Here is a 117,500-nt window from a genome sequence, read left to right on the forward strand (position 1 = left end):
GGAGCGCCGGCGCAGGCGACTGTAAGTGGTGGCGCCACTATCGCCAGGATTTTAAGGTTGAATTCTATCAAAACAGTTTCACATTACATGGAATATGGAGGAATGATCTTCACCTGGACGCTCGCTTTAAAGGAAACCATCGATTGGCGTTATTCAGCGTTATTCCGTGTCTCGGTAAGTGAACTGCGTTTCCCCATGAAACCTAACGGGAATATTTAACTCCACGGTTTAACATTTTTCTACTATTTACAAATCAAACTAGGTTTTGAAAATACGTTAAGAAAAAAAATAAAATAAAAAACACAAAGGAACATGAATCTTGAAAAATCTAATTTTCATTCAAGAAAGGTTTTTTCAACTTATTAAAATTTGAGCAGTTAAAATTAACTCGAGAAATCTACGCCAACATTTCACACACACATTTTTCCTTTTGACCACCAATCCAGTGATGGGACATCGTACAGTAACTAAGTTATATCCCAAATGAAATATCTTTGGGGATTTATGAAGACATTCAAGCATTGGATACATTTTAACATCACACTCATGATACAGTGGGTTAGGAGTAAACACTGGTTAAAAACACTTTTTCTTAACAATTGAATACTCGTACCTATTAATAAAAGAAAGAGTTATTAAAGACATGACGCACTCAATTGAGTGAAGCACACAGTACGGGGTGTGGAGGACTCATAAGACATGGTGGAGGAGTTCTTATCGTTCCAGCCACCTGGGGGCAGTAGCGGTCCATGACAGAAAAACCTTGAGGCCCTGGTATAGATATCACTGCCGTTTCTTGGGTTAGGGTTATAACTTGAACGGAAACATTTGTAGCTTAAATATCTTTTGGTTACAGATTGATTCAATTTATAACTCAGGTCGGAACTGTTTTGTATAAAAACAGAATGATTTCAGAGAGGTCCCTTGGCCGTGTTATCAGTTCATGGCAGGGGATCTGGAGGAAACTCAAACTTTTGTGCGACTTTAGCGTGAGACAATAGAAGGGTGTCCTGCGTATGTGTGTTTGGGTTTGTGTGTGAGTTTTACAAATGCCCTGGAGGTTATACCCCCAGAGGTTGTGATGTCCCGCTGTGTCGGAGGAGGTCTTCAGCCTCAGTGTCTGGCGTGGTGTCTTTAATGTGCATATTCAAATGTTTGTCAGGATTAGACGGGGAGAGGGGGTGTAGTTTCTCCTAGGGCTGGGGATCAGTTAAGTGGTTTTACATCTGTTGTTTAATTGTTTTTATAGCCTTTTTGAGTCTGTTGGCCGAGAAGGCCAGTTTATGGGACCCCAGGGTCCAGTGTACCGGACCCTGGGGTCCACAGTAATTCACAGTGATTCCGGTCCACAGTGATTCACAGATTCCTTATCTTTGAAAATGTGGGTTGGGTTAATATGAGTAGTTATTAGTATATTAGTATGATACTGGGACAAAGTCCAGTATACTGAGGCACTGTCCGCTACATATGCAATATGTGTATATACATTATCATCAATAATATAAATTATTAAATACAATATATCCATGAGTGTGTGTAACATTGGGTGTTGGTATATGTTAGTGTTTGTGTGTTACAGTTTCGGTGTGTTTGTGTTAGTGTGTGTGTGTTACAGTTTGTGTGTGTTACTGCGTGTGTGTGTGTGTGTTTTACAGTATGCATGCGTGTGTGTGTGTGTGTCTGTATTTGTGTGTGTTATCTCAGCCTGGACAGTTGCTGCTGCCAGCATTCCAGGTGATTGATTGATCTTGTCAGAGAATCAAATCGATTGTACGACAAGAGTGCAGGCGGACACTGGACACCATCCTCCACAGGATCCTGTGTACAAATGCAAACATATAAGTACAAATACACACATAGAAGCACTAATACAATCAAATCTATATCTACAAAGATATGAAGTTGGGTTCTGGTGATGGAGCGGTACAGACACACAGGTGGTGCTCAGACAGACAGGTGAGGCTCCTATCAATTTGTCTTTTTAAGGGGAGGAGAACCTCCATCACAGAGACGAGAGCCTCCATCCCAAGTAGAGCCTCTAACACAAGGAGAGCCTCCATCACAGAGAGGAGATCCTTCATCCCAAGGAGAGCCTCCATGCCAGCGAGGAGAGCCTCCATGCCAGCGAGGAGAGCCTCCATGCCAGCGAGGAGAGCCTCCATGCCAGCGAGGAGAGCCTCCATGCCCGTGAGGAGAGCAAGGAAAGCCTCCCCAGGACAGTGGGTTCCACTCAGCCCATCCAATCAGAAGCTGCCATTTTTCTAGGAGGTGGCAACGTGGTACAGAGCATGTCGCATTTCACAACAACAACAAAGGCGGCTCCAAAGGAGGAGCATCAGTTTTAGCAGAAATAGATGTTTTAACAGCAATAAAAGAAAACAGAAGTGTGCACATTTGGATTTCATCAGAGGAAAATACTTTTTTGCTGTTCAACGTTTAGCTTGAAGATGATCCCAAACAACAATCCTATTTGCATTGTAATTTTGCCACTCATCATGGACCACATACATAAGGGTTCATATCTTGGGATCACTGCCGAATCCCATATACGACCCGGATCACCTCGACAAACTGTACAAATGTTTGTTTTGTATATCCATAGTTTTGTGATTGTGGTGTGGGGGTGGTGTGGTTAAAGCAGTGACACCTGTCCTGGGTCTAAGTAATTTGTCCAAGGATCAGGGTAGTTGTAAGCCCATCGCTCATTGGAGCAATCAACAAGAAACAGGTAAAACACACATCCCAACACACACACAGGGAGAGCCTCTGTCATGACAATGTTCCATCTACTCCCGGCTTGTTATATCTTGCGCACTTTCTATAATAAACTGGTGTGCAACAACTCTGCCTGTCTGTGTGTCGGAGGGCCCTGAAAATGCCACTCAGGTGGCTTGTGGCAGGCAGAACTGCCACAGTGATGTTAAGTTATCAAATAAAGTTAAAAAAAAAAAAAAGAAAGATCTCTGACATGGATTGTCTTCATGCAGCACAGTGTGACAGCTTCATGCGTCTGGTTAGTGTGCTTGGCTGAAGGTGTCTGTCACGGCTTGGAATCAAATCAAAAGCCAGTTTCTGTTGGAAAGACCTCTTAAGGAAGGAAGACTGCTGGAACCAGACAAGTGTAGCTGCAGCGCCTCTATGTATGGATAAATAAAATGCATTTAATCAATCAATTATCCACAAGCCTCAAAACAATAAAATGGTATGGTCCCAACCCACTGATCCCGGCCGCAGTGGTCCCACTCCACTCCCTCTCTTGTTATCCTTCATCCTTCACCTGCTTTCATCATAATGATGGAAGCAGATGATTATGAATTGATAGCATGTGTATATATAATTGAATATGTATATAAAATATAAAATGTATATCATATAAAGTGTATATATTAAAAGTACCATGTGCTGGATGAGGTCTCTGTTGAGCTGGAAGACTTCCGACATCCTGGAAAGGTACAAATCAGGCTGGTACTCCAAGCACTGGTACTCGGACAGTCTGAGGGCCACCGGGACACTCTGTAGGGGACATGACAGTGTGAGGACCGCAGAGACACTCCATAGGGGACATTACAGTGTGAGTTCCACCAGGACACTCTGAAGGGGACATTACAGTGTGTGGACCGCAGAGAAAATCCGTAGGGGACATTACAGTCTGAGGTCCACCGGGACACTCTGTAGGCTACATTACAGTGTGAGGACTGCAGAGACACTGCATAGGGAAGATTACAGTGTAAAGACCACAGAGACACTCTGTAGGGGACATTACAGTCTGAGGTCCACCGGGACACTCCGTATGGGACATTACAGTGTGAGGACCGCAAAGACACTCGGTAAGGGACATTACAAAGTGAGTACAGCAGAGACACTGAATAGGGGACATTAGAGTGTGAGGGCCGCAGAGATACTCTGTAGGGGACATTACAGTGTGAGGTACACCGGGACACTCTGTAGGGGACATAACTCTCTGAGGAATATGTGTAGTGCCTGCATCTGTACTGTAGTAAAGTATTAAGTGTGTGTGTGTGTGTGTGTGTGTGTGTGTGTGTGTGTACCTTGTCTGGACAGGGCTGAACAGGAAGTTCTGTTTGGGACATCTTAACAAAGACAAAATGGGAAAATAAATATTTTACAAAAATTTACATTTAAAAAATTCACATAAAAAAATTGCATTTTGTTGCCGTTATTATTTTAGGTAATCATTCAGTTATTTATTTCTTTAGTTAGTACCACACCCAACTGGCCACTCCCTAACCCTTAACCGTCCTTGTCTGAGTTCTCTCCTTTTGGTTAGGGTTACGAGAAGCGGGTGGAGGAAGATCGAAATCATATCACAGACCTTAATCTGACCAGTGTTGTGATAGATCCAAATCAGTTTAAGCAGCACGCACTGGACTTCAGCAACGCTGAATCTGATATTACTCCGGATTTGGAGAACATTTTAAACAGCGGACATTTACCATTCAACCTGAATATGACGATGAAACAGAATATTTTCGAGAACCACTGGAGAAGACTGATGATACGCGCGTTATTACAACGGTAGAAGTTGATGATGTGATGAAGTCCGTTAAGGTTGGTGATTTAAAATAAAATTGAATAATTCCACTTCTATAAAACATTCTTCTCACTGTTAAATAAAAGCTTAAAAAAATAAAAATAAAAATACATTCAACGTTCCCTCAAAACACAAGAACAAAGCAGTGACTGGCCCATTCAGCAGTATGTTAAGTAGCCATGTGGCTTTGGCCATTTGCATTCTGGGAGCTGGTTGACTGAAGCAAGTCTCGGCAAATCTTTGGAGGTGATTGAACACAGTTTGCCACACCCTTGTCATTAATAAGTTATAGCATTAAAAATATTTTCTTGATTTGCACAAGTGACACCTTTGAAAGCTCTGATTCTAAACTTTAAAATGATGCAGGAAAAAAAGTCGAAAGCCTTCAAATGACCCTAAAGTATGGAGTGGGTCACAATTATGCTTGATAATTGAATATGCTTAAAGAAAAAAAAAAAAACAGCCTACATCACAGCTTTCCATTAATGAGTTCATTTATTTTGTTAAAAAAAATGGTTGGCAGCACATTCTCAAAACATCAACCTCAGATTGCTACTTAGGATGGTGATCCCCTTCACAGCCCTGTATAAAGGGGGAAAATAAGGGGAAAAGGGGATGGGTATATTTCAAACTTGTTATGCAAATGAGTCATTGGGTTAGGGTTAGGGTTATTAACATTTGTTAGAAAATGTTGTCAACTTGAATTGACTGAATTTATGAAGTAATTGGGCTTATTAACACATGTATACTGTGTATACATGTGTTAATATATTACATATAATACATATATTTTTAACTCACCTACGTATAATGGAAAAAAGTGTTGCACTCAATGGGAGCAGTGATGCTGTTCTTTGGACTGAAGGATGGCTGGCAGGTCATTTTGGTTCTCAATCTGCTTTTGTTCAGGGGTATCAAAGAAAATGTTTGCTCTCATATGGATGTTGAACCGAACAGACTCATTCTTTTTGCATGGCGTCCCATCAGAGGAAACTTGGCCTTTTCCTAGCTCCCGTAGAAGTCGGGGACTCAGGGAAAGAAGCTGATGTTGATTCTTCAGAGAATTATCACACAGCATTTCCATAAGTTGTAATTGCAGACTCTCTTCCACTTCTTCTGCATCCATCAGAAAGGGAGTCGAGAACAGCTTGATTTCTTTCTCAATGATAGAAAAATCTTGAAGTGCTGACTGAATTCTGTCATAAGAGATGTGATCACAGACATATTTCCCCTTTTTAGCAGAAAGCTTGGCATTTGGAAAAGCAAATTTGATTTCAGACAGCGTGGGGTAGTATGTAACATTGAAGTTGCATAGTTGTGTCTCAAAGAGATGGAGCTTCACACAGAATACTTTCATGAGCACATAAGGTTGTGGTACAAGCTGGTCTTTACTTTGTAGGCTCTGGTTCAGTGTATTAAGATGATCAGTAAGATCAACTAAAAAAGCCAGGTCGGCCACCATAGAGGGTCATGAAGAGGTCGGTCCTTCTCTTTTAAAAACTGGACGATTTCTGATTTCAGGGAGTAAAACCGCTGCAGCACAGAGCTGCAACTTAGCCAGCACACATCAGAATGGTAGAGTAGGTCGCTGTATTCAGCATCAATATCAGATAGGAAAGCTTGACATTTTCTGTGCTAGAGCCCTCGTGCTCGAATTACAGTATGTTGACATTTTTCACAACAGTGTTCATCACATCGCCAAGCTGCACTGTCTTGGCACAGAAGGCTTCTTGGTGGATGATACAGTGCATTTTAACAGTCTCACCTCCACTCTCTTGCACCTTGGCGTACACCATAGAGGGCATTCCCTTGCACTCACCTGTAATTAATGGCGCCCCATCTGTTGTAACTCTACACAGCTTGTCCCATTTAAGTCCCATCTTGTCAATTGCATCAGACACACCTTCAAAAATGTCCCTACCCGTTGCTGTGCCCTTTAGACTCCTAAGATCCGTAAGTTGTCAACTCCCTGCAAAAAAATGAACAGCTGTGCAGTGACTGAGGCATCTGTGCTATCATCACATGCAATCAAGTAAAAATCAAAAGCACAAGCTTTATCTGACACTTGATGTTTTAAGTGAGCAGACTAGTCTTCGATTCGCTGCACAACTGTGTTTCTGGACACGCTAACGCTTGTTTTGTGGAGAAGCTGCCTTGTTCAAGACAGTAGCTCCACCTAGTGTTAAAACTAAGAAGTACAATACAGTCAAGCGCACGTTTCATTTGTGGGCCATATTCCATTATATTTTCAGAGTTTGCTGCGGGCCAATTAAAAATGGACCATGGGCCACAGTTGGCCCACAGGCCATATTTTGGACACCCCTGCTCCAGATCATGAGAGGACCCTGGTGTGTATGAGATATATATATATAAATAAAAGAGGTGTGGGCGTGGCCAAGCCGCCACTGCAGACAGGCAGTGCAGTCTCCCATCCCGGGGCCACTCAGCTGCTGGGGATCAGCAGAGGGACTCCACTGATTCGACTGATCCCCAAAACAGGAAGGTACGCGCGCACGCACACACACACACACACACACACACACACACACACACACACACACACACACACACACACACACACACACACACACACACACACACACACACACACACACACACACACACACACACACACACACACACACACACACACACACACACACACACTTCAGGTGAAATTTATGGAAAATGTAAAAAGTTCACGCTATAGTGACATATCATGAAAGTAGGGCATTCAAGTAGAAGCATGCAATGCATGATTCCCACATCTCAAACAATTTATTGAAATAAAAGCCAACAACAGTGGTGGGTATACCACAACAAAAAATGTCAATGTCTCAATAACTTGTCGTGTGCCCTTGAGCATCAATTACAGCTTGACAACGACGTCTCATGCTGTTCACAAGTCGACTTTTTGTCTGCTGAGGCCTGGCACCCCACTCTTCTTGAAGGGCGGCCCTCAGGGTCATTGAGGTTCTGGGGTACAGAGTTACAAGCTTCTACACGGTCACTCAGCTGATCCCATAGGTTTTCTATGGGATTCAGGTCTGGAGAAAGTGCAGGCCACTCCATTTGAGGTACCCCAGTTTCCAGCAGCCGTTCCCTAATGATGCGACCTCAATAAGCTGGAGCATTGTCGTCCATGAAGATGAAATGAGGCCTGTGTTACATTTACATGTAGTCATTGATCAGACGCTTTTATCCAAAGCGACTTACAATTGTTCAAACACCGACGGACGCAGCCATCAGGAGCAATTAGGGGTTAAGTGTCTTGCTCAAGGACACTACAGCATGCTAGCAGGAGGAGCCTGGGATCCAACCAGCAACCTTTAGATCACTAGACCACCAGCTCTACCTCCTGAGCTACCATCCCCGTGTTGTTCATGCAGGCGCACAATGACTGGATGAATGATGTCATTCAGGTAGTATGGGCTTGTCACTGTACCATTCACGAAGGGTAGGGCAGATCTGTATTGACTAGACACACCTGCCCACACTGTAACACTACCACCACCAAAGGTTCGTCTGGAGACAACAGTGACTGATGCATAGCGCTCTCCTTGACGTCTCCAACATCGTTGGCGGCCATCATTTATGCTCAACGTGAATCGACTTTCATCAGAGAACAGCACTGAGGCCCACTGGTCCCTCGTCCAGCGTAAATGCTCCCTGGCCCATGCAAGACGATGATGCCTGTGCCTGGTGGTGTGGTCAGGTACCCTTGCAGGTCATCTAGCACGCAGACTACGCTGATGTAAACGCTTTCGAATGGTCTGACGTGACACTAGGGTGCCTCTCACCTCCCTTAAATGTACCTGGAGTTGAGTGGCATCATTATGCGGTTCCGCAGGGCACTGTTCACAATGAAGCGCATCAGTGTGGGATGTGGCCAAAGGACATCCACTTCTATGCCTTTCTGTGACTCTTCCAGTCTCTCTGTATCTCTGCTGCAACCTGCTGATGACACTCTGTGACACTCGAATCTCAGTGGCCACTTCCCCCTGGAACATCCTGTTCGAAGCCTCGCAATGGCGAGGTACTGTTGATCAGTTGTTAGGTGTCGTCTTGGTCTCATGATGTCAAAATGTGAACAGCATGATGAAGAGGACTGTTTAAATACCAATTCTAATTGAACCAGGAAATGTATTGGTCGATTCATGGATCAAACACCTGTTGTGAATTTTGCCATTCAGCTCCTTGTTAGAGAACAGCAAGTTGTGCAAAAAGTACTGAAACATTGAACAGTTGGACATGTGCATTCCAAAGTTTAGAGAAGGTCAAATTCAGTTCACCTGTAAAGGTGAACCTAAAATGCATTTTAGGTTCCTCCTGAAATTTCACCTGAAAGACGAAAATCCCTAACTTTTTGTGAGTAGTGTATATACATACACACATACAGTATATACACACACACACACACACATTATATATATATACACATACACATACACACACACACACACACACACACACACACACAGTATGTACTGTATGTGTGTGTCCCACCACATGCTGACCCAGTGCATTTCTGAGCTACCTACTTTTCATACTCATAAAACACAAACTGGAATCTTACGGTTCCCAGTGATGCAAACATGCAGATCAAGATCATCCTTTAATATTCTGTGTGATGTCAAGTCATTATAAATTGTATCTAGCCTATTCTATTTATGACGACATCAGGGTTAGGGTTAGGAAACTTCTCCAAACAAAACATCCTCCTTCTAAATTGTTTTGGGTGTTTTAAGTCTTCTCTGGTGCCAAAAGTTGAGCTGGTGTCAGCTTAGAGAAGCTGAAGAAGAAGAGCTGACATCACTTCCTTCAACATGGATAAAATTAAATGCCAGAAGCAGGATGTTTCACGTATCAGTGAAAACTATCTCTGTGCTGTTATGGATTTAGAGAAGAGGGCGGCAGAAACTGTCAATCACAGTGGGGAACTTAATTTGACCAGTGCAATCATTCCAAGTGAGTGTAAGCACCTCATACTGGACTAAATATTCTGTGAAGATGGTGACATGAGACAGCTCTCTCACATGGAGGATCTCAGCGATTCTGAATCTGATGTTGGCGTTATCCCGGACTTGGATAACATTTCAAACAGCAGATTTGTATGTGATCATGAAACTGAATATTTAAGAACCAATGGAGGAGACTGATGTGATGAAGTCCCTTGAGTTTGGTGACCCAGATTCTGACCGAGTATTAATAGACAAGATTTACAAGTTTACCTGCAAATGCGGGGAGAGGCGAAACTGATGTGGGATGGTATCTCAGGAGGTAGAGCTGGTCGTCTAGTAATCTTAACGTTGCTGGTTCGATCCCAGGCTCCTCCTGCTAGCATGCTGTAGTGTCCTGGGCAAGACACTTAACCCCTGATTGCTCCTGATGGCTGCATCCGGTGTTGGAATAATTATAAGTTGCTTTGGATAAAGCGTCTGCTAAATGTAGTGTATATGTATAAACACAGTATATAAAATAATGAATCAATGCGTACACCAGAATAAAACTTTCTTTTTTTAAACAAACATCCAGAATGTCATTGTTCAAGCTTCTCTACACAAGAGAAATGAAAAGATTGCCCCATTCAGCGGGAAAGGTTTTAGTTGGACACTTGACAAATAACCTCCCCCCTGCCCTAAGGTTTGTTGGACCTGCAAGGAGGTGTTGTTGGTCTTCCCAGCCATTTGCATTCTGGGATAGGTTGCTGAATAGAGCTGAGTGGGTAATCATGTGAGCAATCTGAAAAGTGCCACTTTCTTTAAACGATGATCATTGTTTAAAAAAACAACAAATGTCAAATTTCTAAATGTGACCCTAAAGTATGCGGTGGGCCACACACATAAAAACATACATATATATATATATGGTTTTTTTTATGTGTGTGTGATGTACTGTATTTACACAAACTGATGGGTTCTTAAAAGCCAAACCCCTTTTTGTGATGTAAGACTTGAAAACAATTTGTTTACAGTGAACAAATCTTTTAAATCACTCGGGAGTCATGAGTCTCTCCAGCAAAGGAGTCTTGGTTCTCGACTCTTAACCTGCAGCTTCTCACAGAACTTGACTCTCTAACCAAAAGAGCTGGGAGCCCCAAGTCACGCCTGTACCTCGAGAGGAGGCAAAAACTCCTGATCTGACTGTGAATTAGATCCCTGAGTCACATATCAGCCTGAGAGGAAGCATCGTAATCCAGAGCCGACTGTTCTGACTCATTCAGAAGAAATTACACCAACCGACGAAATTCGCCTCTCTCTCCCAGTGCCAGAAATCATACTCAGCACATACACCACACAATAGGCCTAGGGCTTGCTGGATGGGTTGGGTGCAAGTTATGTGGGTGGGGATGCGGCGGGCAGCTGCAATCTTGCCTGTCACGCTCCTGTCCAAGCGTGCTTCTCATCCGTCCTGAAATTGTAATCCCACTAATATTATCTTTGAACACATACACTCGCACACCAATCCTACTCCGAACAACACTCCATCAGACCAGGGTCTGCGGGGCAGGAGGGGTGCGAGTGATTTGGGTTTGACTTGCCTGAAGGACTCCCACACCCAACCGCGCTATTTTAACTGCAATAGCGAACAGCACACATTGAGCACTAGGGTTTTCCGGGGTGGTGGGTCGCTTGCGGGTCGAAGTGGGCGCATGTGGGTTGGGGTTTGGGGAGGCGGCTGTCTGCCTTTTTCTCCTGCTGCGTGGTGGGGTTTCTCCTTCTCTGTGGTGGGCGCCCCGGATGGTCCAGGGCCCGTATATCTGGCGGCCTGCTGGCATGGGCGGGGGGGCTAACATTTCCAGGTGCCCCGCGCTGAGCATACTCTGCTACATGGATTGGCTGCAGTGGGGTGGGCCTCGCCCTTACGCAGGGTGTGGGTGGGCATGGGGTCCTGCCGGCTCGCCTGCACTTGGGGGTGGGTTGTATGTGTGCGCCCCTGGGGTGCAGGGTCTCCTCGTGCTCCCTGGGACTGGGTTATGCTCCTCAAGGCTGGGCGTGGGGGCTGCTCCACGGCCCTCTGGCTTCACTGGGCGCCTGGGGGTCTTCTGTGGCCACAGGTCAGGGTGCTCGGGGTTTCCTGCAGCCATAGGGTGTCTACGTTGCTGCGGAGCTCGGGGAGCTTCAGCCTTCTACACCAGAACCAAATGGTATAAGTCATGTACACTCACTGGTGGACACACACACACACACACACACACACACACACAGTTGCATTCCTCTCCTTTCCGCCCTAATTTACTGCCATAACTATGACAGGAAGAGGCCACGTAACCAGTTGCTGTTCCAGGTTTACTAGACTTAATTGTTTTTCAATACATGTTGACCGATGTTTATGTTTTTGTGTAAATGTTGTTTGGTTCTATGTTTAATTGTCTCACCTGTGGTGATTCTCCCCCTCGTGGAGTAGTGATCGGTTGTTTATAGACCCAAACAAGGTCAAATAGTTCTGCAAAGACGGAAGTTGGTGGTGGTTCTTTATAACCAAAAAGCTGTGCTCCGGTCGTCCCACAGGTCGTCCATGGGACAGTTATTGCAGCAGTTGTTGATGATTAAAGAATGTCCTAGATGCAATGGCATACAAATACTCTTTGTTGTAAGACCAGCATGCTGACAACACAGGTAAAAGAATAAATAAATTAAATAAATACGTTACACCGACCGAATCAAACCAACCAAGACTCGGAAAATAAAGCAAATCTTTTTACTGAGTCACTTGTTAAGGGACAAATCTCCAAAAATAAAACTTTTCACCATGACTTACTTGCAGTCTCAAGGCCGCGCTGCAGTGCTTTAGCGCCCCCTGAAGGTTGTGGAGGACACTCCTGCCATCTTCGTCCAGAGGACGAACTTCCACCTCAGCTGAGCCAGCCACCAGCAGCAGCAGCAAGGACAGGTAGACACAATGCACTGCAACAGGAAGAGTCAAGGTGTCAAACAGTCCCACTTTCAGACCTTCCCTCCTTCTCTTGACCCCTCATTCCTTCCTTCCCTTCTCAGCCTGCACTTTCTAACGATAACCCAGACAGACAAAAATTTGACTCACTGCTTCTCTGCTGAGGGTCCACTGGGCGTCCACTGAGGGTCCACTAGAGCTTGTGGTCCTGTTGGTGTTGGAACAGTGCGGGGCAGGATGGTGGTCGTGCAGTCCAAGGTGCAGGTTTATATACTGGTCCTCCACCAGGTACATCCTCCAGTGAGTCAGGGTGTGTGCGCGCATGCGTGTGTGCGTCGTCATCTTGAAGGCATGTCTTTCTTCAGAAGTGTGACTGGCACATCAGGATTATGTCAGCACACACAAACAGGAAGTTGTAATTCCATATTAAAACTGGTTTCCCAAAGTTTCACAATCAGCTTTTTCTCATTGTTTGGAAGTTTGCGGTTGAGAAAAACAAACACACAAGTCGTTTAGGATTGAGTAGATAAGATTCGATAGATAAGTACTTAAATCTATCCATCTGTTGGATTCCTGACCTTGAATGTGAAGCTCAGAAACCAAACAAAGCTTTATATTTTTCAAGGTAAAAACCCTTTAATCCACAAGATGCAACAATTCATTTAATTAAAAAAAAACAGTTTGATCTGGAAGTTGAAACAGGAAGTTAATTTATTTAGAAATTTCACAGCAATGCTCTTATTTTGGAATTACACCAAAGAATCCAAACTACTCCGTTTCATGATAAACATGATGGGACTGGATGGCCGTTCGGAGGACCCCACTCCTTGTGGTCCCGTCTTCTTTTGCCCCACCGTTTGTGGTAATGCCCTCTGTTGCCTCACCCCTTGCGGTCCCATCCTATGTGCTGCTGGGGCGCTGTCACAACCGGTGTTGAACTGCAGACCCAAACACAGTGACATCAGGCAGGTTTCCAAACCAAAATGGGAAAACGCTTTGACTCTTCTAGTGTAACCCAACACCAGTGCACGGTCCATGAGCAAACGTCAAGACCGAGGAAGGGGCCTGAGTCTGATAGGGTATAAGTAAACAACCAATCAAACCAACACAGGTGAAACAAGTTACATCAGAATTGCACAGACACCACATTCATAGTGACCTCTGCTGGACCCTGGAGGAACTGGCAGGATGGAGCCATTCCTGCCAGGTGCCCATGAGCAAATTCGATTCCCAGGTTGACGTCATCTTGTCCATTTAGTGACATAAAACCAAGATGCTCTCGCTGCACCCTAAATATGGAGGTTGACTTGGCAGATTGGGCTGAACCAGATATCCCAGCATGCATTTCAGCAATAAGGCTACAATGGAGTAATGGAAGAAGGTCTGGGCCATTGTAACCTTGTGGTGTGGTCTGGTTGTCCTAGCAACCACTTTTTAGATGTAAAATAATAAGCGCAGTATACCTCCATGTTTATAAACTTCAAAGGACCATTTGTTTTATGATAGGGTTAATTTATTCTGTGAGAATATTGATTGGAATTTTGAAAAATAGATTATGATGATATAGGATCATTATCGCTCAATTAAAAAGTGATTACAATTCGGCAACCAACAGATGCATGGTCGCAACCACTTCTAGAAGTTAGTGTCTCGGTGTTTTAGGGAGGAATAGTCAGTTCTTGCAGTTCTCTGCCTCCATGTCCTCTAAATGAAATGTTCCACAGGGACTCCAGAACCTCCAGGAGTCTGTGGAGCAACAGAACCAACAGAACCAGGTCCAGGCCAGCTTGCTGTGCTGAGGCTAGGGGCTGCAGGTGTAGCGCCGCCTCCTCAGGAACCATCTCCCTGGCGTCCTCCAGAGCCGCTACCGCTGCCAGGCTGGCATTGGTGTGGCCCGTGGCCTGCAGGTCGAAAACGCAAGCCTGGTAGTACACATCCCGGGCTGGGAGAAGGCCGGCGCAGTAGTCCCGGGCCCCGGCAGAGGACGGGGTGCTCAGGACCCTCATGGATGCTGGGCAGCCCCACACACACAGCTGAAGGTCCTGAATGGGAGAAAAGGCCTCCACGATGGCCCGGGGGGCTCGCACCGCCAGGCCTAGCGAGCGCCCGCTCTGGCGGACCACCAGCACGGTACCAATGTGCGTGGCGTGGATGCGGGCGTGGCGACCCACATCCTGTGAGCTGATCAGAAGGCCTCGTCGCTCACCACTGGACACTGAGCCATCAGCGAAGGCTGCCGGGACATGGTCAAGCTCAGCCTGGTACACCTGCTGCTCCAGGCACTGGCGCCACGCCTTGAAGATGACGGTGACCTGCAGGGGTGGGGGCCCGGGGTGGGGGGGGGGGGTCTAGTGTTACAGCGGATTGGCTATTTCTGTACCTCAACCAACCTGTTACTGATGCAGCATTGATTAGGGTTTGGATAACCCAAACCCACACCTCTGTGTACTATGTGCTACGTATCATAGCTTGTTGTACTACATATCACAGCATGTCGTACTACGTATCACAGCTTGTTGTAGTAGGGATCACAGCTTGTTGTACTATGTATCACAGCTTTTTGTAGTGCATATCACAGCTTGTTGTAGTACGTATCACAGCTTGTTGTAGTACGTATCACAGCTTGTCGTACTACGTATCACAGCTTGTTGTAGTAGGGATCACAGCTCGTTGTAGTACGTATCACAGCTCATTGTACTATGTATCACAGCTCTTTGTACTACATATCACAGCTTGTTGTACTACGTATCACAGCTTGTTGTACTACGTATCACAGCTTGTTGTATTTTACCTCTATTTTACCTTCCACCCTATATTTTTATTATTTGAAGTTCATCAGTTTTTTTTACATAAGCGTCAATATGAGACAAGGTAGAATTCTACATCCAAGCAGATTTCAGGGAAAAAAAATAAAAGAAAATACCCACAATGCAATGCTGTGAATGCTGGGCATAGTTTAGATCATGGCTACCCCTAAACAAAAAGTCTAAAAGTCTGGCGACCCCATCATTCCGATTGGCTGTCAAACACTGTTGGGTCTTACAGCAGCAGAGTGAAGTACAAACCTCCTGGAGTTGGCACCAAATCATATGCATTTGAATAAAATCATTGCCTCCCGCACTGTGTTTGTGCTTATTTATGTCATAAAAATGATAATTTGTGTCGTTAAGGTTTTCGGTATATCTTACATTAAATTCCATGAGCTGTAACTTTCGACCCTATCATCGTCCAAAATCTCTGGATGGGTGACCGAGACCCAGATTGGTGCAGGACAGTCTCGCATATCAATCAACTGAAGCTTGTAAAATGAAATAAATACATTTCTATCATATTGACATGAATTCCCATCCATGGTGCACAGAGTCAGTGGAGCATGAAGAGTCTCCTCTTCTGTGGGAGAGTGAGTTGCTATGGTTACAGAGATGCTCACACACAAAAATGTAATTTACTGAAGTTGTTCATTGTACATTTACTGAATAATTTGACTGAGGTAATTATTTCTAAATTATTTCTTTCGTTTTGTCAAAAATGATGAAACATATTTTCCTTATTTTTTTGCATGTTGAGAAAATCATCTGGTGACCCCCAGACGACATTTGCCCCCCCACCCCTTGGGTGTCAGAACCCACCGTTTGAGTATTGCTGGTTAAGAGAATGGCCTTTTTCTGCTTAAACATGGTGTCTAACCTGGATCAGGTCCTACCTTGGAAAGGGCCATGGCGTGTGTGGCTCCGCCCACCGGCCTGCTCGTCACCTGGACATACAGGAAGTCGTTGTCAATCAGAGGCCACGCCCCTCGCACATTGCAAGTCTGGAAATCGTTGTTAAAGGTCCTGATGTGGGCATCCCCAAACACCCCGCAGTGGGCGTACATGGGCAGATGTCCGTTTTGCCTCAGGAAGCCATGCTCATGGACGCAGGCCTCACCCGCCAGGGGTGCCTGTGGCAGGGGCCGTGGCCTGGCAGTGGGCCCCACCCTGGGGCAGCGGTGCTGGATCAGCAGGTCCTCGATCCCCTGCACCGCCGAGTGGAAAGCCAAGTCGCCACGGCATGCCCGCGCCATGCGCTTCGTGCATGTGGCATAGGAGCGCAGTGCGCTGCAGTAGCTGGGCCCCACCTCTCCGTCGCCGCCGCCCAGGTTCAACGTTGCTGCTACAAAATCCGAGTTGCAGCTCAAGATGAGACAGGAAGCTCCTGCTGCAGGAAGCAGAGGATCAGAACCAAGAGCTTTGGGGTGGAAAAATCTCAGCTGAGATAATAAACTACTCCAAAATAAGAAGATAAACAAAGATAAGATGAGATGATAAACTAAGGTAAGTTAAGGTTTACTACCTTCAGCACAGCACAGCTGCAGCAGCACCAGCACAACAGTGTGTTTCCATGGTGACTGTGCATGATGAGAGGCTACGACCTCCATCGCCCCCACCCCGCCCACCTGGACTCCACCCACCCTCGCTCCTGATTTCCACCAACAGAGGGTGCGCTAGTCCATCATAACCTGATGGAAACAAGCCAGAGTCAGAGCCAAGTTCCATCTGGAGCTTTAAAAGTAAGTTACTTTTTTAAATAAAACCTGCAAAGGAAGGTTGTTAATGGTGTGAGCTGCCATGTTGCCGTGCCGATGTGTTGCCATGCCAATGTGTTGCTGTGCCGCCATGTTGCCGTGACGTCATGCAATCTGCCCTGAATTCCAACTGAAATGTCCCTCCAATTTTTCTTTTGCTCCTTTCAGGCAAGATGTTGTGCTGGGGAGGTTTAATAATAATAATGTTTAAATCCCTGTTTAATCTGCACATCTGCTAGCGGTGACACTGGAAGGCGCCCAGGACAACCAGTCTGTAGTGCACAGTTCCAGTTTTTACACATTCAAAGTTGATATTTTTCCTCAAAACGTTGAATGGTCTGAAACAGAAAGATCCACAAACGATAGATTCCAGAAACAAGCACATTTCATCGTCCAGATTGAGATATTCAACATTCATTCATTTTTTGAGATAATAAAAGTCCAACGTTGCTCCCATATTAAAACATTTTTAGAATATACAACTTGTTACTTAACTATTATATATAATAACAATTATAATATTATTAACAGTAATAATGTTTCTTACCTCAGGTCTGTTGTAAAAAGACTCAAAGTGAACTTTTATCTTTCTGTGTTTACACTTCCTGTGCAAACAGTGGGCGGAGCTTCTAGCTACAGGAAGACAGACAGGCAGACCGAGAGACAGACAGGTAGAAAGACAGGCAGAGAGGCATACAGACGGACAGGCAGAGAGACAGGTAGAACTGGGGGCTCTGTGTGTGTGTGACTATATATAGTCCCCAGTTGCCACACACACACACACACACACACACACACACACATACAGAAATAGTGCAGGGCTTTCATTGCAGCAAAAAAATACAATGACAGAAGTTTGATAGAACCGAGTACCAGAAGTGGTACTAGGTTCATAATAGTGCAAACCTAAATGAATCGAATCCAATCTAATCTGCCTTTATCCTGGAGGTTCCCGGAGCATGGCTTCAATGCCGGTCTGGTCCACATGGAATAAGAAAACAGAAAATTGAATGACAATTCTTTTTAATAACTGCAGCCTGTGCCCCCGGCCTTAAAGACACCTTTACTAACACTAACCTAATCTAATCTAACCTCATTTAACCTAACCTGAACTAACCCTCATCCATACTAACCCTAAGTAGTGACCAGCTGACATCATCTCAGAATTAATTTTCGAAAACAGAAAGCTCAATACAAGAACATCCGTAAAATTATGAGATCCAATATGAATAAATAATACCACAATATTTATAACTGATCAAAGGAGACTTTAAAAAGTATTTGAAAAGTAAAAATATTCGTAAATGGTTATAAATCAGATTTTACCTCCCACCCTGTCCTCGTCCTCCGAGTGTTGAGTCCAAAATAAACCAGCACCTGCTGCTCCCCGCCCTCCCACCCTGGGGGGGGGGGGGGGGGGGGGGCTATTTTGAACTGCTCGATGGGAAGTGACATCATCTGGAGTACATCCTCCTCTAAATCCTATTTTTTAATCTGAGGTAGAACTATCATTATAAAGATTATATATATATTTTTTAAGTTAGAGATAACATCCATCCAGACACCAACCAGGTTGTCTCTCTCAAGGAGGTTATTTAGTTGATAACTACCGTCTGTCTGTACATTATCCTGCATCTCATATATTGTACATGGATTTTATAACTAATAGGTTTAATTTTATAAGCAGTACGACTAGTTTTAGTTCTATTTCATATGGGTCAACATGCCACTGTATGGGTCATCTGCTGAGAGGGGGAGCTGTCCAAGGCCTCTTCTACATGGACCCTCTACACAGAGATTGGACAGGTTTTGTCAAGAGTGCCACTCCAAGGGATTCATCCAGTATCATGTGACTTTACGGTGTTGCTATTGTTTCTTCAGTCCCTCTTCAAAACTGTGCCCGAGTCAACCTTTGGATTCAAGATTCAAGATTCAAGATTCAAGATTTTTATTTGTCACATACATATACATACTTCCATACATATATGCAGTGAAATGTAATGCAACGCACCCGGTGATAGCACACAATAAGTCCTAGGAAAAAGTACAAAAATAAAATAAAATAAAAAGTAGAAAATTCCTTTCTAATAGACCGACTAACTGACTCCTAAAACGTAATACAGCAAGTGGAATACTTATAGAATAAGATGAAAAATATATAGAATAAAATACAATAAAAAATAAATTGAAATAAAATGGAATAGGTTGAAGGAAAATGCCTATGTATATACAGATATGTGCATTTAAAGTGGCATGTGAATTAAAGTGGCATGTGAATGTGAATAGTGTGAGGTAGTGTTTGGGATAATACAGCACAGTATACAACAGTACGGCGCAGCAATACGGCATCACGAACAACCCTGAACAGTGATACAGTATGCGGTACAGTATGCTACATACAGTACAGTAGGTAGTGGAGCCTAGTGCATGGCTCAGTTAGGACCCCTGGTGAGGTCAGCGTTGACAGTTCTGATGGCTTGAGGGAAGAAACTCCGTCTCAGTCTCTGTTCTCGCTGTGTGACTGCGGAGGCGCTTGCCTGACCGCAGCAGCTGAAACAGTCCGTTGTTGGGGTGATGAGGATCCTTCATGATCCTACGGGCTCTGCTACTACACCTCCTGGTGTATAACTCCTGCAAGGGGGGGAGGGTAGTTCCAGTGGTACGTTCAGCTGAACACACCACCCTCTGCAGGGCCCGCCTGTCCTGGGCAGTACAGTTCCCAAGCCAGGCAGTGATGTTGCCTGTCAGGATGCTCTCCACTGGCTGCCATATCTCAACAATCATACCAGACAACTGGCTTACACTCTCTATTCAGCCAATTCCTCAAAGGGGTGAGGCAGCTTTGCCCATCGAGGACCTGCGTGCTTTCCTCTTGGGACTTGTAGCTTGTCCTGAATGCTGTTGCTGAGCCTCTGTTTCACTTCACATTACATTACATTACATTACATTAAGCAGACGCTTTTATCCAAAGCGACTTACAATTGTTCAAACACCGATGGACGCAGCCATCAGGAGCATTTAGGGGTTAAGTGTCTTGCTCAAGGACACTACAGCATGCTAGCAGGAGGAGCCTGGGATCGAACCAGCAACCTTTAGATCACTAGACCGCCAGCTCTACCGCCAATATAGCATTAGCTCTCCTAAGGACCTGTCTATTGTAAATAACCAAAATCTTGGCCTGACTCCTCTCTGAAAGCTTACCAGACATTTTTAACAAGACCTCTTAGTCTATTCTTATTTGACAGATTTAGGTTTCCAAAAAGATTGTGTGAAAATATACTGAAAGATACTACAGAGCTTGTCTGCGCAAGTTTTCAGTCCCTGGCCACAGATGCCTCACCCTAGCCTGAAGAGCTTTTCCACTCTCTTCCCATCAATATCAAATGCTGGAGAAGCTGTGGTCTAGACTCTTGTCTTTCATCTGTGCAGTAAAATCACAATTCACAACATCAAATCTTAGATGAAAAGTCAGGTGTTTATCTGAATCAAAGCCACCCGGAGCGACCCCTCCATTGCCCTTATCCTGTAATCCTGTCATAGTTCTCATTCCGTTCCAGACTCTCTTTAAGTTGTTTTCTGCTGAGCGCTGCCTCAACTTACCTCAGTTTAGCCTTTATTATTTCAGCCCTCACCTCCTTCTTTGACTCCCTCTCTGTATTAATGTCACCTTAATTAAAAAAAACACTTTTCTTTTTCCATATCAGACCCTTAATATATTTCGAAATCTGTTTGTCGTTAGAGATAATCTTAACTTATTTGTCAGGAATCACGGTCTCTGCAAAAGGAGATGTAGCTGCACACAATGTCCGTCAGTTCATCAGTATCAGAGGACTCCTCCGAAATATCCCTGGAGGACAAGAGAACTGTCCTCTGTCCAGACCCTGACCTGCCTTTTAGTCCTCTTCTCCCTCCAACACAGGCAGAAGTTGTACAGAGTTATGTTCAGAGGAAACCAAGACAAGACCAAAAGACTTATACGCCCTTTTAATCGAGTCATAACATAGATTTAGAGTTTTGCTGTGACGTGTTGGGCAGGTGATATTGATAAAAACTGTTCAAAGATTTCTAGAGATTGCGGGGAATGACTTCTGTGTCACCTAACAGTGGAGCCCAAAAGCCGTTAATATCCAAAGTGGAGTCCGTGTCAAAGTCAGTGAGCCAAGTTTTGGTGAATGCTATAAGACAGGCTCATGTTGACATATTCATGGAGTTTGTCAGTCTTGTTTTTCAAGGATTGAACATTGCCAGGATCATATAAGACAGAGGAATGTGATTCTCAGGCTGTTGCTTCCTGACTCGTTGAAGCACACCACCTTTCTTTCCTCGTTTCCTGACATGACATGACTTTCCAAAGTTATTTAAGGGCAAAATAAATCTATCCTGGTTAGGTTTTTATCCAACAAAGAGTGTATGGTATAATCCACGGTCTGGTGATTCAATTGTAATGCCAGGAGAAACTCACGCGTTGGCCATTGCCTCAGCAATGTGTGAGTGAATGACATGCGCTTGTACAGACAGCGCATCTCCCCTCATGGATGCAGTGCGGGGAAGAGGGTTTTGCTTTTAAACCCCAATTCCTACCTCGGTCCTCGAGTTGGACTGCACTTACTGTGCCCTGTTTGGGCCCTGAGAAGCTATGTGGCTGGCACTCGCACAATCGGTCAAACAGATGGTCTTTTTGTTTGCTATGGAGTTTCAGTAGGAGGCCAATCCTTGTCCAAGCAGCATCAGCCACTGGGTGCTTGACGCAACAGCTAGGGTCTACAGCAGTGCAGGTGCCCCCTCCCACCGGTGTGGTGGCCCACTCCACCAGGGGCATGCCTCGTGGGCTTTCGGGGTATACACTGGATATATTTAGAGCAGCTGGCTGGGCTTCATTCCTAACCTATGCCAGGTCGTGTACCATAAATGTGGCATCATCATCTGTGGCGTCCTGTGTCCTTGGGGCAGCGGAGCACCCCTAACAGGTCTGCACCACAGGTTTGTTTGTTCTTTCCTATGCTTTGCAGGAATTAAGACCTTGGAACTCCTTGCAGAATTATTTAATGGAAATAATTATTTGTATTTAAACTCCAATGTCCATCATGAGCTTGGTTACCAAACGACATCCCCCTCCTGACGTTATTTGCTATGTTGACCTAAACAGTGGAGTGTTGACCGATATGAAATAGAGTAAATGGTTATATAAGGTAACCTTGGTTATATGAATGACGGTCAACACTACACTTGCTGTGGTCACTATGGCCTTTGGTTGGCAAAAGAGAATGTGCGTGTGGACATGCAGCCATAATACAGTGTGGTGTGGTGTGGTGATGGTGTATCCACCGGTAGAACAGCTGACTTGCTATACAGTCTCCTAGACAGCTCCCCCTCTTGGCGAGGCTGACCCATACAGTGGCGTGTTGCCCTTAATTTATAAAACTGGTTAATGTATATAACCATTTGTTTTATAATTAGTATGCCTAGTTTTATAGCTAGTACGACTAGTTTTAAAACTATTATGACTAATTTTAGAGCTTTTCCTGAGAAGAAACACATAGAAAACTATTCTCCAACATAGGAATAAAGTATTTATTGTAATAACTTGAATATAATTAAAATTTCCCTTCATATTGTAACATTAATAGTGTTTGTTGTGGCTGCAGTGACAGGACGCGACCAGCAGGTAGCAGCACTGCCACAAGCTTCTCCTGCCTGGACGCTGAGTGAAATTACCATCATCATGGTAACCAGACTGTTCGTTTACTTAAAGGCAATGTGATTGGTTCTCTGCTGTGAGAGCTGATTAAATAAAAAATGTTAATATTATATATTGAAAATATAGAACTAAAAGTAAAATGATATCTAATGAATATAGGACAAAAACATCAAAATGTTCAGAGACCTGGGGAACCTGTCTCCCTGACCAGGGGAACTTGAGCGAGACACAGTTACATTGTTGAACTTTATTTTTTCAAACAAACAGTGAAAACAAAAGAACTGAAACTTTTGCATTTATGAAGTTCAACATTTCAATATATAACTTGAAGAAAGGTTTTAGGCAGAAGATCAGTGATCAGCAACACAGGTAGAGACAGAGAGAGACAGAGACAGAGAGAGAGAGAGAGAGACAGAGAGAGAAAGACAGAGAGAGAGACAGAGAGAGAGAGAGAGCGTGTGTGTGTGTGTGTGTGTGTGTGCACTACACGTGGATGTGCATAAGGACTTGTTTCCGGTGCGTCTGGAAATCCTCTGGGACGGAATCTACGACAGGAAAACAGTTTGATGGATCTGGATCAACTCATACATGGTAATGTTATTTACACTTCAGAGTTTCTGTTATCCGGTAATTTCTGTTTTTTGACCGGGAAAATCTGTTGAAGTCCAACATATTTAAATCTCTTCTGTCATAATGCTCGGTGAAAATAATTGACTGGCACAATAAAAATTAGTGCTGGGCAATAAAACAATTATCACAATATTTCTTTCTCAATGTCGAAATTAGGATGAAAATAAAGCAGTAGATCTATTAATTTCCGCGTTCCGTGAGTTGCAACGGAAAACCAATCAGTTTGGACGATCTAAAGCTGACCTTTCACCTCTGACAAATCATGTTGTTGGATATAGAAATTAACCCCGCCCGCAGGTTGTGCTTGTAAACACACACACAGAGCGCAGCATCGGAGGAGAAGCAGGAAGAAGAAGTCGTTGGGACACAAACATCCCATAGTTTGGTGTTTTTTTTATATTTAAGTTCCGACCCAAAGCAGACGCTAAATATCCATTGCGTTGTAAAATAACAATTGTTGTGGATTTGATTTTTGATTTGATCAAAATGTTATTTTAGTGAAATGCTCATTCAAGCCGCTGCACTTTTTACTTATTGATCACTCGTGGAAATTATTTGAATTCAAGTCATAATATGGGTCATATTTATTTGTTTATTTATTTATTTTTCAAACACTGTTAGCTTATGGGACTTATTTTATTTTGAATGTTCAATAAAAAAAATATGAATCTACATGCCATTATGTGGTCATTCTTTATATATCCTGCCTATCAATTGTTTTTAAGATCAACAAAGAGTTCATATTTGATTGGAATGTCTCCCATTTGTCCGTGACATTGAAATCTTCCAGGACACATGGACCAGCACCAATTTGTTCTAACGGAAACTCTGATACACCTGTCTGTCTGCATCTGGGTGACACAAGCAGTAAGACAGGCAGACACAGACAGACAAGCAGACAGACAGACAGACCGGTACCATTGCAGCGGTAGCGCAGGTTGGACCAGATGATGTTTTCTTGGGAGAAGCAGAAGACGCCGAGTCGCCCGCCACGCATCGACGTGTCGATCACCACGTCAGAGTCGGCAACGAGGTCACTGCCCTCGAACAGCTTCACCCTAGGATTACACCAAATACACCAGATTACACCACACTAAACTGCATTACGTCACACTACACCAATTACACCACCCTACAACATTTACACCAGATTATATCACACTACAACAGATGACATCACACTACACTAATTACACCACCCTACAACAATTACACCAGATTACACCACACTAAACAACATTATATCAAACTACAGTACGCCAATCACACCAGATTACCACACTACACCACATTACACCATCACATTAAACCAGTTATGTCACTCTACACCACATTAAACATTACATCACACGACACAAGATTACACCATGCTACACCACATGACAACATAATACACTACACCACACCAGATTGCATCACATTACACCAGATTACATCACACTACACGACACCACGTTATACCACATTACAATGAACTACACCACAACACCACATTACATCACACTACACTAGTTATTACATACATCTACTGATGCACTAAGACGCATCATCAGTGATGGAACCTGGGGTCATTGGGTGTTTCAGGTCTTTCATCATCATACACCCTCACCTAGGCAACCCAGCTGGGATTGACCAAGTCCCAACTTGCGTCTAAGTAGCATGTACCCACGGATCGGCCCTCTTGATCCACAGCACTCTAGAGGCCTTCTCAGCTGCTTCCGTGGTGTTTTTGATGGCCTTTCTTTGGCCTGCACATGTGATGCCCAGCCGGCTATATGCTTTGCAGAGAGACCAAGTTGCAAAGTCTCTACAGCCCACCTCTATTGGCACACACCATGCACGCCACCAGCGCCTACGGCACTCCTCCACAAAGTCAGCGTACTGGCGGCGCTTCCTCTTATTGGCCTCTCCCATCCACTCCTCCCAGGGAACGGTCAACTCCAGCAGGACCACCTGTTTGAAGGCATTCGCCTGCCTTGCTAGTCAGAGAGGCTTGCTCTGGGTCATGTCATTGGAAATGGCTTCTGCTATCGCCTTCAGCACCTAATTGGACAACACCCGAGGATGTGCTCCAGCGTTTCTCTTCTGAGACACAAAGGACATGATGGTGTCAACCTTGCCCAAACAGAAGAGGTTGGATGGGCTGGGTAGGACATCATATATGGACGCAATCAAGAACTTGATCCGGTAAGGCTAAGCTTGCTAAAGTTCGGACCAATAGATCTTGCGGCCCATGGCTTGTTCTCATTTCGTCCATGCGCCTTGCTGTCGCATCCCCACCATCTGGCTAGCACGCAGTTCCTCCACACCAGATCTCACCTCCTCTTGGACCAGTTGGCATCAGTCTTTGCCCAGGGCTTTGTCATAGCGCATGGTTGGAACGCTACCAAGCCCTGCACGTCCAGAGGCCACAGGGACGAACAGCATGCTGTGACGCAAGCGTGACTCAGCTTGGTCCCGTGTCCACCACTTCCTCCCAGTCATGACTACGATGCCAGCCTGGGAGACTTTTGAGCCACTCGATTCGCTGTACTGCAGCACCTCTCTTGCACGGGTAACCATAAACTCCTCATTCAGGCTGCTAATGGGAAGCTTCAGTTTGTTTGTCTGCCAGGACAGAGCAATGCTACTCAGGCTTACACTTGCACTACACCAGATTACATCACACTACACCACATCTCACCTAATCCTAACCCCTAACCCTAACCCCCAACCCTAACAATTTACACCACATTACATTAAACTGCACCAATTACACCAGATAACACCATCCTACACCACATTAAACCGCATTACATTACACCACATTACATCACACTACAGTATATTACATCAAACCACACTACACAACATTACACCAGATTGAACTACACTATACCAAAATACATCACATTAAACCAGATTACACCACACTACACCACATCTCACTACACTACATTACACAACACTACTGTACACTACACCAGATTACACAACACTACTGTAAATGACACCACATTACACCGGATTATACCACATGACACCCCAATACACAACATTACACCCCATCACACCACATTACATCACACTACACTACACCAATGACACTAGATTAAACCACATTACATCATACTACACCCCATTACATCACACAACACTACACTAATTACACCAGACTATCACGCTACACCACATTACATCACACTACACCAGATTACACCACACTACGTTACACCAGATTACACCACACTACATCACACTATACTACACCAATTACACCACACAACACCAGATTACACCACACTACATCACACTACATTACGACAATTACACCACCCTACAACAATTACACCAGATTACACCACACAACACATTACATCACACTTCACTACAAAAATGACCCCACACTACACCATGTTACATCACATACACCAGATTACACCACACTATGGTGTAATGTAGTGACATCACACTACACCAGATTTCACCACACTTCACATTCCATTACACCAGATTACATCACACTACACCTCACCAGATTACAATACACTACACCATGTAACACCACATTAGATTACACTAAACCAATTACAACACATTACATCACACTACACAACACCAGATTACCCCAGATTACACAACACTACATTACACTACACTACACCAGATAACCCCAGATTACACAACACTACACCATAACGCCATTACACCAGATTGAACCACACTACACCGAACTACATCCCATTAAACCAAAATACACCACAGTACAGAAACAAGTCTTTATTCGTCACGCAACACACCACACTACACTACAACAGCACACACACACACACACACACACGCTTTGATGGTGGCCGGTGAAATGGATCCTCTGCATTTGAACCATCCAGGCTTGTCCTTCCTCCGGGGGCACAGCCAGGAGCAGTGGGCAGCGTACGTGGACGCGCCCGGGGACCAGGTGATAAGTGTCCATCGCTGGTCAGACGATGATGGGTGCATGTTTTTGAGGGGGGTCCTTACTGACGTGAGGTGGAGGAAACCCCATGTGAGCACGGGGAGAACATGCAAACTCCACACAGAAAGGCTCCTATTTGGAAGATAACCCGCCGGAGCAGCGCTCCAGGCGGGAATCGAACCCAGGACCTTCTTGCTGTGAGGCAGCAGTGCAATGCACTGCGCCACCGTACACCACATCTCACTAAACTTCACGACATTAAACCACACTTCACCACACTATACTACATCACATCACACCAGATTACACTGGTTTACATTACACAACACTATATTACATCACACTACACCAGATTACATCACACTACACCGCATTACACTAGATTATACCCAATTACATCACACTATACCACACCAATTACACCGGATTAAACCAGATTACACCACATTACATCATACTAACCTACATCAGATTACACCACACTACACCACATTACATCACACTACACCAATTACACCACACTACAATACATTACATCACTCTTCAATCACACCAAAATACACCAAATGACATAACACTACACTACATCAAAATACACCACACTACACAACATTACATTACACTACACCAGATTACATTACAACACAACCCTAACGCTAACCCAACACGCACCACATTACACCAGATTAGACCACACCACATCACATTACACCAGATTACATCACACTACACCACATTACATCACACTACAATTCACCAGATTACACCACACTACACCCCACTACACCAATGACACCAGATTACAGACAAATCACGTGCAGATTACAAGCATATTACAGGGCTATCAGATGCAGATTACAAGCATATCACGTATATCACATGCAGATTACAAGCATATTACAGGGCTATAAAATGCAGATTACAGGCATATCACATGCAGATTACAAGCATATTACGCATATCACATGCAGCACATAGCACAAGCATATTATAGGCATATCAGGCACATCACAGTCATATTACTGTACAGGCATATTACAGGCAGATTACTAATTGCCAGTTGTGGTATCTGTGTTATGATGGTAGCCTGTTAGCCACCTAGCCAGCAAAGGGTCAGGGTTCACCCACCTGATGTACCCGACCTGTGGCCGGTGGCTCAGCTGCCAGCGGTACGACGTCTTGTCCTTCCAGCCCACATTGCGTGGGTCCTTCCACAGCAGAGTCACCTCGCCGGGCGTATCACCCGTGTGCCACAGGGCATTCCGCAGGAACTCCCCTGGACCGGTCCGGGACTTCACCGCCTGTGAGAGACAGACAGGTCCCAAGGGGAGACGGGTCGTGAGGGAGACAGATCATAGAAGGAGACGGGTCCAAGAGAGGGAGCAGCAGCTACATGTAAGGATAAAAAATTAAATTTTTTCATTGTTTCACATAACTGAGTTAAGGAACTGTTGCGTCCAGTCTCGTTCCAGAAAACCCTTTGCATGTGATATTGCACCTCTCCCCACTGCTTTCCGTTGCAATGGGACTTAATTTACTAACAACTGGATGTTTTTGTGTAAATATTTTACTCGTAAATAATAAATCCTGCACTTCTGGAACAGGGAGACCGCATTTGCCACATGACATTACTCGTTCTATGCATGGGCGCAACCGCACGGTCATAGAACGTGCCTCCCCCCAATAAAATCTTTAATTGCCGATTGCTGCCCCCCAGCAATCGGAAATTAGAATTTTGCACGAACGCCAAAGCCTTCAGCTGCAGGGCAGGCAGGGCGGCGGCCCTGAAGGGAAGAGACTGCCAGACAGGCAAACAGGAGGGCAAACAGAAAGGAAGGCAGACAGATTGCAGAGAAGACAGAGACAGGCAGGCAGACAGACAGGAACCTTGAGCTGCAGGGCGGGCAGGGCAGTGGCCCTGAAGGGCAGGGACTGCCAGTACACCTGCGGGCTCTGCTTCCAGGTCACCAGGTAGAAACTTGACGAGTCCTGGAACCCGAACACAAAGCCGGCGTAGTCGTCGTCCGTCGCCGTGTTGACATGGAAGGTCCCTTCAAAGTCGACGCCATTAAACGCTGTGTAGCCTGCAGGGGGCAGCACGATGCTTAGTACTGCATGCAGTACTGCAAGTAGTACTAAATGCAGTAATAATAATAACTTTATTGATATAGCACATTTAAAAACACAGTTTACAAAGAGCTTTGTATGTGTAAATGAAATGAAGTGTAATAAGAGTGTTCAGATCATGAATTAAAAAGACAAAGGGACACTAATAAACAGGAATTAAATTCATTAATTAAATTGTAAAAGCAGACAAAGAGACAAACGATAAATAAACAGATACAATATGATAAGAAACAGAAATAAAAGGAAAAAAGAAAAATAAATAAATAAATAACACATTTAATAGATAAAGAAAGGGAGCGACATCACATAGAAGCAGATCTATAAAAATGGGTTTTGAGAAAGTGATTTAAAAGAAGTCACTGACTCTGCCGCTGAATCTCCTCAGGCAGGTCATTCCAAAGTCAACGGGCCCTGACAGAAAAGGCGTGGTCACCTTTAGTTTTAAGTCCAGACTTTGGAACAGCCAGGAGGCCTCGCCCGCCTGAGGATCTGAGGCTGCGCACTGGCTCATATGGGTTCAACATATCTGGTATGTAGCTTGGAGTCAGAGCCAGACGTGCTTTGAAAGTGATCAGTAAAATGTTAAAACTAGTACTATTAGTTAGCATGCTACCTACCCACAGCCAGCCCTGGATCACTGTTCATTGTCTGTACAATTTCCATCCCCTGGAAGAGAAGAACAGAACAGCGTCACCTGCTGGACTGGACTGTTCAATTCTAAAAATGAAGGATGTTGAAATATGATCATATATAATTTATATCTAGAATATACATTTATATTATAATCATATTTGATGATATACCATAATTTCCTGTTGGCCCAGGACTTCCTGTTGGTTAAAACACACTAAAATATTTCACTAAAGTTTCTTAACATGGATGTATACTGCGCTCTAAAAAGTGGTTGCCAGAGCAACCAGACTGCACCACAGGGTTCACAAGGTCCAAATCTGGGCAACTGCGGTTTCCTGGGACTGTAAAACACTATCCTCTATTGGAGCACTCCTACAGGCCGGTGGGAAAACCACGCCCACCTGGTTCAGCACCACCCAATTAGGGTCGATCTGGGCATCGCCCTCCGGGTCCAGGATCACAGTCTGGAACGCCCGGAAGTCGGTCAGCGTCACCTCGGCACTCTCTGGGCACACGTCCACAACATCCAGCACCGCATCGTTGTCAAAGTCGTCCTCACAAACGTCTCCCACGCCATTTCCTGTGGGTTAAGAACCAGCAACCTTCTCATCACGGAGGACGCAGCCAGGTCAACATGCTTCAACCAACACTTCCTCTGCTCTTTCTTTTTCTTTTATTTTTAGAACCTGTTCTGTCAGCATGCTGGACATACAACACAGTATTTGTTCCATTGCCTCTAGGACAGAGTTAATCTGCAAGTGGAGTTCAACTTCTCAACCAGCAATAAAACTCTTTATTCATTATTTAATCATCAACAACTGCTGCAATAACTCTGTCCTGTGGACGACCTGTGGGACGACCAGAGCACAGCTTTTTGGTTATAAAGAACCACCACCAACCTCCCTCTTACCATGTTTGGGTCTATAAACAACTGATCGCTACTCCAAGAGGGGGAGAATTACCACAGGTGAGACAATCAAACATAGAACCAAACAACATTTACACAAAAACATAAACATAGAAACAAACAACAAAATGCAAAAGGAATAAACATAACCATAGAAAAAAACAACATGTAAATGGAAAAACATGAACATAGAAACAAACATTACACAGAAAAACATGAACATAGAACCAAACAAGAACATGTACTTGGAAAAAACATAAACATAGAAACAAACAACAACATGTAGATGGCAAAACATGAACATAGAAATAAACAACATGTACATGGAAAAAACAGAATCATAGACACAAATAACAAGTACATGGAAAAAAACAGAAACATAGACACAAAAAACAATATGTACATGAACATGTTTGTTGGTTCTGGTACCAAACACTCCCCATGAGACTACCTGTCATTGTCAGTGAGTTAAAGTGTCTAAGTTCATGATCACAACAGAAGCATGACCCCTCTATTCTTTTTTAACTTCTAAACATTCCCATTTCCTGTCTTTATCACTTAATAACAATGATAGTTTTAAGAAATTGGCCCATTTCATTTTTTTTTCTCCCAACCTGTGCTGTCAGCATGCTGGGCATACAACACAGAGTATTGGAATGCAATTGCATCTAGGACAGAGCTAGTCTGCAAGTGGAGTTCAAGTTCTCAACCTGCAATGCAACTCTTGATTAATTCTTAAATCATCAAGAACTGCTGTAATAATTCTGTCTGTGGATGCCCCGTAGAATGAAAAGAGCACAGTTTTTGGTTATAGAGAGCCACCACCAACCCCCCTCTTTGGAGAACTATTTATCATGTTTGGGTCTATTTATCACATGGTCTATAAACAACTGATCACTACTCCAAGAGGGGGAGAATCACCATGAAATTGGCCCATTTCAGATCTTTCACTTTTCGATTACTAGTGCATTCTGGGAATTGGTGTTTTCTAGGAGCATCCTGCTGCCTTGCATTGTGTTTACCAATATAAATGAGAATGTCTGCCACCCTCTTCTCATAATTCATAACAACACAGAGATGATATGTTTTGACAGAGAAGTGAAATTTCTTGATTCTGGTGTTTATCTGTTGTTTTTTTTATAACATTGTTATGGAGGTGATGTCAGGTCTTGGTCTTTGTGTGCTCTGATGCGTCACAGTGCAACATTTTTTTAGGATGTGAAGACCCGCTGTGGTCCGGTTTAATTTATAAGATCCCCGTTCGTGCCGTTGTTCCAAGTTCAACAATGGATGACTGACTCAAAAACTCAGTTTTGAAAATAAGTTATATGAATAATATAAAAAAAAGAAAAACACATAAAAAAAACACTTATGAGTTGATTTGCGGCATTTCGCGTTCGCCAACTTGTTCCCCTTTTCACCCGTTTCCTCTGCTCTTTCATTTCAACAACTGAGCAGCGTTTGTTAGTGATGAAACTGCTTTCCATCCATCGGCTTTGATTCAAGAACTTAATTCAAGCTCCTGCTCCTCCTTCTCGGAATACTACTTCCTGTTGTTGCCTCTTCCTGTCTGCACTCACACCTTTAAATGGTATTGCTGAGAAAGTGTCTACAGTCTTACCTCTAAGTCACCATTGAGCACGCTTCTAGCTGAGCAGATCTCCAATTTGATTAGTCGTTAAAATAACTAAGCTGAGTTATTTCAACTATTAATATTCAGAGAATATATGATACATGATGATGGAGGGAGTGGTACCATCTGAGTCCTTCTGGTTGGGGTTGCCGACCAAGCGGCAGTTGTCGGCGTCATCCATGACACCGTCGTTGTCGTCATCATGGTCACAGTCGTCTCCCAGGCCATCGTTGTCGGAGTCGAGCTGCGAGCTGTTTGGTACGTCTGGACAGTTGTCCCTGGTGTCCTGTAGCCCATCTCCATCCCTGGACAGACAGACAGGCAGAGGGTGAGACAGGCAGAGAGACAGACAGGCAAAGGGTGAAACAAGCAGAGACAGACAGGCAGAGGTGCATAGACAGAGGGTGAGACAGACAGAGAGATGGACAGGCAAACAGAAAAGCAGAAGGTGAGAGAGACAGGCAGAGAGAAAGGACAGGCCAGAGTGTCAGACAGGCAGAGGGTGTGTGTATGTACTCACATGTCCTGGTTGGTGTCACACACGTCTCCTACCAGGTCATTGTCAACGTCGGTCTGAATGGAACAGGAAACAAAATCACAGTGTGACTAGAAACACCAGCGAGGCATCAATATAAAAGTCCTCATAAGGTCCTCATGAAGGTCCCCTTAAGCTCCCCTTAAGATCCGGGTCTCGGTGAGGATCCTCAAGTCCTTCTACTCTGGAGCAGTGGAGAGCATCCTGACAGCCAACATTACTGCCTGGTTTGGGAGCTGTACTGCCCAGGACAGGAGGGCCCTGCAGAGGGTGGTGCGTTCAGCTGAACGCACCACCCTCTTTAGTTTTTCATCTTCTACAGTTCAGACTTTTTCCACATTCGTTTTTCTTCATTTCTCATTCTTTTTCGTGGTAAATCTTTATTTTTTATGTTTATTTATTTATTTGTACTCTGCGTTCAGCTGAACGTACCACTGGAACTACCCTCCCCCCCTTGCAGGAGTTATACACCAGGAGGTGTAGTAGCAGAGCCCGCAGGATCATGAAGGATCCTCATCACCCCAACAACGGACTGTTCCAGCTACTGCGGTCAGGCAAGTGCCTCCGCAGTCACACAGCGAGAACAGAGAGACTGAGACGGGGTTTTTCCCGCAAGCCATTAGAACTGTCTGAGACTGAGAGGGGGGCGAGGGGGGAAGGGAGAGAGGGAGTGCGGTTAGAGAGGGAGAGGGGCGAGGGGGAGAGGGGGCGAGGGGGGGTGAGGGGGCGAAACGGAGAGGGGGCGAGGGGGGAAGGGAGAGAGGGAGTGCGGTTAGAGAGGGAGAGGGGTGAGGGGGAGAGGGGGCGAGGGGGGGTGAAGGGGCCAGAGGGAGAGAGAGTGAGGGGGGAAGAGAGAGGGGGTAAGGGGGCGAGGGGGGGAGGGGGAGAGGGAGTGCGGTTAGAGAGGGAGAGGGGCGAGGGGGAGAGGGGGCGAGGGGGGGGTGGGGGGGCGAAACGGAGAAGGGGGCGTGGGGGGAAGGGCGAGAGGGAGTGCGGTTAGAGAGGGAGAGGGGCGAGGGGGAGAGGGGGCAGGGGGGGTGAGGGGGCGAGAGGGAGAGGGAATGAGGGGGAAGAGAGAGGGGGTAAGGGGGCGAGCGGGAGAGGGGGTGAGGGGGGAGGGGGAGAGGGCAAGAGGGAGAGAAGGGGCGAGAGGGAGAGTGAGAGAGGGGGTGAGGGGGAGAGGGGAAGAGGGCAAGAGAGAGACAGGGAGAGAGTGGGTGCGAGGGGGTGAGGGGGAGAGGGCAAGAGGGGAAGAGGGCAAGTGGGAGAGAGGGGGCATGAGGGTGAGGGGGTGAGGGAGAGAGAGAGAGGGGGAAAGGTGGGGGGGATCTCCCCCTCTCAGGGAGCTCCCTCTCTGTCTTTAAGAAGCACTTGAAGACCCAGCTCTTCAGTGAGTACCTCCTCTCCTAACCTACAATTACTTAGCACTACCTAGCAGTATTTATTGTTACACTAATGTCTCTGTCGCAATGTAGCTTGAATGTTATCCTCCCTTGTAAGTCGCTTTGGATAAAAGTGTCTGCTAAATGACTAAATGTAAATGTAAATGTAATCCATCTATGCATGGTGATTTCCCTGTTAGCTCCTCCATGGTGATGGGGGCATCCACTGCCAGACCCTCTTCCAGGGTCAGCTGAAGCCTTGAACGAGTTCTGCGGCACATTCCTCATCACACTGCTCCGTCCCCTAAAGGGCAGTGTAGAAATGAACCGCCTGCCTCCTCATCTGAGCTGGGTTGGTGGTTACAGTCCCATCTGGCAGGTGAAGACAGGTCCTCTGCTTCCTCTCAGACACAGTCCTCTCCAGATTAAAAAAGTAAGAGCTAGGTGCAGCCACATCTTTAATACATCTTTAAAAACTTAAAAAGCTGCCAGTATAAGTTGGATGTGCTCTGTGAGAGATGTAAATCTACGCTGACCAGATGATGGTCTGAAAATCCGACCAGGTGAATAAAACTTGAGTATTCTGGCACAGAAGTGCTGTGAAATGTAAATCCTACTTAATCTGCCTGCACTGACCCTGCCTGGTAAAACCTTGACCCGTGTGTTGTCTAGTGTATAAAATCTTTTACCCTCCATGCATTGATAACATTTGAGTCATTTATTAATTTAGATGAAAAAATGGATGACTTCAGATATGGCTCTTCCCTGGTCCTGTCAAAGGTCAAATCAATCCCCTGGGTTACACTGTTGTAAAGCTTCTTTTAGTATCTTAATTACTTGTAGTTTCTCTGAGCCCAGATTAGGAGCATAAATATTAACAAAAAAAAAAATAACTTTTAACTATAACTTAATAACTATTAATCTCAGCCCTCACCACCTGTAGCCTGCCTTCCACCAACTCCCTGCTGGATAAGATGGTAGCATCTAACCCAGGAGAGAACAGGGCAGGACCCTGCACTAAAGTTGGTCCCATGACTAAGGGAGAACATCTCCTTCCACCCCAAACCCCAGTCTACCTCATTCACCACGTCACTGTTTGTTTCTTGTACAAAGATCTCATTTTTCTGAATGCTATATTCAGATACTACAGCCTTCTTATGTATATCCCTTCCACCATTGATGTTAAGAGTCCCAAACCTCAAACTGTGCATGACGACTGAAGAAAGAAACACCCAGAGAAACTCAAACATTCAGTCACTTATTTCTTTTTTTTAATTTATTTTCTTCCCTCTTTTTGACACACAAGCCTTTTCTTATAGCGGTGACATGCTTTCTTAAGCGATACCTTTTCTTTTCATCAAGCAAATCACAGCTAACTTCTGCAAAGCATTAACAGATTTGATACATATTTCAGTATCCGGAAAATAATCGCCGAATTTAACAGATTTTCCAAAGGTTTTGTCAAGAAAGTTGTTAATTTCCTGTAGCCTGTACCGATCTCCAATAACAGGTTGTTAGTCTGTTACTGATACAACATCTGAGTCAGAACCAGAATCCATATGATGGTCATGTTCAGGAACCTGGGGAACCAGCGGTGTGTACTCACATCTCCTGGCCACCCGCCTGTTGCCCTGCGCAGGCATTGACATACACAATATAATAACCCTCGTCTAGTTGAACCCTAAAAGACGCCTCCAGTGACTGTGTGGGGGGAGTTAAAAACATTAACAGTTGTCTCCTGAGAGACTGCACTTGCTTCAGCTTAAGGTGAGACGGCCAGAAAAACCTCCCCCATGGCCAGGAGAACCTCCTCCATGGCCAGGAGAACCTCCCCCATGGCCAGGAGAACCTCCTCCATGGCCAGAAGAACCTCCTCCATGGTCAGGAGAACCTCCCCTACGGCGGGAGATCCTCCCCTATGGCCAGGAGAACCTCCCAAACCCTGACCGACGGGTCTGGTTGAACTCTAGCACCACGGCGCAGGGAGAGGGTCAGTGCCCGCTTAGATGCCATCCCCTCCACCGCCCGACAACTAACACTAAACTACAAACAACAACAACTAGAAATAAACTGTGTACTACATATAACACAAACAGCAAAAACTGTTTATTGGGGGGGGACAGTGTCGCTCTCAGCAAACAAACGCTCTAACCACACACGTTCCGCTACACCAAACTCCCAGCATGCACCACAGAGAGAGTAAGAGAGAGAGCGAGAGAGAGAGAGACAGAGAGAGAGATACTGAGAGAGAGAGAGAGACAATGAGAGAGAGGGACAGAGAGAGAAAGAGAGAGAGAGCGAGACTGAGTACTAATGAGGTGCTCATACCTGCGTGGGGTTGCTGAGCTCTGGACAGCTGTCGCAGGCGTCTCCGACTCCATCTCTGTCTCGGTCGGTCTGCATCGGGTTTGGAACCTTGGGACAGTTGTCCAGGACGTTGGGGATACCTGCACACACACACACACGATGTAGACTCCTAAACCTCCCAACAAGTGAACCAGTCCATCCAGGACCTCCAGGTCCCATAGAGAGCACTTCCACCAATCTAAGCACTGGTGTCACACTTCTTGTCTCTGCATCACACTTCCCGTCTTTGCCAAAGGACTTCCTGTCCCTGCCATCACACTTCCTCTCTCTGCCATAGGACTTCCTGTCTCTGCCATCACACTTCCTATCTATGCCATCATATTTCCTGTCTCTGCCATCACACTTCCTGTCTCTGCCATTGGACATCCTGTCTCTGCCATCACACTTCCTGTCTCTGCCATCACTCTTTCTTTCTCTGCTATCACTCTTTCTGTCTCTGTCATAGGACTTCATGTCTTTTCCATAGGACTTCCTGTCTTTGCCATAGGACTTCATGTATCTGCATCACACTTCTTGCCACTGCCACCAGACTTCCTGTCTCTGCCATAGGTCCTCCGGCCTCTGCCATAGGACTTCCTGTCTCTGCCATCACACTTCCTGTCTCTGCCATCACAATTCCTGTCTCTGCCATCACACTTCCTGTCTCTGCTATAGGACTTCCTGTCTCTGCTTTTGGACTTCCTGTCCCTGCCATCACACTTCCTGTCTCTGCCATAGGACTTGCTGTCTCTGCCATCACACTTGCTGGCCATTTCGCAATACCAAGTATGCGAAGTCCGGACTTGCAGACTTGGTAGTTCAGACTCCCGGGGACCAATACCATTACCACCGCTTGGTGGCCAAATGCATTGTGGGATACTTGTCTGTCCCAAGTCCACACAAGTCACCATCGACGCATCCTCGATAAAATGGGCGGAGCAAGTCCACATCCGGGCATTTGGACTGGACGTGGCTTGATGCGAACTTTGAATTGGAACAGTACTTGGGCTGCGACTGATGACGTTTCACAAGAACGCACATTGAGAAAGGGCTGCCGTCTCTGCCATCACACTTCCTGTCTCTGCCATCACACTTCCTGTCTTTGCCATCACACTTTCTGTCTCTGCCATCACACTTCCTGTCTCTGCCATCACACTTCCTGTATCTGCCATCACACTTCTTGCCTCTGCCATCACACTCCCTGTCTCTACCATCACACTTCCTGGCTCTGCCATCACACTTCTTTTCTCTGCCGTAGGATTTTCTTCTCTAGGGTTAGGAGGAGAACTCTAGGCTAGGGAGAATACCCCGACCCGTCCTGGAGAACCCCAGCCATCCATGAGAACACCTTTATCCTGTGGAACCCCACCCATCCTGGTGAACCCCTCTCATCCTGGAGAACCCCACCCATCCTGGAGAACCCCTCTCATCCTGGAGAACCCCTCTCATCCTGAATAACCCCTTTATCCTTGAAACCCCTCTCATCCTGGAGAACCTCTTTATCCTGGAGAACCCCTCTCATCCTGGTGAACCCCTCTCATCCTGGAGAACCCCAACCATGTTAAGAGAACCTCGCCCATCCTGGAGAATCCCTCTCATGCTGGAGAACCCCTCTCGTCCTCGAGAACTCCACCCATCCTGGAGCCCTCTCATGCTGGAGAACACCTCTCATACTGGAGAACCCCTTTAATCCTAGAGAACCCCTCTCATCCTCAAGAACCTAACCCATCCTAGGGAATGCCACTCATACTAGAGGACCCCCTTAATCCTGGAGAAACCCTCACATCCTGGAGAGAGAGGGCACCTTCAGCCACAGGCTCCACAGCGCAGACGGACATCAGATTATAAATATTTATTGTACTGCAACCACTTGGATTATAAACTTGGAGACATTTTAATACCAAGATGATAATTATGACTGATGTAACATTAGGATCAATAATAATATCACCTTATTATTAATACTGTTATTATGACTGAATTTATATTAGGATCAATTACAATATCACCTTTTTATGAATACTGTTATTGACTGATGTCATATTAGGATCAATAAGTTATTATGACTTATTATAAAAAGGTGATGGGAGTGTATATAATATTTACAGTGTTTACATTTTATATAGCATATATACTGTACTATAGTGTATATAGTATAGTGTATATAGTATAGTGTATATAGTGTATATAGTTTATATAATGTATATAGTGTATAAAGTGTATATAGTATATATAGTGTATATAGTATTTACAGTGTATACAGTGTATATAGTATTTACAGTGTATACAGTGTATATTGTGTACATAATATATACAGTCTATAAAGTGAATATAGTATTAATAGTATATATAGTGTGTATATGGGGGTGGTAGCTGGGGGTGGTAGCTCAGGCGGTAGAGCTGGTGGTCTAGTGATCTAAAGGTTGCTGGTTGGATCCCAGGCTCCTCCTGCTAGCATGCTGTAGTGTCCTTGAGCAAGACACTTAACCCCTAATTGCTCCTGATGGCTGCGTCCGTCGGTGTTTGAACAATTGTAAGTCGCTTTGGATAAAAGCGTCTGATAAATGACTAAATGTAATGTAATGTATATATAGTATATATAAGTGTATATAGTATATAAAGGGTGATGAGATGCTTTGTATTGTACACAGTGTACAATCGAGACTGGTCAGAGAGCTGGTCTGAACGGTCGTTGAACAGGTCGTTAAGTGAGGAGAACACATATACACATATATATATATACACACACACATATATAGATATATATAACTTGGTCGTTACGTAAGGAGCACCTGTATTATTATGGACTGACTGACTGGATGCCATATTTCAGTGCTGATATAACTCTATTACTGTATTTTATTAGTAATACTGCAGTATTGTAACAAATACTGTATACCAACTGCTACTGTCGATACCATACTGGGCTCAGTACTAGTTAACTGTGCATTTAGTGAATATACAAACCTACCTTTTAATGTCTGAAATTCACCTTTTCTCCCACCTTCTTATCCTTCTTTGTTGTGATACAAAATGTATAATAAGAATTATGATTATTATATGCCTTATTTCTTCTCTCTCTGCAACTTGCATCTTATCTCCATAGTATATTATAGTTCAATAGAACAATAGTATAATAGTAATGTAAACATTTCACCGTCTCCGTCGATGTCCGTGTCACAGGCATCGCCCTTCCCGTTGGCGTCCGTGTCGTCCTGCTGGATGTTAGACACGTTGGGACAGTTGTCGCAGGCATCTCCAAATGAGTCTGTGTCCGAGTTTTGCTGGTCCTTGTTGGGGACCAGTCTGCAATTGTCCTGTAATGGGAGCCAGTACCACCACTGATCAGCACTGGTTGATCAGCGCTGATTGATAAGCAGTGATTGATAAGCAAGCCACCAGATACAGCAGCTCCCAGACCTTCTTCAGAAGCGATGCAAAAAATCTGAATTTTTGAATGTCTCCACATCAGTTTGGACTTGGCTTCTATCTCATGGCACTAAATATAAAATACAAATTGATTCTTGGCATCTGAGTATCGATACAATATCGTGGGAAAAATATTCTAATACTGTGATGTATTGACATCCCCCCTTCAATCTTGTGTTTTTCTAAGACGTTAAGAGTCAAAGGCAGCGAGGAGGTCGGTTCCTGCTTTAGGTTAAACATTAAGTCTAATTCAATGTGATTCTCAGTATAGTAAGATGAGAAGAAGAGGTTAGAAAAAAATGTGGCAGCTCACAGGAAAGTGAATCTGGCAAACTATGGAAAGGGCATGAAAAGACCAAAAAGTGCCTGCTGGATTGTATCAGCAGTAGTAGCCCAAGTTGGACATCGAATTTGTGCAGGAACCACACAGTGATGCAGATAATGAGGTAGACTGGGACAGGTGGTGGGCGGAGCAGAAGCCAACTTCAGCGCAGGGACAACGATCCTCTTCTCACTAGGGTCCGACATCAGGGTTCTAACCAGCACTGAGATAGAACAGGTAGGACCAGGTAGAACTGATATGGTCAGGGCTAAGGTGGGAGGTCTTACCTTTTGATTGATTAATGAATAGAAGAGAACAGTCTTTATTTGTCACACAGCACACACACTACAAAAATATGCACCCATGTGGCGATAGCGACCAACACACACAGATGGAAAATGGTGGTCGGGGAAACTTGTTTTCCCTACTGAACCCATCCTGGGCAGCCAGGAGCAGTGGGCAGCATACAGCCATACTCCTGGGTATATGCTCTGAATCTAGGCTCACAGACAATGTTTTTTTTTTTAAAACGAAAGAAAACATTGCGGCAGGGAGATCAGAGCGATTATATTGTGATGGGGGGAGTAGAACTGTACATTCGATTTTAGTCTGGATAGGACCGGTGAGGAACCACATAGAGCTTCTGTGGCGGGCCAAGGGGTAGTGGCCAAGACCACTGCAGACAGGTGGTGCAGGCTCCATCCCGGGGCCGCTCAGATGCTGCAGATCGGGCGAATCAACGGAGGGATTCCGTTGATTGCTCCGATCCTAAACCAGGAAATAATATAGAGTTTGTTGTCCACGCAGTGAAGGACGGCGTGCTGGCGGGATATTGTGGAAATATATACCTGGGCAGGTATGCTGGCGATGCGGGCAACCTGACCACTACTTCCAGGACTGCCCAATCATGGATGTTGGCCAGGTCGTTTGCGTGGCCGAACCGCCGGAATCCTCCATGGTCCAGAAGGGGCCTACTGTGTGTCGGTAAGGTTACAAGGGGGTAGACATCTTGCTTTGCTGGACTTGGGCTCTTCGCAGACGATGATTTGGCAACACCTGATTCGACCCGGGGCTTTGGTAGAGGCATCTTGGGTGGATTATTGTTGTGTGCATGGGGATATTCCCACATATCCAATAGTGAGGCCCGAAATTCGCTATAAGGGAAAAAAGCATATGGTAAAGGCTGCAGTTAGTTCCCGCCTGTCACACCCCCAGATTTCGGGTACAAATTGGCTGGGTTTCGATGTCTTAATGAGAGAAGCAGGGTGGTCCACTCACGGTCGGTAGTTGTATGCGAGTGTTGCGCGGTGCACAGCGACGCAGAGGTCACACAAGCAGAGGTCACCAAAGCGGGGGGGGGGGGGGCAGGTGGAAACTTCCCCGGAACCCCCAGCCTATCCCATAGAGGATTTTCCTCTGGAAGAATCGCTGGACGATACGCCTCGCAAGGCCTTTTAAGCGGGTTGATAAAATCGATGGTGTGTTGGTGCGCCAGGATGTTTCGCTCACTCACCGCGGTGATTAGGGATAGGGATAGATAATATCGAGAGATTTAGAGACTAATATACAGTATATTAGTCCCCAAAAGCCGTCTGGGTTCAGTCTTCTAAGCTCATTATAACCCGATGGCCAGTGATTTAGGACACAAGAAAACACTTGAGTGGATAATGGCCCATTTCTATTGGCCGGGCATCTAGGTGGACATGCAGCGGCGCCGTGATGCCTGTCATGAGTGTCAGCTGGTGAATCCACCGGCTATTCCCATAGCGCCATTGAGGCCCCTCCCCTAAGTCAAGATGCCGTTCGAGAGAATCGCTATGATATCTGGCCATTAGACTGCAGTGCTTGGGGCTATCGATTCGTGTTAGTCCTAGTGGACTACACGACCCGATAGCCAGAAGCAGTGCTGCTGCACAGTATTATGGCCAAAAATGTGGCGCAGGCGCTGTTTCAGGTCATCTTCCGGGTTGTGATTCTGAAGGAAATCCTGACCGACCAGGGCACTTTGTTTATGTCACCCACAGTCTCAGCTTAAGCCAGCATTTACCATCCGCAGATGGACGGCGTGGTCGAGTGCTTCAACAAAACGTTGAAAAACATGATCCGGAAGTTCATCCGCAATGACAGCCAAAATTGGGACACATGGCTGAACCCCCTGTTGTTCGCGGTGCGGGAGGTTCCCCAGTCCTCCACGGATTTTCCCCCTTTGAGCTACTGATTGGCAGGAGACCTCAAGGGGTGCTCTACCTGATTAAGGAAAACTGGCAGGAAGGCCCCAGCACCAGTAAAAACGAGAGCAAGGCTACACAGGCAGGAAGCACGGGAGAACTTGCTCCAGGCCCAGGAACGTCAGCACCGCCTGTATGACAGGGGGGCTCGTTTAAGACAATTCTCACCCGGAGACAAGGTGTTGGTCATGCTCCCTACGTCCAGCTCGAAATAACTGACAAAGTGGCAGTGGCACATGACGCGTGGGGGAGGTAGATTATGAAGTCGAACGCACAGACAGAGGGGGGGGGTGTTCACAAATTTACCACCTAAACCTCCTAAAAGAATGGAGGGAGGGTGTGCTTGTAGCATTGGCCACAGCGACAATTTAGAGGGACAAGTTGGGGACAGAGGTTCCAAAGCCGGCAGATCGCACTGTGGCCCTCTTGAGTGACCATCTCTCTCGCCGCAGACATCGCAGAGCTGCAGTGGCCCTTTGCCGACGTGTTCTCTCCCCTGCCTGGCCGTACGCCCTTCATACTCCACCATGTGGAGACGAACCCGGGGGCGAAGGTGCGCTCCCGGCCGTATCGCCTGCCCAAAAACAAGCGAAAAATAGTGCAAGCAGAATTAGAGGCCATGCTGGGCATGGGGGTAATAGAAGAATCTACAAGCAAATGGTCCAGCCCCATTGTGCTAGTGGGTAAGCAAGATGTGTCGGTGCGGTCCTGCGTAGATTGCCAGAAGGTGAACGTGGTGTCAAAGTTGGACGAGCATCTCGACCGGTTAGGTGAGGCTCATTTTTTACGACGCTGGATTTAAGCAAGGGCGACTGGCAGATTCCCTCATCCCAGCAGTCCAAGGAAAAATCTGCCTTCTGCACTCCGCAAGGCCTTTATCAGTTACGCATACGTTCGAGTTGTTTGGTGCCCCCGCGACCTTTCAGAGACTCATGGACCGCGTCCTGCATCCACATGCAGCATTTGCTGCTGCATACTTAGATTACATGATTATTCAGAGATACATGGGAGCGGCATCTGCAGCATGTGGACGCGGTGCTAAATTCCCTGAGGCGCACGGGGCCCCCCACCAACCCAAAGAAGTGTGCGGTTGGGCAGAAAGAGGTATGGTATCTGGGGTACCACTTGAGGCGGGGCCTAACCTGACCGCAGTTGGATAGGACCGCTGCGGTTGCGAACACGCCAAGACCCAAGACTAAGAAGGAGGTAAAGCATTTTTTGGGGCTGTTCGGGTACTATAAGAGACTTGAGAGAGAGAACATGCGGCACTGTCCAGCCCCTTGACCGCCCTAACTTACAAAGGTGCTCCAGATCCGGTCCAGTGGTCAGAGCCGTGTCAGCAGGCACTTGTTAGATTAAAGGCAGCTCTCTGGGGAGCCTGAACTGCATACCCCAACTTTTCTCTTCCTTTTTATCTGCAGACGGACCGGTGGACAAGGGGCTTGGGGCTGTTCTGTCCCAGGAGTTGGAGGATGTGGACCACAAGCTTGCAGAGCGAGAGACGAGGTCAGCAATACAGCACCGTAGAGAAAGAATGTCTGGCGATAAAGTGGGTGGTCACCACCCTCTGCTATTACCTCCTGGATTCACCCCACTACAATGGCTCCACCATATCCACCATATCCACCCTTCAACATATGTGGCACGGTGGCGTAGTGCATTGCACTGCTACCTCACAGCAAGAAGGTCCTGGGTTCAATTCCCCGTGGGGCGCTGTTGGCACCGTGCTCCGGCGAGTTACCCCCTAAGTAGGAGCCTTTCTGTGTGGAGTTTGCATGTTCTCCCCGTGCTCACATGGGGTTTCCGCCAACTCACGTCAGTAAGGACCCCCCTCAAAAACATGCACACATCATCGTCTGACCAGCGATGGACACTCATCACCTGGGCGGGTGGCAACGTATGCTGCCCACTGCTCCTGGCTGTGGCCCCAGAGGAAGGACAAGCCAGGATGGGTTAAATGCAGAGGAGCCATTTCACTGTCCACCATCCAAAAGCATGTGTGTGTGCAAGCATGTGTTGTAGTGCTGTGTGACAAATAAAGATTGTTCTTCTTCCATATGAAAGACACAGATGCGCGCATCACCTGGCCCTACAACCCTTCAACTTCCAGGTGATCCACAGGCCGGGCACCAGCCAACTTCCTCCCTGCTCCAGGGGGGCGGGTGTCGGCCGTCCAGCATTATGGACGGTTTCATTATTTGCCTGTGAGCCTTAAGTTGTCCTTTTGGCCCACGTGCCACCTTTTGTTTGAATCTAGTGAATAAATATACACCAACCGGAGCTGTTTTGCCTCCTCCTACCACCTCTCTCTCATTCCCTGGCCCTGGACCAGAACGCACCTCTACAGCTTCATCCGCCTGTCTGTCTGAACTTACAGCTGCAGACAGACATGGATCCAGGTTTCAGCCAGGTGAGTGTCCAGGTGGACACGCTTCTTTGATCCAGGATCTTCCCCTAAAAGACGCTGGCGATCCCTGTACGACCCCAACTGTTGACAAACAAACAGGGACCTCCAGTGGAGGATTGTACACAGGGCGGTATCTGGCACCTGGATCCCAGCTCAGGGGTGGATGCATCTTCTTCTCTGAGAGGGAAACGATGCAGCAGCTGTTTGTTCTGTGTCCTCGGCTACAGGGAATATTTGGGCTGCTAGAGCGGTGGGTTCAGGGTCTGGGGGATCTCCAGGGGCTACTGGAGCAGTGGGTAGAGGGTCTGCAGGGTCTCCAGGGGCTGCTGGAGCAGTGGGTACAGGGTCTGCAGGGTCTCCAGGGGCTGCTGGAGTCGTGGGTTCAGTGTCTGCAGGGTCTCCAGGGGCTGCTGGAGCGGTGGGTTCAGGGCCTAGGGGACAGCACCTGAACCCAATCAGGAACTTGGACACTTTTAAATAAGGTACGGTGTGTGTGTGTGGGGGGGGGGGGGTCTAGGATGATTGCTGCTGTATGAAATGATTTAGAATAAATCTCCCCCTCCCTCTTCACCTCTACGTTCTTGATACCGTCTCCATCAGCGTCCTCGTCGCACTGGTCTCCGATCCCGTCTCCGTCTGCATCTTCTTGTCCCGAGTTCGGAGTCTTCAGGCAGTTGTCCTGGGGGGAGGGTGGGGGAGGCACCAGGAAGTGGAAGGAACAACAGGAAGTGGAAGGAGAGACAAAAGGAAGTAAAAGGAGGAACAGCAGGAAGTAAAAACCGTAATTTAAGGAAGGTTTCCTTCCATGGTGGAAGCCTTGTTGAAATGCTTGCAGGGATACCTGTGTGTGTGTGAGTGTGTGTGTGAGTGTGTGAGTGTGTGTGTGTGTGTGTGTGTGCACATACCTGCCTGCAGTGCTTGTGTGTGTCCGTGCACGGCAGTGCTCGGTCTGGGAATCCGTCCAAGTCCGAGTCGATGCCGCAGGTGTTACCGTTTCCTGCCCAGCCCACGTTACACTGCGCGCACACACACACACACACACACACACACACACACACACACGCTCTCTCTCAGATAAGGTAAGATCTTACTGTCGCTCTCTCTCAGATAAGGTTAGATCTTACTGTCGCCCTCTCTCAGATAAGGTTAGATCTTACTGTCGCTCTCTCTCAGATAAGGTTAGATCTTACTGTCGCCCTCTCTCAGATAAGGTTAGATCTTACTGTCGCCCTCTCTCAGATAAGCTTAGATCTTACTGTCGCCCTCTCTCAGATAAGCTTAGATCTTGCTGTCGCTCTCTCTCAGATAAGGTTAGATCTTACTGTCGCTCTCTCTCAGATAAGGTAAGATCTTACTGTCGCTCTCTCAGATAAGGTTAGATCTTACTGTCGCTCTCTCTCAGATAAGGTTAGATCTTACTGTCGCTCCCTGTCAGATAAGGTAAGATCTTACTGTCGCTCTCTCTCAGATAAGGTAAGATCTTAGTGTCGCCCTCTCTCAGATAAGGTTAGATCTTACTGTCGCTCTCTCTCAGATAAGGTTAGATCTTACTGTCGCTCTCTCTCAGATAAGGTTAGATCTTACTGTTGCTCTCTGTCAGATAAGGTAAGATCGTACTGTCGCTCTCTCTCAGATAAAGTAAGATCTTAGTTTCGCCCTCTCTCAGATAAGGTTAGATCTTACTGTCGCTCTCTCTCAGATAAGGTTAGATCTTAATGTCGCTCCCTGTCAGATAAGGTAAGATCTTACCGTCGCTCTCTCTTAGATAAGGTAAGATCTTAGTGTCGCCCTCTCTCAGATAAGGTTAGGTCTTACTGTCGCTCTCTCTCAGATAAGGTTAGATCTTAATGTTGCTCCCTGTCAGATAAGGTAAGATCGTACTGTCGCTCTCTCTCAGATAAGGTTAGATCTTACTGTCGCTCTCTCTCAGATAAGGTTAGATCTTACTGCCGCTCCCTGTCAGATAAGGTAAGATCTTACTGTCGCTCTCTCTCAGATAAGGTAAGATCTTCACCCACTCCAGCCGGAAGGCGTGGCAGACCATCAACTTGCTTTCAGGGAGAAAAACAACACCTCGTAGGTGTCCAGTGACTGCAGATGCTATTGCTTCCCAGCTCCTGAAAAATGGTCGCTTCCCTGATGCGGACAAAAACTTCGCACGACTGACATCGTGTGAGGTATCATCCCTCTCCAGAGCAGCCAGCGCTGATGCTAATCTCTCAGGAGACTTCACAGCAGCCGAGCTAAAGGCAGCAATTAAAAAACTGAAGCTGGGCAAATCACCAGGTCGAGACAATATCCACCCAGAGTTTGTTATGCACCAAAGTGAAAGAACATCTCAATGGCTACGCACATTCTTCTCATCATGCTTCCGGAGGTCCAAGCTCCCGAAGATCTGGCGCCGTGCTTCCATCATAGCCTTGCCAAAGCCGAACAAACCCGCCGAAGACCCGAAGTCCTACAGGCCCATATCCCTGCTCTGTGTCCCGTACAAGATTCTGGAGAGGCTGATCCATAGCCGCATTGAGCCAGTGGTGGACCCTCAACTCCCACCGGAACAAGCCGGCTTCCGCAGAGGCAGGTCAACGGTGGACCAGGTAACGCTACTCACCCAGGACATCGAGGACAGCTTCCAAGATAATGAGAAAGCTGGAGTAGTATTCCTGGACCTGACAGCCGCTTATGACACCGTGTGGCACCGTGGACTACACCTGAAACTGTTGAGAACAATCCCGGACCGGCACATGGTGAGATTTATTATGGAGATGCTATCTAACCATAGCTTCATCCTACAAACCAGCGATGGCCAGACCAGCAGGCTCAGAAGGCTGAAGAACGGTGTCCCGCAAGGCTCTGTCCTCTCACCAATGTTATTTAACATCTATATTCACGACCTGCCAGACGCAACATCCAAGAAGTACGGCTATGCGGACGACCTGACGACGATCATGCTTCGATGCCCAACATGGAACACTATGGAAGAAGGCCTCAACCGAGACATGGGCATCCTGGCAGACTACCTCCAGAAGTGGCACCTTCAGCTCAGCATGGGCAAAACAGTGTCTGCAGCTTACCACCTCTACAACCGGGAGGCAAGAAGGGAACTGGACGTGCATGTTGGCAACATCCGCCTGGAGTTCCAGCAAGCCCCCAAGTACCTCGGCGTATGCTTGGACCGGACGCTGTCCTACAAGCAGCACCTGGATGAAGTGAAGGCCAAGACAACCGCAAGGGTCTCGCTCATCCGCCGCCTTGCAGGCTCGACTTGGGGAGCTTCCCCCCAGACCCTACGCATATCCACGCAAGCCCTGGTCCTACCCGTAGCGGAATACTGTGCCCCTGCCTGGAGCAGAAGTCCACATGCGAACAAGGTGGATACTGTCATCAACAGCGCCCTCCGGATAGTAACTGGTTGTCTGAAACCCACCCCTGTGTCCTACCTGCCAGTCCTAGCTGGTATCGCCCCACCCAGTCTCCGACGGGAAGCAGCTACCCTCGCCCTGGCAAAGAAAGCCCAGAAGAACGACTGGCACATCCTACACAAAGCCACAACAACACCGGCACCACCATGCAGGCTCAAGTCTCGCCATCCCTACAACAAGGCAGCACAAGAGATGCTACAGTCGATCCCTGACGACTTGTCCAAGGACGCCTGGCTGGCAGCATCCTGGAGACAATCGTGGGAGTCAGCTGCGCCCTCCCGCATCCAACGATACATCCGGGACCCAGGAGGAGGTGTAAAAGGAGAAGACATGCCACGCCACCTATGGACCTCGCTGAACCGCCTGCGTACTGGCGTCGGGCGCTTCAAGTCCTCTCTAAAGAAGTGGGGCCTATCCGACAGTGCGTCATGCGAGTGTGGCGAACCTGAACAGACTGCCGAGCACATAATCACCAGCTGCCCCCTATACAGCCCACCCTCAGAAGCTGGCCTTTTTGACCTAGGACTGGAGACGAGGGCGTGGCTATATGACACTGAGTTGGCCATCTGATGATATACGAAAGAAGAAGAAGATAAGGTTAGATCTTACTGTCGCTCTCTCTCAGATAAGGTAAGATCTTAGTGTCGCCCTCTCTCAGATAAGGCTAGATCTTACTGTCGCTCTCTCTCAGATAAGGTTAGATCTTACTGTTGCTCTCTCTTAGATAAGGGAAGATCTTAGTGTCGCCCTCTCTCAGATAAGGTTAGATCTTACTGTCGCTTTCTCTCAGATAAGGTAGGGGACTCACGGCACAGGCGACCTCTCCGCTGCGCTCCAGGACGCAGTGGGCGTGGACGTCACAGGGGTCAAAGGTCAGAGCAGAACAGGAGGTCTTAGGCAGGCAGCCCGATGACAGGTTACCATGGAAACCAGGCTTACAGCCTCCACATTTATAGGAACCCTGAGAAAAGGAGGGGGAGAGCAGAGAAGCACGTTAATCTGAATGTTGTGTTTGGTCAGGAGCGCCATGCTTATAGAATATAGAAACTGCAATGGAAGACTCATGTACAGTTTAACATGAATAAGTTATACATAATATTATTTTATATGGTATATATATATATATATATTATTATAATTATATATAATACAATTATATTATAATTAATTATATTAATTAATTAATAATTACTTATAATTAATTATTAATTATTTAACTTTATTATTGTATTGAATTATAGTTATTAGAAGAAATTGTTTATTTGTATGGAGCACAATAGTTCACTGTTGATGTGGTGTGACAATTTTTCATTTTTAAACAAGTCATACTAGTTATAAAACTAGACACACTAGTTAAAAAATGAACATACCAGTTAGAAAACTAGACATACTAGTTATAAAACTAGACATACTAGTTATAAATTGTGGAATTGTGGAATTGTCGATCTGCAGTTAACAAGGCAGACTTCATTTCTGGTCATGCCAACTACCTCTCCTTGGAGCTCCTTGCTCTCACTGAGACATGGATTAAACCGGAAGATAGCGCAACCCCGGCTGCACTCTCCACAATCTACACATTCTCCCACACACCCAGACCATCTGGCTGTGGTGGTGGGACTGGCCTGCTAATTTCCAACACATGGAAATTTAATCCACTGCTACCTTTAAACAACTTTGCCTCCTTTGAATATCACGCCGTCTTCGTGACTGCTCCGGTGAAAGCCTATGTGGTCGTCATCTACCGTCCACCAGGACAACTAGGTGACTTCCTACATGAGCTTGACACCCTGCTGTCATCAATTCCTGAGCATGAGTGTCCCATGCTCGTCCTCGGAGACATGAACATCCACTTGGACAGTGCGAGCTCGGCTGACTTCCTGTCTTTGGTTCGCTCATTCGACCTAAGACAGGTCCCGACTACACCGACTCACAAGGCTGGCAAAGAGCTTGATCTCATTCTTGCTCGGAGCTGCAGCACGGACAACCTAAGGGTCACTCCTCTTCATCTCTCTGACCACTTTTTTCATCCACTTTAATGTCCAGCTACCAAAACAACCCCCAACCTCCCCACCCATGGTTACTATCGGCCGCAATCTCCGCAACCTGTCTCCCACCTACTTCTCCTCTGTGCTCTTCTCTTCCACCCCACGGCACTTTCGCTTCTCTGCAGGTTAATGATGCCACGGACTCTCTCTGCTCCACCTTGAGCTCATGTCTGGATAGCCTGTGTCCACTATCCACCAGACCTGCTAGATCAACCCAGTCGCACCCTTGGCTGACTGACACCCTCCAGACAACGCGCACTGACCTCAGAGCAGCCGAGAGGAAATGGCACAAATACAAAACAATTGAGGATCTTGCAAGCTACCAGACACTGCTGTCCTCCTTCTCTTCCAGCGTCACTGCTGCTAAGAAGGCCTTCTTCAACTATAGGATCAACGGTGCCACAGACACACGTAAGTTATTCGCCACCTTCAAGTCTCTGCTTTACCATCCACCACCTCCCCCAGCTACAAACCTCACTGCTGACTGCCTTGCCTCCTTTTTTACTAACAAAGTGGCAGCCATCAGCAGCCAATTCACTAAACAACTCACTCACAACCTGTCTTCTCCAGCCCTAGGCTCATCGTTCCCTGGTTTCACCCCCCTCGCTGAAAGTGAGGTATCTAAACTACTAACATGTAGCCGTCCTACTACCTGTCCGCTAGATCCGATCCCATCTAACCTCCTTCCATATCACGACTATCACCCTGGCAATCACACATATGATTAATTCTTCCCTAACTTCCGGCACTTTCCCTTCCGCTTTCAAAGCGGCTCGGGTCGCAGCACTGCTCAAAAAACCCTCACTCGATCCCAATCAAGTAGAAAACTATCGGCCAGTCTCTCTCCTCCCATTCCTTTCCAAAACCTTAGAGAGGGCGGTCTCTAGACAGGTAACAGAATACCTGTCAAGAAACAACCTTCTCGATACACTTCAATCTGGCTTCAAAAGTGGTCACTCCAACGAAACAGCCCTGTTGTCTGTGACAGAGGCCTTAAAAACTGCTAGAGCTGCTGCCAAATCCTCGGTTCTCATTCTGCTAGACTAATCAGCTGCTTTTGACACTGTCAACCACAGCATACTCCTGTCCATACTCTCAAGTATGGGCATAACGGGCAGTGCACTTTCCTGGTTCGAATCTTACCTTACTGGGCGCTCGTTCAGTGTGACATGGCGAGGCCAGCTGTCTGTGCCTCACAACCTCACCACAGGGGTGCCCCAAGGCTCGGAACTAGGACCCCTCCTCTTTGCCATATACACCACCTCACTGGGCCCAATCATCCGCTCACATGGTTTTTCATATCACTGCTATGCGGATGATACTCAACTCTATCTGTCCTTCCCGCCCGACGACCCCACTGTCTCGACGCGGATCTCGGATTGTCTCGCTGACATATCCACATGGATGAAGGATTATCATCTTCAACTAAATCTGGCGAAAACGGAACTGCTGGTCTTCCCGGCCAAACAAGGTATTTATCACAACATTGATATTAAAATCGACTCTCTATCTCTTGTTCCTACCAAGGCTGCAAGGAATCTTGGTGTCATTATTGATGACCAACTGACATTCTCGGACCATGTTGCCGCCGTCTCCCGGTCCTGCCGCTTCGCACTACTCAACATCCGAAAAGTCAGGCCGTACCTGACCCAATATGCTACTCAACTGCTGTTACAAACCTTGGTGATGTCCCGTCTCGACTACTGCAACGCCCTCTTAACAGGCTTGCCGGCCTGTGCGGTGAAGCCACTGCAGATGATACAGAATGCGGCGGCGCGACTGGTGTTCAACCAGCCAAAGAGGGCACATGTCACTCCGCTGCTCATCCAGCTCCACTGGTTACCTGTAGCCGCTTGCATCAAGTTCAAGTCTCTGATGCTGGCCTACAGAGTGATTGCTGGGAATGCTCCACCTACTTAAATGCTCTTGTAAGAGCACATGTTGCCCCCCGGATGCTGCGCTCGTCAAATGAGCGTGGCCTGGCTCTGCCGGCCATACAGCCACGGCAATCCAGGCTATTCTCATTTGTAGTTCCACGTTGGTGGAACGAGCTGCCAAAAATGACCAGAGCAGGGACCTCCCTCTCTGTCTTTAAGAAGCACTTGAAGACCCAGCTCTTCAGTGAGTACCTCCTCTCCTAACCTACAATTACTTAGCCCTACTTAGCAGTATTTATTGTTACACTAATGTCTCCGTCGTAATGTAGCTTGAATGTTATTCTCCCTTGTAAGTCGCTTTGGATAAAAGCGTCTGATAAATGACTAAATGTAAATGTAAATGTATAAAACAAACATAGTTATAAAACTAGACATACTAGTTAAAAAAAAAATAACATAGCTGTTAGAAAACTTACATAGCAGTTAGAAAACTAACATACTAGTTAGAAAACAAACATACTAGTTAGAAAACTAACATACTAGTTAGAAAACTAGACATACTAGTTATAAAATGAGTCACACTAGTAATAAAACGAATCATACTAGTTATAAAACAAGTTATGCTAGTTATAAAACTAGACATACTAGTTATAAAACTAACATACTAGTTATAAAACTAACATACTAGATATAAAACTAGATATACTAGTTATTAAATAAGTCGTACTAGTTATAGAACTAGACAGACCAGTTATAAAATGAGTCATACTAGTTATAAAACCAAACAGAATAGTTTTAAAATGAGTCATACTAGTAATAATACTCAACATACTAGTTATAAAATTAGTCATACGACTTAAAAACTAGACAGACTAGTTATAATACTCAACATACTAGTTATAATACTAGACATGCTAGTTATTAACCTAGACATACTCATGATAAAAATAGACAAACTATTTAAAAAACTAGACATACTAGTTATAAAACAAGACAAACTAATCATAAAACTAAACATATTAGTTATAAAATAGACAAAGTAGTTATAAAGCTGGACATACAAGTTAAAAAACTAGACATACTAGTTAAAAAACTAGACATACTAATTATAAAATTAGACAAACTAGTGTACTATTTAGTGTTCTCTGCAAGGTATTCTGTAGTGTACTCTGTCTTGTACTATATCATGTTCTCTGTAGTGTACTCTGTAGTGTACTTTGCAATGTACTCTGTCATGTTCTCTGTAGTGTACTCTGTAGGGGACTGTTTTGTACACTGTCGTGTACTCTGTAATTTACTCTGTCGTGTAATCTGTATTGTACTTTGTAGTGTACTTTGTAGTGTACTCAGTAGTGTACTCTGTCTTGTACTCAGTTGTGTCCAATATAGTGTACCCTGTCGTGTACTCTGTCATGTACTCTGTGTGTACTCTGTAGTGTGCTGTTTTATACCCTGTAGTGTACTCTGTAGAGTACTCTGTTGTGTACTCTGTGTGTACTCTATGTGTACTCTGTCGTGTCCTGTGTCTTGAACTCTGTAGTGTACTCTGTCGTGTACTCTGTCGTGTACTGTTTTGTACTCTGTAATGTACTCTTTAGTGTACTATGTCGTGTACTATGTTGTGTACCTTGTCATGTACCTTGTCGTGTACTCTGTTGTGTATTCTGCCGTGTACTCTGTCGTGAACTTTGTAATGCACTGCCGTGCACTCTGTCATGTACTCTGTAGTGTACTCTGTAGTGTACTCCGTAGTGTACTATGTTGTGTACTCTGTAATGCACTCTGTCATGTACTCTGTCCCGTACTCTGTTGTGTACTCTGTCATGAACTCTGCTGTGTACTCTGTAGTGTACTCTGTCATGTACTCTGTCATGTACTCTGTAGTGTACTCTGTAGTGTACTCCGTAGTGTACTATGTTGTGTACTCTGTAATGCACTCTGTCATGTACTCTGTCCCGTACTCTGTTGTGTACTCTGTCATGAACTCTGCTGTGTACTCTGTAGTGTACTCTGTCATGTACTCTGTCTTGTACTCTGTTGTGTACTCTATAGTGAAGTGTTTTGTACACTGTCATGTACTCTGTAATTCACTCTGTCATGTAAACCGTATTGGACTCTGTAGTGTACTCAGTTGTGTACAATGTAGTGTACCCTGTCGGGTACTCTGTCATGTACTCTGCGTGTACTCTCTAGTGTACTGTTTTGTACTCTGTAGTGTACTCTTTAGTGTACTATGTCGTGTACCTTGTTGTGTACTCTGTCGTGTACTCTGTCATGTACTCTGTCATGTACTCTGTCGTGAACTCTATAGTGGAATATGTTGTGTACTCTGTAGTGTACTCTGTAATGCACTCTGTCATGTGCTCTGTAGTGTACTCTATCGTGTACTCTATTGTGTACTCTATAGTGTACTCTGTCGTGTACTATGCCGTGGACTCTGTACTGTCCACTGTAATGCACTCTGTCATGCACTCTGCAGTGTACTCTGTCGTGTACTCTGTCATGTACTCTGTTGTGTACTTTGTCATGAACTACGTTATGTACTCTGTCGTGTAAAAACAAGACAAACTATTTATAAAATGAGTCATACCAGCTAAAAAACTAGACAGACTAGTTATAAAACGAGTCATACTAGTTATAATACTAGACATGCAAGTTATACAACTAGACATACTAGTTATAAACTAAACATACTAGTTATAAAACTAGACAAACTAATTATAAAACGAGACATACTAGTTATAACACTAGACAAAGTAGTTATGAAGCTAGACAAACTAGTTACAACACTAGACAAACTAATAATAAAACTAGACATACTAGTTATAACATTAGACAAAGTAGTTATAAATCTAGACATACTAGTTATAACACTAGACAAACTAATAATAAAACTAGACATACTAGTTATAACACTATACAAAGTAGTTATAAAACTAGACATACTAGTTATAAAACTAGACAAACTAGTTATAAAACTAGACATACTAGTTATGAATCCTTAGTGTATTGTGTATTGTCAGTGTATTGTTTAATTTAATATGTAATGTGCACCTGTACTCTGTTTTCTATTCTGTAGTGTACCATGTGTTCTGTCGTGCACTCTGTCTTGTACTCCGTAGTGTACTCTGTTTTGTACTCTGTTGTATACTATGTAGTGTAATCTGTTGTGTACTCTCTCATGTACTCTGTTGTTTACTCTGTTGTGTACTATGTTGTGTACTCTGTCGTGTACTCTGTGTGTACTCTGTCATGAACTACGTTATGTACTCTGTCGTGTAAAAACTAGACAGACTAGTTATAAAACAAGTCATACTAGTTATAAAATGAGTCATACAAGCTAAAAAAATAGACAGACTAGTTGTAAAACGAGTCATACTACTTATAATATTAGACATACTAGTTATAATACTAGACATGCTGGTTATAAAACTCAACATGCAAGTTATAAAACTAGACATACTAGTTATAAACCAAACATACTAGTTATAAAACTAGACAAACTAATTACAAAACGAGACATACTAGTTATAACACTAGACAAAGTAGTTATGAAACTAGACATACTAGTTATAACACTAGACAAACTAATTATAAAACTAGACATACAAGTTATAACACTAGACAAAGTAGTTATAAATCTAGACATACTAGTTATAAAACTAGACAAACTAGTTATAAAACTAGACAAAGAAGTTATAAAACAAGTCATACTAGTTATACAACTAGACATACTTGTTATAAAACTAGACAAACTAGTTATAAAACTAGACATACTAGGTTTAAAACTAGACATACTAATTATAAAACAAGACATACTAGTTATGAATCCTTAGTGTATTGTGTATTGTCAGTGTATTGTTTAATTTAATGTGTAATGTGCACCTGTACTCTGTTTTCTATTCTGTAGTGTACCATGTGTTCTCCGTCGTACTCTGTCGTGTACTCTGTAGTGTACTCTGTAGTGTACTCTATAGTGTACTATGCCATGTACCCTGTAGTGTACTGTGTAGTGTACTATTTTGTGTACTCTGTCGTGTACTATGTCGTGTACTATGTCGTGTACAATGTAGTGTACTCTGTAATGCACTATGTCGTGCACTCTGTCATGTACTCTGTAGTGTACTCTGTAGTGTACTCTGTCGCCTGCTCTGTAGTGTACTGTTTTATAATCTGTCATGTACTCTGTTGTGTACTCTGTGGTGTACTCAGTGGTGTACTCAGTGGTGTACTCTGTAGTGTACTATGTCGTGTTCTCTGTTGTGTACTATGTCATGTACTATATTGTGTACTATGTTATGTACTATGTTGTGTACTCTGTCGTGTACTCTGTTGTGTACTCTCTTGTGTACTTTGTCACGTACTATGTCATGTACTATGTTGTGTACTATGTCAAGTACTATGCAGTGTACTCTGTCATGTACTCTGTTATGTACTATGTGGTGTACTATACTCTGTCATGTACTATGTGGTGTACTCTGTGGTGTACTCTGTGGTGGTGGGGTCAGGGTTGACCCCTTCTTACCATGGTGTTGATGCAGATGGAGTTGGGGATGCAGGAGTGAGAGAGTTCTGCACACTCATCGATGTCAGAGCACTCCTGGGGTGAGAGGTTCCTTTTAAAAAACACTTTCACACAAATCCTCACATTTCTACTCTGACCTAGTTCTAAAAGTCACAAAGCACAACTGTCCAGTTTGTGTTTATTTTACCTTCTGCAGTTGAGCCCTCCACCTCCATGGTGTATATAGCCAAGATCTCTCTCTACATCGAAATCCACTCACCTGCCTCCAACCACAGGACACTGTTCTCCTCCCTCTCTCCCTGGAGGAGCCACATTCTCTCCAACTTCTCCACTCCACCTCCTCTCTACCAAGATGGAGGGAGGGGAATGTTGCTCCTCCATCACAACAAGGAGAGCTGGTATGGAGGCTCTTCTTGTTGTGAGGGGGGCTCTCCTTGCTGTGATGGAGGCTCTCCTTGATGTGACGGAGGCTCTCCTTGCAGAGGTTCTCCTTGCTGTGATGGAGGCTCTCCTTGCAGAGGTTCTCCTTGCTGTGATGGAGGCTCTCCTTGTTGTGATGGAGGCTCTCCTTGCTGTGACGGTGGCTATCCTTGCTGTGATGGAGGTTCTCCTTGCTGTGATGGAGGCTGTCCTTGTTGTGACAGAGGTTCTCCTTGTTGTGACCGAGGCTCCCCTTGTTCTGATTGAGGCTCCCCTTGTTCTGATTGAGGCTCTCCTTGCTGCGATGGTGGCTCTCCTTGCTGTGATGGAGGCTCTCCTTGCTATGATGGAGGCTCTCCACTCTGTGATGGTGGCTTGCCATCCTGTGATGGAGGCTCTCCTTGTTTTGATGGAGGCTCTCCACCCTGTGATGGAGGCTCTCCATCCTGTGATGGAGGTTCTCCTTGCGGTGATGGAGGCTCTCCACCCTGTGATGGAGGCTCTCCATCCTGGGATGGAGGCTCTCCTTGTTTTGAAGGAGGCTCTCCACCCTGTGATGGTGTGATGGCCCGTCTTGGGACTTTCTCCTCCTGCAACACTTCACATCTCTCCTCGGATCAAATTTAAAACTGTTATTGATGTGTGTATGTGTTTGTTTATGTATGTGTGTGTTTATGTATGCGTGTGTGTGTGTGCGTGTATTTGTGTATGAATGTGTATGTGTGTGTGTATATGTGTGTGTGTGTGTGTTTATGTATGTGTGTGTGTGTAGGGCTGTATGTGTATGTATGTTTGATCATGTGTGTGTGTGATGTATGTATGTGTTCATGTGTGTGTATATGTGTGTGCGTATGTGGTTATGTATGTGTATGTGTGAGTGTATATGTGTGTGCATATGTGTGTGTATGCGTGTGTGATGTATGTATGTGTGTGTGTGTGTGTATATGTGTGTGCATATGTGTGTGTATGCGTGTGTGATGTATGTATGTGTGTGTGTGTGTGTATGGATGTGTATGCTTGATGTATGTGTGTGATGTATGATGTGTGTGTGTATGTGTGTGTGTGTGTGTGTGTTTGTGTGATGGATGTGTACCTGCCGGTGAGTCCTGGCGTACTCAAGCCCTGTGCCGCTCAGCAGTGCCCCCCTCAGGCCTGGAGGACATGGCTCACAGCTGAAACCTTTCACTGTGTTGATGCATGAAGACGAATCGAAGCAGGGAGAGGCGTCCAAGCACTGAGGGAGGGGGGGGGGGGGATGGAGAGGGAGGGGAGAGAGATGAAGAGAGAGGGGAGGAAGAGAGTTCAAGTTCAAGTTCAAGAGATTATTTGTCACATACATATACATACGTTCATACATATATGCAGTGAAATGTCATGACACCCGGTGATTACGCACAATAAGCTCTATAAATACTAAAAAATACCAAAATGTGCGTAATCGACACAAGGTGCTCGCGCAGGCAGCCGCAAGGGGAGGCGCCACAATCGCAATTCTGGGTCCTATAATTATATAATTGAATTAATTGACTGTGTTGTATTAAATATACATTTAAATCCTCCTAAAAGTAATTTTAAATAGCCTTACATTATTTAATCTTACAACCAGACAGAGAATGCAGTGCAAGGAAAACATACTTGAAGAAAACACAATTCAAACTATAAATATTAACATAGCTTTGTAAAAAAAAAAGTGCATTAGTTAAAAGGGAGAGGGAGTCTGTTAAAAAGTCTAATAGCTTTAACAAGCTTTTAAGCAGAATGTGAGGTTGGAAGGGCTTAGAGGGATTCCAGCAGGAGGAGGTGGGGACTGAACCGGCACCCCTGGGATTACTAGACAACTTGCTCCACCTCCTGAGCTACTGCCCCTTTAGTCTAGCATGAGCATTAAGAGATAAGGGTGTAAGGTAGGAGTTAGGGTTTTGGTTCTTGTACTCCTCTGCGACCTAGAGGCTTTAGGGTTCAAGTTCAAGTTCAAGAGATTATTTGTCACATACATATACATACGTTCATACATATATGCAGTGAAATGTCATGACACCCGGTGATTATGCACAATAAGCTCTATAAATACTAAAAAATACCAAAATGTGCGTAATCGACACAAGGTGTTAAGGTTCCTCTTCTCCTCTCTGCGGCCGAGGGCCTTTAGACTTACAGTTGGGGTCAGAGTCAGGTTTTGGCCCCCAATTCATATCAAGAGCGTCACATAAGCACTAGATACGCTGCCATGTTAATCAATGTTGCAATTCACACCGGCTCTGTCAGACACACAACTACACATCGGGAGCCTCGCGTCTAGCCACGAGCCTCCTAAACCCCTTGTGTTTTTTTACGCCTCGGCTCTATTTTACGAGTGCAAAGCATAAAATGGAGCGTAGATTCCCATAGTGGTCCATTCAAAAGAGGTATTTGTGAAAAGATTTAATTACCATTCCCGGTATGTCCCCGGGTGCCGGTGGTGGGGGGTTAATGTTGGGGTGCCCTGCACCATGCGCACTTGGCTGCATGGGAGAGTGCTTGAGCTTGTGACCAAATGGGGAATCTCGCCGGTTGCAGTATGGTGGGCCTCGAATTTGCGCTAGCATGGGGGCCCGCCTAGGTGTTCTACATTTAGTCATTTAGCAGACTAAAGAGCAGATTAGTTGTTCTGGCAGGGTGTCGATCAGTGGGCATTGGGCCTAGCTCTGAGCTTGTGATCCATGCCTTGCCCCCGCAGCTCAGGTTCTGCGCTTGCGGGTGCATGTTATGCCTGCACCTGGGGGTAGGTTGTATGTGTGTGCTTCAGGGGTGCAGGGTCTCCTCACTCTCTCTGGGACTGGGGGCTGGGGGCTGGGGGGGGGTCTTCTGTGGCTGCAGTGCACTATGCTCGGAACTTTCCTAAGGTCACTGGGTGTCTACACCGCCACAGGACTCATGGGTGGCTGCAAGGCCTGTTCCGCTGCTTGGAGGCGCTACGATATAGTTCTTACCCTGAAGTCGTTTGCATTCACCAGTGCACGCACGCACGCACGCACGCACGCACGCACGCACACACACACACACACACACACACACACACACACACACACACACACACACACACACACACACACACACACACACACACACACACACACACACACACACACACACACACAACCAGCACCTGCTTTGATCAAACCCCCAACACCCTCCTGGTTACATCACTATTCTTTTCTCCCTCATTTACTGCCATAACTATGACAGGAAGAGACCACGTCACCAATTGCTGTTTCAGTTTTCCTGGACCTGATTAACTGTTTTTCAATTCATTTTGTTGTCTGATGTTTCTATGTTTATGTTTTTCCATGTACATATTGTTTGTTTCTATGTTTATGTTTTTCCATGTACATGTCGTTGTTTGGTTCTATTGTTGTTTTTCCGTGTAAATGTTATTTGGTTCAATGTTTATGTTTTTCCATGTACATATTGTTTCTATGTTTGTTTTTCCATGTACATGTTGTTATTTGGTTCAATGTTTGTTTTTCAATGTACACATTAATTTTTTAAATGTTTGTTTTTCCATGTACATGTTGTTGTTTGTTTCTATGTCTATGTTTTACCGTGTACATGTCGGTTCTATGTTTATGTGTCTCACCTGTGGTGATTCTCCCCTCTTGGAGTACAAATGATGATTAGTTGTTTTAAAGACCAATGGCAAGAGGGGAAATTGGTGGTGGTTGTGTGTAACAAAAAGCTGTGCTCTTGTCATCCCACAGGTCATCCACAGGACAGTTATTGCAGCATTTGTTCATGATAAAAGAATGAATAAAGAGTTTCATTGCAGGTTGACAAGTTCAACTCTGTCCTCGAGCAATGGAACAAATACTCTGTGTTTGTCCAGCATGCTGACAACACATGGTAAAAAAAAAAAGTCTCTGCACAGGAAGATGGGATCGAGTCCCATGTCCCTTTGTTTACTTCAGGTTTACTTTCATTTTTTTAAACAAAATAAAGTTTATAGTTTTCAGACACATTCTGAAAGTATTCTATCCACCTGTCTCCCTGTCTGTCTGTCTCTCTCTCTCTCTCTCACCTCGTCGATGTCCTGGCAGTGTGACCCATTACCCGTTGCCCCCTCTGGACAGGCTCCACAGCTGAAACCTGGAAACTGCAGCGTCTCGACACAGGAAACTCCTTTGAAGCACGGACTGGGAGAGCAGCGAGACCGGGGCTCATGGAAGCCTGAGAGAGACATTTGGGGAGAGACAGGTGAGAGACACAGGTGGAGAGACCATGTGGCAGATCTAGCCCTAACCACAAAATTTGGTGCACACACTTATTACACTTATTTAGCATCAAATAATAAATAATCCAGCCACATAGTTATTTCATTTTAAACAGTTCATTATACTATATAAATTTCATTTCATTACTTTGTTCAAACCTTTAGGTTTGAAACAGTTTACCATGCCACGGCCAGCACTTTGGGATGGGGGAAAGGACCCGTAAGCTGGCCTCTTATGTCCCTGTCTGAGGGTGCACAGGGTGTATCCCGCACCAAAAGCTGTTTGTTTGTCTGTTTGATGTTGTTTATAAAACAGGTACCTATAATATGTAATATGTAATGGATGCAATATTAAAATGTATAAGGTAAGGTAATGCCTGTATCCAGTCACACCCGCCAACATCTTGCTTTTCTCTTTAGTGGGAAAGGCTACACCCAGCATTCATTCCTGGTACAAATGACCCTGCAATAGTCACAGGTTTTTATCGGCTCCAGCACCGATCAGCAGTGATAGAAACATGACATCCGGTTCAACACCCTCAGTTTCCCCCTGTTTCCGAATGTTGGCACAAAAATATACAGTAATATCTGTGTGTCATTCACAGAATAATTTCATATCCCACTTAGAATCCAAAATAAAAATCACAAGTTAATGGGGGACCATGAAATTATTTGGGGAGTGTGTATAGTTTACACAGTGTACAAAATACACATAGTATACATAGTGGACAAAATGTACATAGTGTACATAGTTTAAATATTGTACACAGTATACATAGTGTACATAATGTACATAGTGTACATTATGTGCATAGTATACATAGTGTATATAATGTACATAGTGACAAATTGTACATAGTATGCATAGGGTAAAAATGTACATAGTATACAAAATGTACATAGTATACATAATTCACATAGTAGACATAATGTACATAATGTAAATATTGATCATGTAACAAAATAATGTCAAAATATACATATATATATAAATGTATGTAATCACATAAACTTATACGCACACACATAATGACGAACACAACTTCATAGAACCCCAGTCACATAATTTCCACAGACATCCAAGCCTTGGAGTCCAGACACAGCGATCATTGTTCAGTCTTCACCTTGACGCAGCTGCAGAGCGGGAACAAGATTCGTTACATAGTTCACCAATGGCCAGTAACGCCAAACTGACTATGTATTGTTTCTGACTTCCCATAATAAACTGTTAGACTCAGAGAGCTGATCCTTAGCACATCTCTGATCTGACCCTTGTACAAGTAAAACCAAGGCCTGTCTGCCACTTTATTTAAGACCACCAACTGACACACTGCAGATTAAAGCGACCCTTTAATTTCTGTAACAAACATAGTGTACATAGTGCACATAATGTACATAGTGTACATAGTATACATAATGCACATAGTATACAAATTTTACATAATGTATGTATTGTAGAAAGTGTACATAGTAAAAAGTACATAATGCAGAGTAGACATAGTATACATAATGTACACATTATACATAGTGTACATAGTGTAAATAGTATGCAGAATGCACATACTGTACATAGTGACATATTGTACATAGTATGCATAGTGTACATATTGTACATAGTGTACATAATGTACATAGTATATATAGTAAACATAATGCACATAGTATCCATAGTTTGCATAATGTATGTATTTTTCATAGTACACATAGTATGTATAGTGTACATAATGTAAATAGTGTACATATTGTACATAGTAAACATAGTTTACAAAGTGGACATTATGTACATATTATACAAAGTGTACATAATGTACATAGTATACATAGGGTACATATTGTACATCATATACATACTGTAGAATGTACATCGTGTACAGAATACACATAGCTTGACAATTGACATATTTTACACAGTACACATAGTGTACATAAAGTACATAGTATACATAGTGTACATATTGCACAAAGTATACATAGTGTACATGGTGTACATAATGTACTTAAGGTGCATAATGTACATAGTATACATAATGCACATAGTATACACTGTGCACATCATGTACATAGTGTACAAATTGTTCATATATTGTACACATTGTTCACATAGTGTATATATTGTACGTAGTGTGAATAGTGTACATTATGTACATAGTATACATCGTGTTCATAACGGGCATAGTGTACATCATGTACATAGTTTACATAATTCACATCGTAGACAGTGTTCATAATGTACATTTTGGACATAATGCAAATAGTGTTCATAGCATACATAATGCACATAGTATACATAAACAGTATATAGATTCAAGATTCAAGATTTTTTATTTGTCACATACATATACATACTTTCATACATATATGCAGTGAAATGTAATGCAACGCACCCGGTGATAGCACACAATATGTCCTAGGAAAAAAAATAAAATAAAATAAGAAGTAGAAAATTCCTTTCATAGACCGACTAACTGACTCCTAAAACGTAATACAGTAAGTGGAATACTTATAGAATAAGATAAAAATATATAGAATAAAATACAATAAAAATGAATTGAAATAAAATGGAATAGATAGAAGGAATATGCCTATGTATATACAGATATGTGCATTTAAAGTGGCATGTGAATTAAAGTGAATTAAAGTGGCATGTGAATGTGAATAGAGTGAGGTAGTGTTTGGGATAATACAGCACAGTATACAACAGTACGGCGCAGCAATACGGCATCACGAACAACCCTGAACAGTGATACAGTATGCGGTACAGTATGCTACATACAGTACAGTAGGTAGTGGAGCCTAGTGCATGGCTCAGTGAGGACCCCTGGTGAGGTCAGCGTTGACAGTGTTAATGGCTTGCGGGAAAAAACTCCGTCTCAGTCTCTCTGTTCTCGCTGTGTGACTGCGGAAGCGCTTGCCTGACCGCAGCAGCTGAAACAGTCCGTTGTTGGGGTGATGAGGATCCTTCATGATCCTACGGGCTCTGCTACTACACCTCCTGGTGTATAACTCCTGCAAGGGGGGGAGGGTAGTTCCAGTGGTACGTTCAGCTGAACGCACCACCCTCTGCAGGGCCCGCCTGTCCTGGGCAGTACAGTTCCCAAACCAGGCAGTGATGTTGCCTGTCAGGATGTTCTCCACTGCTCCAGAGTAGAAGGACTTGAGGATCCTCACCGAGACCCGGAATTTCCTCAGCTGCCTGAGGTGGTAGAGACGCTGCCTCGCCTTTCTCACCAGGGTGTCTGTGTGAACAGTCCATGTTAAGTCCTCTGTGTTGTGGACTCCCAGATATCTGAAGCTGCTCACCCTGTCGACAGAAGTCCCATTAATCCACAAGGGCGCGTGCGTCCTCGATTGTGATCCCCGCCTAAAGTCCACAATCAGCTCCTTGGTTTTGCTGACGTTCAGGTGTAGGCTGTTGTCCTGGCACCAGAGTGACAGGTCAGCCACCTCCTCGCGGTAGGCCTTCTCATCGCAGTCGGTGATCAGGCCCACGACCACGGTGTCGTCAGCAAACTTGATGATGGTGTTGGAGCTGGACCTGGCCACACAGTCATGTGTGTACAGGGAGTACAGTAGGGGGCTGAGGACGCAGCCCTGGGGGGATCCTGTATTCAGGGTGAGGGAGCTGGACATGTACTTCCCCACCTTGACCACCTGGGGGTGGCCTGTGAGGAAGTCCAGGATCCAGGTGCACAGCGGACCATTCAATCCGAGCTCCTTCAGCTTGACAGCCAGTCTGGTGGGGACTATGGTGTTGAAAGCTGAACTATAATCGATGAACAGCATTCTCACATAGGCCCCCTTCTGGCCATCCAGGTGCGTGAGCGTGGTGTGCAGTACCTGGGAGACCGCGTCATCCGTGGATCTGTTCTGCCGGTATGCAAACTGCAACGGGTCCAAGGTGCGGGGAAGGGAGGCGCAGATGTAGTCCTTAATCAGCACCTCGTGCACGGTCACTGAGAGTGCGCGCTCATCCCCAGCGGTGTAACTCCAATTAGCCGGCGAGCTAGCGGTGTTGCTGCCAGACTCGAACCGCGCATAAAAGGAGTTCAGTTGGTTGGCCAGGGAGGCGTCCACACTCGTGGCTGGGGAGGAGCTGCTCTTGTAGTTTGTTATTGTTCGCAGCCCCTCCCACAAGCGTCTTGTGTTCCCCCGCTCCATCTGTAGCTCCACAGTCTCTCTGTACGTCCGTTTGGCGTCCCTCACCGCCCTCCGCAGATTGTACGACGCCGCTTTGTAATTGTCCATGTTACCAGATACAAGACCGTCGTTGTAAGCGGCCGTGCGCGCATTCAGAGCGCAGCGGATGGATTTATCAACCCATGGTTTCTGGTTTGGAAATATCCGAACTTTCACCGTGGGAACGATTTCATCCACGAGCGTAGCCACAAAACTTACTACAGCCTCCGTAAACTCGCTGACGTCACTTGAACTTGTTTGGAACATGTCCCAGTCTACGTCAGTCAGAGAGTCCTGAAGCGCAGCCTCCGATTGGTCCGTCCACCGCTTCACTTCCCTCGTCATCACCAGATCCCGTGCGATCAGAGGCCTGTAAACAGGAAGCAGCGAGATCGCGGCGTGATCTGATTTCCCGAAAGCAGGGAGCGAGACCGGCTTGTATCCGTTCTTGTAAGGAGTGTAACAATGGTCCAGAGTTCTGTCTCCCCTGGTGGCACACGTGATGTGTTGGTGGAAATTCGGCAGAACTTTTTTAAGGTTGGCCCTGTTAAAGTCCCCAGTCACCACCACAGCCGCGTCGGGATGTCTGTTCTGAAATCCGCACAACACATCGTACAGAACCGACAGAGCTGCGTCGGTGTCCGCTTGCGGTGGGATATAAACGGCTGTAATGATGACCGTGCTGAATTCCCGGGGGAGATAAAATGGACGGCATAGTATGGTCAGCTGTTCCAGGTTCGGCGAGCAGGAGTGGGAGAGGAATTTGGTGTTGTTGGCGTTACACCAGCGGTTGTTTACCATTAGGCAGACGCCTCCACCTTTGGATTTCCCCGACTCTCCCGTTCTGTCGCCGCGGAACACGGAGAAGGCCTCGGCTGGACGTATGGCTTCATCCGGCACCAGTGGGGTCAGCCATGTTTCCGTCAGGCAGAGGACGCAACAGTTCCTCGTGTCTCGCTGGAACTGAATCCTCGCTCGAAGTTCATCCATCTTGTTCTCCAGGGACTGGACGTTAGCAAGAAGGATGCTTGGCAGAGGTGGACGGTAAGGTTGCGTCCTCATTCTGACCCGAATGCCGCCTCGTTTACTTCGGTGCTTCCTCCGTGGGCCCGCTCGTGGAACAGCGGCTCCATTTTTGTTGTAGTTGTTGCGAGTGTTCCCGCGTAGGATTTCCGCCGGCCACTCTGCTCCCACGGATAAAAAGTCCCAAAGTTGTTCGTTTAGGGAAATGTTTATAGCCATGAGTGCATCACGTTCGTATGAGTTAATTGTTGATGTTTTTTTGGCAAACATTATGATAAAAAAAGGAAGAAAATACTAAAAAGTAAGAAAGTAACCGGAGCGCCGGCGCAGGCGACCGCTAGGGGCGGCGCCACTATCGCCACCGAAGTGAAGTGTACATAATGTAAACATTGTACACAGTGTACATAATGTACATATTATACATAGTGTACATAGTGTAAATAGTATGCAGAATGCACATAGAGACATATTGTACTTAGTATGCATAGTGTACATATTGTACATAATGTACATAGTAAACATAATGCACATAGTATACATAGTGTACATAGTGACATATTGTACATAATATGCAGTGTACATACTGTACATAGTGTAAATAGTAGACATAGCAAACATAATGCACATAGTATCCATAGTGTACATAATAATATATATAATAACACAAAATAGAACTCTAAATAAGTGCTGTTTCTGTGCTATGGTGAGGTTGAAAGCCAGATTGATAGGTGTCTGAAAGGCTGTTTGAGGTTAGATAGTTGTTAATCTGAAGGTAAACTGTTTTTTTCAAATATTTTGCTGAGGAACGGCAGGTTGGAAATGAGCCTGTAGTTGGCAATAACTGTTGCATGGAGATTGCTGTTCTTCGGGAGTGGTTTAATGGAAGCAGTTTAAAATGCTGCAGGGAATATACCTGATTGAAGAGAGCCATTTAAAATTTCTAATACCTCATGTGCCAGGCAGTTAAAAACAGTTTTAAAAAAGGTGGTAGGGAGTGGGTCCAGGCAACAGGTGGAGGAACAGAGCTGACCAACAATATCGTACAGTCTTTTTATGCCTAAGGGGGCGAAATGAGACATGGCAGCAGTCATATTACTGGAGAACCAGAGGAAAGGTTCACTTCTGGATGTTGAGACACTAATATTCTGTCTGATAGTTATAATTTTGTTACTGAAGAATGAAGCCAACTCCTCACATTTTTCAGCGGAGAGCATCTCTGACGGGTTGTAGATGGTGGATTAATAAGTTGATCAACAGTGAAGAAGAGCACTTTACTATTCTTGAGGTTTTCATTTATGATTTTATAGAAGAAAGACTGTCTGGCCTGTTTAATTTATATATTGTATTGATTGAGTCTATCCTTCTAAATTTCATGATGAACTTGAAGATTTGTCTTTCTCCATTTCTGTTCTACCTGGCGACACTCTCTCTTAAGCTGCCGAATAACTGCTCCATTTTTCCAGGGGGCCTTTTGTTTTTCTCTGTTTTTAGTTTTAACAGGTGCAATGTTATCAATGATATTTTGTATTTTGGAGTTGAAGTTGTTCACAGGATCCTCAGTTGATGATGCCTTGAACAGTGGTAACTCATTTATAATTCTCTTAAAGGTTTCAATGGTACTTTGGTTAATGACGCATTTTTTAATTGTTCTGGTAACCCTCTGTTGTACAGGAAGAGCAGACACGTCAAAGACAATGCAAGAGTGATCTGAAATAACAACATCCATGACACAGGGTACAGTGATATTAAGTCCTTTTGATATGACCAAGTCCAGAATGTGCCCCTTACTGTGGTTGGGTCCAGAAACATGCTGAGTGAGGTCAAATGCCTCCAATAGGCTCATGAAGTGTTGAGCATCTGGGTCTGTTTGATCGTCAACATGAACATTAAAATCACCTGAGATAATTACACAATCATAAGCAGTGGAGACCTTGGACAGTCGCTCAGAGAATTCATCAAGAAAGCTACATTTAGATTTTGGTGGCCGATAGACAGCGATGATTAAAATCGGGGCACTGCAGTTTATAGATATAGCAAGGTGTTCAAAAGCCGTGAATTCTCTGAGAATTCTCCAACTGGCTCGGGAGCGGAGGCCTGGGCAGGCGATGGATAGTCTGGCAGCAGTGGGAACGAGGCCGGCGGCGGTAGAGATCGTCTTGGTGCCCTCGATGCCACGGTGGACTGTGAGCCCCCCCCCCCCAAAAGGAGGGAATTCCCGCATATATCTGGCATCAACTGTGGGCTCCAGGGCTTGGAATCCGCACGCAACGCCGGCCATGGCTCGCCGCCAGGGTCCAAGGCTCTGGGATGGAACAGGTCCGGGAGTTGGGCCGTGGCTCCTCTATCACAGCCGGCGGAGCATCAGATGGATCCAGCTCACCTGCGGTGAGAATGGATCCGGGCCATGGGAGAGTGGAGTCTAAGTCCGGTCCGATCACTGCGATGGACATGGAGCAGGAGATCTGCTTATGCTGAGCGCTAGCGATGGAGGTCGAGCCGGTCGTCTAGTAATCTAAAGGTTGCTGGTTCGATCCCAGCCTCCTCCTGCTAGCACGCTGTAGTGTCCTTGAGCAAGACACTTAACCCCTAATTGCTCCTGATGGCTGCATCCGTCGCTGTTTGAATAATTGTAAGTCGCTTTGGATAAAAGCGTCTGATCAATGACTAAATGTAATGTAATGTTTATAATTCACTATGGAACAATACTAGAACATCAAACTGTCACTGAGTTCAAATAAAAAATAATATGTGACATCACCAGGTGTCAGTAGAATTCAACCTGGAACTGGACACAACATATAACTAATATGGAAATGTTCAGATCTACATTTATATTCTATTTCTATGGTTCCTGCAAATAAAGTACAATCATTACAAAAAAAGAAACAAATAGAATAAACAGGGACTCTGGTTGACTGGAAGTCATGGTGCGTTAAAGCAAGTGAATGTAATGGAATTGGTTTGACTGACTGGTGTTGAACTGTTGATCAGGACACTCATCTGCACAATGTTCCAATATTATCAACAAAGATCAATCATTTATTTAATCTTTTTGTTGACCTTCAAGTCCCTCCAAACAGCCACATTTTCTTCCTTTCTTTCCTCAACTAAGTTACATTACGCTGGAAAGGGGTTTGAATATGGAAACATTTTTACGAGTACATGAGCACGGTATGCAACACTGAATGTGATATATATGACAGTGTGTGATGGATGGTGCACGTCAGCTTTTCTATGTCAACATTACGGTGACGTTTCAGTGCTTTCTTCCAACTCTACCACTTCCCATGTGCCCTCACACTGCAGCGTTACACCTCAGTGGATAATAAAGTAGAGGGAGAACCACAGGTCGTAGCATCTGCTCCAATCCCAGGGATGTACTTTAAATACCCAGTACATGGAGCTACTGTTTACTACTGGTATTGATTGATTTCACACACACACACACACACACACACACACACACACACACACACACACACACACACACACACACACACACACACACACACACACACACACACACACACACACACACACACACACACACACACACACACACACACACTTTTTTTTGCGTAGTTTCAGCTGGCATTTGGTACCTGCTTATTTTGATTTAGAATTGCATAGTTGGTACACAAAATTTGTGCAGGTTGGCAGGTCTGCGTAGGTCAAAACATAGTGTTTGCTCACAGGAGCTAGAGCTTAAGGAACTTCGGGCAACCAGTGAACCCACACAGCAGCTGAGAGAGGAGTTGAGCGTCTCCTGGAGGAGCTTCAAGGGGAGGTACAGACATCGAAGAGGGACAGAGAGACCCTGAAGAAGGAGCTGAACGGTGACATAGAGATGCCTCAACACCATCCACAGCCTAACAGAACAGCTCTGCAGCCACCAACCATCCTGCAGCAACCCATGGCCCCAGCCCAAGGCTGAGTAGATCCAGTAACACCACTACCGCCGCAGCAGAAACCAACTCCCCCTACCTCTGCTCCTGACCCCCCTTACACCAATACACAGGTTGCACCAACGGAAGGACTATCTAAAAAGAAAAAAAACTTACTGATGTAGTGATTTAGTCATTGACTCTTATGGGAAGTTTATTGACAAGTAACAATTATTCCCAAAGGATAGGGTGAGTGTAAGCACATTAGCTTTAAACTGAGGGCTTAACCAAAATATTTGCATACTTTGTAGACTTCAAATAAGTATTAGATTCAATTTTGCATGAAGGTCCGTGGCAGTTTCTCCTACCACACGCCACCCAAGTGGCGTTTCAGGGCCCTCCGGCAGAGATGACAATGGGTTGTAGACATCAGTTTATTGTCAAGAGGAGGCTAGGTGGAACAAGCCAGGAGCAGATGGAATATGTCATGACAGGCCTCCTATCCTATGAGTGTGTGTGTGTGTGAGGATTAGGGCTTTAACCTGCTACTTGTTAGCCCAACCAACTGGTGGCGGCATACCTGTTGCTCGTTAGCCTGAACAATGAGAAACAAGTATGCAGCCACCTTTACCCAATAACCTAGATCCAGCTCAGGTGTGGCTGCTCAAACCATCCCATCCGCACACCACACCACACCACAGTCTTTTAAGAAAATGAAGAAACATAATCAAATCCATGAACTTAAACAAATGTGACCCACCGCATTGAAACCCGCATTGTTGCACATTTCTAGAATGGCCAGAAGTAGCCACATAAGTTGAAAAAACATTTCTTGAAGGAAAATTTGATTTTTCCAGATTCATGTTCCTTTGTGTTTTTTTTTTTATCTCTCAACGTATTTTCAAAACAGAGTTTGATTTTTAAATAGTAGAAAAATGGTAAACCGTGGAGTTAAATATTCCCATTAGATTACATGGAGAAACACGGTTCACTCACCTAGATGCTGAACAGCGCAAATGCCGATCGATCATTTCTTTTAAAGCAAGCATCCAGGTGAAGATTATTCCTCCATATTCCATGTGACGTGAAGTCACAATGTGAAATCAGTTTAATAGAGTTCAACCTTTAAATCTTACGTGTTTTATATACACACCTGGACTCGTTGTGTAGGCGGTGTATCACGAGAAGAAGAGAAGGTGATATCACTTCCGTAAACAAGACAGGGAGCCATCGGAAAACTTTGAGGGTGATTATCTCAGAAACTCTGTTTGCCACGGCCCTCTCATTAACAAGTCATAGCTTTAAAAATATTTTTTTGATTCACACAAGTGACACCTTGTTTTGAACCTCTGATTCTCCACTTTCAAATGACATGAAAAAAGTGAAACCGCACCAAAAGTTCTTAAAATCTGAGATAAACAATCGGCAAATTGTATCAAAGACGTGGAGTGACCCAGGGCAACTCCATCTCCCCAACTCTCTTCAACATTTAGAGAGAGAGAGTGAGAAAGACTTGACCACCCCCCTCCAACCTCCACCACACCTCCTCCAACCTCCACTGCCCCTCCACTACCCCATGTTCAAACTACACCATCATACAGATGGGCTCCTAACAGTGACACCACCTTTAAAAGTATCATCACTTCTCCTGAAATGACCCACATGATTAATAACTTCCTGCCACATTCCAAACAAACCCACCTGGAATAAATAAATAATAAATAAGACCATCACACAAATTACTACTATTTTTTCACAAATCAGCCAATAAAGGAGGTCTCACTAAAATAGTTCCACCATAAAACCGGAGCCCAAAAAGGAAGAGTTGTTTGATGAAGAGTGTAATCATGTCAGAAATAAATGAAGAAAACTGTCCAACCAAAAACACCATCAACCACAAAACACAGAACTATGTCAGAATTCTGCTGAAACCCTGAGAGAATAAAAACAGAAACAAATAGAACATTACAATCAAAAATTAAAAGAACTTGCAGAGTCCATCGACCAAAACCAATTCTGGGAAAGATGGAACAAGCTAAACAACAAAGAAAATAAACATTTTACTACAAAATGGTTTTGTTTGGAGAAAACATTTCGAAAAGCTGTGTGTGTGTTACAGTGTGTGTTTTGCAGAGTGTCACAGTGTGTGTGTTGCAGAGTGTGTTACAGTGTGCTTGTGTTGCAGAGTGTCACAGTGTGTGTGTTGCAGAGTGTTACAGTGTGCGTGTGTTGCAGAGTGTGTAACAGTGTGCTTGTGTTGCAGAGTGTGTTACAGTGTGCGTGTGTTGCAGAGTGACAGTGTGTGTGTTGCAGAGTGTGTCAGTGTGTGTGTTGCAGAGTGTCACAGTGTGTGTGTTGCAGAGTGTCGCAGGAGCGTCCACGTCGCGGCCTTGGGAGTATTGACGAGATCGACGAGATCGACAAGATCGACTAGATCTACAAGATACTGCTAATCCTATCACCACTACAAGCAACAGTTACAAGCCACAAGCTACGCTGAAAGCTGCAAGCTACAAGCCACAAAGCTACAGAACACAAGAGAAAACATCATGCCTGGAGATAGACACAAAGGTCGATGTCGGAAACGAGGAACCTCCTCAAGACCAGCACTGACAGTCATATCTGTGAACATTGAAGGGTTCTCCTCTGCAAAACAAACCATAAACCATTACCTAGTGAATGACCTGCAGAGAGCTGGAACCAAAGTAACAAAGGCTACCATCAGAAACACACTACGCCGCCAGGGACTCAAATCCTGCAGTGCCAGACGTGTCCCCCTACTTAAGCCAGTATATGTCCAGGCCCGTCTGAAGTTTGCTAGAGAGCATTTGGATGATCCAGAAGAGGATTGGGAGAATGTCATATGGTCAGATGAAACCAAAATAGAACTTTTTGGTAAAAACTCAACTTGTCGTGTTTGGAGGAGAAAGAAAGCTGAGTTGCATCCAAAGAACACCATACCTACTGTGAAGCATGGGGGTGGAAACATCATGCTTTGGGGCTGTTTTTCTGCAAAGGGACCAGGACGACTGATCCGTGTAAAGGAAAGAATGAATGGGGCCATGTATCGTGAGATTTTGAGTGTGTGTGTTGCAGAGTGTGTCACTGTGTGCTGCAGAGTGTGTTACAGTGTGCGTGCGTTGCAGAGTGTCACCGTGTGTGTGTTGCAGAGTGTGTTACAGTGTGCGTGTGTTGCAGTGTGTCAGTGTGTGTTGGAGAGTGTGTCACAGTGTGTGTTGCAGAGTGTGTCAAAGTGTGTGTGTTGCAGAGTGTGTCACAGTGTGTGTGCTGCAGAGTGTATCACAGTGTGTGCTGCAGAGTGTGTTACAGTGTGTGTATTGCAGAGTGTGTCACAGTATGTGTGTTGCAGTGTGTTACAGTGTGTGTGTGTGTGTGTGTGTGTTGTAGAGTGTGTTAGTGTGTGTGTGTTGCAGAGTGCGTTAGTGTGTGTGTTGCAGAGTGTGTTAGTGTGTGTGTTGCAGAGTGTGTTAGTGTGTGTGCTGCAGAGTGTCACAGTGTGTGTGTTGCAGAGTGTGTCACAGTGTTTGTTGCAGAGTGTGTCACAGTGTGTGTTGCAGAGTGTGTCAATGTGTGTGTTGCAGAGTGTGTCACGGTGTCTGTGTTGCAGAGTGTGTCAGTGTGTGTGTTGCAGAGTGTGTCAGTGTGTGTGTTGCAGAGTGTTTTACAGTGTGTGTCTGTGTGTGTTGCAGTGTGTTACAGTGTGTGTGCTGCAGAGTGTGTTACTGTGTGTGTGTGTGTGTGTGTTGCAGAGTTGTTACTGTGTGTGTTACAGGGTATGTTACTGTGTGTGTTACTGGGTGTGTAACAGGGTGTGTTACAGGGTGTGTTACAGGGTGTGTTACAGGGTGTGTTACAGGGTGTATGTGTGTGAGGGAGAGAGAGAGTAGAAATGTATAAATAAAGTTCTTAAAGTTTCTTACCACAAACCTGACACTCCAGAATGGTATTCCTGATCAGAGACATCTCCTTCACCTGGAGGAGGAGGAGAAGGAGAGGGAGGAGGAGGAAGAGGAGGAGAAAGAGGACGAGGAGTAGGAGGAGGAGGAAGAGGACGAGGAGGAGGAGGAGCGGGAGGAGGGGGAAGAGGAGGAGGAGAGGAGGAGGAGATGGATGAGGTGGAGGAGAGGAGAAGGAGAAGATCAGGGGAGGTATATTTTCCAGGTGCAACCATGATGTTGATTGCTAACCTGCTCCCGGATATCCTGCCGCAGCTCTCCCAGGATCTGGTTGAAGATGATCAGCTGACCAATCAGAGCCTTGGTGTGGTCACCTGCACAAAGGGTGTGTCACAGGGTGTGTTACTGTGTGTGTGTGTGCGTGTGTGTGTGTGTGTTACTGTTCAAGTTCAAGTTCAAGAGATTATTTGTCACATACATATACATACGGTCATACATATATGCAGTGAAATACTGTGTGTGTTACTGAGTGTGTAACAGTGTGTTACTGTGTGTGTGAGAGTCTTGATGTAGTTGGGGTTATGCTAACGGCTGTATATCATGAGGAAGACATCTCCACCCTTGAATTTCCCTGACTCCGCCGACCTGTCGGCACAGAACACGGAGAAGGGCTCGGCAGGACGAATGGGTTCATCCGGCACCAGCAGGGTTCAGCCATGTCTCCGTCAGGCAGAGGACGCAACAGTTTCTTGCATCCTGATGGAATGTAATCCTCGCTCGAAGGTCATCCATCTTGTTCTCCAGGGACTGGACATTAGCAAGAAGGATGCTTGGCAGAGGTGGACGGTAAGGTTGCGTCCTCATTGTAACCCGAATGCTGCCTTGTTTACCGCAGTGCTTCCTCCGTGAACCCACCCGTGGAACAGCGGCTCCATTGTTGTTGTTGTTGTTTTCCTGGTTCAGAGCGTTGGCACATAAAATCTCCGCCAGCCACTAGGATCCGCAGAAAAGTCCCAACGTAACGTGTGTAATTGTGGGGTTACAGCCACTGTAACTTAATTACCAAGCTTGGTATGCATCAACCACATATATAAATATATATAAGTGGGTTATAATATAACACCCACACACACACACACACACACACACACACACACACACACACACACACACACACACACACACACACACACACACACACACACACACACACACACACACACACACACACACACACACCCTGATGTGCGGTCCTAACATAGAGTTAAATACATTTTCCCCCACAACAAATTAAACCTGACTTATGTAAAGAACATCCAGCAGGAAAACAAATATCATGCCCAGGAATACACTTTAGATTTAAATTCATATCTGGGGGGTTGTTCTGAATTCCTCGTTATATTTCAGCTGTATTGGCATAATTTCAGTCAGGCACCCAAGGGCAGCTCAGGTACATCTCTGGGTCCTAGCTCAGGTACATCTCTGGGTCCTAGCTCAGGTACATCTCTGGGTCCTAGGGCCCTTCAAGTTCCTTATGGATCTCCACAAATGTGAAAAATAAACAATGAACACGAATCTCACAAAGTAATCCAATTACATTCATAAACAGGGTCCAAATGCGCATTAAATGAAAAGCAAAGGGTTGAAAACGAAAGCAAAATTTTACTTTCACCCATTAGTTTGAAACATTCCACAGTTTGTAGTTTCAGTACAAGGTCTGGAGAGTGCAGCTTTCAGTAGCGTCATAGAATGAATGAAGAGTCGGTGTGAATGAACAAATCGACAAAATGATACAACGCTTTCCAAGCTGTGACGTGCCGCTTCTGGTGTGGCCCAGGGGTCCGTGTGTGTGTCTGTTTGTGTGTATGAGTGTGTGTGTGTGTGTGTGTGTGTGTGTGTGTGTGTGTGTGTGTGTGTGTGTGTTAGTGTGTGGGTCTCACCCAGTATGGAGTTGACGTCGCCGTTCACTGGAACACACACACACAGGGTCGTTATTGATTATCAATATTAAAGAGAATGATAATAATAATAACAAATAATAATGATAATAATTACAAAAAATATAATAATAACAATGACAATCATAACCATAATAAATATAGGTTACAGATCGCAGATATTCCACCCTAGTGAAAACAAGCCGAAACGTCACACAACGTCAACTGGTAACGTAACCCCATTTACCACAAATTGTATGTTCACTTATACCATTTAATACATGGGGGGGAACAGAACATCCAAAACACTATTATTAACAATTATTAACACTATAATTGTCAGGAATCCTCCCTGATCTCCCACTATTTGTATTTGTGACCCACCACAGCAAAAGCCACCATCTCACGCATTTATCTCAGAAACACGGTTTGCCAGACCCTTGTCATTAACAAGTCATAGCTTTAAAAATATTTGCTTGATTTGCACAAGTAACACCTTGTTTGGAAGCTCTGATTCTCCACTTTAAAATTATGCGGAAAAAAATCCAAGGGCACAGGTCCAGGGCCCAGGGCTTGTTCCCTGGACCGCAATTCTCTGCCTGTTTCCCTGGACCCCGATTCTCTGCCTCTTTCAATGGACTGATTTTCTGCCTCTTTCACTGGACGCTGATTCGCTGCCTGTTTCTCTGGACCCTGATTCGCTGCCTGTTTCCCTGGAACCCAATTGGATGCCTGTTTCCCTGGAACCCAACTGGATGCCTGTTTCCTTGGAACCCAACTGGATGCCTGTTCCCTGGACCGTGATTCTCTGCCTGTTTCCTGGACTCTGACTCTCTGCCTGTTTCCTGGACTCTGACTCTCTGCCTGTTTCCTGGACCCTGACTCTCTGCCTGTTTCCCTGGAACCCAATTCTCTGCCTGTTTCCTAGACCCTGATTCTCTGCCTGTTCCCTGGGCCGTGAGTCTCTGCCTGTTCCCTAGACCCTGATTCTCTGCCTGTTTCCCTGGACCCTGATTCTCTGCCTGTGTCCCTGGACCCCGATTCCCTTGACCCCGATTCTCTGCTTGTTTCCTGGACCCCGATTCTCTGCCCGTTTTCCTGGACCCTGATTCTCTGCCCGTTTGGACTCACAGTGAAGGAGTTATGGACTTCAAAGTTTAACACTTTTACTTATATTACCATAATTTTGCTGATGTGGATGCTTTTTGTCTGTGAACCATTTGCAAGAGAATATCTATGGATGTGCCAAATTTCATGTCGTTATCATTTACCGTCTCACTGGAAATTGAGCAAACCTTTCTGAAGAACAACCGGAATAACAATAGAGAATTTTACAACAACAACAGGGTTTAAGCTCTACGGGCAGAGTCTACCTGAGTTGTGGGCGGAGTCGTCCTGGAATGGACAGTCAGTAAGCGCTCCAGCTGTGGCCACGCTGCCCCCTAGCGCCACCTTCAGGGACTCCACCGCACCCTGAGGAGTCGGAGGAGAAGGGTTCATGTTACAGTTCAGTGCGGCGTAACCCAGCCTTTTTTAAACGAAACCTTTTTTCTTTGATCATTAGAAATCAACGTGAGGGATGAATTGAACCAGTATTGAGAGAATAGCTTCAACTGAATGGCTTTCACTGAGCTGAGGTTAAAAACGTGTTACTGAACAATCAAGTCTCTGATGCCGATCAATGACTCAAAAATAAGGTGTACGTTAAAGGAAGACCTGTGGGGGTCCTGGTGGTCATACAGAGGAATTGTTCCCTTTGTTGCCATGGTTTCCGTTCAGGGAGGAGCTATCAGAGGCAAAACATTTTTTAACTAAAAACAAAAATGATTTGATCTTTGTGCATCGATATGATGCTTGCATGCTGCATAAACAGGTGGAGGTGTCGGACCTGCAGACGGGCGTAGGCCTTGTGGCCGTGTCGGATCTCCACTAGCTCTGCCTCCTTAGGTAGAGGGACCAACGGCGGCAGGCCCTGGATGGAGTCAGCCAATCTGCAGTCGACATAGAGCTGCAGGTGCAGGTGGTCCCGCCGCAGCCCTCCCAGCCGCAGCAGCAGCGAGTGCGTCCGCCCGTCAGCCATGTTGGCATTCTGCAGGTTCACTGTGTGTAGCTTCCCATCAGCCCGGAAGTAGCGCACCAGCACTGGACACAACACAATGCATAATGGGTAATACTGCAGAAAGCGCAAAGCATCATGGGTAATACCGCTGACAACGTAAGGCATCATGAGTAATACTGCAGCCAATGCCATGCACTGCCCATCTTACTGTCTGCCCACTGTCTTACTGCCAGCTCGCCCGTCTTACTGCCTGCCCACTGTCTTAGTTCCTGCCTGCCTGTCTAACCGCCTGCCTGCAGGCCACCTGTCTTACTGCCTGCCTGCCCACTGTCTTACTGCCTGCCTGCCCGTCTACTAGGCTTGGGCGAATTTAAAAATTTAATCGGCAATCGCGATCGATGGAGTCAATCGTTTGACAGTGATGACGATTTCTTTTGATCCAGAGAGGATAGAGGGAAGGAGAGGGAGAGGGGGAGAAGAGGAGGAGGGAGACAGAGGGAGAGAGGGGGGGATAGAGGGGGAGTGGAAGAGAGGGGAGAAGGGGGGTTTCTATACATAGAAACTTTTACATTCATTTTGTTTCCTTAGTTTCTTACTTGTATGGAAAATGAAAAATGTAATCCTAACTCAGAGAATTTGAGTTTTTGAATTCCTCCTCCAGACAATGATGCCCTGTGCGTGTGTTTATTTTACATCTATTTATTTTTCTTTGTGTCCTTCTTTTATCAAACAACGTTTTAAACACAACTGAGTTCAAGGACCCGTTCGGTCCCATTCCAAAACCCTGTCTCCCTGTTGCTTTCCGTTCCTTTGTTGGACTAAAAACTGGATGTTTTTGTGTCAATACTGAACTTAGAATACTATAGAATACTATAAATAAACAGCAGCGTGTTCACCCTGACGGAGTTTACGTCATAGCCGGAGACTTTAATCAAGCGTGTTTACAGAGTGTGCTTCCTAAATTCGTCCAATATGTGAGGTGTTCTTCCACGGGAAAAAATCCACTTGACCATTCAACATAAAGGACGCATATAGAGCCCCACCTCTCCCACACCGAGGCTGTCAGATCATCTGTCGTTGCTCCTTATCCCCGCATACACTCCCCTCGGAAGGAAAACAAAGTTTTCAACCAAAAACTTTGGCTGGAGAGAACGCTCTCTCAGCTACAGGACTGTTTTGCACAAAGTGAACGGACAAAAGGACTTAGAAAAACAGAAACTGTACTGGTCTACATCAACAACTGTGCTGACAATGTCACTGTTGACAAACGTATAAAGGTCTTTCCCAACCAGAAACCCTGGATGACAAGCAAAATCCAGACATTTCTCAGAGACCGCCACACTAGCTTCAGGTCGGGTGATGAGGCCCAGTACAGCACTGCTAGAGCCCACCTGAGGAGGGGCACCAAAGATGCCAAGGAGTCTGTGGTGTGGGGGTGGAGTGGTTTAGGCAGCCACACCTGTTTTGGGTCTAAGTAATTAGGCCTTGGATCAGTGTGGCTGTACACCTGTTGCTTGTTAGAGCAATCAACACGCAACAGGTAAAACCCCCATCCACACACACGCACACACACACACAGGGAGAGCCTCTGTCACGGCAATGTTCAATCTGCTCCCGGCTTGATCCATCTTGCCGCTCTCTCCAATAAACTGGTGAATTTTCTACATCTCTGCCTCTGTTTCTGCGGAGGGCCCTGAAAACGGGTGTGGCAGGCGGATCTGCCACAGAGGCCTATAAGAGAAAAGTCAAAGACCATCTCACAGACAGTGACCCACGGCAGATGTGGCAGGGAATACAGAACATCACAAATTACAAGGACGTATATGTATGTGACAAATAATCTCTTGAACTTGAACTTGAACTTGAACAAGGGAAGCAACCCTGTGACAGTCAACGCCGAGGCCTCGTTGGCAGAAGAACTGATTTATTTCATTGCTCCCTTTGAGGTAAAAAGGCCAAATAGAGTTACACTGCCTCCACCAGCCTCCGGCACCCACATACTCATTCTTCAGGAACAGGAAGCGAGACGTGTGCTCAGGAAGGTGAACCCGAGGAAGACCACTGGTCCTGACGGAGTGGCCGGAAAGTACTTAAAGCATGTGCTGACCAGCTCTCAGGGGTCTTCGCTAAGATCATTAATCTTTACCTTATAAAGATTATTATCTTAACTTTTACTTCAACAAGTCATTATCTCACACTACCTAAAGTCAGCCATCACCATCCTTGTCCTTAACAAGCCAGCCATCAACAGTCTCAACAGGTACAGACTGATCGCACTCATATCAGTAGTCATGAAATGTTTTGTGAGACTGGTCTCACAGCACATCAAAGCACCTCCCTCCCACCTTCGACGCACATCCCGTTTGCGTACAGAGCAAATAGGTCCACGGAAGATGCTATCGCCATAGCTCTTCACACCGTGCTGAGTCACTTAGAACATCAAAGGAGCAATGTCAGGATGCTCTTCATGGACTTTAGCTCAGCATTCAATATAATCAGCTCTCCACAAGGCTGTGTGTGTCTAGTGTGTTACTCTTTGCTCTTTACACCAATGACGGCACTCAACCCACCTCACCAACACCATCAATTTGCAGAAGACACCACTGAAATTTGACTTATCTCAGGAGGAGATGAGTCGGTCTACGGAGATGAGGTCCAGAAATTGACAGTGTGGTTCTCAGTAAACAACCTGACAATGAACACCACAAAAACAAATCAACTGACTTCAGGAAACATTATTGAGGTCAGGAAGCACAGAGCAGACCCTGCCCCACTTTACATCAACAGGGACTGTGTGGAAAGGATTCCCAGTTTGAATATTATGGTAACCCACATCTCCAGGGTCTGCAAACACCGTTTCTCCATGGAGAGTGTACTGGCATACTGTTTCTCAGGAGGTATGTTCTACTTGTCATTTTACAACCTGTGTTGTTGGCTGAGATTGTTTTGTTTGTTATGTTTTTGTTTCTCTGTTTTTAAATACCCTGATCAGGAGTGGCTCTCCTAATTGTGTTGTACTCTGTACAATGACAAAGGCTTTCTATTCTATTCTGTCAGAACATCTAACTGCCTGCCTGTCTGCCTGTCTTACTGCCTACCTGTCTGTCTGCCTGCCTGCCTGTCTCTGTCTGTCTGTCTGCCTGTCTCTGCCCATGCAGTTGTACCCTTGTTGATCTTGCCCATCACCGCCACCTCCAGGTGCTTCCTGTTGTCCTGCTTGCTGTAGAGCCCCAGCAGGACTCCACCCAGTTTGGCTGGGAGGCGGAGCGTCGACACCACGTAGACATCACTGAGCGTGTTCAGAGCACCCGCCATCATCTCCACTGCAACCAGACTCTGCTTGGAGTCTTGTAACCCCAAGATGTCGATCACTGGAAGGGAGAAATGTTTAGTCTCAAAGGGATAGAACCCCCAACCTGTAGTCTTAGTGCCTTGCTCTAGGGAATAGAACCTCCAACTTGCAGCGTTAGTCCCTTGCTCTAGGGAATGGAACCCCCAACCTGTAGCTTAAGTGCCTTTTTTATGGGTTGCTAGCCTGTATGTGTTTGTGTGTTAAAGTTTGGAGTTTGTTTTGCATTTATTTGCTCATTAGATATTATATGACTTTAATAACCCCTGATTTAGATAATGTGATAATAATAATGTAATGATAACATAATGATAACAATATGATAATAATATAATAATAATAATGTAATGATAATAACGTAATGATAACAATGTAATAATGATAATAATAATGATGTAATAATAATAATGTCATAATAACAATGCATTGATAATGAAATGTAATGATAATAATGAAATGTAATGATAATAATAATAATAATGTGACAATAATAATGTAATGACAATAATGTAACAATAACAATGTAATAATATTAATGTAATGATAGCAATGTAATAATACTAATGTAATAAAACAATTTAATAATAACCATGTAATGATAATAATGAAATAATAATGTAATAATAATAATAACAATAATAATGTATTGATAATATTATTATGATAATGATAATGTATTAATAATAATGTGTTGATAGTAATGGAATGGAATGATAATAGTGAAATGATAATAATGAAATAATCATGTAATAATAATGTAATGATGATAATGTAATAATAATAATGCAATAATAATATGATGGCAATAATGTCATAATAATAATAATGATAACAACGTAATGATAACAAGGTTCTGATAATAATGTAATATTAAGAATGTAATGATAACAATGTAATAATAATGTAATAATAATAAAGTAATAATAATGCATTGATATAATGAAATTTAATAATAATGTCATGATAATAATGTAATAATAATAACGTGATGATGATAATAATGTAATAATGTAATGATAATGAAATGTAATAATAATAAGACAATGATAATGTAATAATATTAATGTAATGATAATGTAATGATAGCAATGTAATAATAATAATGTAATAAAACAATTTAATAATAACCATGTAATGATAATGAAATAATTATATGTAATAATAATAAAAAGATAATAATATTATGATAATGTATTAATAATAATGTGTTGATAGTAATGGAATGGAATGATAATAGTGAAATGATAATTATAATGAAATAATCATGTAATAAAAACGTAATGATGATAATGTAATAACAATAATGCAATAATAATATAATGGTAATAATGTAATATAATGAAATAATTATAATGTAATGATAACAATTTTATGATAACAATGCAATAATAATAATGATAATAATGTAGTGATAAAAATAATCAGTAATAAAAAGTAATTTTAATAGCATTGCACTGCTGCCCCACAGCAAGAAGGTCCTGGGTTCGATTCCCGCCAGGGGCGCTGTTGGCACCGTGCTCCGGTGGGTTATCTCCCAATTAGGAGCCTCTCTGTGTGGAGTTTGCATGTTCACCCCGTGCTCACATGGGGTTTCCTCCACCTAATGTCAGTAAGGACCCCCACCCAAAACATGCACCATCATGGTCTGACCAGCGATGGACACTTGGTACTTGGTTGGAAGGACAAGCAGGATGGTTAAATGACGAGGAACCATTTCACTGGCCACCACCCAAAAAGCATGTGTGTGTGTGTGTGTGTGTGTGTGTGTTGTAGTGTTGTCGCGTGACAGTTAAAGATTCTTCTTCTTATAATAATAATAATAATAAAATAATAATAATAATAATAATAATAATAATAATAATAATAATAATTATTACAACATTTTGAGAAAGTGTAATATAAATAATATACATACATTTACATAACAGACAACATTGTTTACCATCGTAAAAACAATAATCATAGGAATCACAGAAATAACACAATGTATTATTTCAATAATATCTAAAATTTTGTGATTACAATATAAGAACCTGTCTCTCTCTCATCGAGCTCTGTCTCTCCATCCCTCCACCCCTGTCCCCCCCATTCCTCTCCCTGTCTGTCTCACCCCCTCCATATCTCTCCCCCCTCACTGTCTGTCTCTCCCCCCCCTCCATCTCTCTCCCTCTGTCTCTATCTGGGGGATAGAGACAGAGGGGGGCTCTGTCTCTATCCCCCCCTCCATCCCTATCTCTCTCCCCCTGTCTCTACCCCCCCCCCTGTCTTTATCTCTACCCCCCCCCTCCATCCCTCTCCCCCTGTCTTTATCTCTACCCCCCCTCCATCTCTCTCCCCCTGTCTTTATCTCTACCCCCCCTCCATCTCTCTCCCCCTGTCTTTATCTCTACCCCCCCTCCATCTCTCTCCCCCTGTCTTTATCTCTACCCCCCCTCCATCTCTCTCCCCCTGTCTTTATCTCTACCCCCCCTCCATCTCTCTCCCCCTGTCTTTATCTCTACCCCCCCCCTCCATCTCTCTCCCTCTGTCTTTATCTCTCCCCCCCCTCCATCTCTCTCCCCCTGTCTTTATCTCTATCTCCCCCCCCCCTCCATCTCTCTCCCTCTGTCTTTATCTCTCCCCCCCCCCTCCATCTCTCTCCCCCTGTCTTTATCTCTACCCCCCCCCCTGTCTTTATCTCTACCCCCCCCCCTCCATCTCTCTCCCTCTGTCTTTATCTCTACCCCCCCCTCCATCTCTCTCCCTCTGTCTTTATCTCTACCCCCCCCCCTCCATCTCTCTCCCTCTGTCTTTATCTCTACCCCCCCCTCCATCTCTCTCCCTCTGTCTTTATCTCTACCCCCCCCTCCATCTCTCTCCCTCTGTCTTTATCTCTACCCCCCCTCCATCTCTCTCCCTCTGTCTTTATCTCTACCCCCCCCTCCATCTCTCTCCCTCTGTCTTTCTAACTCTCTGTCTCTCACCTTGTGTGTCTCGTGCCTCTCCATCTTGTCTCCCGCTGAGCAGCAGCAGCAGCAGCAGCCCGCGCCACGCCTCCATGTCGGACTGGAACCGGAGGGAACACCGAGAGCTTGTACCGGAGGAAACACCGAGAGCTTGTACCGGAGGAAACACCGAGAGCTTGTACCGGAGGAAACACCGAGAGCTTGTACCGGAGGAAACACCGAAAGCTTGTACCGGGGGAGCAGCCCGAGAACCGGAGCGGGACACGGGACGGAAAGTCGAGTTTCCACAGAGTTTCCACAGAGTTTCCACAGAGTTTCCACAGAGTTTCCACAGAGTTTCCACAGAGTTTCCAGAGCTTCCAGAGCTTCCAGAGTTTCCAGAGCTTCCTCCGCTGCAGCTGCGGAGGGTGTGGAGCTGCGTGGGAAGGAGCGCGCGCCCGGCAGAGCGTGGAGCGCGCGCAGCGGGAAGACAAGAGAGCGGAAAGAAGTAAATAGAAACCAGGGTTCATGTCGCTCTCATATCAACTACACACATGATACTACACAACGTTGATCACAATAGTCATTTCAACAAATTACACATTACTTTTATTGGGCTGGGTCCCTTATTGCTATTGTTCTTGGAAAATTATCTGAATTTTGAAATAAAAAAGTATCTAGAACACAACAATGACAAAAGCTATGGACACGGTTTACGTCTTGTTTAAACCGGTACGTCACAAACATCTGGAAGTTGAAGGTTCATTTAAATGGATCCACATACAGAGCAGAAATAAGTGAAAAACCATACAACTTTGATCCATAATATTCAGCTGGTCCTGCTTGACTGACATGTCACTGTTCATAAACAAAATGAAGATGAGATTTACAGTAAGACGCTTTGTCATCATATAATTTACTATAAGAAATTTTCAATAAGACGCTCTATAACGTCATCATATCATTGACTATAAATTATATTTACAGTAAGACACTTTATGACATCATCATTTTATTTACTATAAATGATAGCAAGACACTTTATGACATCATCATAAAATTTACTTTAAATGTTAAGGTTCTGGTTCAGAATGTACATTGGGCCGTGTAGACTTGGTCACTCTGTAGTGGTTAGATATCAGACTATACCTTTACATGTATATTTATGTACTTACTTACCTAGTAGATGTCTGTTATCAATCAATCTGTTAGATTGATATTTTATCTCTTTGGTCCCATTTCTTAGCTGGATTCATGAAAAATATGAAAAACATGAATCCACAAAAACTTGTGACCACGTCGAGTTGAATCCACTTGGATGTACAAGTGATGAGTTCAAGATCCAGTGAGGCGTTGGAAAAATAGAAGCCCTGATATGGTAAATACTCACAGAAATAACACGTTTTTGGGATTTCATGGAAACTTAACTTATTGAAAATGTAATCCAATGAAAAAGGTCACTACTAATATGGTTTCAATTTACCTACTATCCTAAACCTCCGAAAATACGTCACTTCAAATATGTGACACATACAGCCAACCGTACAGCAGGAGCATCGGTGCTTCCTCCACTCAGCAGCACCCAGCGGGGATGAGGCCCCCCAACCTGAACTGGAACTCACCCTCCTCCCAACCCGAGCTGGGCATGGCCCCCAACCCCCAAAAGGAGAGTGATTAAAGAAAGAATCGTCGGTAGGAGAGAGTCCCTCAATCCGCTCCAAACGTCACTGTGGTGGATGGGGTGGCTTGAGCAGCCACACCTGATGCTCGTTGGTTGGGCTAACGAGCATCAGGTTTAAAAACCCCATCCACACACTCAGTCAGGATGGGAGCCCTGTGTCATAACATGTTCCATCTGCTACTGGCTAATTCCACCTAGCCTCCGCTCTACAATAAACTGGTGTATCAACCCCCGTTGTCTGCATTTCGGTGCTGGAGGGCCCTGAACACGCCACTTGGATGGCGTGTGTCTGCCACAGTGGCGCCCAAGATGGGGCTCCGGCACGTGGAAGACAGACAACTGGGGGTTGATAACACCAGTTTATTGTAGAGCTGAGGCTAGGTGGAATTAGCCAGGAGCAGATGGAACATGTCATGACACAGGGCTCCCCCCTTGACCGATCGTATGGACGTTAAACCTGATGGTCGTTAGCCATCTCAAGCCACCCCATCCACCACAGTCACCTTATATGATCACAGAGCGCAGATTCAGGAACCTCTGAAGAATGTAATAAGTACTTAACATGACTAAACTGGATCTTGTGTATTGCTGCCTGCTGCTATATTTATTATATTTATTGTTGTTGTCGCACATTTCCTCAGGTGGTGCTTTTGAGGTGGGTGGGTGGGAGGACAAGATGTTGGTGGCTGAAGGCTGTTAACATAGTGTAGCAGCATCAAACAATCTCCCTTCATTGATGAAAACAGTAACACTTCAATATAGTCTATAAAGTTATGTTCTTGGACACATTTTACCACACTTAATGCAGTTCTTCTCACGTGCTTTTGCTTTGATTACACTTTATTTATACATTTGTTTTGGGACAGTAATCAACATCTTCTAAACATTTAATTAGAGCAAAATTAGCAGCTATTTGGATTTGGCAGCACCTTAAATCAATATAGTGCTATCAGTATAATAAAAACAGAAGCATAGTCTTAATTCAACAAATATACATTTGTATATTAGAATAAAGAAGCATTATAAAATGGTTATATGCAAAATGCATTACATGATTTAACAACATCCCACAATGGTGATTGTCTGTTTCCTTTTTCATTAGGGCCTATATTAAAATGGAATATGTGTTAAAATAATTAATAACAATAGTAAAACTGTGATTAGGTTGAAAAACATTGATGTGAGGTTATATGATGCAGATGTGGTGCATATACAATACAGTATATTCCTATGATATTCCTTATGCCACGCAACCAGTTTCAACCGCGACATTCGTTAACATGGGAGCAGAAGTGAAGCGCAGAAGTCTGCCTGTCTGTCCATATACAGCGCGCACACACACACACACACAACTATTAAAATAATAATAACACCGGTCGTCCTTCCTTGAAGCACTTTTGGTAGCTAGAAACCACTGCACAGCGGGAACAGCCCACAAGGCCTGTGGTTTTGGAGATACTCTGACCCAATCGTCCACTGCTTCAACACATCAACTTCAACAACTGACTCTTCACTTGCTGCCTCACTTATATATAATAATATATAACACTAATATAATAGTATATAACAGTATCTACAATAGTATATAACAGTATATATAATAATATATAACAGTATATATAATAATAGTACATAACACTATATAATATAACAATATATATAATAACATATAACAGTATGTTTATATTATAACAGTATATATACTAATAATATGTCTATAAAAATATATAACGGTACATATATAATAATATATAACATTATATATATATTATAACATATAACACTATATATAAAAATAATGTATAACAATAATATATAACAGTGTATATATATATATACAAAACAGCAGTATACAACTGTTTATATATAACATGAAACCAGTGACCGGTGAAGTGAATAACATTGATCATCTGGTTCCAATGGCACCTGTCAAGGGGTGGGATATATTACAGTATATACTGTTTTTTTTAATATATATATACACACACACACACACACATATATATATATATATGTATTATATACTGGTATATATTATGATATATACTGTTATATATTACTATATATACTGTAATATATTATATATATAGTTTTATATATTATATATATGGTGTTATATAGTATTATATGAAGCAGCAAGTAAACAGTCAGTTGTTGAAGTTGATGTGTTGATGCAGCGTAAGGATGTGTGTGTATATTATATATATATATATACATATATATATACATATATATATATATATATATATATATATATATATATGTATATATATGTATATATATATATATATATATACACACACAGAATTACAGAATGAAGGTCCCTCTCTTCTTCAATAATAATAAAACATTGTATTAATACTTTTTCCATTTGTTTCCCGTTTCTTAATTTTTTGTGGAAAAGTTAATCTCGCTCCCCCGTTTGTTATTCACACCAGTTGTTGCCAGGGAAACCACAATTTAACAGCCTGCAGCTGGACACACACACACTAACACACAGTAACACACACTAACACACAGATACATTAAGACACACAGTTACACACACACTCGTCATTCCTCTTATGGGGGTTTAGTGCATTCCTGAAGCAAATCCCTGGGGGGTTACACACACACACACACACACACACACACACACACACACACACAGTGACACAGACACACAAACAGTGACACACACATAATACACAACACAATAACACACACTTACACAAAGTAACCAAGACAGTAGCACATACATAGAAACACACACACACACAGTAACAAAGACAGTAGCACATACACAGTAACACACACACACAGTAGCGCGCACACACACACACACACACACACACTAACAAACACAGTAACACACACACAGAAACACACACCCACACCCACACACAAAAACTCAACACTCCCTGTTAGCAGGCAGAGGATTCTGGGAAAGAACAACAGAACAACTTTCACCCCCCCAAGAAAAACCTTTAATGACAGGAAGTGTCGGCCATCTTACAGGAAGTGCTGTGGAATAAGCTTCATGCCAAAGGAACATATGTGTAGTTGAACTTCCTGTGGATGTTTAATTTATAAAATTAATGTTTTGAATAGAAACAAAATGGCCGTTCAGGACATTTACTCAACAGGAAATGCTACGGCCACAACACATGGTTACCATGGACACCCGGCAGTCACCCCCCGACAGGCGCTCCGGTTCCCCCGTCCGTTTCCATGGCAACGCGTCTCGTGCCGTCGGAATCCAGAACTTCCTCAGCCCTCCTCCTCCTCCTCCTCAGGGGGGGGCGGGGTGCCGAGCTCTTCCAGCGCCTCCTGGTGGCCATGTTGGATGGAGACTATGCCAGTAAGGAGGGCGTAGCCCAACATGGCCCCCAGCGCCACCAGCACCGACAGCAGCTGCTTGCGGCGCTTATTTGGCACATGGTCAAAGTCGCCCCCTTCAGGCGGGGAGGCCGAGACGCGGCCCGAGGGCTCTAGAACGCAGAGCGCTGGGTTAGGGTTAGCGATAGCCTTAGCAGAGTCTTCCCGTTTGCATTAGCATGCTCACCTCGGCCGTCCCCCGGGAAGTAGAGCAGCAGGATGTTGCAGCAGAAGTGCGACAGGTTCTCCAGAGAGCGCAGGTGCTGCTGTAGCTTGGCGTTTGGGAGCTTAGCCTTGAGCAGCGGCGCTAAGTGGCCGAACACGAAGGCGTCCAGAGAGGACGGTCTGACGAAGAGCAGAGGTCTTCATCAGTCACACTCCCCATGCACTTACACAGTTAGCACGCAGCATGTCGCCAACTAATAGATCAGTAAAAACAATATCAAACTTTCTCAAAACACAGAACAGCGACGCTAACGGTGCTTACGAGTCTCCAAAGAAGAACCTGTTGGATCCGAGGCGCTGGGACAGGACGTCCAGACAGTCGGCCGCGTCACGGTACAGCTGAAACACATAGCAAGTTAGCATTACCGCTGAACACTTGGCATGGTTAGCATGGCGGTACATCTGCATGACCTCTGACCTCCCTCTCCAGCTCCTCTCCGCCGTCCAGCGCAGCGTCGCCCATCGCCAGGCGGAGGCGCTCCAGCTGTTGCCGCTGCAGGCGTCCAGGAAGGAAGAGGTTGAGAGGGAAGGGGGCGTGACCAGCGAAGCAGCGCCGGGTCAGCTCCACGTAGTTCTTAGAGTCCACCCAGAAGGTGTAGATCTGGACAGGACGCAGTTCGAACTGTAGTACTACAACTGTAATAGTAGTATATTACTGTAATACTCTACTATCTTGTCTCCCTTCCTCTACTCTACCGAGTAGTAGTGTAGTAGTTGTAAAGCAGTAGTGTAGTACTACAACTGTAGTAGTACTATAGTAGTAGTGGTGTAGTGGTAGTACTGTAGTAGTTTTTTTATAATAGTAGTGTAATAGTAGTGCTGTATTAGTACTGCAGTAGTAGTGTAGTTATACTGTAGTAGTAGTGTAGTATTGTTGTAGTAGTACTAGTCGTAGCAGTGTAGTAGTACTGTAGTAGTAGCAGTGTAGTACCAGTGCAGGAAGCAGCTTCTCCTCCAGCAGGGATGTGAATGCCAGCGTGTCGGCTCCTTCCCTGGCGGTGAGGTCATAGTCTGCATTATATTTCTGAGGAGAGGAGGAAGGGATAGAGGGAGGAGGGGGGGGCGTAGAGGGCAAGAGGAGAGGGGGACAGGAGGAGGAGGGGGGGAGAGGAGGAGAAAGGGAGAGGAGGGGAGGAGAGGAGGTAGAGAGGAGGGGAGGAGGAGAGGAGATGAGAAAGGAGGATGATGGCTAAGCTGTCATCCATGATGGAGAACAAATCCCACCACATGCATGAGACTCTGATGGCACTGGAGAGCTCCTTCAGCGATAGGCTGCTTCACCCAAAGTGTGGGAAGGAGCGCTATCGCAGGTCCTTCCTTCCTGCGGCTGTCACTGTATAACCAACAGTGCAGCACACACCACACACACACACACACACACACACACACACACACACACACACACACACACACACACACACACACACAGTGTGAAAAAATCCAAGTGCACATTTTTTGTATTTAAAAAAAAAAGAAAAGAAAGTGCAATCCCTGTTGTCAACGTGTCAAGATATGTGCAATACACTTAGTACTATCTGGTTCCTATTTGTGGTGATTTTTTTATTTTTATAAATTTTATATTGTTTATAGTGTGTACTTGATATGCTCTTTATTTTCTGCTGTCCCCTTTTTGCTGCTGGAACGAACAATGTAAATTTCCCCGTTGTGGGTCTAATAAAGGTTTATCTTATCTTATCATCACTCTGTACTGGGTGTGTCACGTGACCTGCTTGACGTGGGCGTGGCTGTTACAATGATATTTAATCTCTTTACTCTTTGTGAATAAAGACATTGTGCTGGTTGTGTCCCTCCTTATATTTATTATTACTATTATTATTATTATCATCATTATTATTATTATATTTATTATGATATTTATTATTATTGTGTATAATAATAATAATAATAATAATAATAATAATAATCATTATTATTATTATTATATTTATTATTATTATTATTATTAGTGTCGATTACGTACATTTTGGTATTTTTTAGTATTTATAGAGCTTATTGTGCGTAATCACCGGGTGTCATGACATTTCACTGCATATATGTATGAACGTATGTATATGTATGTGACAAATAATCTCTTGAACTTGAACTTGAACTATTAGGGGTCTAGTCGGCAGGACTCATCAGATCTCTCCATCATGACATCACTCCATCGTGACATCACTCCATCATGACATCACTCCATCATCATTGCCCACAGGCATCACTCTGATTTGTACCTGATTTCCATCAACAAGCAGACGCTGCATTGTGTAACTCAGAATCAGAACCAGAAATACTTTAATAATCCCAGGGGGCAATTACTTTCGTTACAGCTCCAATCTACATACAACATATTTACATACAACATATTAACATACAACATATAATAATTATTAAGAAAACATATTTATACATAAATAAATATATAAACATATCTATATACACATGGTAAAGAGTAAAATGTACAGCTAAAAATGTGCAAGAAGAAGAAAGTGCAGAAGTGGATATCTGTGTTTTGAGGTCAGATTACAGAGAGGGGTTGTCTGACTCTCTGAGGGAGGCGTTGTAGAGATTGAAACTCGTTCTGCGTTTCACAGAACCAGGAAAACTGTAGAACCTAAAACCACCAAACTGGACCCCCAGTACTGCTGGCTGCAGCCATATTTATTAATATTATTATTGTTATTCTTCTTCTTCTTATTATTATTATTATAATTGCCATATCTTCTCTGCTTTTTTCTGAAGCATTCCAACAGGAACTATCTCCCCATGCCCCCATCTTTGTCCAAATAAGGACTTTCTGATGTGGAGCTTCCACATCGTCCTTTAAGTGGTAACATGGCAACCATTATTTTATATTCTATTATATAATTTAATATAATATTAATAATATTTGATGATATCATATATTATATAATCAATATTTAAATATTCTCCAGAATATTTTGATCATGTGACCAAAACAGTAGGTTATCAGCTGGTGTGAGGCCGCCATCGTTGACAGTTTTCTGGAAAGAATACATTTTTAATCTGGAATATTAGAGATGGTGTGGGCCCAGGTGCATGCTGGGAGGGGCTGACCTGCTTCCTAAGGTGGATGATAATGTCACTGGGCCTGGACAGGCTGCGCCCCTCGCTGGTCCGCAGGGCAGGAAGTGAACCTAGTAAGCAGGAAGTGACCCACATTTAGAGAGATGTTGATCAAAAAAATGAATATTGAAACGTGAATATTTTACAGGTTAAAATGGCAACAAAATGCTTTATATGACTTTTAAACACGTTTGTACCGTGGTGTTAATGCGTTATTACTGTGTTGTTAAAGTGTTAAGGTGTCTTTAACATGCTTTTAGGTTCTGTTAACACGTTAATAGGCTGTTAACTCGTGTTAACATGTTAGCATGTTGTTAACATGCCATTTACTCATATTAACATGTTAATGTGTTGGTAACGTGTTGTTAACGTTAAAACATGCTGTTACCTCATGTTAACATGTTAACATGTTATTGGGTTGTTAACTCATGTTAACGGGTTGTTATCTTGTGGTAACATGTTGTAAATGTGTTGGTTATGTGTTGTTAATGTGAAAACATGCTGTTAACTCGTGTTAACATGTTAACTTGTTGTAAACGTGCTGTTAACTCGGGTTAACGTTGTTAACGTGCTGTTAACTCATGTTAATGTGTTGGTAACTTGTTAACGTGTTAATGTGCTGTTAACTCATGTTAACGTGTTGGTAACGCAACTGCTACCGTGTTAATCTGCTGTTAACTCGGCTTTACGTGTTATTAACATGCTGTTAACTCAGGTTGACGTGTTAACGTGCTGATGTGCTGTTACATGTTGTTAACATGCTATTAACGTGATGTTTACTGGTGTTTACATGTTGTTAACATGGTAACATGTTGGTAACGTGTTGTTAATGTGCTGATAATGTGTCGTTAACGTGCTGGTAATGTGTTAACATGCAATTAACATGATGTAAACTTGCGTTAATGAGTTGTTAACAGGTTGGTAGTGTGTTGTTAACCTGACATTAACATGCTGTTAACTTGTTAACGTGTTATTACTGTAAGATGCTGTTAACATGTTGATTGTGTTGTTAAAGTGCTGTTTAGGTGTTAACGTGCTGCTAAAGTGTTGTTAGCGTATTGTTAAAGTGCTGTTAACGTGTTGTTTGTGCATTGTTAACATGCTGTTAACATGTTAGCGTGTTTTTAGTGGGCCGTTTATGTGCTGTTAATCTGTTAGTGTATTGTAAAAGTGCTGTTAATGTGTTGTTAGCGGGTTGTTAACCCGCTGTTAACATGTTTGTACCATGTTATTATTATCTTAGTGTGTTCTAACAAATATGCTCTCTCACCAGTAGGACTTCTCCACGGGTTCGAGATCTTGTGGACTTTGAGTGGAGCTCCTGCAAACCTGGCATAGGCCTGCAGAGGAGGTAGAACATGTGACATAGTAGTAGCAGAACATGTAACAAAGTAGTAGCACAACATGTGACATAGTAGTAGCTGAACATGTGACAAAGTAGCAGCACAACATGTGACATAGTAGCAGAACAAGTGACAAAGTAGTAGCAGAACATGTGAAAAATAAGTGGCACATGTGACAAATAAGTGGCACATGTGACAAGTAGTAGCAGAACATGTGACATAGTAGTAGCAGAACATGTGACAAAGTAGGAGCAGAACATGCAACATAGTAGTAGCAGAACATCTGACAAAGTGGAAGCACAACAAGTGACGGTAGAAGCACATGTGAAATAGTAGTAGCAGAACATGTGACAAAGTAGAGGCAGAACATGTGACATAGTAGCAGCACAACATGTGACATAGTAGCACATGTGATATAGTAGTAGAACATGCAATGAAGTAGAAGCACAACATGTGACATAGTAGTTGCAGAACATCCTTTGTAGCAGTAGCACAACATGTGACATAGAAGCACAACATGTGACATAGTAGTAGCAGAACATGCAACGAAGTAGTAGCACAACATGTGACATAGTAGCAGCAGAACATGTGATGCCTGCATGAGCACCTCGTGTCGATTACGCACATTATAGTATTTTCTAGTATTGTTAGCGCTTAAAGAGTTTTTTTGAGCGTAATCACCGGGTGTCATGACATTTCACTGCCTATATGTATGATCATATGTATATGTATGTAACAAATAACCTCTTGAAGTTGAACTAGCACACATGTGACATAGTAGTAGCAGAAGATGTGACGTAGGAGTAACAGAACATGTGAGGTGGTAGTAGCAGCAGAAGATGTGATATAGTAGTAGCAGAACATGTGACATACGAGTCGCAGAACATGTGACGAAGTAGTAGCAGAACATATGCCATAGTAGTAAAATAACATGTGACATAGTAGTAGCAGAACATATGACATAGTAGTAAAATAACATGTGACAAAGTAGCAGAACATGTGAAGTAGTAGCACAACATGTGACGTAGTAGTCACAGAACATGTGACGTAGTAGTCACAGAACATGTGACGTAGTAGTCACAGAACATGTGACATAGTAGCAGAACATATGATCATCATAACTGAGTCTATAAATATGTTATTATAGGCCTCGGTTAAAATGCAACACAAGATAAATTGTTAACGTGTTAGTGTACTGTTACCCTGCTGTTAACGTGTCATCCGTGTGTTACTGTGCTGAAAATGTGTTAAGGTGCTGTTAACGCGCTGTTAATGCATTGTCAGTGTGTTGTTAAGGTGCTGTTAACATGTTAACATGTTGTTAGCTAGCAGAACATGTGACATAGTAGTAGCAAAACATAATGTGGTGGTAGCAAAACATGTGATTTAGTAGTAGCAGAACTTCACAAAATAGTAGCAGAATGTAACGTGGTAGGAGCAAAAGTTGTGACTTAGCAGTAGCAGAATATGTGACATAGTAGTAGCAGAAGATGTGACGTAGGGGTAGCAGAACATGTGACATAGTAGTGGCACCAGAACATGTGATTTTGTAGTAGCAGAATGCACGATGTAGTAGTAGCAGAACATGCGATTAAGTAGCAGAAGATGTGATGTAGTTGTAGCAGAACATGGGATGTAGTAGTAGCAGAACATGGGATGTAGTAGAAACAGAACAAGTGATGTAGCAGTAGCGGAACATGTGATGTAGTATTATCAGAAGTTAGGATGTAGGAGAAACAGAACATGTGATGTAGTAATAACAGAAGATAAGATGTAGGAGAAACAACAAGTGGTGTAGCAGTAGCAGAACATGTGATGTAGTAGCACCTGAAGAAGTGACATAGGAGTAGCAGAACAAGTGATGCAGTTGTAGCAGAACAAGTGACGTAGTCGTAGCAGAAGATGTGATGTAGTAGCAGAACACATGATGTAGTAGTCGCCGAACATGTGATGTAATAGTAGCAGAACATGAGATTTTGTAGTAGCAGACTAGCAGAACATGTGATGCAGTATCACAACATGTGGTGTAGAAGAACATTTGATTTAGTAGAATCAGAACATGTGATGTAACAGTAGAAGAACATGTGATGTAGTAGTAGCAGAACATGTGACGTCGTAGTGGCAGAACATGTGATGTACAAGATTTGTGATGTAGCAGTAGAAAATCTGACGTAGTAGTAGCAGCAGAACATTTGACGTAGTAGCAGCATAACATGTGATGTAGAAACAGAACAATGTAGAAACAGAACATGTGATATCAGTCGCAGAACATATGACGTAGTAGCAGAATATGTGACATAATAGTAGATGATGTGACACACTAGCAGATGTGACATAGTAATAGCAGAACATGTGATATAGCAGTAGCAGAACGTGATGTAGTAGAAGATGTGATGTCGCAGTAGCAGAAGATGTGACGTAGTAGCAGAACATGTGATGTAGTAGAAGCAGATGTGACTTTATAGTAGCAGAACATGTGATGTAGTAGCAGAACCTGATTTCGTAGCCGCAGAACATGTGATGCAGTAGCAGAAGATGTGACAAAGTAGTAGCAGTAGAACATTTGACGTAGCAGAACATTTGACGTAGTAGTAGCAGAACAGGTGATGTAGTAGTAGCAGAACATGTGATGTAGTAATAGAACATGTGATGTAGAAACAGAATAAACAATGTAGAAACAGAACATGTGATGTAGTAGTAGCAGAACATGTGAGGTCATAGTCGCAGAACATATGTAGTAGCAGAATATGTGACGTAGTAGTAGCAGATGATGTGATGTAGTAGAAGCAGAACGTGACATAGTAGTAGCAGAACTTGACATAGTAGTAGAAGATGTGAGATAGTCGTAGAAGATGTGACAGTCGTAGCAGATGTGACAGTAGTAGCAGAACATGTGATATAGTAGTAGAAGAACGTGACGTAGTAGTAGCAGAAGATGTGATGTCGCAGTAGCAGAAGATGTGACGTAGTAGCAGAACATATGATGTAGTAGAAGCAGATGTGACTTCGTAGTAGCAGAACATGTGATGTAGTAGCAGAACGTGACGTAGTAGTAGCAGAACGTGACGTAGTAGTAGCGGCAGATGTGATGTCGTAGCAGAACATGTGATGTAGTAGAAGCAGATGTGATGTCGTAGTAGCAGAACTTGTGATGTAGTAGCAGAACCTGATGTTGTAGTTGCAGAACATGTGACGTTGTAGTAGCAGAACATGTGATGTCGTAAAAGCAGATGTGACATTGTAGTGGCAGAACATGTGATGTAGTAGCAGAACCTGATGTAGTCGTAGTAGAACATGTGATGTAGTAGTAGCAGAAGATGTGAAGATAGTGGCACAAGATGTGAAGATTGTAGTAGCAGATGTGATGTTGTAGTAGCAGAACATGAGACGCAGTAGCACAACATGTGACGTAGTACTAGTAGCACATGTGACGTACTAACAGCATAACGTGTAGCGGTAATAGTAGTTCCGGAGTAAAACAAAATAATGATGAAGATAAAGTTTGGAAAACGTAAAGATGTTTGGAAATCGTCGCGCTGTGACTCATTTGAAACCCAAGTGATCTTTGGCATCCCCAAAGGAGACCCCCAGACCACAGATTGGGAACCACTGGTCCAGACCATGTCCAGTCTCAGAATCCACCATAAGCCCTCCAGGATCTATTCAGCAGTTGACCCAGCAGGGGGTGGTGTTGGGACATTGAGTCTGGCAGCTTCTAACAGAGTCCACATGCCCATTTCCCCATAAACGGAAGTTCCTCTACATTTCACTGAAACAGGAAGTCGTTTAAGGTGTAGTTAGGGTTAGAATTACAGCCAGAACTACTCGAGTGTTGGCGATGCGTGTGGTTCTGGGTGTAGTTCTGAGTGTGGTTCTGAGCAGTTCTGGGTGTAGCTTTGAGTGTACTTATTGGTGGAGTTGTGAGTGTGGTTCTGGGTGTGGTTCTGGGTGTAGTTCTGAGTGGTTATGGGTGTAGCTCTGAGTGTAGTTATCGGTGTAGTGCTGAGTGTGGTTCTGAGTGTAGCTCTGAGTGTCTTTCTGGGTAAAGTGCTGAGTGTGGTTGTGAATGTAATTCTGGCTGTAGGTCTGAGTGTTTCTACAGTGCTTCTCGGTCAATTCTGCTGGTGACGTAGTGGCTGCTTTCACTGGGTTTATTGTTTTTTCTGCCCAGAGGAAGCTCTGACATCAGCCTTGTTTATGAGCAAATTCCTGCTCCTTCTGCTGCTCATAAAACCAGAACCTCAGCTCCCAGTGGAACCAGTACAGACTGGTTGTACTGGGCAGTTCTCAGTAGGTAGCATAGCTTAACCGGTAGGTCAGCTCAGCAGGTAGCGCAGCCCAGCAGGTAGTGCAGCTCAGCAGATAGCGTAGCTCAGCAAGTAGTGTAGTGTAGCTCAGCAGGTAGCGTAGCAAGTAGCGTAGCTCAGCAGGAAGTGTAGCATAGCGAGTAGTGTAGCTCAGCAGGTAATGTGGCATAGCGAGTAGCATAGCTCAGAGGGTAGCGTAGCTCAGCAGGTAGTGTAGCGTAGTGAGGATGTGACTAAACTACTCCAGGAGACGCTCCAGGGGATGGTTCCGTTGACACGATGTGGAAACTGAGAGAACAGAGTATTACTGAGTATTACTGAGAATTACTAAGCATAACTGAGAATTACTAAGTATAACTGAATATTACTAAATATAACTGAGTATTACAGTATTACTGAGTGTCTCCAGCTGATACTGGCTCGTGGCCTGCGGTCTGCACTCCAGGCAGCTCATAACTCAGAAGACAGATCTGCTTTTTCCAGCCGCTGATGAGGAGGAGATGAGATGTTTCCAGATGTTGCCAGATGTTTCCAGATGTTTCCAGACTGAGCCCTGGTTCCTTCCTGATCCTCGTCCAAAAGCAACATGTTTGGATCTGTGCTCGACGTGGCGCAAGGCAGCAGAAGTGGAAAAGTGGGATAATGGGTCCGACCGGAGCTGTCAGAGGGACTTGGGAGTCATGTTGTAGAAAAACGCAGCAGAATATCACAACAGAAGAAGTCAATGCTCTGGATCCATGACATGTTCTTTTTACATCTACATTTTACTGAGTCTGCTTAAAGGACAGGAGATGGATGGTTTCCTGCACCGTCAGTCTTCCACCATTAGGACCAAACATTGTTATAACCAGGGATGCATCACTTTTTAGTGTGGTTCTCAGGGAGCACTGTACACCTACTTATTCATGCAGTTATCTAATCTGCCAATGATCAACAATCAGAAGAGGAAACAATGTGATGTCAGTGTTTTCCACCGTGGTGTTATTGTTGGTGCCAGACGGGCTGGTCGGAGTGTTTCTCTAACTGCTGATGTCCTGGATTTTCACGCACAACAGTCTCTAGAGTTTACTCAGAATGGAATCAAAAACAAAAATCATCCAGTGAGTGGCAGTTCTGTGGGGGAAAGGCCTCGTTGATGAGGGACGTCAACGGAGAACGGTCAGGCCGGTTGGAGCTGACTGAAAAGGCTCCGTCACTCAGATGAGCGCTCTGTACAATGTGGTGAGCAGAACAATATGTCACCACACGTGGCACCTTGAGGTGGATGGACTACAACAGCAGAACCACGTCGGGTACCACTTCTGTCAGAAGAACAGAAAGCTGAGGCTGCACCGGGCTCAGGCTCCCAAACTGGATGGATGTAGCCTGGACTGATCAACCTCCATTTCTGCTGAGACACGCCGACGTGGGGTCACAATTTGGTGCCGACAGCATGAATCATTGGACCCAACCTGCCTTGTGTCAACAGTGCAGGTGGTGGTGGTGGTGTCATGATGTGGGTGGTGGTGGTATTATGATGTGGGGAATTGCTTCTTGGCACATTATGGGTTAATACCAATCCATCATGGCTTGAATGCCACCGCCTATGTGAGTATTGTTGCTGACCATGTGCTTCCCTTCATGGCAACACCCATCCTCCAGTGGCTGCTTCCTGCTTGATGATGCACCATGTCACAAAGTAAAGGTCATCTCAAACCGGTTTCATGAACGAGACGATGAGTTGAGTGTTGTTCAGTTTCCTTCCCAGTCACCAGATCCCAACCTGACAGAAAACCTTTGGGATGAGATGGAACGGGAGGTTGGCAGCATCAATGTGCAGCTGACAAATCTGCAGGAACTGTGTGATGGAGTCATGTCAACATGGAGCAGAATGTTAAAGGAATGTTTCCTACATCTTGTGGAATCTAAGAACAACTGAGGCTGTTTGAGAACAAAGGGAGGACCTGCCCAGTTTTAGTATAGTGTTCTTAATAGCGGTGGAACGGAACGTGGATGATCCGTGATCTTTATGGGTCGCAACCCATGGTTCTGAACGCATGTGAACCGCGGATCAACCGCAAAATTGAACCATCAAAGTGAAATACAGTTTTACTGCTGCTGTTACATTTTAAAGTCATCATTCTATAAATGTGGATGCAGAGTTGAAGTCAAAATAAGACAGAAGACACGCTCCTGTGTTTTACTCTGAAGCAGTGATTGGTTCAGGGTACGTCGCACTGTATTGCTGCTACTTTACAAGGTATCGTGAAGCAAATGTCGCCGCTATGCCTCTGCTCGTCCACCATCTGAGAACGCTCAAGATCCACTAGTAAACAAATACCATTTGTAGTGAGAGATCCAGACTTCTCTACAAAATCTACTGTAACTCGCTTAATTCTCAACTGACTTTCATGAGATTTAGTTTGTTGTAAACGTGAGAACTAATCCAATGATCCAATCCTATTTTTCAATTCACCAACATGTTTAAAGGAAGAAGGTATCATGCTGCCTCACGTTGCACTTTCATTTAACAATTGAGTATTGAATATTTTAAATATTTTAATATTTGATTTAAACATTGGACATCTTGAATGTTGTTTTCATTTAAGACCATGGGAAAAAGTTCCTTTAAGTATTTTACAGAATAAATGGGAAGCAAAGTTTGATTTGTCTCCTTTTTTTTTTTTGCTGATCCAAAAAGGATCCGATCCTTAACTCAAAACTGTGATACGATCAGGTGAGTTTTGTGATTTGTTGCACCCCTAGTTCCTAATGTGAGTGTGCATGTAAAAAATGAAATGAAAAAAAAAATAAATAAATAAATAAATAAAAAAAAATATATATATATAATATTCTATCATCTTCTTTGGGCTGCTCCCTTTAGGGGTGGCCACAGCGGATCATCTGCCTCCAACACCTTGTGTTCTGTGCATCTTCTTTCTTTACACCAACCGCCTGCATGTCCTCCCTCAGCACCTCCATCAAGCCTCTCTTTGGCTTCCTCTTTTCCTCTTGCCTGGCAGCTCCACCCTCAGCCTCCTTCTCCCAATGTAACTCTCATCTCTCCTCCACACGTGTCCAAACCATCTCAATCTGGCCTCTCTCACTTTTCTGAACTGCCCAACCTGAGCTGTCCCTCTAATGTCCTCATTCTTAATCTTGTCCATCCTTGTCACCCCCAATGAAAATATCAACACCCTCAATAGATATGTAATATTGCATTTTATAATAATATAGAGATATGTATTATACTCTATATTGTTCTGATGTTAAATTAGACGTTAGTTGATTTGACTCATAAACAGAAAATGAACAAGAAATATTATATATATGTAACATATTATATATGATATGTTATAAATGATGTTATACATTATATAATACATTAGACAGACGTGGTGGTGATGTGAATCTCCGGGTCAGGGCCCTCAAGGGCCCCTACAGGACCCACCCACGCTTCTTAAAAGTGACTTTTACTTTGGAGGAGCTTTCTGTATCTGCCTGTTTCCACTTCGTCCGCTTTAGTGCGCATCTGTTTCTACGCTCAACTATGTCATATACTTGTACTAATTCACAACTTCATTGTTATATTATTTGATGATTCTGATTCAACTGATTAGAATACAAGCAATGACGAGGCTGTTAGCATGGAACCTGACGCTGCTAGCTCGGAAGCAGAAAGCGGCGCAACGTGTCGCAGTATGACAGTACTACAAGCAGTACTACACGCAGTACTACACGCAGTACTACACGCAGTACTACACGCAGTATTTAGTAGAAAGTACTTCGTCCTGACCAGCACCGTGAGGCTCTCGCTGCACACGCACGGCAGGCTCCACGCGCCCTCCCAGCAGAACAGCTCCTCCGGGGCGGACATCTTGGTGACGTCACGTCAACTCTCAACCCGGAGGTTGAATCCCCGTTGCTCGTTACCCCTAGCAACGCGTGGAAATCCTCTGACGACAAAGCCGCTCACTGGAGCAGAACTTACTAAAGTAATAATAATTGTATTGATAATAATAATAATAATAATAATAATAATAACAATAACAATAATAATAATAATAACAATAACAATAACAATAATAATAATAATAATAATAATAATAACAATAACAATAATAATAATAATAATAATAATAATAAAGCTGCAGGCAGCCATACATGGGTCCAGTGTATTCTTTTTAGGTACGTGTTAGTTTTTTGTTTTTTGTGAAATGCATCAGAATCCACTGTACTTGTAAACATAACGTAGTAACGTTCATGTAATTCCACTAATCCAACTTTCATGACATTACATATGAAGCACTTCCATTTCAGCTAGACGTAAAATATTGACACTCATAGAAAAATGGAATATTTTATATTTATAAACCATTATCAGTCCTACAATGGGGAAATTTGCAATTTCTCTGCATTTACCATCCTAGTATTTGATGTATCTAGGAGTAGTGGGCTGCCATGCAGAGGCGTAATTGTAATTACCATATCGTATATTTTATTTTTCAGATGCCTCGCTGGATCTTGAACACACTGCTTAGTCGTACATTTCAGTATTTTCGAGTGGACGTGGTGATGAGTTTTAGAAGAAGACAAAGATTATTTTTCATAATTTTTTTCATTATTCTGGCAAAGTAATGTTGAGCAGGAATTTATGATATATATATAACAGATCTACTGACTTCTGCGGGCTAAGAAGCTTTATAAATATACACATAAATCCATAGTTTGGTAACGTCTAAAGACTACAGAGTGACCGAGTCCATGCCACACACTGGAAACGGTACAACTGGACATTCTCATTTAGAACCTGTACATTTATAGTAAATAATATGATGATGTCATAAAGGGTCTTACTGTAAATATCATTAGTAAATAATATGATGATGTCATAAGGTCTCTTACTGTTAATCTAATAATAATAATAGTTATTATTGTTATTATTATTATTATTATTAATAATAATAATAATAATAATAATATATTTTTTGATAATAACTGATAGAAGAAAATATCAACTCTGTACATTTAAAATCAGGAGCATAGCTGCTAGCCTGACATTGCCATTAATCTGCTAATGTGCATCTCTCCAAGTGACGCTCATTGCAGAGCCAAATGGGTTGAGGTTGACCTAGTCAATCTCCACCTCTCTCAGCTCCACCCTAACCCAATGAACTAGGTAGTTACATTACATTACATTACATTGCATTTAGCAGACGCTTTTATCCAAAGCGACTTACAATTATTCAAACACTGACGGACGCAGCCATCAGGAGCAATTAGGGGTTAAGTGTCTTGCTCAAGGACACTACAGCATGCTAGCAGGAGGAGCCTGGGATCCAACCAGCAACCTTTAGATTACTAGACGACCAGCTCTACCTCCTGAGCTACCGTTTAAATGCATGAATGAATTGATTGATTGATTGATTGATTGATTGATTGATTGCTTGACTGATTGATTAATTGATTAATTCATTGATTAATTCGGTGGCGCAGTGCATTGCACTGCTGCCTCACAGCAAGAAGGTCCTGGGTTCGATTCCCGCCTGGGGCGCTGTTGGCACCGTGCTCCGGCGGGTTATCTTCCAAAAAAACAGGAGCCTTTCTGTGTGGAGTTTGCATGTTCTCCCCGTGCTCACATGGGGTTTCCTCCACCTCACGTCAGTAAGGACCCCCACCAAAAACATGCACCATCATGGTCTGACCAGCGATGGACACTTATCACCTGGTCCCCGGGCGCGTCCACGTACGCTGCCCACTGCTCCTGGCTGTGCCCCCGGAGGAAGGACAAGCCAGGATGGGTCAAATGCAGAGGAACCATTTCACCAGCACCATCAAGCATGTGCATGTGTGTGTGTGTGCAAGCATGTGTTGTGGAGTGTCGTGTGACAAATAAAGACTGTTTCTTCTTCTTCTTCTTTCTTCTTCATTTCCATATATATATTTATTTATTTTCATATATATTTTTACATTCATAAATTAATTTATTTTGGTATATATTTATTTATTTAATCTTTTCCTGGCGAGCACAAACTGTCAATCACCTTGTTTCGGTCTGCCTTCTAAGTCCAAGCCAATGATCCATTCACACACAAAACACAACAATAATTCATGCAACACTCACATTCTATTCTCTGCACAGGAATATTGCCACAGTATCTGCATTTTTACCATATGTTTGGCTGGTACTGAAAATGTGAAAGATTTTGGTTCTGTGACAATTCCGCTGCTGGGAGATTGTTGATAAAAGAAACTCTGTGAATGGTGCCAGTGAGCAGATAACAGTTGGCTCAGCATTCTTGGTTGGAAGGAGAAGTATAGATTAGACAATACAGAATTATATAGCATTATAGATGATCGTTCTGGCTCAGGGCCAGGGAATGAGGACGAGGAGGCAGGCGGAGGCGAAACAGAGCCAGTTGGCGTGTTTATTAATAAGTCTTTTGAACAACGGTGGCTCGTTGTCACACACACACACACACACACACAGTTATACCTTCCTGTTTTTGGGGATCAGGCTGATCCCCAGCAGCTGAGTGGCCCCGGGATAGGAGCCCGCACCGCCTGTCTGCAGCAGCGGCTTGGCCACGCCCCCTTGGTCCACCACTAGCACTAAATTAAAAAAATGGAATAAAAGAACAAAGAATAAACCATGGCCTGTACACACTATATTCTAAGAATTGTATCACTATATCTAGAGAGCTATCACATTGTCTTGTGTTCCTCTGACTACATGCCACAAAGACTCACAAACTTATTTGACTCTTATTTGACACAGTTGCCCTGTGGTCATTTCTGTGGCGCAGTGAAACAGGCGCTGGCCCAGTGTCCTTCCTGGCCGCAGCGATAGCAGGCGCTGCGGCCTAGGTTGTGACCTCCTCAGCCCCGGCGACTGAGACGGCTTCCACGGAATCCTCCGCCCCGTTGGGTCTAGCCTGAGGTGTCTTGCTGAGGCCATGCTGTACCTCGCTGACTTTGAGTGATGGCCTGAGCGAGCATGGTCATCTGGGTCTGGGACTCACGTTGTTTCTTTTGATCTTGTTTGCGGTCTTTGTCCCTTTGGTGTGTCTCATAGGCGTGTTCGGCGTGAAGGATGGTGTCAGCGAGGGTCACCGTCTTCCAGGTGACAAACGAGCGTTCCAAAATGTCACCGAGTGGGAACATCACTGATGAAGGCAGACCCTAGATGAGTCTCATATGGTGTCAGGGGAGGTTCCCCCATGTTTCAAGGTTTCACCAGTCCACTGTGGTTGTGGAAAACAACTTTCAGGCGTCCGGCGTAGGCTTGTGGTGTCTCGCCATCGTCACTGTCGAGGTTGACCACTGGTATGTCTGCGTTAATGATGTGAGGCTCGTCGTTAATGATGTGGTTGGGTAAATTTGGAGGTTGACGCCGTACGGGAGGATGGGAGTCCAGATCCAGATCCAGTATTTTCACCAGGAACATAGGATACAAAGAAGTACATTGATTAGCATCATACGGTGGTGGTGCTGATGGCTTTCCCTGTCTCTTTCCCTGATCCCTACGTCTACCAAACTTATCACTGTTCTTTCATCTTTTCCTTTCATATACCTATTGGATTCTTTTGATTCCCTAACTTGTTGATCCTTTTGCAGCGCTCTACTTTTTCTGGTACCCATGGTGAAATTTAGTCAACAGTCCTGGACTGCCCTCTGTACGCCTATAAGACCCGCACCGCAAGGTCTGTGCGCCTCTAAGACCTGTGAGGGCGATTTCACCGCAGCTGTCTCAGTCCCCGACGGCTATAGTACTATATCGCCGACTGTGGTTTTTTATTTTATTTTAAATTTTATTTTATTTTTATATTTTATACAGTCGTCACTATATTTCCAGGTTTCGTCTGAACTTCGATTGAAAATTTGAGAATAAGGTAACCAATGTCTTCACTTTTAGAGAAAAAAAAGTTATAAAAATAATAAAACCTGTATCATAAAATAAATCCCGATTTGAGGGTCAGGATTTAAAATTTTTAAATTTTTAATTTTAGAATAAGAAAATGTTCCGTGATGCCAAATTATGTTACAGAAATTAAAGGGTCACTTTAATCTTCAGTTTGTCAATCAGTGGTTTTAAATAAAGAGGAAGACAGATGTTGGTTTTACTTGTACAAGGGTTGGATCAGAGATGTGCTAAAGAGCAGCTCTCTGAGTACAACAGTTTGTCAGTTCGATGTCACAGATACAGAGAAAATACAGTCAGTTTAAAAATAAAGGGTCAGGCCAAGATAAGGTAAGCTTTGGGGTTGGGGCAAGCTTTTTGGCAGGAATCCAAGGGAGGACACAATCTAAAAGGTTTGTGAAATAATTTACCCTGTGTACTAAAATAAAAGTGTAACTGGAAGCTACATGAAGTTGTGTTCTTTATTGTGGATTTAGAAATATTGTTACAGGGCCTTTGTACCTAGCCTGGGGGCTGGGTCGGGAGGGGCGGGGCCGGGCGACATCATTCTGCAGTAGTACTGCAGTACTACATGAAACTGCACTACTAGTGTATTTCATGGACTACACAGCACACAGTGAAATGGTGGAAATGGGTTTTATTTAGTGATTAAAAGCAGAACAAGGATCAATCAGTTTGATCAGTTCAGTGGGAATTCACTGATCAATTGGAAACGATTGATTAGTTTCATCAATCAATGTCATCGTTGGGGGTGGGGCTTAGCTGTAGCCGTCCTTCTTGGTCTGTGATTGGTCAGAAGGCCGGCGGATCGGAAGGTCAGGGGTCAGTGCGGGCGGAACAGGCTCCGCCCCCAACTCAGCTGAAACAGAGAGGGATACTTGTCTCACTCCCAGCCATCCATCTCTCCCTCCATCCATCCATAGGGTTAGGGCAAACCCTAACCCATCCTTCCCTCCATTCCTCACTCATCCATCCTTCCCTACATCCATCCATTCCTCCCTCCCTCCAGCCCCTAGCCCTTTCCTCCATCCATCCATCCCTACCTCCAGCCCTTCCTTATCCATCCATCCATTCATCCACCATACATCCCTCCCTCCATCCCCCCATACATCCTCCCTCCATCCATCCATTCATCCACCATACATCCCTCCCTCCACCCATCCCCTCCACCCCTCCCTCCGTTCATCACTCTCGCCATCCCTCCAGCCATTTCTACCTCCCACTCTCCATCCATCCCTCCAACCGTCTCCACCTCCCGGTCTCATCCATCCATCCATCCATCCCTTCCTTCTTCTCTCCATACTTCCCTCACACACTCCCTCCATACCACTTCTCCATCCATTACTCCCTCCTTACCGGTCCAGGCTCTGAGATGTGGTACCAGTTTGGTCCAGAAGGAGCACTGCACATCCTGGAGTCCCTGGCGCTGTCGGAGGTCCGGGTCAAGTTCCATGTAATGTGAAGGGGCAGGTGAGGGCAGAACCGGCAACCAGAGGGGCAACGCTCCCCCGGGACCTGGCCTGGACCCGCGAAGGACCTGGTTCGGGTCACTGTTACAAGGACACGGGCAAGTTCATTGCAATGAGGAAATACAGTAAAATAATGTAGCTGTGTATTTCCAGATGTACAGAGGTAATGTAGCAGAACTGAAGCTGTGAATTTCTAGATGTACAGAGATAATGTAGTGGTAATGTGGCTGTGTATTCCCAGATGTACAGAGGTAATGTAGTGGTAATGTGGCTGTGTATTTTCAGATGTACAGAGGTAATGTAGGGGTAATGTAGCTGTGTATTTCCAGATGTACAGAGGTAATGTAGCGGGAATGTAGCTGTGTATTTGCAGATGTACAGAGGTAATGTAGTGGTAATGTGGCTGTGTATTTCCAGATGTACAGGGGTAATGTAGTGGTAATGTGGCTGTGTATTTCCAGATGTACAGAGGTAATGTAGTGGTAATGTGGCTGTGTATTTCCAGATGTACAGAGGTAATGTAGTGGTAATGTGGCTGTGTACTTCCAGATGTACAGAGGGAATGTAGCTGTGTATTTCCAGATGTACAGAGGTAATGTAGTGGTAATGTAGCTGTGTATTTCCAGATGTAAAGAGGGAATGTAGCCATGTATTTCAAGATGTACAGAGGTAATGTAGTGGAAATGTAGCTGTGTATTGCCAGATGTACAGAGGTAATGTAGTGGTTATGTAGCTGTGTATTTCCAGATATACATAGGTAATGTAGTGGTAATGTAGCTGTATATTTCCAGATGTACAGAGGTAATGTAGCAGGAATGTAGCTGTGTATTTCTAGATGTACAGAGGTAATGTAACAGTAATGTAGCTATTTATTTCTAGATGTACTGAGGTAATTTATTGGTAATGTAGCTGTGTATTTCCAGATGTACAGAGTTAATGTAGCGAAAATGTAGCTGTGTATTTCCAGATGTACAGAGCTAATGTAACGGTAATGTAGCTGTGAATTTCTAGATGTACAGAGGTAATGTAGCGGTTATGTAGCTGTGTATTTACAGATGTACAAAGGTGATGAAGCGTAATGTAGCTGTGTATTTCTAGATGTATAGAGGTAATGTCGTGGTAATATAGCTGTGTATTTCTAGATGTACAGGGGTAATTTAGCGGTCATGTAGCTGTGTATTCCCAGATGTAAAGAGGTAATATACTGGTAATGTAGCTGTCTATTTCTAGATGTACAGAGGTCATTTAGCCGTAATGTAGCTGTGTCTTTCCAGATGTACAGAGGTAATGTAGTAGTAATGTAGCTGTGTCTTTCCAGATGTACAGAGGTAATGTCGCAGTTATGTATTTCTCACCCTGTTTTGATGAAGTTGGACATGTAACTCATTACCGCCAGTGAGAGGCGTCGCGCAGCGGCGCTGAAACGCGGGCGGCTGATTGGACGATGAGGAGTCCCGAAGAGCAGCTGGACGTCCAGTGACACATCCACGTCCGCACTGCCACCAGGACACACAAACAAACTATGAGACTATGTGACCATGTGACCATATGACAAATGGGCGTGGCCGCTCGGTGGCAGCGGCCTGCTACCTGTGCTGGAGCCCGCTGGCCGGCAGATGGTACCGGAAGACATTAGCATTGCTGCTAGCCCAGTGACGAGCCATCTGCAGGGAGGGACACACAATGAACTGGTCCCTGGATGAGAGAGACATAAACAAAACAAATTGACATCAATTCAGAGTTAATTCCTTTTCCAGGCAGCGTTTCTTCCCCTCAATGGAGCACAACATGAAACCTCATTTGAATACCAGTTGGATCACTCTGTCCAAACTGATCAAGGCCCTAAAAATATGAAGCCACAGAGAAAGCTCCCCCCTGAAATCCCACAGAATCCATCCAGCACTTGAAACACTTGAAACACTTCAGGTCGTTCAGAACGGAGGTCCAACCAAACTAAATTATTATAAGGACCAAGTGGTGCGAATTTGTAATGCAAGGAATTATTTTTATTATTATCATCATCATCATCATTAACATCAACATCATCAACATTATAATCATCATAATCCTCATCAACATCATTATTATTATCATTATTATTATTATTATTATTATTATTATTAGGGGCCGAGCCTGCAGAGATTGAGCCCTGTTGTTATTGTTGGGGAAAATGTTGAAATGTTAAATGCTTAGAAACAGCAGAACACGTTTTATGTCTTGTTTGAACCAGTACCTGTTCCAACAGAACAGAGTACAATACAACCAGACACAAGAACAGCTTCTTCCTACAGGCTGTCACTCTGATCAACACTTAATGTTAACCAAAACACGGTGTATATACTCTACATAATATATATGCATATTATGTCAATTCCACCTACCTCATGTATATAAAGTAACCGGTTAATTATTCAATATTTATTACAGCATCTTTGCACTCTGCACCATTGCACTAATGATATGGACCTCTCTAAACCTTCAACAGGACAGGCGACCACATTAGATCAACCACTTACTCGAGAAGAACTCAGAAAAGCTCTCTTCTCCATGCCCAACAATAAATCACCTGGATCAGATGGCTACCCAGTGGGATTCTGTAAACACTTCTATCCACATACATCCCCATTATTCATCAGAATGGTTACATTCAGAATGGTTACAGAGATTAAGTCAACCTCCATCATGCCTCCACACATGATTACTGCACTCATTTCAGTTTTGCTCAAACCCAATAAGGACCCATAAGCCTAATTAATTGCTCGCTTGTTCGTTCGTGTAGGGCTACACAGGCAATTGGGACATTAGCCAAGAAGTGGTATCGTCATCCAGTTCAATGAGGCCGCTGACTCCATGTGGTGATTTGAAGATTGGGCATTCATCAATGATGTGTTCAACAGAAAACAGAAAACAGAAACAGTCTTTTAATTGTCACACGACACTCCACAACACATGCTTGCACACACACACACATGCACATGCTTGATGGTGGCTGGTGAAATGGCTCCTCTGCATTGAACCATCCTGGCTTGTCCTTCCTCCGGGGGCACAGCCAGGAGCAGTGGGCAGCGTACGTGGACGCGCCCGGGGACCAGGTGATAAGTGTCCATCGCTGGTCAGACCGTGATGGGTGCATGTTTTTGGTGGGGGTCCTTACTGACGTGAGGTGGAGGAAACCCCATGTGAGCACGGGGAGAACATGCAAACTCCACACAGAAAGGCTCCTGTTTTTTTGGAAGATAACCCGCCGGAGCACGGTGCCAACAGCGCCCCAGGCGGGAATCGAACCCAGGACCTTCTTGCTGTGAGTGACTGCAAGAAGGTGAGTGACCTTCTTGCAGTCTGTGGTTTTCCGCATTCACAGAGATTTGTGGCAGACACTCCAATCATATGCAGATAGGTTTGGGTCTTTGCTACTCCAGAGGTAAGTCTGTTGAGGTTGACCCAGGCATTCCGTGGTAGGTCACACCCAGGTGGATTGGTTGAAGGGGAGTTGATGAACTTCCTCAACGTGGAGGTTGACTTGGACCATTGCTTGTTCCAGCAGTCAAGGATCCATCCAGGGTGTGGAGGGCTCGTGGCAAGGAGTCTCCTAGCTTCGGTGGAGAAGTGTCTGCGTTTGAGTCTCTGGTGGCCATATTCAGCAGGCGGGGGGATCAGGCTTGTTGGCTCATCTGCACTCTTGCAGGCCAGCTTCAAGGTCAGGAAGTTACGACAGAGTATGGTTTTGTGGATAAAGACGTTTGCTCTCATTGTTCCCCCAGGAGTGGTGCTCCTGGGGGGTGCCTGCTGCTGGTGTTCGTGTGTTGGTTGAGGTGAAGTGGCGGGACCCGGTGGTCGGTGGGTTGTTGCGCCACTGAGGTCGCGACCTGGCAGCGTTGGGGAGAGCGCTGGGTGCCTTCCGGGGCCCCTGGGGAGGCCACTTGCTGGGTGGGTGTGGGTTGGGGTACAGGGGGCGGGCGGCTTCTCTGCGGCGGGTGCCCCAGGTGCCGGGGTTGGTGGAGGGCCCATATACCTGGCGCCCTGCTTGAGTTGGTAGGGGTTGGGGGGGGCTAACATCTGGCTGCCCTGCGCTGAGCACACTCGGCTAAGCGGATGTGCGCTCCGGGCTTTAGTGGGGCGTCTGGTCAGCTGCGGTGGGGCGGGCCTCTCCCTTGCGCAGGGCGCGGGTGGGCAGGGGGGCCCGACCATCTCGCCCCAGGGTTGGGTGGTTTGGGCGGGGTGTCTGTATGCGCGGAGCCTGGCCCTGGGCCTGCAGTCTGTGCCTCGCGCCCATGGCCAGGTTCTGCGCCTGCATTTGTGCCTGCACATGGTAGTGGGTTGTATTGTGTAGCTTCCGGCCTCTCTGGTGGTCCGGGGGTCTTCTGTGGGTGCAGGACGGGGTGCTTGGGGCTTTCATGCAGCCGAAGGGTGTCTGTGGCACTGCGGGGCTCGGGGGTAGCTCTTGGGCCCTTTATGCTGCATGGCGGTGCCACAACATAATAACCACCTTATACGTACCCCAGAACCAATTGGGACAAGTCCGTTACACTCACTCAGTTGTTTGTTTCTATGTTTATGTTTTTCCATGTACATGGAAAGTACATGTATGATTAGTAATGATGATTAGTTGTTTAAAGACCAAAACATGGTAAGATGGTTCTCCAAAGAGGGGGACTGAAGGTGGTTGTGTATAATAAAAAGCTGTGCTCTGGTCATCCCACAGTTTGTACACAGGACAGAGTTATTGTAGCAGTTGTTGGTGATTAAAGAAGGAATAAAGAGTTGCATTGCAGGTTTGGAATTTCAATTCCACTTGCAGACTAACTCTTTCCTGGATGCAATGGAACAAATTCTCTGTATTCTATGTCCAGCATGCTGACAGAACCGGATAAAAAAAACAAAAAAACCTGGACATTGTCACAGAACCTGGGGGGCTGACCCTCACCCACTGACAGGAGGAGCAGGTTGCGGGCTGTACTTCTGAACTGTGTCTGATCCCAAAACAACAGAGCCACTAAGTCTGAACAACAATTCACAACTATGTGTGAAACTCCTCGACGAAGCCATAGGACAACCCAAAACTCTATGATGAACACTACCCCGTCCGTCCCTCGTCTTAGTCTGGTGGATCCTCTTTGACACAACAGGACACTGCAACCTTTATGTTGACAACCTCACTACCCCTTTGTAAAACACACACACACACACACACACACACACACACACACACACACACACACACACACACACACACACACACACACACACACACACACACACACACACACACACACACACACACAGTGTTAGACTATGGATGATTCATTTCTAGAAATGAGAAATGATTAATTTCTAAATATTAGAGTAGTAAAGCGTAGTATTAATCATACACACGCTGGAACTTTCGTGGTGGTGTTCACCAATGATGTCACACTACACGGGGTAAAGACACCTGTTCATTGTTCCAGACGTTCATACATGGGCCTGGCACTGGAAAATTGCGTGGTAGGGATGTAAGGGTATGAAATTTCACAGTACAGTATGGTATCTACTAAAAAAGGGTGGTATACGCTATTTCACGGCATTAATGTTTCCCCCTTTGTAGTCTGTATCATCAACTAGTAAATAGCACAAGATGGGAAGGCTCTTGTCGGGGCTCTCAAATTCACAGGAGAGGCAAAATAAGGACATAGTATATATAAAAAAAGTACATAAATCAGAATAAGGACATATATATCAGAATAAGGACATATACGTATATAGAAAAAGGACATAGGACATATATCAGAATAAGGACATATATATCAGAATAAGGACAAATATATCAAAAAAGGACATATATATCAAAATACCACTTATTTGTAAAGTAAAAATGAACTGAAAACTTTAATTTACCTCATGTTGGTGCTGTGCAGTAACATTGTTGTTACTGCATTAGAGTAGTAAAGCGTAGTATTAATCATTCTCCAGGCCCTAGAAACAATTACTGCTGTGCAGTAACACAGCAGTAATTGTTTCTAGGGCCTGGAGAAACGGCTGTAGCCCACAGGGTGGTGGTGGTGGTGTTAAGGTGGTGGTAGGGTGAATTTGGGGTGTGGTGGGTGGTGTTCAGACCTGGTGGCGTTTTCTAGGGCCTGGGAGAAGTGGTTATAGCCGGCAGGGTCTGCTGAGTGTTCCAGGGCATAGAACCATTCAACCGCCTCCGTCACCAAACTGCTGCTGTTTTCTCCACCCACAGAACGTGACAGAGCCTGGTAGAATGCTGTCCGGCTTTCGGCCCGGCCACGCAGCGCCTCCACCTCCTGCAGGGGGCAGCAGCAGGATCAGGTGAGATGATAATGATGTTAATAATCATAACATTGTGATGTCATGTGGTTTCACCTTTATCCTCCGCGCTCGGCTGATCAGACTGTCGCCGGCCGATGTGCCCATGAGCAAGTCGACCTTGTGGAACTGAGACTGAGACACTCCAGCCAACACCGGAGACCAGGACTTGAAGGGACCACTAACTGCTAATATCTAGCACACACACATACACACACACACACACACACCACACCACACGCACACACACACACACACACACACACACACACACACACACACACACACACACACAGTGTTAGACTATGGATGTACAGTGTGTAGACGGATTGAGGTCAGAGGTCAGGCGCCTGAGAACATTTTTCTGGATGTTGCTGCAGATGGTCAGAATCAGAATCGTCTTTATTGCCAAGTAAGTTTACAAGAACAAGGAATTCGCCTTGGTGTTCGTTGCATACATGAAACATAAATGTAAAACAATAAGTAAAACATTAGTGAAATATATAAGCATATGTTAACTAAGGCTGTTTTATTTATTTTTCATTTTTTATTTTTTTTAATAAAGCTGTACAGTTTGTGCAGGAATGTGCAAATGATCAGTTTAAAGTGTAACAGTAATTTTGTAAAGTCCAATTTTGACGGATAAAGTCCAGAGAATGAGGAATGTGCGTCTATGTAACGCATTGACGCACATTTAATTTAAGGCATAGTGGGGGGGGGGGGCTTGTTGATGAGGCCAGTTGCAGACGGGAAGAAACTGTTCTTGTGGTGAGAGGTTTTGGCCTTGTTGGACCGCACTCCTGCCAGAGGGAAGAGTTTGTGTTCGGGGTGGAAGGGGTCAGCCACAATTTTACCTGCACGCCTCAGGGTCCGGGTCGCGTACAGATCCTGGAGGTGTACAGGTACTAGAGGCGTACAGGTCCTGGAGGCGTACAGGTCCTGGAGAGATGGCAGATTGCAGCCAATCACCTTCTCAGCAGAGGGAATGACATGCTGCAGTCTGCTCTTGTCCTTGTTGGTTGCAGCAGTGTACCAGATGGTGATGCCTCCATCACCATCTGGTACAAAATGGACTCAATGATGGAGGGGGAGAAGTGCACCATCATCGTCTCTGGCAGGTTGAACTTCCTCAGCTGCGACAGGAAGTACGTCCTCTGCTGGGCTTTCTTGATGATGGAGCTGATGTTCAGCTCTACTTGAGGTCCTGGGAGATGATGGTTCCCAGGAAGCGGCAGGACTCCACAGAGTTGACTGGGGAGTCACACAGGGTGATGGGGGTGATGGGGGTGAGTGGGGCAGCGTTCTTCCTGAAGTCCACAACTCTCCACTGTCTTTACAGCGTTGAGCTCCGGGTTGTTCTGGCTGCACAAAGTCACCAGATGGTCAAGCTCCCACCTGTAGGCGGACTCATCCCCACCAGAGATGAGCCCAATGAGGGTGGTGTCGTCCGCAAATTTCAGGAGCTTGACAGACTGGTGGCTGGAGGTGCAGCTGTTGGTGTACAGGGAGAAGGGCAAAGGAGAAAGAACGCAGCCTTGAGGAGAACCGGTGCTGATGGTCCGGGAGTCAGAGACGTGTTTTTCCAGCTTCACGTGCTGCTTCCTGTCAGACAGGAAGTCTGTGATCCACCTGCAGGTGGAGTCAGGCACGCTCAGCTGGGAGAACTTGTCCTGCAGAACAGCCGGGATAATTGTATTACAGGCGGAGCTGAAATCCATAAACAGGATCCTGGCGTAGGTTCCTGAGAAGTTTGGGTGCTGGAGGTTGAAATGGAGGGCCAAGTTAAATGCATCGTCTACAGACCTGTTGGCTCTGTAGGCGAACTGCAGGGGGTCCAGGAGAGGGTCTGTGATGGATGTGAGGTGGGAAAGCACAAGGCGTTCAAAAGACTTCATCACCACAGAGGTCAGGGACACGGGTCTGTAAACATTAAGTCCTGTGGTCCTTGACTTCTTTGGGACTGGGATGATGGTGGGGGATTTAAAGCAGGCTGGTACATGGCATGTCTCTAGTGAGGTATTGAAAATGTCTGTGAACACTGGAGACAGCTGATCAGCACAGTGCTTCAGGGTAGATGGAGAGACAGAGTCTGGTCCGGTTGCTTTGAAGGGGTTCTGCCTCTTGAAGAGCCTGTGGACGCCCCTCTCCAGGATCGAAAGAGTCGTCACTGGGGTGAGGGTCTGAGTTGAGTAGCTGTGAAGAGGTCCATTCTCCTGCTGTGGTGGGGGAGGTGGAGGTGGAAGGCTGGGGCTGGTGGAAGGTGCCACAGGGGATGGTGTCAGGACAGACCCATTGCCTTTCAAAGCGACAGTAGAAGTTGTTCAGGTCGTTGGCCAGGTGTGAGTTGTTCATGGAGTGAGGTGTTTTTGGTTTGAGGTTCGTGATTTGCACTCTGCACCTCTTTGCTAAACCTGTATTTTGTCATTTTCAACATGTCTCTGTCCCCACTCCTAAACGTCTCTTCCTTCTCTAACCTTCGCTGTCTCAGTTTAGCTGTGAACCAGGGCTTCTTGTTGTTATAACTCACCCTGGTACGTGATGGTACACAGCTGTCCTCACAGAAGCTGATGTATGATGTCGCAGCCTCTGTGTACTCATCCAGACTATTGGTAGCAGTCATGAAAACGTCCCAGCTGGTGCAGTCCAAGCAGCCTGAAGATCCTCCACAGCTTCACTGGTCCACTTCTTAGATGTCCTCACCACAGGTTTACACAGCTTTAATGTTTGCAGGAATCAGGTGGAGCATGACGTGGTCAGAGTGTCCCAGTGTAGCTTGGGGGACGGCGTGATAGGCGCTGCTTACT

At 44.7% G+C, this 117,500-nt stretch overlaps 4 protein-coding genes across 7 annotated transcripts in view; all 4 read right to left on the bottom strand.

Annotated features, from left to right (window-relative positions):
- Window positions 1-13,243: 13,243 nt before the first annotated feature.
- Window positions 13,244-18,368, bottom strand: hjv (hemojuvelin BMP co-receptor). Of its 4 annotated transcripts, none has more exons than XM_080006146.1 (6): window positions 18,336-18,368; window positions 17,916-17,985; window positions 17,557-17,757; window positions 16,778-16,943; window positions 16,149-16,639; window positions 13,244-14,757 (listed from the first exon to the last, which is right to left on the bottom strand). In XM_080006146.1, the coding sequence occupies exons 4-6, from the start codon at window positions 16,860-16,862 to the stop codon at window positions 14,104-14,106; spliced, it is 1,230 nt and encodes a 409-aa protein (XP_079862272.1). In that variant the 5' UTR covers window positions 16,863-16,943; window positions 17,557-17,757; window positions 17,916-17,985; window positions 18,336-18,368; the 3' UTR covers window positions 13,244-14,103. The 4 variants fall into 4 exon arrangements, with proteins under 4 accessions (XP_079862272.1, XP_079862269.1, XP_079862271.1 ...); XM_080006143.1 differs by having other exon boundaries at window positions 16,149-16,642; XM_080006145.1 differs by having other exon boundaries at window positions 16,149-16,642; window positions 17,557-17,642; window positions 18,336-18,367.
- A 4,577-nt stretch (window positions 18,369-22,945) lies between these two features.
- thbs3a (thrombospondin 3a) lies at window positions 22,946-85,451 on the bottom strand. The gene is made up of 23 exons (XM_080006069.1): window positions 85,064-85,451; window positions 81,916-82,122; window positions 78,581-78,834; window positions 78,066-78,165; window positions 76,696-76,722; window positions 75,047-75,129; window positions 74,780-74,831; window positions 61,564-61,712; window positions 58,603-58,743; window positions 57,090-57,164; window positions 49,451-49,603; window positions 46,126-46,236; window positions 45,792-45,899; window positions 39,992-40,151; window positions 36,817-36,935; window positions 33,092-33,144; window positions 32,695-32,876; window positions 30,433-30,611; window positions 30,016-30,064; window positions 29,159-29,355; window positions 28,400-28,572; window positions 24,256-24,395; window positions 22,946-23,252 (listed from the first exon to the last, which is right to left on the bottom strand). Exons 1-23 carry the CDS (start codon window positions 85,137-85,139, stop codon window positions 23,191-23,193), a joined length of 2,850 nt encoding a protein of 949 aa, XP_079862195.1. The 5' UTR covers window positions 85,140-85,451; the 3' UTR covers window positions 22,946-23,190.
- Window positions 85,452-89,648: 4,197 nt separating this feature from the next.
- Window positions 89,649-102,894, bottom strand: mtx1a (metaxin 1a). Its single transcript, XM_080006070.1, has 8 exons — window positions 102,800-102,894; window positions 94,645-94,714; window positions 93,366-93,445; window positions 91,219-91,311; window positions 90,706-90,888; window positions 90,550-90,626; window positions 90,250-90,407; window positions 89,649-90,175 (listed from the first exon to the last, which is right to left on the bottom strand). The coding sequence occupies exons 1-8, from the start codon at window positions 102,878-102,880 to the stop codon at window positions 89,955-89,957; spliced, it is 963 nt and encodes a 320-aa protein (XP_079862196.1). The 5' UTR covers window positions 102,881-102,894; the 3' UTR covers window positions 89,649-89,954.
- A 4,660-nt stretch (window positions 102,895-107,554) lies between these two features.
- tg (thyroglobulin) overlaps window positions 107,555-117,500 on the bottom strand; it is a gene marked incomplete at its 5' end in the record, with an annotated part of 69,497 nt that continues 59,551 nt past the window's right edge. The window contains 6 exons of the mRNA XM_080005725.1: window positions 107,555-107,783; window positions 108,281-108,474; window positions 109,749-109,889; window positions 109,984-110,088; window positions 114,487-114,674; window positions 114,754-114,891. Coding sequence (XP_079861851.1) covers window positions 107,683-107,783; window positions 108,281-108,474; window positions 109,749-109,889; window positions 109,984-110,088; window positions 114,487-114,674; window positions 114,754-114,891 — 867 coding nt within the window. The 3' untranslated portion in view covers window positions 107,555-107,682. The remainder of the gene's footprint in view (window positions 107,784-108,280; window positions 108,475-109,748; window positions 109,890-109,983; window positions 110,089-114,486; window positions 114,675-114,753; window positions 114,892-117,500) is intronic.

This window comes from Zeus faber (assembly GCF_960531495.2).
Source record: "Zeus faber genome assembly, chromosome: 8".
NCBI lineage: Eukaryota > Metazoa > Chordata > Actinopteri > Zeiformes > Zeidae > Zeus > Zeus faber.

What these genes read in the sequence shown, in the direction of transcription:
- hjv (XM_080006143.1), bottom strand. Translation starts at nt 16,862, where the DNA reads ATGGAGGTCGTAGCCTCTCATCATGCACAGTCACCATGGAAACACACT. An exon ending in GCAGCTGTGCTGTGCTGAAG is followed by an intron (nt 16,643 to 16,777) that starts GTAGTAAACCTT and finishes TGCTTCCTGCAG; the next exon opens with CAGGAGCTTCCTGTCTCATC. An exon ending in ACGCCATGGCCCTTTCCAAG is followed by an intron (nt 14,758 to 16,148) that starts GTAGGACCTGAT and finishes CCACCCCTGCAG; the next exon opens with GTCACCGTCATCTTCAAGGC.
- thbs3a (XM_080006069.1), bottom strand. Translation starts at nt 85,139, where the DNA reads ATGGAGGCGTGGCGCGGGCTGCTGCTGCTGCTGCTGCTCAGCGGGAGA. An exon ending in GATGGGCAAGATCAACAAGG is followed by an intron (nt 78,835 to 81,915) that starts GTACAACTGCAT and finishes TGTTGTGTCCAG; the next exon opens with TGCTGGTGCGCTACTTCCGG. An exon ending in CGACGTCAACTCCATACTGG is followed by an intron (nt 75,130 to 76,695) that starts GTGAGACCCACA and finishes CCCTTTGTGCAG; the next exon opens with GTGACCACACCAAGGCTCTG.
- mtx1a (XM_080006070.1), bottom strand. Translation starts at nt 102,880, where the DNA reads ATGTCCGCCCCGGAGGAGCTGTTCTGCTGGGAGGGCGCGTGGAGCCTG. An exon ending in CCCGTGGAGAAGTCCTACTG is followed by an intron (nt 93,446 to 94,644) that starts GTGAGAGAGCAT and finishes CCTGCTTACTAG; the next exon opens with GTTCACTTCCTGCCCTGCGG. An exon ending in CTTCCCGGGGGACGGCCGAG is followed by an intron (nt 90,176 to 90,249) that starts GTGAGCATGCTA and finishes TCTGCGTTCTAG; the next exon opens with AGCCCTCGGGCCGCGTCTCG.